At 32.9% G+C, this 143,052-nt stretch overlaps 16 protein-coding genes and 3 long non-coding RNA genes across 22 annotated transcripts; 14 read left to right on the top strand and 5 right to left on the bottom strand.

The window, feature by feature from the left end:
• Positions 1 to 3,633: 3,633 nt before the first annotated feature.
• LOC108195367 (UDP-glycosyltransferase 83A1-like) lies at positions 3,634 to 5,402 on the bottom strand. The gene is made up of 2 exons (XM_017362326.2): positions 4,788 to 5,402; positions 3,634 to 4,691 (listed from the first exon to the last, which is right to left on the bottom strand). Exons 1-2 carry the CDS (start codon positions 5,269 to 5,271, stop codon positions 3,814 to 3,816), a joined length of 1,362 nt encoding a protein of 453 aa, XP_017217815.1. The 5' UTR covers positions 5,272 to 5,402; the 3' UTR covers positions 3,634 to 3,813.
• A 5,609-nt stretch (positions 5,403 to 11,011) lies between these two features.
• Positions 11,012 to 13,419, top strand: LOC108194064 (F-box protein At5g39250). 2 transcript variants are annotated; one of them, XM_017360956.2, is made up of 3 exons: positions 11,036 to 11,124; positions 12,028 to 12,074; positions 12,287 to 13,419. In XM_017360956.2, the coding sequence occupies exon 3, from the start codon at positions 12,343 to 12,345 to the stop codon at positions 13,090 to 13,092; it is 750 nt and encodes a 249-aa protein (XP_017216445.1). In that variant the 5' UTR covers positions 11,036 to 11,124; positions 12,028 to 12,074; positions 12,287 to 12,342; the 3' UTR covers positions 13,093 to 13,419. The 2 variants fall into 2 exon arrangements, with proteins under 2 accessions (XP_017216444.1, XP_017216445.1); XM_017360955.2 differs by lacking the exon at positions 12,028 to 12,074 and having other exon boundaries at positions 11,012 to 11,124.
• Positions 13,420 to 18,474: 5,055 nt separating this feature from the next.
• LOC108194934 (uncharacterized) lies at positions 18,475 to 18,840 on the bottom strand. The gene has a single exon (XM_017361869.1). The coding sequence runs from the start codon at positions 18,838 to 18,840 to the stop codon at positions 18,475 to 18,477; it is 366 nt and encodes a 121-aa protein (XP_017217358.1).
• A 749-nt stretch (positions 18,841 to 19,589) lies between these two features.
• On the top strand, positions 19,590 to 37,441 carry LOC108195995 (sister chromatid cohesion protein SCC2). Its single transcript, XM_017363040.2, has 28 exons — positions 19,590 to 20,057; positions 21,862 to 21,971; positions 23,532 to 23,662; positions 23,743 to 23,830; positions 23,907 to 24,163; positions 27,229 to 27,336; positions 27,482 to 27,593; positions 27,849 to 27,939; positions 28,029 to 28,215; positions 28,309 to 28,740; positions 28,818 to 29,335; positions 29,497 to 29,707; positions 29,785 to 29,835; positions 29,961 to 30,119; positions 30,203 to 30,370; positions 30,999 to 31,298; positions 31,401 to 31,553; positions 32,174 to 32,343; positions 32,558 to 32,666; positions 33,047 to 33,208; positions 33,287 to 33,391; positions 33,528 to 33,761; positions 34,212 to 34,345; positions 34,428 to 34,721; positions 34,806 to 35,172; positions 35,514 to 35,606; positions 35,783 to 35,908; positions 36,770 to 37,441. The coding sequence occupies exons 1-28, from the start codon at positions 19,828 to 19,830 to the stop codon at positions 36,986 to 36,988; spliced, it is 5,319 nt and encodes a 1,772-aa protein (XP_017218529.1). The 5' UTR covers positions 19,590 to 19,827; the 3' UTR covers positions 36,989 to 37,441.
• Positions 37,442 to 37,982: 541 nt separating this feature from the next.
• LOC108193373 (biotin carboxyl carrier protein of acetyl-CoA carboxylase 1, chloroplastic-like) lies at positions 37,983 to 40,048 on the bottom strand. The gene is made up of 6 exons (XM_017359991.2): positions 39,863 to 40,048; positions 39,355 to 39,473; positions 38,958 to 39,264; positions 38,791 to 38,862; positions 38,216 to 38,281; positions 37,983 to 38,140 (listed from the first exon to the last, which is right to left on the bottom strand). The coding sequence occupies exons 1-6, from the start codon at positions 39,998 to 40,000 to the stop codon at positions 38,117 to 38,119; spliced, it is 726 nt and encodes a 241-aa protein (XP_017215480.2). The 5' UTR covers positions 40,001 to 40,048; the 3' UTR covers positions 37,983 to 38,116.
• Positions 40,049 to 40,422: 374 nt separating this feature from the next.
• On the bottom strand, positions 40,423 to 45,227 carry LOC108193371 (microtubule-destabilizing protein 60-like). 2 transcript variants are annotated; one of them, XM_017359989.2, is made up of 8 exons: positions 42,999 to 45,227; positions 42,846 to 42,897; positions 42,662 to 42,754; positions 41,511 to 41,630; positions 41,177 to 41,275; positions 40,998 to 41,057; positions 40,787 to 40,881; positions 40,423 to 40,699 (listed from the first exon to the last, which is right to left on the bottom strand). In XM_017359989.2, exons 1-8 carry the CDS (start codon positions 43,817 to 43,819, stop codon positions 40,585 to 40,587), a joined length of 1,455 nt encoding a protein of 484 aa, XP_017215478.1. In that variant the 5' UTR covers positions 43,820 to 45,227; the 3' UTR covers positions 40,423 to 40,584. The 2 variants fall into 2 exon arrangements, with proteins under 2 accessions (XP_017215478.1, XP_063938390.1); XM_064082320.1 differs by having other exon boundaries at positions 42,846 to 42,891.
• On the top strand, positions 45,134 to 46,203 carry LOC108193372 (uncharacterized). Its single transcript, XM_017359990.2, has one exon. It carries the CDS (start codon positions 45,247 to 45,249, stop codon positions 46,162 to 46,164), a length of 918 nt encoding a protein of 305 aa, XP_017215479.2. The 5' UTR covers positions 45,134 to 45,246; the 3' UTR covers positions 46,165 to 46,203.
• A 690-nt stretch (positions 46,204 to 46,893) lies between these two features.
• LOC135148070 (uncharacterized) lies at positions 46,894 to 49,617 on the top strand. Its single transcript, XR_010285941.1, has 3 exons — positions 46,894 to 47,036; positions 48,340 to 48,413; positions 49,281 to 49,617. It is a non-coding gene; the product is annotated as an uncharacterized LOC135148070 (long non-coding RNA).
• Positions 49,618 to 59,205: 9,588 nt separating this feature from the next.
• LOC108195269 (receptor-like protein kinase FERONIA) lies at positions 59,206 to 64,498 on the top strand. The gene is made up of 2 exons (XM_017362229.2): positions 59,206 to 59,580; positions 59,777 to 64,498. Exon 2 carries the CDS (start codon positions 61,820 to 61,822, stop codon positions 64,385 to 64,387), a length of 2,568 nt encoding a protein of 855 aa, XP_017217718.1. The 5' UTR covers positions 59,206 to 59,580; positions 59,777 to 61,819; the 3' UTR covers positions 64,388 to 64,498.
• Positions 64,499 to 74,428: 9,930 nt separating this feature from the next.
• On the top strand, positions 74,429 to 77,325 carry LOC108194021 (receptor-like protein kinase FERONIA). Its single transcript, XM_017360910.2, has one exon. It carries the CDS (start codon positions 74,496 to 74,498, stop codon positions 77,046 to 77,048), a length of 2,553 nt encoding a protein of 850 aa, XP_017216399.1. The 5' UTR covers positions 74,429 to 74,495; the 3' UTR covers positions 77,049 to 77,325.
• Positions 77,326 to 79,468: 2,143 nt separating this feature from the next.
• Positions 79,469 to 80,605, top strand: LOC108194933 (probable receptor-like protein kinase At5g38990). The gene has a single exon (XM_017361868.1). The coding sequence runs from the start codon at positions 79,469 to 79,471 to the stop codon at positions 80,603 to 80,605; it is 1,137 nt and encodes a 378-aa protein (XP_017217357.1).
• A 7,752-nt stretch (positions 80,606 to 88,357) lies between these two features.
• LOC108195155 (UDP-glucose 6-dehydrogenase 1) lies at positions 88,358 to 91,188 on the top strand. Its single transcript, XM_017362105.2, has 2 exons — positions 88,358 to 88,570; positions 89,502 to 91,188. Exon 2 carries the CDS (start codon positions 89,522 to 89,524, stop codon positions 90,962 to 90,964), a length of 1,443 nt encoding a protein of 480 aa, XP_017217594.1. The 5' UTR covers positions 88,358 to 88,570; positions 89,502 to 89,521; the 3' UTR covers positions 90,965 to 91,188.
• Positions 91,189 to 93,657: 2,469 nt separating this feature from the next.
• LOC108195153 (uncharacterized) lies at positions 93,658 to 96,092 on the top strand. Its single transcript, XM_017362103.2, has one exon. It carries the CDS (start codon positions 94,221 to 94,223, stop codon positions 95,862 to 95,864), a length of 1,644 nt encoding a protein of 547 aa, XP_017217592.1. The 5' UTR covers positions 93,658 to 94,220; the 3' UTR covers positions 95,865 to 96,092.
• Positions 96,093 to 97,356: 1,264 nt separating this feature from the next.
• Positions 97,357 to 106,577, bottom strand: LOC108195150 (alpha-1,4 glucan phosphorylase L isozyme, chloroplastic/amyloplastic). Its single transcript, XM_017362101.2, has 15 exons — positions 106,074 to 106,577; positions 104,383 to 104,621; positions 104,119 to 104,220; positions 103,376 to 103,552; positions 102,797 to 103,072; positions 102,343 to 102,614; positions 101,507 to 101,624; positions 100,978 to 101,427; positions 100,741 to 100,893; positions 100,347 to 100,475; positions 99,910 to 100,146; positions 99,099 to 99,175; positions 98,834 to 99,020; positions 98,540 to 98,740; positions 97,357 to 97,668 (listed from the first exon to the last, which is right to left on the bottom strand). Exons 1-15 carry the CDS (start codon positions 106,303 to 106,305, stop codon positions 97,552 to 97,554), a joined length of 2,967 nt encoding a protein of 988 aa, XP_017217590.1. The 5' UTR covers positions 106,306 to 106,577; the 3' UTR covers positions 97,357 to 97,551.
• A 2,690-nt stretch (positions 106,578 to 109,267) lies between these two features.
• LOC108195154 (probable galacturonosyltransferase 14) lies at positions 109,268 to 114,908 on the top strand. Its single transcript, XM_017362104.2, has 6 exons — positions 109,268 to 109,894; positions 111,426 to 111,481; positions 111,621 to 111,776; positions 112,453 to 113,043; positions 113,314 to 113,616; positions 114,152 to 114,908. The coding sequence occupies exons 1-6, from the start codon at positions 109,684 to 109,686 to the stop codon at positions 114,431 to 114,433; spliced, it is 1,599 nt and encodes a 532-aa protein (XP_017217593.1). The 5' UTR covers positions 109,268 to 109,683; the 3' UTR covers positions 114,434 to 114,908.
• An 898-nt stretch (positions 114,909 to 115,806) lies between these two features.
• Positions 115,807 to 118,226, top strand: LOC108195156 (membrane-anchored ubiquitin-fold protein 2-like). Of its 2 annotated transcripts, none has more exons than XM_064081543.1 (4): positions 115,807 to 116,126; positions 116,206 to 116,480; positions 117,191 to 117,355; positions 118,146 to 118,226. In XM_064081543.1, the coding sequence occupies exons 2-4, from the start codon at positions 116,348 to 116,350 to the stop codon at positions 118,199 to 118,201; spliced, it is 354 nt and encodes a 117-aa protein (XP_063937613.1). In that variant the 5' UTR covers positions 115,807 to 116,126; positions 116,206 to 116,347; the 3' UTR covers positions 118,202 to 118,226. The 2 variants fall into 2 exon arrangements, with proteins under 2 accessions (XP_063937613.1, XP_017217596.1); XM_017362107.2 differs by having other exon boundaries at positions 115,808 to 116,106.
• Positions 118,227 to 122,958: 4,732 nt separating this feature from the next.
• LOC135147738 (uncharacterized) lies at positions 122,959 to 124,315 on the top strand. The gene is made up of 2 exons (XR_010285525.1): positions 122,959 to 123,093; positions 124,177 to 124,315. It is a non-coding gene; the product is annotated as an uncharacterized LOC135147738 (long non-coding RNA).
• A 1,954-nt stretch (positions 124,316 to 126,269) lies between these two features.
• Positions 126,270 to 132,130, top strand: LOC108195151 (chaperone protein ClpB3, chloroplastic). Its single transcript, XM_017362102.2, has 10 exons — positions 126,270 to 126,598; positions 126,693 to 126,911; positions 127,163 to 127,400; positions 128,050 to 128,245; positions 128,564 to 128,618; positions 128,708 to 128,858; positions 129,065 to 129,373; positions 129,862 to 130,127; positions 130,371 to 131,285; positions 131,573 to 132,130. Exons 1-10 carry the CDS (start codon positions 126,371 to 126,373, stop codon positions 131,897 to 131,899), a joined length of 2,904 nt encoding a protein of 967 aa, XP_017217591.1. The 5' UTR covers positions 126,270 to 126,370; the 3' UTR covers positions 131,900 to 132,130.
• Positions 132,131 to 135,387: 3,257 nt separating this feature from the next.
• On the top strand, positions 135,388 to 138,060 carry LOC135147734 (uncharacterized). The gene is made up of 3 exons (XR_010285521.1): positions 135,388 to 135,540; positions 136,892 to 137,006; positions 137,617 to 138,060. It is a non-coding gene; the product is annotated as an uncharacterized LOC135147734 (long non-coding RNA).
• Positions 138,061 to 143,052: the final 4,992 nt, after the last annotated feature.

Raw genomic sequence — 143,052 nt, 5'->3', positions numbered from 1 at the left:
TTCTCTTGATCCACCACTGGTTTCTCATACTCCACAACAGGCCATAGACCCTTTACAGTCAACCACAATTTCATTCTTTTCTGCCAGCGAGAAAAGCCTACACCACCATTGAACTTCTCTGGCAAACCAGTTAATTCAACGGCTTGTGGAAAACTGTAAGTGGTCCAATCAATGGCCACAACAGATGCACCAGAACCACTACCACCACCAACAACGGGAACCTCAGATTCACTCGACATTATGCTAAATATTATATAACAAATATTCTCTTCAAGAATGTTGGAGATACTGATTATTATAGCAACATAGAGGCAGTTATATATCATATTATACAAGCCAAGGCCAAGCAAGTTGAAACAAAACGTGAAGGTAAAACACATGCATATCAGTGACTGTAAGAACAGAGGAAGGAAAGAAGTTGTACCAGTAGCCATAGCTTGAGCCAACAACATGTACAACAAGAAAACACAAGAACAGCTGAGTCGTCAGGCCTTATACGAAGACCTGACTGCTCTTGAAGAGAATATTGCCCCCACCTGCTGCACTGGGGATGCTTGCAACACCTCCTCCAGGATAAAACAGCTCAGAGCTTTGAATTACAGCACCTTCGAAGCTCAAACACGACTAGCTCCTCACTCGCCGGAAAACCAACTACTGACTGACTTGTGTTTGGAGAGAGAGCGGAGAGGAAGAAGAGAAGAGAATGTAGGGTGTGGTGTATGAAACTCAGCAGCTTAGTCCTCTATTTATACTAGAGGCTAAGTGTAACTGACCACCCCAAATTTAATATATGAATTTAAACTGCACATTTAAAATAAATCGTAACAGCTGATTTATTATAATGTAACAGCTGATATATATTAATCCACACATTAAACCATCCGTTTTATATATATATACTTTAATTTCTGAATATATCATCAGTTACAAGTCCAGGTTCATTGTATCTGACTTAGCCCAATTATGCAATCCGACCCAGTCCAATTGAGCCCAACAGACACAACCCAGCCCAACTGATAAATAAATTCTAATTAAAATATTATATTAAATCGCCCAGGTCGCCTCGCGTACGCGAGACGCCGAGACATTCGCCCAAATCGCCCTTCGACCCGTGACGTGACGTGACGTGACGCGCCGAGCCGAGGCGTGGCGGGGCGGGGGCGGCGGCGCGCGCGTGGGCTCGTGAGAACACCACGCACCATAACACACCTTAGTAGTTGTGCACTACCCATGTGTGTTATACTATATAAAGCCAACACCCCCTTTATTTCTTTCAATGTGGGACAAACAACATTCTCAAAAACAAGCTCTTTCAAGCTACTAACTTCAACTTCATTTCTCTTATGGATTTCATTAAGAAAATTCTTAAACCCATACATGAAAGTTTAAGTTCCGATATCTAGAAACAACTTCCAATCATTAGATTATGGAATTAACAACAAGAACATAATAAAATTATGAGCTTAAAACTCCATTTTCTAACACTATGTTCACGTACATTCTTCCACCATCTCAGAATAAAAATGTTATCAAAATTTACACAAATTAAAACTCATATATACTGTGTATATGGATTTATAACATGTGCGAGTTGAAATATAGATTCAGTTACAATGTTTCTATTCTACCTTTTGCTAAGTTACAGGTTTTTGACCAAAAGTTACCAATTGAAACAACATTATAAAATGCATTCTGTTTTGTTTGTGATCTAAATATGTTACTCTGTTTTTGGAGCAAAAATATGGGTTACAAAGTGAAAAGTACTCCACATATTATCATTGTTAATGTTTTTTTATAAAAAGTATTGTTGTTGACTTTCTACTATTATGTCAAGACCTACGGATTTGTTGTTCACCGCCTTTGGATAGGCGAGCTGGGAAAAAGGTGTGGTGGTTTGTCTAAAAAATTATGTCAAAGTGGACATTAAGTAGGAGTCTCTTTATGATACGATTATCGATTATGTGATGGGGTGATTCGATAAGACCAGAAAAATTTTGTAGGGCAAATCAATCTATCCTATACTATAATAAGTCAGGGTATAATTTGTATTCTGGTTTGGTACTCGTGCTACAAGTATACAAATGTGGAGTCTATTAGTATTATAAACAGTTTCAAATACTAAAAACACTCATAATAATACATTATCATATTCCTTTCAAAAAAAAAACAATACATTATCATATAATATTTCATTAAAAAAATTATAACAATACATTATTATATAATATTTCATTAAAAAAATTATTATGATGTTATAAATAAAATTATAAATATAAAATTTTGAATATCTTTTTTTTAACAAGAACCTTCATATAACTCTTTTTAACTTTAACGTGTTCTATTTAAATATAATCATTACATGGGTTTGTCCATTTTTAAGTAATCGGGAGAAAATATAGTCAGTTGAATAATTTAATTTAAATAAAATTCAATCCATTAATACTAAAATACTAATAAAATGATGTTAAAATTTAAATTATAAATAATAAATTACGAAATATATACCCGCCCGTGCTTCGCACGGGTTAAAGGCTAGTACCTATTAATAAGCGAAACCACCTTTCGGTGGAACATCGGTAACAAAATACCAAAATTCGGTCACTTTCATATTGATTAGGATTTTATAGTCATTAAATATTATTAGCAAAAGACTTCTATATTAAATAAAATTTTATAGTCATTATTATATTATTAAAGACTTCTGTATTGATTAGAATTTTATTATTAAAAACTTCAATATTGATTAGGACAATGTTATATAAATTTTTTATTTAATAACAATAACCATTATAGAATTATGAAAAGATTTTCATATTGTTAGGATTTTATACTTATTATTATAAATTTTTAAGATTTTATATTTATTATTATACAATTATGAAAAGAATTCTATATTAATTCGGATTTTATTATTAAAAATTTTAATATTGGTTAAGATTATTATCCTACTATAAAAAGACTTACATGGTATTTAGGATTTTGTAATATAACATTTATCCTATCCGCACAGTTAAATCGCTAACAATTTAACTTATGAAACAGTACTATAAAATTCATAACAAAATTTGGTTATCATCATTTTATTTTTTATTTAACAATTATTACTATTATCAAAAAATTTCTATATTTTGACAGAATTTTGTATTATAACAATTATCTCATTAATAAAAATATATTACCAACAAAATTATTTGTTTTAATTTTTTAAAAACTCAAATAATTTAATATACTGAACAACTCTATAAATCTTTTATCATGCTTCAGAGTTCAAAGAAATAAACAGTTCATATTGATATTAATATAATATCCTATCAATAGAATAATAATGTCAACGAAATTATTCGTTTTAATTTTTAAAACTCATACAATTTAATTTACGAAATAAATTTATAAAACTTCTATCATATTTCAGAACTAAAATAAACAAGATTCAATATTGATACCAAAGTACCACAAAATATTAATTTTATTATACAATTATGGAGGCCACAATATATTGGGGGTATTGAAGTTTCAAATTGGATAAATTATAATCTAATTATTTTAATTTTTTTCAATAATATTTGTAAATATCTGACAAATTGCAGATTGTGTTCTACAACACTATCGTGAACAAAATCGTGGTAATTAATAGGTAAAATAATTATTTTTATAAATTATAGTATAATTCATAAGCAATGATTTTAATGATCGTCGATCCAGCTGTGAAGTAGTTTGTTAAATAACTGTTCCCTGACAAGTTACAATCACTTGTCAGGGAAAAGGACCTTTTTTCAAATGTTCCAGAGAAATTACAAGGCTGTTGGCAACTCTTTACAATGATTTGATAAAATTAATCAAATTCTTGGTAGAGCAGCCATCCCTTGAAACACTATTCACAACTTTTTCTTTCAGATTCATGGCTGTTGCTTTAAAGTTGTTGTCACCGAGTAGTCGCTCTAGCTTGTTCTTAATTTCACATTTAGTGATGATCCCATTTTCATTTTTGTCACATCTCAACCCGACCTTCAAAACATCACATATATATGTCTGATTGAAGAGCTGATCTGCGAAGTAAGGCCAGCACAAGAAAGGCATTCCATTACTTACACCTTCAATGGTAGAATTCCATCCGCAATGACTTAAGAAGCAAGCAACTGAAGGATGCCGAAGAACTTTCACTTGAGGTGCCCAGCTCACAAATTTCCCACGGCTGCCTATTCGTTCTTTAAATCCTTTTGGGTAAATGTCTAAGGTTTCATCAGTCATATCCGGACGCACAACCCACAAGAATGGCCTGTTAGTTAGCTCGAGGCCTAGAGCCAATTCCTGGAATTGTATTTGATCAAAAATAGTGAAGCTCCCATGCGCAATGTAGATGACCGAGGATGCAGGCTGTTGATCAAGCCACGACAGACAGGCTGAGTCTTCTGTCCAAAAGCTGCCTTGCTTGTCTCCAAGCTTGTTGCTTGCTGAAAGTGGACCTATTGGCAACATCTCCGGAAATGATGTAAATGCTGCTGATTCCAGCTCATAGGCAGAATTGCACAATATCCATTTTGCGAGATTCATATATCTGTTGCCAGTAAGCCAAATCTCAAAGCAAATTTTCCCTGTTGCCAAGTCGCTGAAACAGGCCCATGTAAATGTTTCAGTGCTCATGGGAGGCATTGTTGGTGACAGATGGATGATCTGCTTCTCTGTGATGTTGCCTGAAATGTACAAATACGTTAGATTTTACGTAGTTTAATCATAATACGTAGCGAATTCAACTAAACAAGTGACAAACAGCTGACACCAGGACTCACCATCATTTTGCACGATTCCTTTTTCAATCAACTTCGGAAGACTAAAAAGCACGGCCAACTGTGCAGCCGCTGCAGGCCAGAAGGCTACTGGCATTATGTTGAGCTTATCTGCAATTTCGAGTGCCCATCCAACGGTCACATCAGCAATAACACACGTAATTTTGTCATCATCCTCTGCTCCATTAATATTCATAATCAACTCCTTCAGCTTTCCTGGCATGACTCTGTGCATTGCTGTCGTTAACTTTGCAAGGTCTTTCCTGTCCTCCCATGATTCCAATCCATCAGGGATTGTAACCAGATGTATCCCGTCTCCAAAATCATCATTCTTTGACAAGGCATTCGTAACCTGGTTGTGAACGAAGTCAGTATTCACAAATGTAACTTTGAGGCCTTGTTTTGCAATTTTTTGTGCAAGCTCCATCATGGGCATTACATGACCTTGTGCTGGATAAGGTATAGCTAATATATGTGAGGTACTCATCTCTCAACTCACTTTTTGCAGTAGAATTATCCAACACTCCTGATCTTGAATCTGTGGAGGATCATCAAAGGACTCTAGTTTTATAGGAGAGAACTAGAAGTCAGTTCCCACCTCTCCTCATTCACTGTGCGGACCTACTCATCCTAGCTAGTAGTTGTCCATGTGTCTCATATCTTTTCTTTTTTACTGCTCGCCATTATTCTAAATGTCAGGGGATTAACAGTGATTGATCACTGATTAATCTTATTTCCATAAATCATCAAAAATTGATTAAAAGGGGTGTATTGGATTGGGATTTTAAAGATTTTTTTGTATTTATGAAATCCGAGGGTATTCGATTCAGATTGTTTAAAATCCATTAAAATCTTGAGGTATTCAATTAGGATTTTAAATTATGATACAAAATCTAGTGGTATTCAATTGGGATTTTAAATTATGTTTTAAAATCCGATGGTATTCAATCGGGATTGTTTAAAATCCATGATGGTATTCAAATGGTGATGGATTTTTTTTCATTTCATAAAATGATGGATTTTGTGGCATTTTTCAGTGTATTTTAAGTTTTTTGAAGTCACACCAAAATCAATGGGATTTTGAAGCATTATACCTAAATCCTATCAATTCCACGACATTTTATCAAGAATCCGCACAAAATCAAAATCTCATACAATCCATTAAAATCCACGGACTAAAAACAATCTATTAAAATCTCAATCGAATACACCCCGTAAATCTCTGATTATTAATTAATCATCCGATTAATCTTCGATCAATCTAATTAATCCCAAACTAATCCTTGTTTCGTGGCTTCATCAATTAAATGTTCATCCGATTAATCTTCGATCAATCCAAATAATCTCCGATTAATCCTTATTCCGTGTGTTGTACCAACTTTCTAGAAGCCACACAAGGTTTAAAGTAGCCAGAAACTCAATTCCATGTTCTTCTGATTCCGTCCCGGTTCGAATCTCTTATATAAAAAAAAACAAATCTTGATGTCATCTTCGGAGTCGAAATAAAAATGTGACTACTGTTTTGACAGGAAGCAATGGAATAGATATCTTTACGGACTTGTGTTGAAAACATCAACATGTACGCAAGTAAATGTGAATCGGATTCCAAGATCCAGCGGTCTTGATCAGCAGGATTAACAAGTGCTGCCAAAGTCTTTAATTAGCCCTCTAGTGATCAGGCGGCTTATAAGCTGCAAGGCTCACGGACCACACATATGTATTGCAAGTGATCTAAAGCTCGTGGCCAAGTTCTATTCACTCTTGCGTACATGTTTTCGCTCACGTTTTACTTTTTGCTAATCATTGAAGTTGTCACTTGTCACCCTTTCAAGTTCTAACCACTTCAACTACTAGAAAAGGACATCAATCGATACCCTTTATTAATAAGCGAAACCACGTTTCGGTGGAACATCGGTACCAAATACCAAAATTTGGTCACTTTCATATTGATTAGGATATTATAATCATTATTATATTATTATCAAAATACTTCTATATTAAATAAAATTTTATTATTAAAGATCTTAATATTCATTATAACAATGAAAGACTTCTGTATTAATTAGAATTTTATTATTAAAAACTTCAATATTGATTAGGACAATGTTATATAAATTTTTTATTTGATAACAATAACCATTATAGAATTATGAAAAGATTTTCATATTGTTAGGATTTTATACTTATTATTATAAATTTTTAAGATTTTATAATTATTATTATACAATTATGAAAAGAATTCTATATTGATTCGGATTTTATTATTAAAAATTTCAATATTGGTTAAGATTATTATCCTACTATAAAAAGACTTCCATGGTGTTTAGGATTTTGTAATATAACATTTATCCTATCCGCACAGTTAAATCGCTAACAATTTAACTTATGAAACAGTTCTACAAAATTCATATCAAAATTTGACTATCATCATTTTATTTTTTATTTAACAATTATTACTATTATCAAAAAATTTCTATATTTGACAAGATTTTGTATTATAACAATTATATCACTAATAAAAATATATTACCAACAAAATTATTTGTTTTAATTTTTTAAAACTCAAATAATTTAATATACAGAACAACTCTATAAATCTTTTATCATGCTTCAGAGTTCAAATAAATAAAGAGTTCATATTGATATTAATATAATATCCTATCAGTAGAATAATAATGTCAACGAAATTATTCGTTTTAATTTTTAAAACTCATACAATTTAATTTACGAAATAAATTTATAAAACTTCTATCATATTTCAGAATTAAAATAAACAAGATTCAATATTGATACCAAAGTACCAAAAAACTTGATCATATATTTTTTAATAATAATAATTATTATTATCATTTAGTGTTTTTCAGAAAATTACGATAAAGACGAATAAGACAGTGTTACACTTGACAAATAGAAACTCAAAAAAAATGAAGTCATTATCCATATCGCAACATATAATAAAAGAACCAAAACTCTAGACATACGTCAAAATATTTGATATCAAATTACATTTAAAAAGTTAGTTAATTTTGTCAAACTACAATATTAGTTTATCAAACAACTACAACAACTGTTAGATCTACAAAAACTCCAACTAGAATTATATATAATGTTTGCCTATTAAATGAATAAAATAATTGTGACTTAAAATTTTGAATTTTTGTTCATGATTAAAGACGCTATAAACGAACTTATATGTGTTGATCTTGAATATTATTTTCACAATTTAAAAATCATCAAACAACATAGTAATTTTACTAAAATAAAACATACTGTTAGAGTTAAGTTCCATAAAGTACGCATTTAAGACGCAGTAAGTACCAGTTATATAATCTTTTAGTTTAATCATAAGTAATATCTTTAATTATTCAAATTTTATATGTAATTTACCATCTTTAAGTAGTTTAAAATATATAATTATCAATTAATCATTAACATCTTTCAACATTTACAATCATTAAGATCATTATTCTACTTATGAGTTATATTTTAGAACATATATAGTGTTTAGTGATTTATAATATAATTGTTTTATCTTTTGATTGCTACGATTATATTGTAGAACATAACCTGCACATTATCAGATGTTTACAAATATTGTAGATTAAAAAAATTAAAATTGAAACGAATAGATTATTTTTAAATAATTTTGGACGCCAATAGTCTTATTTTGTGGACTCCATAGAACATGGACCCATATTGTTATGAAATAAATTATAAGTATGATCAGATTTTAATATATAGAAAGTCTTATATTAAATAACAATAATTTAAATATCATTTAAAAACAATAATTTAAATAGGTATAATAAAAATATGATAATGTAACTAAAACAAACATTATTCTTCCAATAAATAACAAATTTTAAAATTTTATTTAAACCCGTGCTTGGCACGGGTTATCAACTAGTATTTAGAATTTTGGATTCTACAGACCCTAGACATGGTGTACAAGATGGAGATAATTACTTTGGGATCATTTTAGTTATGTAATTATAATCTACCTTTGTGAAGATAGAAAAAAAGTAAAATTGATTAATAAAAAATTAGAAAGGGTCAAAGTTTCGGTTACCGTTGTATAAGAAAAAAAATGTTTTTCGAAATTAAAGTTGATAAAAACCTACTTAAAATTTTCAATGTCACGGGAATGGTGAAATGGGACTTCTGAAATATAACGACTCATCAATTTTCCTGTGCGGCGGTGCGCTCCGTTTCTCTCTTTTATTTGTATTTGTGCTTGGTGTACGTTTCACTTGTTTCCTCTTGCGAATTTTATTTCTAATGCTGTCAGCCGGAGGGGGTGATGGAGTTGGAGGTCGATCCTTTAGACGAATACTCCGATCCCTTAGACGAATACTCCGACGAGGTATCCTTTAGACGAATACTCCGATGAAGTACTTCAAACCCTTAAGCATCAGCTGTCTTAGGAGGAACCATAGTATTGGTCTGATCTTCCTCTTGAGCACCCAGTGGAGTTTCACCCAGATCAAGTCGAAGTCTGTCACGAATTCGGCTAACAGAAACAACTTCTTGAGAAGAAAGACCAAGATTCAATCTTCTAGGAGATACTTCACTAGAAGGAACCACTGGTTGCGAGAAAGTAGATACTAAATTTTTAAAAGGTATTTCACTAGAAGGAACCACTTGTTGCGAGGTCTGATCTTCTTCTTGAGCAACCAGTGGAGTTTCACCAAGATCAAGTTGAAGTCTAACAGAAACAACTTCTTGAGAAGAAGGACCAAGATTCAATCTTCTAGGAGGTACTTCATTAGAAGGAACCACTAGTTGCGAGGAAGGAGGACTCAAATTTCTAGAAGGTACTTCACTAAAAGGAACCACTGATTGCGACGAAGCATGACTCAAACTTCTAAAAAGGTACTTCACTAGAAGTAACCATTGGTTGCAAGGAAGTAGGACTCAAACTTCTTGGAACTCTTTCTACATGATGAGTGATTTCAGAATTTTCAACAGGAATTATTTTAGCACGAGCATCAGCATATTGTGTTTCTCTCTCCAACACAAGTAATCGCTTTTGATCGTCGATACATACCTCATTCTGATAACCAGAAATTACAAGAATGTGGTTCAATACTTCTGTAATTTCTTCTTTACACACATTTTTTACCTGAAAAGCATTGAATTAATTGTGTAATCAGAATCTTCACTCAACCGCATCTTAGCAATCGGAATTCAATACGAAACCGAGATTGCGTAATTTTGAGAGAGAGAGTTCACGGAGCTGAGCATTTATCAATGAACTATAAAGACAAACTATCTAGCACGAGTGTTAGTGAATATATTGAAAGCTAATCATTGAATTCTAAGAATCGAAAAGGGACTTCTTGGCGATGGGGCTGGAAAGGTCGAGGAACTGGCCACTGTTCGTCGCGAGCTGGAAGTGGTCAAGCAACAGAGTGATGCTGAAAAAGAGAGCTTAACTGCCGAGGTGAATGACCTAAAGCAAATAGATGTGATATATATCTCTTTTTAAAAAACAGTTTCAATTATGACAAAAAAAAACAGTTTCAATAAAATTATAACCCAAAAAACATGAAAAATGTTGTTTTCTAAAATAGAAAATACAAATAATGTGCCCGCAAGGGTTGGTTCAGCTGGTTAAAAAGGGGACAAGTATCCTCTTGGTCACAGGTTCGACTCCCGAAGGGAGCAGAATTGGTGATTATGCTTATTGCGTGAGCTCGCACCCGAAGGGTAGCGGCTGCGGGTTCCTACGTTAAAAAAAAATAAAAAATTAATGGTATACAACACTCAAATCTTTCAAAAACTAATTGATCCTATTGAGTTTAAAGAGACGGAGTGTTGTGCATCTAGATTGATACGGAATACTGCAACAACTAAACTTAATTAAAAATTAGAACTTCAATTACCCAAAAAATGCATAAATTAGTTGAGTGTATACATTTTTTTTTTACAAAATATACTTTCAATTATAATCTCATCATAAAATAATCACCCAACAAGTCACTTTTCTAAGATAAGAATTAAATTATATTGAACTATTTTTTTAGTTCATATATGTTGTTGATTTGAATTTAAATGATTGGAATTGATAAAAAAAAAAGGGGTTGGAATTGACAGTAGTTTCCAGTAAGATGGATTATATATTAAATTAAAATTAGTTTCTAGGTTTGACGTGTAAAAACAAAAAAAAACTAAAAAACAAATTAAAAGGCTCTTTGCTAATTTATTTTTATTTTTATATTATAACACCTCATACGACAGCGGGTACTTTTCTTTTCTCCTCCTCTTCCTCTTCTATCGCTCGCTCATCGCTCGGACCTTGACTCCCCTTCTTCTCATTTCTGAAATTCCGACTTTCAAGGTAATTTCGATTCCAATTTATCATTAATAATTATTCTTTTCTATCTCTACATCTCTTTACATCACAGTTTTCCTCGGATCGATTATCTTTTAATTAATTACATCCAAAATGGTATGCCTGACTGTTTGCTAGGGTTTCACTTCGATTAATTGTAATGAATTGTTATCCTTCCTTAACTTAATTATGTATACACGATATATACAGATGCCTCTGATTTTCATGTATGTAATGTTTTGGTGTTGTGTGACCTTAATTTATCATTTAATTATTGTATGGAGATAATTGGACCTGTCAAATTATCGATTTCTTGCACCTTCCGTTGTGATTTAAATGCTTGTGTCTATGTTTCTTTTGTTTTGTTCTTGTATCGCGATTCGCGTATGCATTTTTTGTTTTTGTATTGTTATGTCGTTATAGGATATTGTTTTTCTTGTATTACGTTTCTTGTAATGTCGTTATGTTTTAATACATTTCCGAGCTTTTGTGATTCTGTGCCATTCATTACTATAGAATACGTCATTGCTGTGATCAGATTAATCTATTACATTTCTGAATTTTGATGCTTTTTCTTCATGAGCTTGTCGCTTTGTTAATTTTAGTTACCGACAGTTTGCAAGTAGTGATATGTATGTAAATGTATTAAAAAGGTCATTTTGCATATATTTAGAAAATAATTATTAGGTAAGTTTTACCTGTGGTGATATCATCATGTTACACATAGGTTCTAGATCGGTCTTATTTTTACTTTTTTGATGTTTTTTAAATTAAAAATATTCTGTCATTTTACATCCTTTTTAGTGAAACATCCTATGCTTCCTAATTTATGATCTAAGTTGCTTTTTGTTATCTTAAATAGAGAGATTGTTTTATTAAATCCTCCCGTCTTTGACAATGTAAATGCAGTAATGGAACAGTCACATAAGATTGCCATATAAAAAAGATGAGAGATGGTAAGTATTAAGCCACCACACGTTTATTGCTTATTTTGGTCAAAAACTTTTACTTGGCGCTTGTTTGTTTCTCACAGAGTTAGATGATTCATAGTTTGTTATGTTTTTACGGACTAATAGTAATAGTTCTGTTATATCTATGAGAGGTGATTATATGAAACTATTTAGAAAGGTTTCGAATCTGAATTATATTAGCTTATTTATTATTCCAGGCCTCCAATTGATTCAGCCTCTTAAGGCCCTGTAATGCATAAAATCACTGCAAAAAATGTCATTCAATGAAGTTCTAAAGGATGTCTTCCCACTTCTGGATGGCACTGACCTTGCTTCTTGTATGTTGGTAAGCAAACAGTGGCGAGACATTGCCCAAGATGATTACTTCTGGAAGTGCCTGTGTTTTAAGAGATGGCCTTCAATCTGCAAGCGGCCATCGGCTCCTACTGAAACTTACTACAAGCTGTTTAAAACGTTTTATAAGCGTCAACACCAAAAAAAGTTACTCCCCCCTAGACTGTCCTTCAGTGACTTGGAATTCTATATTGACATCTGGTCTGAAGATAGCTTAATATTTTCAGAGGTGATTGCAGGACCTGTCCTCCAGAAAGGGGTATGGAATCCACCACCAGGGATATGTGATGTACTTAGATTTCACCTGGAGGGCCCAGAGTACAAGATGACATTTTCTGTGGATCCTAGATTCAGTGTTCCTCTATGCCAAACCATTAGCGTGTCCATGCTTGTTGGTCGCAAGGATTCAAACAAAGTTGCTTGCATAATAAATAAATCAGTATTCGATTATATAGATCGAACTTCATATAGAGCTCTAGCATTTGACTATCTCGAGTTTTCTTCATCTTATCCTTTTGTGTCGGGTATCAGGGCATGGATGTCTTTACTATTCATGGACAAAGGTAGTGAAGAGGTGATAGATGTGTTTGGGGTTGAAATAGATTTTTGCGACGCTGCGAACTCAGAGGATGAGGTTCTTTGGCTATTTGACATGCTCGACTGGAATTGATGGATCTAGTGGCGAAGGTGTATCAGCAGATGTTCAGATATTTTCACTTCCGGCTGCCTTGTTAGCATAGCTGAATGTGTGGCTGTACATAATAATTATGTCAGATCAGTTATTGTCTTGTGTGCGTACCATTTCTTTGCTAATCATGTGATAGTCCTTTGTGTAGCCTAAATTCAGGGTTTTACTCATTCTTGTAGTAATTATATCAAATATTTCTTCAATTTTTTGCTTTTCGGAAATAATATATGAAGATGAGGCTTTTGCCACATCTCTTAAAATGCAATATAAGTTAGAATGAATAAAGGGTGTCGTACCTTGTATTTTCTATTGCTCTGTTCTACTTGATGCTGATACCGGGGTAAAATATACTCTGCTACCGAATTGAACAACTTTTAGTGAACTTCCTTGCTCCCTGCTTGTCTGGCATATACTATGGCACTGATTTTTGTATGATAAAAATTTTTGTGTGCATCTGTGCAACTCTCTTGCTTGTATAACTATGTCAAGCCAATCCCATGTATGAGGGTGAAATGGGTGCCTTATACTAGATATGTGCATTGGTTGAGAGTTTAAAACGTTTTGCCTGATACTGCTAATTAAATTCAATATTATATATTATTAGAACATTTTTCAAGTCTTGTTCTTAAGACACCTCACTGGCTCACTCCTTGCCCTGTCCTGTATTTTATAATAAATTATTATACATACTTTCTATATTTCTCTATTTTATATTGTGTTTTGATGATAAAAGAATTTTTTTAATGATAAAATATTAAAAATATGTGAGGATAAAGTAAATTATTGGAGTTAAAATTTGTTAAATGTAATTTAAATTACTAAGATATTATTTTTTTAAATTATATTTAGTACTTCGATTTAGAAAACGGGCATCTGCTCTTTCGTCAAACTCAAATCAAGCGCTATACTGGAAATATGTCCGAAGATCTTGCCTCCCCTACGTGACACGCAGTGTAGATTAATCGGAGATTAATTAAATTGATCGGGGATTAATCAGATTGATCGGTGATTGATCGGAGATTTAATCAGTTCGATGAGCTACGGAACAGGGATTAATCAGTGATTAATCGTGATTAATCACCGACTTTTAGAACAGAGCGTGACAGTGACACAGTGAACAGCTGAGATGAGCAATTCAAGATCTCTTCATAATTAACGCCAACTTTTAAATAAATAATTGGTACAGTCCATTTGTAAAATATTCATTTTGATATTCTTCATTTCAACAATAAACCATACTATGGTTTCAAAAAAAAAAACAATAAACCATACTAAATGTGTCAATTGCACGGAGCAGTAAAACATATTACTACTTGTGTTCGCCGACCAACGTCATGATCCAGAGACTATATTGGATTGAGATTTTAAAGCATTTTTTTCATTTATAAAATCCGAGAGTATACGATTGAGATTGTTTGAAATCCATTAAAGTCTTGGGATATTCAATTGGGATGTTAAATTATGCTACAAAATTTGGTGGTATTCAATTAGAATTTTAAATTATACTTTAAAATTCTATGGTATTCAATTGAGATTGTTTAAAATCCATTAAAATATGATGGTATTCAAATGCTGATGGATTTTTTTGGATTTCATAAAATGATGGATTTTGTGGCATTCTTCAATGTATTTTAAATTTTTTGAAATCCCACCATAATCCATGGGATTTTGAAACATTGTACTTAAATCCTATCAACTCTGAGACATTTTATCAAGAATCCGCACAAAATCAAAATCACATGCAATCTATTAAAATCCATATACTAAAAACAATACATTAAGGGGCTGGTATTGTATCATGATTTTCAATGACTTTTATTGACTTTTAAAATCAAAGTGTATTCAATTAAGATTTTTAAATACTCTTAAAAAGTAAAGAGGTATTGTATCAGGATTTCTAAAAAGTCTTTCAAAGTTTAAGGTATTGAATTACAACTTTTAAAGAGTTATTAAAAGTCAGTTGTTATTCAATATATCAATGACTTTGGTGGAAATATATAATTGATAGACTTTTAATGACTTTCTATGGAAAATTGCATATATTTTTTCAGAAAATTGTCAGGCCATTCTTGAAAAGATTTGACATGACTTTATCTTCCCTCAATTACCCGGTCGCTCAAACCTAGGGTTCATCCTCTGCGAAAAGTCTCTCCAATTCATCATTTTTATTTTTTCTTCTCTATTATGATTTTCTATTATCATTCTGTATTTTTACATACATATAAATCTACTTGCTTCTACTCATGATTTTTAATTTATACAGATTGTCGAAGATCTCAATCTTGTTATAAGTATAAAACGAAAATTCAGCTACATTCAGAGCCTACCAGGCATATATGCCATGCAAAGGCCATACCTACCAATTAAACATCCGTACACCTTCAAGCCTAACAATCCTCATATAGTGACTAAATCAAGTGAAGCAGAATTCTGTATCGACGAGAAGCACTACTTAAGTAGACCAAAAATGTTGCAGTATTAAGTAGACCAAAAATGTTGCAGTATATGTAATACATCAATAATACCTTGTACTCGGTTTTGTAGTCGTCAGATTTGTGAACATACACCCAATTTGGGTATAGCAGAAGATCGAGAGGGTATAACAAAAAGTCTAGAGGGTTTCAGAGAGGCTATTTATGATTTTAATAAAAGTCTATTAAAGTATTTGAAAGTCATGAATATGTATAAAAAAAAGTCCGTTAAAGTTTTTAAAAGTCATTGTCTCGGGAGTCATGAATTGTTTTTGAAATCTTAAGAAGTCAACGAGAGTCATTAAAAGTCTATAAAATCCATTAAAGTCATCTTCCCAAAATTTGTCATTAAAATTCATGATACAATACCAGCCCCTAAAATCCTAATCGAATAAACCCCGTGAGTTTATAACTTACAACTTAACGTGACTTATCTCGTAAGCTGAGAGTTTAAAACATCTGTTTGTTTAATTTTGACTTATCAATGACTTATGAGTTACTAAAAATATAATTAAAAAAAAAGTTGTTTATGATTAAGAGTAAATTTTATAAAAAAAGTTCAAATAAAATTAGTCACCGAAAAAAATACTTTCAAACCAACTTCTGGTTTTGAGTCGGTTTCTGACTTATTTCTGACCTGAAGCTGATTTCTGACTTGTTATACAGACATACATTTTTTTAGCTTAAAAGCACATATGACTGAAAACTCGGTCTTTAAACCCAGACAAACAGACTCTAAATGATAAATTTCAAAATGTATTTCCTTTCTTTGTTAATTTAAAAATGTGACTAAGTAGTATCATTATTCATCTTCGTCAATTTGAAATATATTGGCCCTATTTGGGGATTAGCGGTTAGTGGCTAACGGATTGAATCAGATATTTTGACTAGCTGATTGAAGTTGATTTTCTGACTAGCGGATTGAATTAGCTATTTCTCGTAAAATTGTTTGGTAAATAGCTGATTGATTAATTTTTTTGTCACAAATCAAAACCTCAAACCCAAAGAACTCCTAATAGTAGTTTTTTCAAAATTAACTTGTTAAGTCCAAACCTCTATTTAAATCCGCTAGCTACCAAACACTAATTTTAAGAAACGGATTCTAGTGGTCAACCCTTTAAAACATTTCAAGTCTATAATTTTGCTCCAAACCTCTGACTTCCAAACATGACCATTGTACTATTTTATTTGTTACTCTCCCGTGTTATATACATTGTGGACAGGAACGCAACATATATTTAAATATAGAGTAAATTGCAGTTTGTTGACCTGTAAAAAGATTTTTTTGCACTTTGTTGGCCAGCCATTAAAAACATACAGTAAAGTGGCTAAAGAAAGAAAATTGAAGCAGTTAAGGGGCTCCGCGATGCGTCCGTTAAAAAATTTGTAGCGGCGTTAGTTTGTAGTTGAAAGGATGGAGGATATGTTTGTCTTTTGACACAACGAGTACAATAATACAGTCACTATCTCCCATTTCCCTCCAATTCACTAACGCATATCCCGATCATACAAACTAAACCCTAGCTCAAATCTTGGTAAAATGAGTTGGTTAGTTCGTCTCAGAGAAGATGCAAAGGTGTATGAGCCGCGTGAATGTCCAGATTATAACGGTAATGTTTACTCCTCTCCTTGTATATATTGCTTCATTTCATCGTATGACAAATGTATAGCTTCTTATATTTAGGGTTTTTGTTTCTTCATTTTGGTTAGTACATAACTTATATTTGTTCTATGTTAGTGTATATGTTGCTGATTGAAACCAATACATGGTAATTAGGTTTGTTGAATCTAGGGTTTATTGATTATTTAGGACTTTTATGGTAATTAGAAGCTAGCGCTTTATTTATCTATTTCGTAGCTCTAAAGTCGTGTATAATATGTGTAATGTGCAGATGAGGGTTATTTTACTATCAAACTGTTTCATGGTGGAGTATTGAAAGAAAATCCAACTGATTATGATGGGGGACAAGTGGATTATATAGATTTCTGTAGTGCAGATCATATGAGCCTGATTGAACTAATTGCGATGGTCACACAACTTGGCCATTCTGGGTTTATTAAGATGTGGTACAAATTGCCCAGCGCAACCATGGATAAATATGTGTGCCTAGAACCATTGAAAACAGCCTTCATTAATCACTGCAGGCACATTGTAGGACTTGATGGTTGTCACCTCAAAGGTCCTTATGGGGGACAACTGTTGGCTGCAATTGGAGTAGATGCCAATGATGGCATGTATCCAATTGCTTGGTCAATTGTTGAAGCAGAAACAACAGAATCCTGGACTTGGTTCTTGCAGTTCCTAGCACAAGATTTGAAGATTGGCACTAATGATTTTGATTGGACATTCATATCAGATAAACAAAAGGTATACATTAGGCAATTATTGGCTGCTAAGAAGTGTTCCAAGGATAAATAATCTAAGACAATACCCTAAGCTTTTTATGTGTAACTTATCAGACTACTAGCTTTGATGTTGGGATTATCAGACTTTGTTGTTACATTTGCTACTAGCTTTCATGTGCAACTTAGCAAACTACTACCTTTTGATGACTTTTGATGATGACTGTTAACTTTTGGATGGTTAATTGCTATGGAAAATCTACTTTTCGTTTATCTTTTGAGCCTGCTTTACTCTTTTGTTTTCAAAAGTCCAGAAACAGGGAACAAACAAATGTATCAAGAAGAGGTTACCATAACAACACGAATGTATTGTCTGAGAATCATCACATTACATTAACATCATCACATTACCATCACATTACAACAACACATAGCAACTACGACACCAACAACAAATAACAGTACATTACATAAGATAACAAATAACAGTACATTACTCCATAAACAATACCCTACTAGAAATTAACCCAAACAATACAGAGCAACGCTTTTACACATTGTTTTCATCTCCACCAATTGATGCAAACCAGCGCTGACAAACATACAACAACATCAACACAGCAAAGCATTTCCAGTTCCGAGCTTCTTTCTTTGCATCATTCATCTCCTGCTTGTAAAAATCCCGATACTCCTCCTTAGCCCTGATCATCTCGGCAAAATGCTCATCATCTTTGCCCTTCAATCGCCTTAACAACCCGTTGATTATACTCTTGCTGCGTGCGTCGAACTCCGGCTTAGACCACTTGAAAAAGTTGCACCTACCGTTGACACAAGTGAGAAATTTTCTTCCCGGGTTGTATTCAGTCCACGAGATTTTCTCCACCGCCCAGCTTCCGCATAAACATTGTTGATTCATCTTGATTTTGAGGTTTGGATCTGGTATGCTATTTCTAGGTTATGTATGCGTATGCTCTTTTGAGAAGAGAGGCTGTATATAAAAAGCACAAAAAGAGCCGTCGTGAGCCATTTACTCATAAATGACCTTAACAGACGTTAAGGAGATAACGGCAGCTGGGCAGGAGCCCCTATTCTGCTAAAAAGAAATTATTACAACCAACTCCGTGCATGATTTTAATGGCTGGCCAACAAAGTGCAAAAAAATCTTTTTACAGGCCAACAAACTGCAATTTAGTCTTAAATATATCGTAAAATAAAATTGTATAACTTATTTTATATTTTTTTTCCTGAATTAAATTTTATTCAATTTTTTTTAAAATAATCATAGAACTATAAAAATATAAGAACATTGGAGTATGTGTCGACCAGTGACAAAAAAAGGACTAAAATTAAATAAGATAAAGAGAATATCTTATTCTTGAAAAATCATAAATCACGATTAGTATTTTCATTTCACGAATATCCTTTCCAATTATTTTACTTTTATAGAAATATTGACTCGACTATTCCAAAAAAGCAATAAGATACTCTTCTTTTGTTTTACTTTTCCCTATTAACACAATAACATCTTTTTTTTCCATCCTAAATTGAACATTTAATTCAAATTACACCAATTTTTCTTTTTCTTTTTGACCCAACCGGAGTATTAACAAGTGTACAGAGGAAGTCTCGGCATTAGTCAAATTGTGAAATTGAGTTGAGCGAGTTGAGACCGTACTCGAGACTCCCCCGCTACATCCTCGCTTTCGCAACACACACACAAAACCCCCAAATTTCTTCTCTCCACGATTTCCCCGCCATTTGTTTATCCCTTGCACACCTATCATTTTATCTACACATTTCTAGGGTTTTATTTCAATCCACTACATTCAAACCCTAATTCACTCCTAATCTCAACTGAATTGACACATTTTTGGTGTTATAGATGTGTGTTTAGTTTAATTTCATGGCTAGTTCGCGGCGAATTCCCCGAGGCATCAGCCTCTCCAACACTGTGCACTCTGATGTGGCTCCGTGCTTGCCGTTGCCGTCGCTGCCGGTGTTTTTCGGCTCGCTTGATCAGGAGATTCGGCTTTCGGAGGAGGCGAATGGTTCGAGATCGGTGAATCGGAGAGATGTGGTGAATCAGGCGGAGAAAATTGCTAGTTTGCTTCAAGGAACTGATGTCTCGTATTTGTGAGTAGTTTTCGGATTTTTTCGGTTTATGTGTATGCTTATTTGTTGTTGAATTGTCTTGTCTTGTTATGCTATGTTATATGTATGTGATTATGTATGCAAAGCTTGTTTGGAAACTTTTGTGAAGTATGATTTGTTTACTAGTGCTTTGAATTGCCGACTTTGAAAAATGTGAGCTCATTTGAATAGTTGCAAACTCAAGAGAGGAATCAATTTTTCTAATTATACTAATGTTTTTCTGGCTATTGTTGAGTACATCAAGTAAGATACTCATTAGTTTACAAGCACATGATTATATTGAGTTTTGTATTGAGCTACAGTGTTAGCGATTGCTATATAATGTTCTTAAAAATGTTGTCTTTTGGAGTGATAGAAGCTAAGGTTTTTCAGAACTACAAAGTCTAAACCTGCTCATACGGTGATATATAAGGAATAAGGACCAGTAGAAGTCTAGAACACTGATATTGTTATCATAATAATTTAAAATGTTCTTGATTATGCTTTAGTATTACTTTTACCATAATAATTAGTTAATTACTTTTATCATCATATATTTTTAGGTTGCGGTACGACATGGAAACTGTTTGCTGCGAAATATGATAATAACAACAATAACAATAACAATAATAATAATATCTGCTACCTATAATTGTCAATTAGTAGGAAATCAGATGCTGATTATTAAAATAGATTTGTATAAATTTAACTTGTTGCTTGATAACACTTTTGTGCATCTTTTTTTGGCATTCCTCTTTTTCTTCCTTTAGTTGTTTTTAATCAGAATCCAGTTATATATGAATATAATACAGTCATATGTATGTATTTGAATATATATGTGTGAAACTCAATGAACACACATAAATGCACCGAGATGGATTCACATGTACACCAGATCTACAGTGCATTTATGTAGGAATTATTGAGAACAGCCCAAAAAAGAACTGATTCCTAAAATCAGTCATATGTATGTATATGAATATATATGCGTGAAACTCAATGAACACACATAAATGCACCGAGATGGATTCGCATGTACACCAGATCTACAGTGCATTTATGTAGGAATTATTGAGAACAGCCCAAAAAAGAACTGATTCCTAAAATGGTGTCATGCCATGATAGCCGAGACACTAGTTTATTTACCCCATTAGATAGCAAGGTTTACTATTTAGAAAGCATTGTTTGTCTATTAGTTTCTCAGAGGCAAGTTAAAATAAATCAAGTAGTACTACTATTACTATTGTTCATCAATCGACATACTTTATATGATGGTTTAGTTTTATGGTCTTGTACTCCACTCTGTTCTGGTTGTTATATAAAATATAATATCACATCATTTTGTTCTTCATCATTTATAAAAATTATATAACCTTCGAAGATTGAAACATAATGTTTGTTTTCTGAATTTAAGCTAATAGTTTAGTATATATTGTGTAATCGAGTTGTGATTTTGCTCCTCTTTAAAGTCGTCCACATAATTACCTATATTTCAGATGAAATCTCTTTGTTAGTGTCACTGCATGTCAGCAATGGTTTTCCGTTTGACTCCTATACTGTTACTTTTGCCATTCTGAAAATTAGGATAATGTGCTGTGACGTATTACATATATTTATATATGCTAATTAATCATATATGCTAATTAATCATGTTGAATACGATATCTTGTTAAAAACCGATCAAAATATAATTATCTAACAAATATCCACCTGATCACTCTTTTAGCCCTACTTGACTAATAACCCCATCTGTAAACTTATTAATGATTATATATATGTATCTGAAATGAGGTGCTTTAAATTGCAGGAGTCTCAAGGGAGACTCAAGCTCACAATGTTATGGCTCTGTTGGACCTACGGACCTCTATGATGAGGTTCTTCGAAGCAACTCGGAAGCATTCGAGTCCTATGTGCCAGGTAAAATGGAATGTACAGGGATTATATTCTTCCACATCAGTATATATCCTACGACCATAGATTTCAGGTTTTTCTGGAATTGATATACCATGTTATTATGTTTTATTATGTTCAGTTACTCATTTTTTGTTCTTTATACAAAGCGGTCTCCATATAGAATCTCTTAGTTTCATAGTTTGTATTGTTCTTTTCTCTTGGCAGGCCTTCTCCTAATTTAGACTTTCTCTCTCTTTCTTTAAGTCTATATATACTTCTATATTTTTCTCATCCTTCATAACTAATTCTTTGTGTTAAAAAATAATAATGAAATGATTTCTTTGTTAACACAAAGTGAATCTGTTTTGATAGTTTTTAAGAGGTGGCTTTAGTGTAAGATGACTAGTTCAGCCACTAGCCAAGGATGCCAAATGCCAGTTTCTGTTGAAAATTGATTTGGTGATAATAATAGTAAATACTGGCCTCCACTTTCGTTAAGTTTATAAAGTGCGTCTATGAAAAGTAACAACTTGGAGGTTGGTGAGTCCTGGAAGAAATTGCACCGGCGTTGATTAAAAAGCTTGGAATTTGCTGATTCTAACTTTCCAATTTAACCTAAGAAGTAGTTTCTCTTTGTCTGGTTGGTGGAACTTTTTCTCTTTCATCCTTTGCTAAGATGTGAGAGGTGTCTATTATTTAGTGTGACTAAATATTATGTTTTTATATCCTAGTTCTGTTTATTATTTACATAAAGAACTAAGATATTATGTTTGCTGGACAGATACTTGGGTGTTGTAAGCAGTTTAGGGAACAACATAGTTGCATAGATGGTATATGCTTAAAATCATATTAAGAAAACTTTGGTGGTGGCTGTTAAATTGCTGACCAACACATAGTTGGGTTACCACCCTGCAACTTTACATGAATTTCTGTTATATGCTTATTAGGCTCTGTTTGTTTGTTGCAAGTAAGACATAAATGATAAGTATATAGGGTTTACAACTCACTGTTACTTAGAGCAAGTCCGATGGTTTTGCTAAAATAAATGGAGCTAGTGCTATAATTTAGCATCAAAAAGTAATTTTTGATGCTAAACTAACAACATGTCTCCAACCTTGGTTCTATATCTTATTCCAAATTTAACTTATTCTCCAAGTACCCCACTTTTTTTAATACAAATTTATTTTTTCGACCTAACTTTATATCAAGGACCCCGCTATATTTACTTTTTGGCATGGTGGCCATTATAGCTCCATTCTTTTGATCTATATTTAGAACAAACTACAACATTGTTCTATTTTAGCACAAGATATTAGAACACCATTGGAGTAGTGATTTTTAGTTTTTGTTCTATAATATATATATAAAACAAGATATAGCACCCAATTGGACTTGCTCTTACTACTGGATTTGGTTTTCTTTTTAAGACATCGTGCCTCATGCCACCCACCCACCCACCATTACTTTCATATGTTTAACTGTAACTGTTTTGAAAATCATGCATATGTACTTTTTTGCTGGTGAGATGGTTAATGTTATTATATATTTAACAGTACATAGCTCACTGTCTAGTGGTCCATTCAGGTGTCTCTGGTCATTTCAAGGAGCAACTTTATAATCTTAAGATAATTGAAGAGCCATTACAGCAGGATTTACCTGCAGCTAATCAAGTTCAAAGAGAGACTAGCAGAACACAAAATAACCATGATAACCACGTCAGTCTCTAACTTCCTTCATTATCCATTTAACATCTGGGAATAAGGTTGTTATGCCTAACTGTATGAAATAATTGCAGGACAAGATTTTGACTTCTTCTAGGAAACAGAAAGTCAAAAAGAAGGGAAGTGATATTGGGAGTGGTCCTGATGCCTCAGCCGTTCAAGGTTCTACACTATGCTTTCTTGATTACACCATTACTAATTTTCATTGCTGAAGTAATGTTGATTTCTTTTGGTCTAGATGCTGTAATTGGAGGTTTTTGTGCTGGGTTAGAGGATTTGTGTGGTCGGGCAGAAATGAACGATGATGATCGTGAAGAATCTGAATGGTTACCATTATCCCTTGCTGATATTAAAGTACTTGTGAATGATGTAGTTTCTATCCGAGCAAAGAACTACCTACATTTGGTTCCTGTAGATATTCTTGTGAGAACCTTAAGGGTTTTAGATCATCAGATTCATCGAGCAGAAGGTCTTTCAATTAATGAATGTGAACATGTAAGTTTGCGTTTTAGTATCCATATGCTGTTTGTAGTAGACATGTACTGCACACAACAGCTGAGACATGTTAACTGGGTAGTTGCATTACTACTATATAAACTATATATGTGTATATGCACTGAGTGGCAGTATCTGCAACGATGATACAAGATGTAAATTGTGTATCTTACAATTTCAGCAATCTGTGTTCATGTTTGTTGATCCATCCTACTTGTGATGTCTTCTTCCGGACCATATGCATGTAGTTTATGACTTGTTTATTGTACAAGCTTAAGCTGTTAACATCTTTTTGTTTGTTGTCCTTTGGGTATCCCTCAGATTTATAATTCTTTGTTTGGTTATTATTTTTTTGCTATATGCTTCATATACTGATTTTCTACCTATAAGACTTCATTATATATTCTTATTTACTTTTATTTTCGATTTATTAGGATTTGTTGGTTGCCTTTAGTTTTGTGTAATCTTTGTCTTCATTGAGAAAACTGAAAGATTATATTACTTCTTTTAAAGGAGAAGTAAAATAAAATAATTACCATCTATGTGGTGAATGTACAGTTTCATTTTGATTGCCTAAATGCCTCGTGTATCTATAAATGTGAATTGGAAAAATTACAGGTGCTTAATTTGGTATTGCCAAATTACTTTGCAAAAACGTGATTCTAATTACTAAATGCATCAACGAACCACAATCATGTATAGGTTTGTTATGATCTTTTTTCCGACTGGCATCTGCTATGTCGTGCGAAACAAAATCTGTTAATCGATATGATTGTTTTACATTTGCTTTGGATTCAATAATATATTGCCAATTGATTTAATATTTTTGATGTAGAGATCCAAGTGCTACCACTACAATTGTGCATTATACAACCCTTTTATTTTGTAATCTTTTTGCCCATTTGAGTAGAAAGATTCAAACTGAGAGTCCTATGACTTCATACTTTTTGGTCTGTCTCTGTTCCTGCTATTATATAAACAACACGAAGTTAAATTCGACCTTCTCGTTTGCTACTTGAAGTACTTTGAGTTGAACGTTCCATCTGTAGTTGCATAAGCTTCCAATGCATTCTCGTATTATCCATTGGCTACCCAGTTCCATACAGGCAAAATTATATTAAATAAGTTTCACATCTTACATCTCTGTTGAAATTTCTCCCTTTCTGGCAGAGGGAAGACCTCCATACTCACCCTTTGGTGGATGAATATATGTATGATATAACAAACATGTTTGTCTAATGTTGTCATCTATATGTATTTTTCCTTTTTTGTTGTAACCGATACTTGTGTGATTCCTTTATTTCTCTATCTCTCGTGATTTTAAATAATTATGCACATTTCACATGTGGTACATTCAGGTTTCCAAGCCCTTTAGGCTTAAACAGATTGAGGTATATATTTTTTCATATTGATACTTTCTTAATAAAGCAGTGAATGCTCCCTCTCTTTATTAGTAGAAACGGGTAACTTGTGTGAAACAAAGTCTGTTGTTAATTTTTTAATAAAAATAAATTATTTTATTAACATTTTACCAGAATAATTAAATATATTTATAGAAGATATCATCGTTATATCAAGACATTTATTGCTAATAATATAATAAAGTACAATGTAGAATTACTATATAAAAACTTGTGATGGTATAATATTATTGAAATATATAATAATTATTATAAATGTTATTAGTAGCCGAAAATGGATTGTACCTGTTGTACTTTTAAAAGGGCCTTTCGTCTTTCATAAATAGTTAACTATTTACCCGCAAACCGCCAAACCCTTCTCATTAATTAGTTTATCTCTTAAACAGACTGAAAAGCTTTCATCTTATAGTTTATTAGTAAAACATTCGTGGTACTTCTTGATCAGCCGTTTCACCATCTATTTATTAGAAAAACATTCTCCTTGTACATATTTTTTTTTCCATCCTTGTAATAGGTTTAAATTGTTCTACTTGTTAATGTCAATATACTTTTAATGTGTTATATACTTGTATACTTGTTGTAACTAGTTCCGATTCTTTCTTTTACAGTTAATTAGATATGATTTGATTTTACAATTGTATTTAATAAGTGGCTTCCTTATAAGGGTTTAATGAACTGGTTCTTGTTACAAGACTAGAAAGTTGCATGAAGATATAAGAGTTTTGTTATTTTTAGTGGATTTTTGTAGAAAAAAGATCTAGCAGTTAAGTGGATTATGTGCGGGAAACTTTTTTAAGTTCAGCTACTATACTTTCCCTAGGCATTTATTTAGGAAAACCTAGCTCTATGTTATCTCGACTGTATTTTGCCTCAAATTTTGTGGCAGGCGCTCCGACGTGGGTATGGACAAAATGTACACTTACATCAGGCCGACACACACACACACACACACATTCTTAAAATTTGCCAGTTCTGACTCTTGTGTATCCATGCATAAACTTAACCCGAGTCCGGTATCAAAGTTCCTGCAAGCCTGTAGTGGAAAGATCAACATAAATTCTTTTGTTCACTTCCCGTATGTTGATCTTATAATTCTCAATGTGCTAGGCAATTCACATGCCTCAGATGCACAATGCTAAAACTATATTGTAAAAATATGAGTTTTTGTACAAGCCTAGGGGGATGTTCTAAGGTTCTAGATTTAAAATATTTTATAATAGTTGTAATTTCCTATATGAATCTCCTGCAGTTTAGTTCAGATAGTGAGAATATTGTTTTCTTCCAACTTAACTGGTGTTCATCTGCTATATTTTCAATATGATTTTAATTCTTCACTTCCCCTAGCTGATTATCTGTATTTATTCCAACCGTGGTAAACTATTTACATTAGATGCACATGCTTGCAATTGTTAAATTTGTGTGTTAGATATTGTCACTGATGAAAATTAATATGTTGTTAATTCATCTTTTATTGTCAACAAGCTACTGATTCGAACCCTGCTATTTTGTAGTCAGTATCCTTCTTGTGCTTGAGCATTAAGTTGCTTAAAGTTAAAGAGATTTTGAGTAGATTGACCCTATTGTTCTAGTATGTTATAGTGCATCGTACTGTTCTCTTTTTGACTATTAAATGTTACATTTCAGGCAGATTCAGATGTTCTATCATCAGTATCTGTTGCTCTAGAGTCCATTCACGCTGCTCTACTGGTAATGGCTAATAGTGGCATGCCGAAGAAGCTCTATAATGAAGAGGTACACATCTGTGCTAATATATTGCAGTTTGTAGTAATCTGAAACTGGTGCCTTTACTTGTGGTTGTGAGCGAATGTTTTAGCGGAATCTTGATACATTATATTTGATGATATTCTGTTGGGTTCTAAAAAGTTTGACTTTCTAGATGATAGAACGAATACTGGAGTTTTCCAAGTATCAAATGATGGATATCATGTCAGCATGTGATCCAGCTTACCGTGCGCTGCACAGACCAAGTGAAAATGGGAACTTTGAAGGTTAGTTTTCCAACTAGTTTGTTGACAATTGCTTCCTGTGCTTTCTATGAATGAACTTAAAAATGCGTTAATATACAGTCTGCACTTCTTCTTTTCCTCTTTCTATAGATGAGGCATGGAAACCTAGTTTCAGGGCTCAATTAGTATTGTTACTAGAGTGATTATTACCAATATTGGGCATTGTTGTCATAGTAGTCATAGATAGTGCTTGATACTTTTGTGTTAAGTATGATTTCTATCGTTTTGCATAAATAGATGATGTTGAAGATGGTTTTGATTTTGGTTCTGCGAGTAAGAGAAGGCGTACCTCGAAGGGTGTAAAAGTGAGGAAACCAGCTGTGAACAGGTGTACATATAGATATGCATAGTCTGTAATTATCTTTATAAATTTTTAGTTTTATTATAAATCTGAATTTTTTTTTTTTTTTCATTTAGAGTTTCTGCCGTTGTGAATAATATAGATCAGAAACTGTGCATTATTCTCGGTCTTCTGAAAGACTTGTTGTCTATAGAGCGCCTTTCAGATAGTTGCATTTTTCAATTGGCAAAGACAAGCTTCTCAACGTTATTGGTGGAAAATATCCAATTGCTGCAGCTGAAAGCACTCAGTTTAATTTGTGGGGTGTGGATATGTTTTACTCATGTTTTTAAATGTGTACCTTTTTTGTTAAGGTCTCTTTTCTTCTAAATTGCTATCCTCGTTATATTTTTGTAGATATTCTATTCATACAAACAACATCGAACTTATCTGATTGATGAGTTGGTGCTCTTGCTATTAAAGTTGCCAATGACAAAGCGACCACCAAGACATTATCATCTACCTGATGATGAGCAGAAGCAGATTCAAATGGTAACTGCTCTATTGCTTCAGTTGGTTCATTGTAGTGCCAACCTTCCTGATGCTTTAAGGGAGTCTGATGGCACTGCGTTCCTTCTCGAGCCTTCAATTGATGCCGCTTACCCTAGCAAGTGCCATGAGGCAGTCACAGAGACATGTTGTGTTTTCTGGACTCGAGTTCTTCAGAGATTTACAAGTACAAAGAGTCATGATGCAGCAGAGCTGAAGAACATGATGGATAATCTTGTGGCTGATTTATTGACGACATTGAATTTGCCTGAGTATCCTGCTGCAGCTGTTATTCTGGAGGTATCAAGTGTCTGGTTAATTTGCTTGTTAATGTATGACATTATTCTCTAGTTTTACCAAGAGATAGTTGCTTGCAGGTGCTCTGTGTCCTACTACTTCAGAATGCTGGTTTGAAATCCAAGGATATTGCTGCTCGTTCGATGACGATTGAACTCCTTGGTACAGTTGCTGCCAGGTTAAAACAGGATGCTGTGCTATGTAGGAGGGAAACCTTTTGGATCCTGAAAGAGTTTATGAATGATGATGCAAGTCGGAGCTATCCGAAAGATGCATGTTCTGTTTGCTTGGGTGCAAAGAATGCAAATTCTATGGTTTTATGCCAAGGTTGTCAAAGATTATTTCATGTTGAGTGCATGGGAATAAGAGAAGATGAAATTTCTATCCGCAGCTGGGACTGTCAGTTTTGTGCTTGCAATAAGCAACTTCTTGCGTTACAATCATACTGTAAATCACAGTGCAAGAATGATGGCAAAAAGGAGTCTAGTTCTTCTGAAGCTTCTGAGACCACTACAAAGATGGAGATAATTCAGCAGATGCTTCTGAATTATCTTGAGGATGCTGGTTCTTCTGTTGATATGCATCTCGTTACCCGATGGTGTGCATTTCTAATGGACCTTACTATTTTCCCATATTATTCTCATCTCAAGACCTGTTTTTTTCATACCATCCAAGCAATCAATGTTTTATTAAAACAAAAATCTCCAGGATTCGAGTCCTATTGGCTATTTTTCTGACCATGCTGCTTATTATGTGCAGGTTTTATCTTTGCTCGTGGTACAAAGATGATCTGAGTTGCCAACAGAAGTTACTCTTTTTTCTTGCTCGGCTTAAATCAAGAGCACTTGTACGCGACTCGAAGACCGTTTCTTCTATTTTGAAAAGGAGTTCAATTAAAAAGATAACTTTAGCCATGGGTCAAAACAATTCTTTCTCCAGAGGATTTGATAAAATCCTTCAAATGCTTCTGGTCAGTTTATTTTCTGTTGCATCTTTATTGTCAGTACGTAATATTCCTGGTAATATGTGCTGTGTACCTGATTTCAGGCAAGTTTAAGGGAGAACTCTCCTGTTATCCGTGCCAAGGCATTAAGAGCAGTAAGTATAGCGTACCCAACTTTCCAGTGCCTAAAAGCATTACACACCCATATTATATTATCACTTACTTTTTGCAAGAAATTGGAAGTATTTGGCTTCATTTTTGCCTTGTTTCATGAGAGCAGGTTAGTATTATTGTTGAAGCTGATCCAGAAGTTTTGCGTGATCAACATGTCCAATCGGCTGTTGAAGGAAGGTTCTGTGATTCGTCTATATCTGTTAGAGAAGTATCTCTTGAACTTGTTGGTCGCTATATTACTTCACATCCTGATGTTGGTTCAAAGGTATTTATTTGGATTGTATCACCCTAAAATGCTGGGTTTCATTATAATAATTCTGTTTGCCCTCCCTGCTTGTGTTTTTTTAGTATTTTGAGAAGGTTGCTGAGAGAATAAAAGATACTGGAGTAAGCGTGCGGAAACGAGCTATCAAAATTATAAGGGATATGTGCACTGCAAATCCAAATTTCTCAGAATTCACTAATGCTTGCATTGTAATTATTTCCCGTATTTGTGATGAAGAATCCAGTATTCAGGTAGTTCTGGACCAAATAATTTGATTATCTATCATATAGTCCGCACTTTACTCTCGCAATTCTTTGTTAGGTTTTGTGTTTTAGTGATAGATAATACCAGAAATATGTCCATCAGTCCATGCTGCTAATCTGGGTCTTATATATAATAATAATTCTGGAATAACCTTTTAACCCCAAACTTAGCACATTGTACTCACTACTCAGATCTCCGTGATTCCACGTATTTTAATCATAAGACCGTATCTTTAAATGAAATTCTCTCTTTTCTGGCCAAATTGGCCAAAACTACAAAATTTTATGTGATTTGCAATTTACAGTCAAAATCAAACCTTATAAGCCAAAAGTATTTGATGCCATGTGTATGGTCTGCAATAAGATCACATAAAAGTCACAAGGTGTTAGAGTGCTGGAGTTCCGTTTAGTAAGGCAGTAGAAGGGTTGATTGCACGATCTTAGATTCGTTGAGGTTTTAGAGCTCAAAACAAAAAATTATGGTGCCAAGAGTAATAGAAGCTTGACTAACTGTCATAATAGCATTTTGGCCTTTAAGTACTGACTACTACTTAAGTTAGCTCTTTTATACTGCGTGTTATTCTTAAAGATCTTATCTGAATTTTTTGGTCTACAGGATCTTGTATGCAAGACGTTTTATGAGTTCTGGTTTGACGATTCTGCAAGTTCACAGACTCGGTCTTTTGGAGATGGTAGTTCTGTACCAATAGAAGTAGCTAAGAAGACTGAGCAGATTGTCGAGATGCAGCGAAGGATGAAAGACAATCAACTTCTTGTCACAGTCATTAAGCGTAACTTGGCCCTTGACTTTCTAACACAATCGGCAAAAGCTGCCGGGATCAATCCCGTTGCTCTTGCATCAGTGCGTAAGCGCTGTGAGCTTATGTGTAAATGTTTGTTGGAGAGAATACTTCAGGTATACATAAGTTTTACTTGAATGTGCACTGTTCAAGACAGCTTAGATCATTATTTTATTCTTATTTGTGTTTCTGAATGAGTTTAATATCTTTTCTCTTAGGTAGAAGAAATGACAGGCGTAGAAGTGGAGTTGAGCTCACTTCCTTATGTTCTTTTGTTGCATGCCTTTTGTGTCGTGGATCCTGCACTATGTGCACCGTCTTCTGATCCTTCGCAGTTTGTTGTCACTTTAGAGCCATACTTGAAGACTCAGGTTATACTAATTTATTTTTAATATTTTGTTTTCTTAAGTTTTAATGAATATGTTAAATTTTATATTTGTTGTGCAAACTATTATATTGGAGTTGGTTGGTAAGAAATATTACCTATAACTAAATTAGTACATTTAAAGGTTTCTTTAAGTACAATAGTACATGAATATTAGATGGTAGAGTTTTACACTATTTTGGATATCTGGGGACAACTTTTGTGGGCTGGACAATAAACTCGATATCTTATACCTTTTTTCTGAGGTGAGCAGTATTAGTTGCAATTCGAAGGTAGTGGAGATGCCAAATAAGATTGTTTTTTACCTTTTAGTCAACTGATAACATCACCTTTTGCATCTCCTCTCAATGAATCAGTGCAAGATCACTAACTTGTTTCCGATTACTTTTTTGATCTTATATTTTTGCGGGGAATCCATTAGAAAAGTGCTGTTTGTGCTGAGATGTCACTACCTTTTTATAGTAATGTGATGATATGTACAGATTTGATTTTTATTTTGTTAAGAAGAATCTTTGTAATTTTTGTTGTAAAGTTAGTTGTCTATTGTATACTTCAACTTAATCTATGTTAAAAATCTCTTACGCAGCTTAGTTTGCTTGTATTCAGGCTGATAGCCGAGAAGTTGCACAGCTATTGGAAAGCATAGTGTTTGTCATTGATTCTGTTTTACCCTTGGCTCCAAAGATTCCTCAGGCTGTTGTTGAAGAGCTTGAGAAAGATTTGAAACAGATGATTGTGCGACATTCTTTCTTAACTGTTGTCCATGCTTGCATCAAGTAATTCACCTTCCTTGGTTTCCCCACACTTTTATAACTTGCATACTTGTTTAAAAAATGTAGGTACTTGAGGGTTTTTTGGTTTCCTTAAGCTAGATAAGTTCTCATTAAGATTTGAGGAACATCATATGTTAAAGAATTTTCTCTTAGAATCACTTGTCATAGATCATGTGATTCGGTGTTTAACTTCTCTAACCCTTTTTTTATTCTCTAGGTGTCTTTGCACAGTGAGTAAAGTAGCAGGTAAAGGTGCAAGAGTAGTCGAATATCTAATTCGTGTTTTTTTCAAAAGATTGGATGCATTAGGGTTTGACAATAAACAGGTTGGTGCTTTCTTATTAAATTTCTAACGTATTACTGATTTTTACTTTCTTTAATACTACTTCTTTCATAAGGACATTGACCAACACCCTCTCCCTTTCAAAAAACCACGTGCCTTGCTGTGATGCGATACGCAGATATGTATTTGATTATCTGAGATCCAATTCAACACATATATTATTGTTCAAATAAGATTTTGCCTTGAAAACCTCTTCTTGCTATGTTTTCTTTACTCTTTCTTATAGTAAGTACTTCCCTTCTTCCTTGACCTGGACATTGCTATGTTTTCTCTACCCCTTTTGTAATAAGCACTTTTCTTTTTCCATTTGATCTGGACGTTTAGACATGTTCTAACTTGTATCTGTTTTTCCTTTTGTTTCAGCAAGTGGGCCGCTCACTTTTCTGTCTGGGTTTGTTAATTCGTTATGGTAACTCCTTGCTAAGTACCTCTAGCAACAGAAATCTAGATGTTGAAAAAAGTGTCACCTTATTCAAGAAGTATCTTACGGCTGAAGACTTTGTTTTTAAAATTAGATCATTGCAAGTAAGCCTTCATTTTGACCTCATTTAAGTCCTGATGTAGTTATGATCTTTTGTTTATGTGCTTTTTCGACCTTTGCAGGCATTAGGATATGTTTTAGTTGCCAGGCCTGAATTCATGTTGGAGGAGGGTGTGGGAAAGATTTTGGAGGCAACATTGTCTTCCAGTACAGATTATCGTCTTAAGGTAAGGGTATTATTCCTTACATCTATAAGGCTTTACTTGATGTGGAGATCCAGCCCCCCTCCGCCCCAAAAAATTTGTATATTAATGATGTGATAAGGGTTGGTGAAGGCATGTCATTTACAATTTTCTTCTCCAGTTGCAATCATTGCAGAATCTGTATGAGTATCTTCTTGATGCGGAAAGTCAAATGGGGAAGGATAATTCCAATGACAAGGAGGTTGCTTATTCAGTAGAGGGTGGTCAAAGTGTGCCTGTTGCTGCTGGTGCAGGTGATACCAACATATGTGGTGGGATTGTTCAGCTGTATTGGAATAGCATCTTAGGTAGATGTTTGGATGAGATTGAACCAGTACGGAGATCTGCTCTTAAGGTGAATCTCCTTTTCTGATATTAGGCAAATTCCTGAAAAAATGATAGATGTTGATTTTTTCCAACATGAATCCCATGCTGGCAGTTTTTTGCCCCTGGGATGCCCAAGTCGGACCTGAAAGTTCAGACTCTTGACTTTCAAATCCCAGTGCTGTCATAGTTCTCAATAGATCTATAACATAATTACTTGTCAGCTGTACTGTATCCAGTTTTGATTAAGCATTGGCCTGCTGAAAGGTGAAGTTCTAAATTTCAAATCCTGGTTTACCATTGTTTAAACAGTCAGATGTTTAGTACTGACCTACTACAAAAACAAGGTTCATTGCTCCAAGAACCTTGTCGGATAACTTTCCCTCAGAGGCACAGAGTGGATGATTTATAATGGCAATGCACCTTTCTCTGACTAAACTATTCCTTTTCAGTTAAATATATTCTGGTTTTATGGTAACAGATTGTGGAAGCTGTGCTGCGGCAAGGTCTGGTTCATCCAATCACTTGTGTACCATACCTTATAGCGCTGGAAACAGACCCTCAGGAGGTTAACTCGAAGCTGGCGCATCATTTACTGATGAATATGAATGAGAAGTACTCTCGTTGAATAGACGTATCATCTTTTAATTTTTCACTATACCGTATGTTATGCTCACTGGTGGAATTATCTTGTCAGGTATCCTGCTTTCTTTGAAAGTCGACTTGGGGATGGTCTTCAGATGTCATTTATATTCATACAATCCATGAATCAAAGTAACCCTGAGAAATTTAATGCTAAGCTTCAATCAAAATCACTTGGTAATGTAAAGGGCAAATCAGATGCCAGTTCTGTGGCCTATGCAAAATTGGGGGTTTCTCGAATCTACAAGCTCATTCGTGGTAATCGTGTTTCAAGGAACAAGTTTATGTCATCAGTTATTCGCAAGTTTGACAATCTTGCCTGCAGTAGTTCAGTGATTCCATTCTTAATGTGAGTTGTACCATCATTTGACTATGTTGCATTTCTGTGCAGGCTTTAGTTACACTGACATTGATATAATTTGCTTTTGGTCAGGTACTGCACAGAAATCCTTGCTTTACTTCCTTTCTCTTTGCTAGATGAACCTCTTTATTTAGTGTATGCTATTAATCGAGTATTACAAGTTAGAGCTGGAACGTTGGAGGCAAATATGAAAGCTTTGTTGCATCTATTGCAAAGTAGTCAGAATTTTGTTGCTGGAAACGGGAATATTTTGCCAAAACCATCTGCTCAAGCGGTTTCTGCTAATTCAGTATCTTATGATTTGAATGGGACATTATCAGAGAATGCTGATGCTGATTTTCTGGTTTCTAGTCATTCAGCACCCAGGGAATCAAATTTGCATTCTGTGAGCTTGCATGAAGCCTTTGGAACTTCTGAAGATGTTTTACGGAAACTTCAGGTTTGCTTTCACGATATATAATTTTTTTCACAAATCTGAAAAGCTTATATTTGATATTTTTCTTGGATGAGCTGACGGTCCCTTGCATATATTTAATGCACGAGTATACTCTGGGTTCTTGTTGAATATCTTTAGCTTCCAATATAGCATCATAATAGCTATTGGTTTAATAACCCAAGTTTGCTAATTCACTCATTCCTTCACCGTCTTAATTGTCCTCTCGTCCTCAGAAGTATCCTATCTGTGTAAATAATTTGTCGCACTCCTAATGAACTTTAGATCTTAGTTTTTTAGTCTTACTAATACTCAATTTGATGTGTGAACACTTTTGGGTTATGTAGGAGTACTGTCTTGCAGCTTCTGCATTGCAACTACTTATGAGGCTAAAAAGGCACTTAAAAGTTGTTTTTAGTCTTGATGATGCTCGATGTCAGGTACCACTTCTTTCACAACTTCTGAGATCCATTTTGTATGAATTGTATGGTGGGCAAGTATTGTGTACGAATTGTGGTATCTACTCTTTTGAATAAATTAAAAGTGCTGACTTATATAAACTTCATTTAGTACGTTATACATGCGTATACCATCTTGAGTTTGGTTTTCTGGCCAGGCATTTTCTCCAAATGAATCTCAGAAGTCAGGGGATGTTCTCTCGCGGCAAAATATTCCCTTCAACATCAGTGAAACACGTCTTGATCTCCCAAGCACGTATAATGATTTGTTGCAAAGATATCAGGTGAGAAGGCCTTGATTTGAAAATCTTTATTTCACTCTGTTGATATGATTTTTAATTGCCAATGGCTCCTCACACTATGTTTACATTCAGTTAACACATGTTGGTAAATCCTTACACTGTACCGTTCTTAAGCCACCTTCAAATTTATCAGTCACCTGGTATTCACAGCATAATTGAGTTTTCCGTGTATGAACACGGACCATGTCTACTCGAAAGGTCTATTAAGCCACTTATGTCGCTTCTTGCATGCTTGGTCAATATCTGGGATTTTTTTTTGATCGGGTAATTTGACTGATTTAATTTATCTAGTAATGTTCTGTGTTTGGCTTGTGGACACTGATGTGTAGGAAACCTTAGAATTGTCTCGACACTTTCTCCATTACTTAAAGGGTTTAGTGCAAGTTGGGGTCTGTTATTCTTGCATTTTTTATTACTTGGAGATTATGTTTAAAGTTTAACAATAGTAAAAAAAGTCCTAGCTTATATACTTCCCTAGTTCCCTTCATTTGTTGAGTTGTTTGAGACCAAGGTTAAAATTTCACTATGTTCACATGTAGTACGAGATGTTTGGTTTCAGTATTTTATCCACATATCTTATAGAATTAGACTAAAAAATAAAGAATGAAAGCAATGCTTTCTTAGCTTTAGCCTGCACAACTGGAAGCACACAAATACATCACCAAGTTGACTGTTGAATCCTTGCTAGTCAGAATCAGTCACTTGTATGTGTACCAGGGTGCAACAAGTTGTTTAAAAAGTTACACTTGCACCTCTTCATTCAGTAATCACCACATTCTTTGGGCTTATAATAATTTGAAAATGTGCCTGATCATGCTTCATGGGTTCATTAATTGATTTCAGGAATTCAAAAATGCCCTGAGAGAAGACACTGTTGACTACTCGACCTACACGGCCAATATCAAAAGGAAGCGTCCTACACCCAGAAAAGCTGGAAAATCTAATCGTATGATAGGCCAGAATGATGAAGAAGCTGAATCTGATGAAGAATGGGAAAGTGGAGGTCGGAGGGTAAACAATGGGAGACGAGGAAGTAGCGTCAGAACTAGGCAGCGATTGTAGTTCTAGATACACATAGCTTACAGTTAACAGTTGTGCATTATATAGGATGAGTAGGGAAGAAAGGTTAACATAACAGAATAGGAAGGGATGATACATATAGTATTTAGAGAGAAACGAAAGCACATATTGACAGTCAGGTCCCAGAAAGCTCTGGTTAGGGGAAACTTTTGAGGGGCTATTTTGGCTAAGAATGAAGCTGCACTTCCATTTCTGTATCACATATGGCATAACGTATATGTTGCCATTGCAAGCAGTATGAGGTTAGCCTTTATTGTAAGCTTTTGACCCATCAAATTGAGGTAAATATTTTGCCCCCTCTTGCAAGTAGTGAGTGATGTATGTTGTGAATTTGTAAAAGGGTAGTCATCCTATTTTTTTATTAATATGATGATATGATCATGTATATTATTATTTCTCGATCATGATATGAATATGATAGTACTTTCTCTGTCCCATTCATTTTTTTAATGCTTTTTTTTTTGGATGTCTCTCTTTACATTTCAATAGGTTTTCAAAATAGTAAACTTTAATAATATAAAAACTACTATCTCCTACCTTCTTCATTTACTTTTCCCATCTATTTAATTAAACTTTAATGGGTAAAACTAGTTTACAAACTTTTCTTATTCTTTCACATCACTTTATACATTTTTCATAATTTTGTGCTCAACCTGATATAAAGAATTGAGTGAAGAATTCGTGACCAAAAACAAAAAGAATTGGGTGAGATGGAAGGCGGAGGTAGTATCAATTTTCAGCCAATTTAACAGTTTTTTTTGGTACTCTGACAAAATTATGATAGTCCACTGAACTAGATAGCCTTGAATATTATAACTGCTGCAATTTTATATTAGGAAGAATGCCTTGAGCTGTTGCTTGCAAATTCATTAATATCAATGTCCTGTTTTGCAAATTTCCCCAGCATTTTATATCAGGTTTGTCAATATAGAATCTAGCGACGTTTGAACCAAACATTCTACTTCAGAAACAACTATGAAAGCAATGACTGAAATGTTTCCAGAAATTTATATATGTCAGGTTACATTTCTCACATCAGTATGTTATTAGGTGAATATAAATGCAACTCTGAATGTGCTGGAGAAAACATGTAGAATCCTCACACGCTTCTCATGGAACTATCACGAACAGAGGCTGCAAGGAAGAAACAAAAATGAGTGTCTCTGTTTGTGTAACTAAGTGTGCAACTGTTTTGGGGAGTAAATTTACCAAGTCTACACTAACTGGCTTTCCGTCATCTACAAGTATTTGTTCCACAGTGCCTGATACATCAGCCTGGAAATGATTCACAATACAGTTATTGCATCAGCAACTATTCGTTAGAAACAGAGTAAGATTCAGTCTAAGAGATCTTGATGCCCCTATGTCTACATACGTAGAAGAGATAAATTTATATGGATAAGAACTGAGCATGACAACAATTTACGGGAACTACATCCGGCTTGAGCAGGTAGCAAGTTTACAATTCTCACGGAAGGATTATAAGAAAAAGAAAAATAATCTTAAGGAGAGACAAAGGATACTAGAGAACAAAAGAAAATTAATCCTGAAAATGAGAGAAACAATATTACACTCAGGAAAAATATGTCAAGACTAGGATGTTTTCGCTCCATGCAATGAAACCCTGATTATAGCATTCTGAACTTACATTTATTCTTTCTCTCCACACACTTATGTTACACTTTAGACCTCACACTTTTCATTCTTTTATCCTTATTCATTATTGTTACACAAGCATGTCTAAAATGAAGAAAGAAACAGAAACTGGCATTTCTTGTGCTTACCTCAATCTCGTTCATCAGTTTCATTGCTTCAATGATGCAGATAACTTGCCCTTTCTGCACTTTGTCTCCAACCTGCAAACCATAGATTACTGAATAATAACCAAGCCTTGCCTGTTACTGTAAACTGTAAAATAAAATGGTATCAAAAGCATGAAGTGCCATCTTGCCTTGACAAATGGGGCTTCACCAGGACCAGGAGAGCGGTAGAATGTTCCAGCCATGGGGCATTTGAGCGGTGGATGAGATGGTGGTAATGCAGCCAAAGCGGGGGCAGGGGCAGGGGCAGTAGTAGGCTGGGGAAGAGGCGCGGGAGCACTAGGTCTGGCCAGGGGGGTTTCAGCTGGAAAAACATACTGCGGTGGCAAACTGGCTTGCACATGTTGTGGTCTAGGAATAGCTTCCTTCTTCCGGATTACCAGCTCACATCCAAGCTGCTTCAATTGCAGCTCCACTATTTCTCTTGAGTCTACCATTCTAGTCAATAACTTCATCTGTTTCGTTATAATGATGCATAATAAATGTCTATATTTATCCCTGTCTATAAAATTTGATGAGTTCACTTACTTGACAAGGAGTGACACTTCATTGATCAGTGTTGATATAGCTGATTCTCGCGCTAGCATGTCAGGACAAATCTTGGTGTCGGTTTTTATTGCAGAATTTGATGAACTTTTTGCAGCAACCTGGCATTCAAACCATAACTGGATCATGGATAAAGAATATTGATCTCAGACTTATACAGACTGTGTTAGTTTTCAAGTACAAATGACTCCGGTGAGGCCTTGTTTATTTCATCATCAGAAAAAACCAAGAAATGGCTCCGATCATCCTGATCAATCAATGTATCATCATCCAAACACAAATCTATTTGATATAGCTCACAACTAAGCATGTACAAGTGGTAAAATTTTAATGTCGTTTCGTGTGATCTTGAATAATGCAAAAATAAGCACAACCAAACATTTTTCATTTTGCACTACGACGATCATACTTTGATCAAAATTAATTTGAGATCATTTGTTATATGCTAGAATTTATATCTACATAAGGATGGACGTGTGGAAGGAGATACCGATGAAGACGAAGGAAGTCTTGAAGTCGAACTGAAACCGTACGAGACATTACTGGTTTGACGTAGTTTCGGTTTAGTACTTGTAATGAACTGAGGAATTGAAGCGCCTTTAGTGCACAGAATGGAAGAAGAGGCCATGAGAATGTGGACCAGAATTGTGAGAGAGAAACAAAGTTCTTGGGTACATAGTATTAAGGATGTAGGAAGGGATCGTCCAAAAGCTGGCCTATTGTCTACAATGTCGTTGAGATCTAAGATAATTGTTGTCTCTGATGTGTCTTTTTTTCTTTTATCAGGCAGATTTTGGTTAGTATCAGTTGTATTGGTTCGATACCTCCAATACTCTATAAATATTAGTTGCAACTCCCCGATGTTTAGAAATAAAAATTATGAAGTTCTTATCACCCTAATTTTACGAATTCACCCCTTAGTTTAGACTATTACCAGTCGTGAACATTCAACTGTGTTTGTTGAGCATGCGAGTGCTGAAGTGCTAGAGGTATAAATAAACGTATCAGGGTGATTTGGATGTCAAAAGTATTTAGTCATCTATAAAAATGTTCAACTAATTTTTCTATATTTATTGTAACCAAACCTTAGAATAGGTACACTTTTTGAATTTGAGATATCTCAAATTTACTGTAAATATGATGAAAACACTAAAGGATTTACTTTTTCAAAACTTTATGGCAGTTCCCATATACTATTAGAGACCAAAAATACTACATCACTCCTTGGTGAGTGTACATGGCATTCCAAGACGTGCAGGGCCTGATCTTCTTGTGCTGAGGTAGGTGGAATCTTGGCTCCTTGGGTATAGTTGGCTGCTTCTCTGATCTGCAAAAGGAATAAAAAGGAACAAGTTGCTCCATTAAGCCCATTTATCTTATCGGGAAACACACACGCACAAAAACTATAATTTACCTTCTGGGGATGAAAGGCCGGTCAAAGTATGGCATTGGCTGGGCTCTTGGAACAAGCTCCTTTCTGAGTCTCTTTATCTCTTCTTCTTCTTCCAACTACACAACATAATTCTTAGTCGGTTATAAAGTTTAATACCCAGTAGTACAGGTAGTTCTATCTACTTATATTCATTTTATTCATCTATGTGACAAGAAATCTGGACCAATCTAACCTTCTGCTGTCTTTCCATCTCAATTTTGTATTGCTCAATCAAACTCATTTTTTCTGCCACCTGATACAAAGAATCACATCCAGAACCAGGATCAAGCTTTGATACAAACTGAGTTTAAATGTATTTAGCTGACAAATTATTATTATACACAATCAAAGATGTATAATCAGAGAGCGTACCTGGTGATCGAACTCAGCACGCTCTACAGCCCTTACATCACTATGGAGCACCAAATCAACTGGTTTTGTACTTTCTTTGACAGGAGGTTTTGCCAGACGCTGAGTAAATCAAGGCAACGATATGTTAAAATATTAAACTAGAGATATCAGGCTTTACACATTTATTATAGTTTCTTAAATATATTCAACATGACATGTATCAGAATATCAATACCAATTATTAGTTTTGAAATAAACTTATCAACCTTAATATAACTGTGCCTCTGTACAGAAGTGACACTGGTTCTCCTTTAATGCAAAATATAACTTCATACAAATATGATTACAATCTCACCTCCGGTTCATCAGTTGTCCAGGGGAGACCTTGCGCAACTGGTATTCTCTGCTTTTCTTCCTCAATCTTCTGTTCTTGCACTTTCTTCATAAGTTCTTCTTCCTTGCACCTTCCCCTTTCCTAAATTGAGATTTATCACACCAGTATTACATGAAACATTCACTTGGCATGAATTCAGAAATACTGAAGCACTTGAAGAAAAGGACCTTGATCCAAAGAACACGATAAATTCCGTAGGCTTTGTTTTAGATAACTTAGGATCTATAGTCTGTACTAGCATCAACTATTATATAGCAGCAGCCAAAGAAAGCAGCATCAACTACAACAGATCTAATCATCAAAATAACTACTATTAAAGCATGGCAATGAAATGGATATACTGATGATACATACAAATTAACAACATTTGAATTGTATCGACCAACTATCACCAACAGGTTTACACTGTCGTCAGATATTACTGAAAGAGATAATATTTAATTAAGCCCTACAGAATAACTGGTTTAAAATTTGAAAGGCGAGTTAATGGGCTTCATAAAACTGTTAAATTCAATGATCACACAATGTCCAGTTTGCCAATTGTCCAAGTGTTTAGAACATAAAGCATTTTGCTACAAGAACTTCTGCCTTCCAGGCTGTCATTAAAGTTACCCACATACAAGGGATGTGCATATCACTCTTTTACATAAATAGGTAACCAGAGTAATGTTCTAATATCGCCTCAATTTGTCCAAACAATAGCGTATCAGTATTATTCAAAGGACTCGTACAGAAAATCTTGTGATTATTAGTGTTCTACAGCCCACAATATACCAGCAGCAAATCTAGTGGATTCATTTGATGTTCTGGCATGTTAAAGTAGATTAAATGGATCCAAATCGAGGCCTAGGAAGCTATGAATATTAAAATCGTGATAGTAGCAATTAAGCATGATGTCAGACCAAGACCAAACTGAGCTCTAACTTTGCTTCTCAGATTCTATATGTTTCTACTTCTTAATATTCAAATCATCAAGTTTAAAATTAACAAACTTATGATGGACATGTTTCTGCTACCTAATGCTCAAACGAACAAGTTAGAAACAACTCCAATTTATGACGTGGTAGCTTGAACAAAAACATAGGAAAAACTTTCAAAAGCATGTAACAAACCTCAGTTCGAAGAAGGAACGGTTTCTGGGAGGTAACTTTCCGCTGCTGCCGCCTCCAATTCCTTCCACCCAATCTTCCAGATAAATCCAAACTCTGCAACCAACACACAAAACAAAAACAATTACTGAAAATACAGTTGACAAATCCATATACCAAATATAAAAAGCACAGATTGTAATCATACATTTCGTCTGGTCCTCCGACCACCGCCAGATGTCCTGTTCGAAACACTTAAGCTTGAGAAAAAACAAAACCAAATCAGAACACATAGCCAAAATCCAAATAAAATTCATTAAATAGATAATTAAGACGCATCATCCATATGACAGATACCAACCTCCCTTGACAGCCATCCAACGAAGAACCAACCAGCGAATCTAAACCTAAGCTCTCAGAAGTAAGCAATAAATCCGAAGGACAAAGGGAAGAAGCTGACACCTGTGTCTCTGGAACCTTATCTGATTGCAACCCTGGCAATGCCCACTTTACCCCCTTCTTTCCATCTTCTCCTTCCTTGTCATCCTTATCACCTAAATTCTTGGACTTTTGAATCGAAAGCAATTTCTCGAAAGCCTTAACCAAATGCATAACTCTCCCAGACTCCGGCACACACCGCCTCGCTTCCTCCAGCAACTTATCCCTTCTCCTCTTCAAAGTCGCACTCCCGATCTCCCCACTCACCTCACTCTCATCAACATTAATTGCCTCACGATCAATCGAATTAATTGCTTCTTCCACCTCCACCTCTTCTCTTATCTGATTCTCATCCTCATTGCTATCCCGGACACTTTTCAAATCCCTAAAAAAGCCTTCCTGAGAAGCCCTAAGTGATTCATAAGCAACACAAGCACATTTCTTCACCTTACCACTAATCAAACACTTACACGACACACTCGACGAATTCGATTTCTTCGAAATCTTCTTCGCAACCACGAATCGCCTCTCGCGGATCTTCGTGTTCACAAAATGAGGGCTTTTCCGTACAGACTTCGGCGATTTCTTAACAGACTTGTTTCCCGCGCAATTCGGCGTCTTCTTCGCATTGGGAGTGGCGAAATTAGGGTTCGAGTTCTCCGATTTTTTCGGCATGTCAGTGAGTTTTGATCGGCTCGATTTCACCGGAGTCACTGTATCGGAGTTTTTGCCGGTCAAACTCATCGGAGACAGAGTAAATTGAAGATTCAGGCGAGCGGATAGATTTAAAGGTCTCTGTGTATGTATATGTGTGTATACAATGGCGAAATGTTAGGGTTTTGATAGGGGTCTGATTATATACGTGGATTCGATTAAAAATGAAAAATAAGAAGCGGAGTTGAAGATGAACGTTAGCGCGCTGTTTGTAACGGCTACTTTTTCTGGGCTTTGTTTAAGGCCTCCAGATTTCTCTCTTAAAACAGAGGGCCCTCTCTCCCTCTTGCACACGTCTAAAATATTGACTCGGGCACACATTTAATTTTTTATTTAGAAATATAAAATTTTAAAAATAATTTATAAATTTATATTTTTATATATTTCAAAATATATTAAACGTAAAATACTGGATGTAACCGGAGGAGTAACTATTATAATTATTTTTTTTGAAAATGACTAAATTACCATCGGAGCAAATGAGCAATTTTGAGCTCATTTAACAAAATAATTCTAAAGAGCAGTACACACGAGTTGGGCCAAACTTCTTTTACCTCACATGTAACGTGTAATTCAGAATCATTTTATTCCTATTGCTTGTACAATATGTTTATAACTTAATTAAATAATATTTTTAATTTTAAATTATGATAAGGAGTCAAAATGTATACTTGAATTTCTAAAGAGGGTCTTTAATTTAGTTTTACAATTTGTTGAACTATAATATCGAATTATTGGAATGTAATTGTAATTCAATACCAAATACTTTATTACAGGGTTAGAGAAATATTAATGGACATCCAAGATAAAATGACCATACATCCGTCCTATTGTTTTGAGATTTGAGATACGAAAGTACTTTCGTCTTTACATCTTAAAAACATTAGTAGTTCATAACTCCCATTTGATAATAAACAATGTGATAGCTAATTTAAACTAATTAACTGGATTCTCTTTTACTCATTTGTCTTATTTTCATTTTTAAATATTTGTTTTCTGTGTACTTCTCCTGCTTGTCGATCGGTATGATCTCATGTGAGATCACTCTGTACTAAAATAACATTCATGCATAGAGTTGGGACAGTTCAAAACGTATTTCATTTTGTATCTAAAACACAAAACAAAACGAGCTGCCATGAGATTGGCCCTGACCCAAACGCCAAAGATTCGGGATATCCAAGTAAAACGCCGCCTCACATCTCAGCTAATACTTTGTCCCAAGAAAGCAATTTTCAAAACATTATTAAACTCATTTAGCTATAAACAACACACTATAAAACTGCATTAATCCTTAAAGCCAGCATTTAACATTTTTCATATAAAAAAACTCCCAACTTGCACAATAAGAAGTCTCTAGAGTTTCAAATCTTCCTCACTTCACCTCCATATATAACTTCACTTTCTCTTGCTACACTTTAAAACCATCTCTCCTTTGATCACTTAATTAAGCTAGGGTTATGGGGACTTTAGTGGGCCATGTAGCACCTGGCTTTGGTTTCCTTGTTATAGGACTTTGGCACCTTTTTAACCACATCAAACTCCATGCTCTCCATCCAAACTCCCACTCATCTTCACCATGGTTCCCCACTTCAAAAATAAGGTATCTCGAGCTTTTCTCGATCATGGCTAGTTGCACCACTTCTATAGCCATGGAACTCTTCATCGGCCCCGCCCGCCATCAACCGTTAACCACTTCTATAACGTTCGACACTGACGGCTCTATTCCTTCCAATCATCTCCACAACTTCGAGCACTCGTCCATCTCGATGACTTTCCTCATTTACGCGATTTTCGCTATTTTACTAGACAAATTCGAAGCGAAAGCTAAATATAGCCTCACGCAACTTCTAGGTTGTGTGGCCTTTTGCCAACAACTTCTTGTTTTTCATCTCCACTCGGCTGATCATATGGGAGTCGAAGGCCAATACCACGTGCTTCTACAAATTGTTATTTTTATTTGTTTGGGCAGTTCTCTTGTTGGTATTAACTATCCGGAGAGCTTTGTAATCAGCTTCGTTAGGTCAGTGAGTATTTTATACCAAGGTCTTTGGCTAATGATCATGGGTATTATGCTGTGGATTCCGGAGGTTATTCCTAAGGGCTGCTTTTTAAACATGGAAGATGGTCATCAAGTTGTTCGATGCTTAAGTGATGAAGATCTGCACCGTGCAAAAGCACTGGTGAATATAGAATTTAGCGGCTGCTTAATTGGTGTAACGATTTTTGCAATGTCGATTTATATAATACTAGTGAAAAAAGCCGCGCTTCGCGGCGGCGTGATAAATTTTGATACGAATCAGTATTATAATAGCATAAAAATTATTTTGAGTCATCTTCCCGTTAAACATGTCACTAATAAAAAATATTATAATTAGTATAGAAAATTGTTTAAATGGCAATCATGTCAAACACAATACTAATAATAAAATTACTTCGAACTCCCCCTCCCATCAAAGATAATATTAATCCATAATCATTATTTTAATGATAAAATTAAATATTATTGTAACAACCGTGAAATTTATGAGTACGTGAAACGACAGTTATTTAATTATTTATTTATTATACAAAAAGACTTTTTTATTAGTTTCAGATTTAATAAAATTTATAATGCGGGAGTCATTAATTAAAAATGTCGTAGCTGAGAGAATTGTAGAAAACACGTAATATTATTTTGGTGTCGGCCAGTCTTTTAATCTAAATATGTATATTAAAGCTAGAGCTGCGTTTATGCGAAAAATATAGTAGACGCGATTATACATTTATCTACTGATTCGTGAATAAATATTACGTTTTAGTCGAGATGATTATTTTATCTTGATTATTTAATAAATTGGGGATTGGTCAGAAAAATTTTATAATTAAAAGTCTATTTATTTAATTATTTTATATCGATATTTAGCTATTAAATTATTTGTATTTGTTAAAAACCGATACGAGAAAATAGGAATCGAGCCGAATAAAATCGCAATTGGCGGGACGGAACTTGGAGCCCAAGTTGTAAAACTTGGTGGCCAAGTATATTGAGTAGCCTCCAAGTAATGAAGTGCTTAATAATTAATTAATCTAATAATTAGATGTTAATCGTAATTAGAGAATGCATATAAAAACCCAACAAAAATAATACCTTTGTTGGCTCAATTTCATAAAACAAAGAAAGAGTGTATTGATCAGAAAGGAGATGAGCCAGATTTGGAAAGTAAAGAAGAAAGAGAATCTTGGGGTCATTTCACTCAAAGCAAGCAAGGTAATTGGACGTACACCCCTGAATATTTATACATTATTTAAGCTTCTTTCTTTGGCCCCATTGGCAATGCTAATTTAAGTTCTGTTTATTATTCTTAAGTTACAACACTGTACCCAATATGGAGTCTAGTGTTTTATACCTAATTTTTGAAGAAACAAAGACTGTATAAACTAAATTAGATCGTATAAGCTAGAGTTTATTAATTCAATTAAACTTGTATAGATACTGAATCTTGATTAAAATTCTGATTATTGTTGAATTTGTTGTTGGAATCGGAGCGGTAGGCGGGTAGTGGAGCTGGCCGGAGTTTTCGCGTCGGCATCGCCGACGGAGACCCTCGGCAGCGTCGAGGTTGACAGAGGAGAGATTTAGAGAAAAGTGTGCGTGTGTTTTGATGTGTGTTGTGGTGGCAGAGAGCTTAGGAGCGGGGAGACGCCGCCGGTGACGGCGGTGTATTCGCGAGAGAAGGGAGAGGGGAGAGAGGTCGCGAAAGAGAGAGAGAGAGAGGGGAGAGGGAGAAGCGAGAGAAATGAAGGTGGGAGGTTGAGGAAGATGACGAGGGAGAGAGATGGTGGGAATATTTTGGTAAATTAATAAGTGAGTTGCTAATAAAACTAGATAAAATTGATAAAATGTGGTGATTATATTTAAAAGGCTGGATTTGAGTGAATATATAATAATGGGAGAGAAATGTGTTACTTATGGTAATTGGATTAATAAAAGGAAATAAATTATATAATTTAGAGTTATAAATAAAGAATTTGGTTTTATACCAAAAAGAGAGGTAAATAGAGTAAGTTGGAAGTTATTTTAGATTTATTGTATTGAGAGATTAAAATGGAGATAAAAAGAATGTTTAGAGGCATAATTAAAAAGAAAATGAGATTCTAATTGGTGTTTAAGAATTTAATAAGAAATGAGTTGAATTGTTTAGATAGTGAAGGAATTTAATATTAGGGGAATAATCATTCAAATGTTAATGGAGACCGTGGTAATAAATAATGAAATTCTGTATGTTTACAGGTTTAATTGGGTTATTAATTAATAATCAAAGAAAGAGAATAATAAAAAGGAATCGGGTATTATATAACTTTAATGTAGTTACAATAATCCAAATTTTATACTTGTGTAAAGTGGGAAAGTTATGGTATAACATTTTGGTGAAGTACGAGTAATGTAAAGAGTTAGATAATCGATTAAAACTCATGATATTAGTAAATGAGGAGTTATATAGATTTTATAATAAATCAGTCAAGATCATTATTTTATGGGAATACTAAATTTATCATTTTGTGTGATATAGAATATTTATTGTCTGGAAAGGCGAAGCCTGATTATACGTGATAAATTGGAATATTTTCAAGCTAAGGACGTCAGGCAAGTTCACTATCCCCCTCTTGACGTGAAGGTTTTCATGCCTATTTGATAATTGTGTGAAAAGTGTTGATTATGAAGATATTACATTTCGTACCATTGTGAATCCAGAAGATATCTACGTTCCATTTGAAGACTCTAGAAATATTGTTCATACATTACTTCTTCTAATTCGAGCACTCCCATTGTACGGGAATGAGCTGATCCTAATAACGATAATATTCGGAATCTTCGGAACTTGAAGTGAATACATTGCAGCGATGATCTCACCACAATTAACTTACTCTCTTTTTGGAGATCATCTCATTCTTTGGAATTTAAATCTTTTAATTATTATTCACTTCTACCTTCGGGTAATCCTTGTTGAAAGGGTGCATTGTTCGCACTTCTTTGGTAGAGATGAGTAGTATTGATTGAGAAGTGTTTGTTTGTGAGAATTTCCTTGTATTCGGAGTAATCTGTTTAAGCTGGTCAACACGAATTTATTAAATTCGTGGAAGAGATGATGATTTCTTTGACTATCTACTGTGTGTGGATAGTCTAGGGTTACAAATGTTAACCCTTATGCTAGCAAATGAGAGTGATAGGTGTGTCTTGTGCGGTTACGATCAAACTGCAAAGATCACACAGGAGAACGGTATTCACGAAATGGTGCTGATCGAGCCATGTAGTGTTACCGAAAGGTGGAAGACCAGCGTTTTCTTTACTTGAACTTGTGTTGTCATTTGACGGTAGCTGCTTTGTTGCTTTGACTTGAATTGTTTTCTATGCCTTACGTGCACCTTCTGTTGATTGTTGTTGTGTTCTTTGTGGACTTGCTGAGCAATTTGATTGCTCATTCTTGCATCTATTTTACTCCTTTTTGAGCAGTAAATAGTGAGTATGGCACAACTCAAGAGAACCGCCCGGAAATGGGTTTTTGGCAAAGGCAGGGTAAAGGCGCATCACCCAAGCTGAGACTGCTAGACTACGCCGCTTGATAGTACGAGCTATAGTTATTATAATGGTCTGAAATCAGACTTCCCTTTATGTAATAAAGTTAGACTCGATAGTAATGTTGTAAGACGATCGACCCTGGACTTGTGGGGCAAGAGTTGGATTTTATTAAATTAATATGTAATGCAAGTGTTGTTTTGAGCCAAATGTTTAGTGGCGGACCAGATCTGCGGGATGTGGATCTGGGGGCGTCACAATTATAATTTAGATCAAAATTAGTTTGAGCTGCTCTCTTGTCAAACACAATACTAATAACAAAATATTATAATTTAGATATTGTTTGAGTCGTCTTACTGTCAAACACAATACTAATAAACATTATTCTAATTATAATAAAATTAAAGATTAGAATTGGATTAAAATTATTTTGGACCATGGTCCCGTTTTAACGAAAAAATATATTATAACATAGATAAAAAATTATTCTAGCCACTTTCCCGTCAAACATAATACTAATAAAAAATTTATTATTATTTAGATAAAAATTACTTTGGGCCGCCTCCCGTGGCCGTCAAACACAATACTAATCAAGAATCATTTACATTATCATAAAATCAATATATGATTCCTATTTTATGTATCCTATTATATTTGTTAATTATTTTATTTTATGATTCCTATTTATTAGTTAAAAATTATTATTCTTTTATGGTTCTAATTTTTTTGCTATTAGTTCTTTTAATGATAATAATCTTTACTATCCTTTATTTTATATTCAAAATTGAAGAAAATCATAAAACTAAATCGAAAATAAAATATGTATTATCTTACAAATCTTAAATATAAATTGTATTTTATCAATGATTGTTAGTTTAAATTAAATATAATCCTATTCCTTTTAGGATTCCTAAATAAAAAAAGAATTGTATTACCTCTAGAATTCAAAAAAAAAAGAATTGTATTGACTTTTGGAATCCTTGAACCTGATTTTTTAAATTATAATTATATTTCCAATCCGAAATTTAAGAAAATTATAAGAAGAATTTTATTATTTTTAGAATTCAAAAAAAAATTATATTATCTTTAAGATCCTTGAACTTTAAGATCTCAAACATGTTTTCATGATAGTGATGCTATCTTTTTGATCATCATTATGAAACGACTACAAACCTATTTAGACAATTTGTGATTACAGAAGATGCTGGTTTTTATTTGTTAGATATATAATTTGAAAAAAAAACTAATAAAATAAGATTACAAATCTTATAACTTTTGAAAATAAGAATTGTATTTTTTTAATTATATTTGTTCTATAATTGTTATTTTGAATAAATGGAATCCTACTCTTTTATGAATCCTAAATAAGTAAAAGAATTGTACTATCTTTGTAATCCTTTTATCTATACAATACTTGAACCTGGTTTATAGATTATAATTTTATTTTATATCCGAAATTTAGAAAATTATAACTGAATCGAACAATTCTAGAGACGCCATGTCACCGTCCTGCTTAATTTTAGATTAGAATTTTATTTTCTATCCAAAATTAAGATTATAATTTTAGTTTAGATTATAATTATATTCTATCTAAAATTTAAAAAAATTTCAAGACTGAATGGACGTCATACCTGCACAGGACCAGACTGCTCTTTCTTGGTTGGACATGCAAGCACCACTCCCTGTCTCGTATGTTAGTTTGGGAGCGTTGCAGGCTTGCAGCATTAGAAAAAATTTCTTGAAATGGCTCGGGGATTGCTCAATCTTAATAGTAATTAGTAAGCAAAAATTCTTGTGGGTTGTTCGACCTGGAGTCATTCGTGGCTCACAATGGCTCGAACCTTTTCCTGATGGGCTGCTCGAGTGATAGGATCATACTACTTTTTTATTCTTAAATAAGTAAAAGAATTGTACTATTGTTAAATTTTTTTTTATCTTTATAACTAGTTAATAAAGCCGCGCTTCGCGGCGGCGTTATGAATTTTTTATAAATTTTAATACGAATCACTATTACACTTGCATAAAAATTATTTTTCCAACAATATTAATCAATAAGTATGGTAAAATTAAATATATTAACATAGATAAAAATTAGTTTGAGTCGCTCTTTTGTCTAACACAATACAAAAATTATTTTTAGCCGATGTCCCGTTTTAATAAAAAATATATTATAACTTAGATAAAAAATTGTTTTAGCCGTTTTCCCGACAAACATAATGCTAATAGAAAATTTATTATTATTTAGAGATAAAAATTAATTTGGGCCGCACTCCCCTCAAGCACAATACTAATCAAAAATCATTTACATTATGATAAAATTATAATTATAATTGAAAAAATATATTCAATTAGATTATAGCTATCATATTTTTCTTAACTATTTAGAATTTTATATATTTTAGCTATTATATTTTTTTAAGACTCTTATTTCTTAACTGTTTAGAATTATCTCGATTTTCTTTTAAGATTCCTATTTATTCTTAACTACTTAGAATTATATCTCTTCTATGAAACTATTTTTTAGTTATTTAATCTATTTTTTTATCAAAAAATTAGAAAAATTAAGCGAAGTATTTGTAGAGACGTCATAGTCTCATAGATAGTTCCACTGCAATCAACATAGAGAAGATAATGAGTAGAAAACTTGTGCCTGTTGTATAATGTTGAGCAATCCGTAGTAGAGATGATCATGATCTCCGGTGCCAAGTCAGAGCAAGTTATAGCCATCCAGAGATTAGAAACAGAGTAGGAATAGATGGTGAAAGAAACTTACATATCTCCTGATCAAATCATGCGGGCAGCCACGTGAAAAATTGATTTTTTATACATATTTAATACAAATTTATGTGATCAATTTGGAAATATTAATAAAATAAAACTATAAATTTTGTTTTTAAATTTAATAATACAAAACTATAAGTTTTATAATTTTTGAAAATAAGAATTATACTTATTTAATAATTTGTATATTAATGTATAAAAAAATAAGAATTCTAACCTTTAATAAATAAAACTATAAAATTTATAATTTTTGAAAATAAGAATCGTACTTCTTTAATAATTTTTATATTAATGTATAAAAAAATAAGAATTATATTACCTTTATGATTCCTAAATATAAAAATTAAAAATAAGAAAAGAATTGTATCACCTTTAATAAAATAAAGCTATAAAATTTATAATTTTTGAAAATAAGAATTGTACTTCTTTAATAATTTGTATATTAATGTATTAAAAAATAAAAATTATATTACCTTTATGATTTCTAAATAAAAAAATTAAGAATCCCTCTTTTAGATTCTAGAGTTACATTTAGAATTCAATATCGAAAAGAATTGCATGATCTTTAGAATTCTTTGTATAGAAAAAAATAAGAATTATATTACCTTTATGATTCCTACATATAAAAATTAAAAATAAGAAAAGAATTGTATCACCTTTAATAAAATAAAACTATAAAATTTATAATTTTTGAAAATAAGAATTGTACTTCTTTAATAATTTGTATATTAATGTATTAAAAAATAAGAATTATATTACCTTTATGATTCCTAAATAAAAAAAATTAAGAATCCTTCTTTTAGATTCTAGAGTTACATTTAGAATTCAATATCGAAAAGAATTGCATGATCTTTAAAATTCTTAAACCTGATTTTTTGAATTATAATCATAATCTTTATCCGAAATTTAAGAAAAATCAAAAGACTGAATGGAACAATTCTAGAGACGCCCGCATTCTCCTTTATATATATATATATTGATTGATTGCTTAGACTTTATCCCCAGAAAGACGAGTACGAACAGCTCACGAAATTTGTGGATGAAGATGATGATGTGGAGGCTAAAATTGCACCGATTGACGTCGGAAATAAGAAATGAAAATGGTCGTGAAGAGAAGAACGAAAAGGCTGAACAGGTTAGTATTCAACTGTCAATTTCGCATATAAATAAATGTAAAATTTGTTTGTAAGCTTACAAAATGGTTGTTTGTTTGGTGAGCAAAGCTCGATGTAATTGGTTTGAAGTGATAGAATATAGGAGTAAGTTTTAAGGTTAGAGCCATTGAGTTTGTAAATGTGTGCACTGTGTATATAGAGTTTACGGGATTACGGGAATAAATGATTCCCGTTGGTTATCGTTGTAATTATTTTACTGCCCAGCATTTTCCTTTGTCTTTTAATTTAACGAAACTAGTTGAGAAGCCGCGCGTTGCGGCGGTCTATAGAAATTATATTAATGATCTAATATTAATATTTGTAGAATTCAATAATTTTGTGGCTGTCTATAAAAAATATATTAATGATTAAAAATTAATATTTGTAGGATAAATTAAATTTTATATTATAAAAATCTTGATGTAATGCCAATACTAATATATAATATTTCAAAATTAGACTATAATTCATGTTGAAAATATAGAAATAAATTTCTACACGTAATTAACAATTTAAAGTACGACAAATATTAATTTTATTTGTATTTTTTTTAAAAGTAATCATGTTCTTACATTTTCACCTTCCTCCAATTTTTTTGGATTGATTGTGCACAAAAACATCTAACTTAAATCTGTGAGATAGTGGTCTATAACTATCCTTACTTGCAACAACCTTTATTTTTTAATACTGTATGAACAGTCTTCACTTAAAAGTTGTTTGAACGGAGCAAACAGATAATGCATGAATAATATTTTCTTGTGTGCAAAGTAAATCATATAAGAATTAACAACAACAAACATGTCCGATGAACAAAACAAATTTTATAAAATGATAACCAACAAACATACATCACTAATAGTTAATTTATTGATATCATCCATCAATATCATGTCAAGACTATATTCTTCTCCCGTGTTTGGATTTGTCGACTCCCACAGAGCGCTCTATAACTACCTTTGCTTACAACAATTTTTATTTTTTTTAATACTGTATAAACAGCCTTCACCAGAAGAACGGCAACACCGAGTTAGAAATCGAGTAAGAGAACTATCACCCGAGAGAGCTAGGGTTGTGATACTGAGAGAGAGTATGTTGTGTTAAGATGATCCAAAACCCTACAACCTACAGGGGTATTTATAGGTGCAGAGAGACTTACGTGCTACTCTTTCCCATAATTAAATAATCTGAAACAAAATCAGATTAAAACTTTCAAGCTGCTATATTCCATAAATAATCTGAAACAAAATCAGATTCTGAAACTTGCTTCTAATATATCCGAAACTAAAAAAGGCAGTTCTAATTTGTGATATTTTTCATTTGAAAATTTCAGAAAATTAAAAAATTAGAAAAATAAAACGGAGCGATGTGAGAGGCGCCACCTACACGCCCCTCGCTCCTCCTTTATATAGAAACACAATCAAATTAAAATTTTCAAGCTACTATATTCCATGAGAAACAAAATCAGATTATATAGAAACAAAATCAAATTAAAACTTTCAAGCTACTATATTCCATAAATAATCTGAAACAAAATCAGATTCTGAAACTTGACTAAAAAGATAGTTCTAATTTTTGGTATTTTTCATCTAAAAATTCCAGAAAATTAGAAAAATAGAACGGAGCGATGTGAGAGGCGCTACCTACACGCCCCCGCTTCTCCTTTATATGTGGTGTTGAGAGAGAGGAGTTGTTTTTAGATGATCCAAAACCCTACAATCTATAGGGGTATTTATAGGTGCAGAGAGACTTGGGTGCTACTCTTTTCTATAATTAAATAATCTGAAACAAAATCAGATCAAAACTTTCAAACTACTATTTCCATAAATAATCCGAAACAAAATCAGATTCTGAAACTTGTTTCTAATATATCCGAAACTAAAAAAGGTAATTCTAATTTTTGATATTTTTCATCCAAAAATTCCTGAAAATTAGAAAAATAGAACAGAGCGATGTGAGAGGCACCACCTACACGGTCAAGACTATATTCTTTTCTCATGTTTGGATTTGTCGAAGCGGTCTATAACTACCTTTGCTTGCAACAACCTTTATTTTTTTAATACCATATAAACAGCCTTCACTTATTGTTGCAGAAGAACGGCACCAGCGAGTTAGAAATCGAGCAAGAGAATTATCACCAGAGAGAGGTAGGGTTGTGGTATTTGTGTTTAGATGATCCAAAATCCTACAATCTATAGGGGTATATATAGGTGCAGAGAGACTTGTGTGCTACTCTTTCCCGTAATTAAATAATCTGAAACAAAATCAGATTAAAATTTCAAGTTATTATATTCCATAAATAATCTGAAACAAAATCAGATTCCGACACTTGCTTCTAATCAATATACTTATATAAAGGAGAAGCGAGGGGCGTGTAGGTGGCGCCTCTCACATCGCTCCGTTCTATTTTTCTAATTTTCTGGACTTTTTGGATGAAAAATATCAAAAATTAGAATTACCTTTTTGGTTTCATGTATATTAGAAGGAAGTTTCAGAATCTGATTTTGTTTCAGATTATTTATGGAATATAGTAACTTGAAAGTTTTAATCTGATTTTGTTTCAGATTATTTAATTACAAAAATTAGAATTACCTTTTTGGTTTCATGTATATTAGAAGGAAGTTTCAGAATCTGATTTTGTTTCAGATTATTTATGGAATATAGTAACTTGAAAGTTTTAATCTGATTTTGTTTCAGATTATTTAATTATGGAAAAGATTAGCACACAAGTCTCTCTGCACCTATAAATACCCCTATAGATTTTAGGGTTTTTGATCATCTAAACACAACCTACTCTGTTTCAATACCACAACCCTACCTCTCTTCTTTGGTGATAGTCATCTTGCTCGATTTCTAACTCGGTGGTGCCGTTTTTCGACGAACATAAGTGAAGGCTGTTTATACAACATTAAAAAATAAAGGTTGTTGCAAGCAAAGGTAGTTATAGAGCGCTGTGTGGGAGTCGACAAATCCAGTAATCTTGACATGATATTGATAGATGATATCAATAAATTAACTATTAGTGATTTATGTTTGTTGATTATTCTTTTATAATATTTGTCATCGGACATGTTTGTTTTTGTTAATTTTTATATGATTTACTTTGTATACATGAAAAAATTATTCATGCATAATTTGTTTGCTCCGTTCAAGCAACTTTTAAGTGATGGCTATTTATACAGTACTAAAAAATAAAGGTCGTTACAAGCAAGAGTAGTTATAGACCGCTATCTCATGGATTTAAACCAGATGTTTTTGTGCACAATCAATCCAAAAAAATTCGAGGAAGGTGACAATGTAAGAACATGATTACTTTTAAAAAAAACACAAATAAAATTAAGATTCGTCGTGCTTTAAATTGTTAATTACGTGTATAATTTTATTTCCATTTTCTCACCATAAATTATTGTCCAATTTTGCAATTTTATATATTAGTATTGACATCACATCAAGATTTTTATAATATAAAATTTAGTTTATCCTACAAATATTAATTTTGAAATATTAATATATATTTTATAGACAATCACAAAATTATTTTATTCTACAAATATTAATATTAAATCATTAATATAATGTTATAGGCCGCCGCAACGCGCGGATTCTCAACTAGTATACCCAAAACTAAAAAAGATAGTTCTAATTTTTGATATTTTTTATCCAAAAATTCCAGAAAATTAGAAAAATAGAACGGAGCGATATGAGAGGCGCCACATACACGCCCCTCGCTTCTCCTTTATATAAGTATATTGATTGATTGATTTAAGTATATTTCTCAAAAATTTTAGTTATAAATCATTAATATATATTATAAATTAAAGATAGAAAAATTATGTGGAAAACTAAATTCCAATGATACATTTTCCTTGTTTATAAACATCAATAATCTCTTGATATTAGTTATATGAATTCATTTTTCAAAAATATATACAGCCAAATAAATGAATGATAGAGCAAGTAAGAATAAATTATTAATTTCACTTGCTCCCAAATTCAAAGCGAATGAGTTTAAAAAATTAAGAGCTGACTAGCTCTCGAGTTGAAAGAAATATACATATTTAATTGATTATTAGTTATAATTTTATCTTTATGTCTAAAAGATATATTTTAATTAATAAGAACATAATTATCATTTTTAATATTTTTGTTACATTTTTCACCGGTTCATCCCACATGTAAAGTGAAAGTTTCGGAATTCCTTGAAAAAACTCAAAAACACAATAAAAAATGAGTGTAATTTTTGTTAATTAATTTTTTATTCATATTTTTCCATCTCTATTTAACGGGAGCAGCGTAAGCTTAATATAATGATGTATTTGATACAACAAGCTACGATTCTGATAGTATTTGCAGGAAAATAAATAAAATTACCCGAAGAATATAACGTGTCTTTAACAATCTATTCGGTGCTATGCGAAAGGACATATGGCATGCGAAGTAGTTCATCACAACTAAAGGGAAAAGAAACTCAAACGCTTTTAAATTGTTCGGATTCTCTGACGTGCTTCGTAGAGCCTTAGACTCAAGCATTCCATGCATAGTAGTAATCATGTATACTGGGAACATCCGGTGGTTTATCATGATGTAAACGTACTCAAGTATATCGAGAAATTTAAATTAAGAAAAGTTAGCATCAAATATATAATTAAAACGTTTTCTTCAAAAAAATAAATATATATATAAATCAAAACGTACACGCATACGCAAGAACTTAAACACATCAGATCCAAAATTCAAAATAAAGAATGACTAATCATGTTTGGAGAATGCCAGAGTCACACTTTACGGTTACGTAAAATTGTTATTCAACCGCAACTTGACAGTTTAATAGTTTCCGGTCTGATCTGAACTTTCCTCAAATCTAGAGCCAAAAAATTAAATTGGAATTCTCTTAAAAAAATTAAATAATAATCAAATTTTTACTAACAAATATTATAGAAAAGGTCCAAATAATTTATTAGAGATATCAGGAGATCATAACTGAATCAGAACCACAGACATGTACGCTGTCAAGATCACATTATGAGCAAGTGCAACAGCTGCCTTATAATTTAGTGTCCTGAGAGCAAGTCTAATAGGTTACCTATATGATGTCTTAAACTCACATTTAGGTAATGTGTCAAAAAAATGCACTCCAACACTATCATAGTGTTATCCTAAATCACTAGCACAACCTTAATTCTCCTAGCCATTACTTATTTATAAGTAACCCCTAACCATTACCTATTTAATATTTATGAATAAAATAATCATTTCTCTCTTTCTTTTTTTGTCTATTCTCTACTTTTCCCCTTCTCTCTCTCAAATTTATTATTAAAATAATCTTAGGAGAACAAATATAGGGATTACTATTGAAGTTGACACTAAAAATAGATTACCTAAATCACTAAGACATACTAACACTCATTATTTTATATTATTTATAGGTAATAGGATAGGTAACCTATTGGACTTGCTCTAAGTCATAATATAAGGCATTTGATGAGAAAACTTGATCCAACAATGTCCTAGTTATGCTTTATATCACTAGGACAACTATTCAAGCCCTATTTTTGAGGCACTCTCTCCTTGCCCTATCTCATATTTTATAATAAATTTCTTACCAACACTCTCTTTCTCTCTCTATTTTATATCATGTTTTAATGATGAAAGTGAACTTTTAATAAGAAAATATTAAACATCTAGTGAAAATAGGACATATTGTTGGAGTTGAAGTTAGTAGAACATGTCCTAAACTACTAGGACATAATTTTTTATATTATATTTAGGGCTCCAACTAGGACACTGTTGGACTTGCTCTTAGATCTGGGAACCGTTTGGCCAAACTTAAAATAAAAATGAATTCTTACTTATAATAAAGAAGTGAGAAATAAATAAGTTAATAAAATGTTGAGTGAGAAATTAGCATTCTCAAACTTGCTAAAAGTGGATCACGGGCGCCCATCTTTGGGGCATAAATTGTCTTCGTGTCCATTTTAAATTGTGAGAATATTGACGGTGGTAGGGGCTCGAACTCGAGACCTCCCGCCAAACCTGAGCTCTGATACCATGTAGAGAACCATTCCCTCTAAAACTTTAAGGTGTTAGAGGAGGCCTCTTTATGGATCTTATACTTATATTTAACACAGTTTAAAATTAAAACATTACATACTCTTCTTAGCTTGGTTTTGACTTTGATTTTGAATAATTTTTGTCTTCTATGATTTTCCATTACCCTTACATATTGTTTTTATACTGAGCTGTTCGAGAGTTTTGCGTTCCAGACGTTGATATTTTTTTTAGGAGACATTTGACATCGATTTCAGGTAAGAAACAATTATGTTGTTTTTACTTTTACCAAGTCAGGTCTATGGTTGATCAGTAAAATGTTATAGGTGCAATTCATATGATTTCAGGTTTCTTCATCCGAAATGATTGATCTTTAGGTCTAATTTGATCCTTTAGAAGTTTTGAAGCTACTTGGCAGGTTTTAGTCATTGTAATTTGTCTATTACTTTTCAGGGCACTTTGCTATTACTGTCTCGTGACAATCATATCTCCAGAGTTCTGGTAAGATGGTTCCTAGCAGAACTTGGATTGATAGGTGATTTTGTTTCCTTTTTTCTTTTCTTTTTTCATTTCTTAAATTATTTTAAAGTGTGTTTTCGACAGTAGTTGAATTTCATTTTCTTCTGCTGTGAACATGTATTATATTGACCGTTATGTGTATATTAATTAGAATCTTATTAGTTTAAAGTTCTTAAAATATGATCAAAACTTATATGTTAAAATACTCATACAAATACGGTAACATACAACTAAGTATCAAATTATCCTTAAATATGAATCAATAGCGTTATTAATTTACTAGAATTTTATTTGATAATTTTATTTGATTGGAAAATTTAAATTAAACCTGTATTTCACACACAGAAAGCTTTTATAAGAGCAAGTCCAATAGGTTACCTAAATTTGCTCATAAACTCACATTTAGGTAATGTATTAAAAAAAAAGCACTTCAACACTCTCCCAGTGGTTACTTAAATCACTAGCACAACCTCAAATCTCCTGGTCTTTCCTATTCATAAGTAAGTCATTACTTATTTAATATTTATCAATAAAATAATCATCTCTCTCTTCCTTTCTTTGTCTTTTCCCCCTTTCCCTTCTCTCTCCCAAATTTATTATTAAAATAATTTTTGGAGAACAATATAGGGATTGCTATTAGAATTGACACTAAATATAAATTACTTAAATCACTAAAACTCACTGAAATTCATTATTTTATATTATTAATAAGTAATGAGAAAGGTTACCTATTGGACTTACTCTAAATCACTAAAAATCACTAAAGATTCATTATTTTATATTATTAATAAGTAACGAGATTGGTAACCTAATGGACTTGCTCTGGACCTGCTCTAGGAGATTACAAGATACAAGTTTTTTTTTTTTTTTTGAATATGAGAATAAATCTCAACGAGAATCGGCAATTCACCGTGATAATTCTTTCATTCAAGAAAGCTTATTATCTAACCGTCGGACATGCAAGATGACCGGGGAAATTTAGACAATAAAACTTTAATGTCTGAAAAGAAAAACCGGTCTTTTTCCAAGAATCCTGAAAATAAAACAAGAGAAACAAGAAGAATATAAGTCGATTTAACAGATTATATCAAAATATTCCCACAATCATGATAACTCATGATTGAGACAATTAAGTTCTTAATTAAGGCATAATAATAAAATATTAATGTCCTTAATTAAGACAAAATTAAGGCCCTCAAATAAGGCACAATTTACGCCCAAGAGGCACAATTTACGCCCTCAATTAGGAAGCACAATTTATGCCCTCAATTAAGGCACAATTAGCGCTTTCCTTTCTGAAACCAGATCCCGTCCCGAAACCACCGTCACCGCCACCATCGGCCACCACCGCTATGCTATCGATCAAATTGCCTCGTCGTATGCGAAGCGAAACAACGAAGCGTCTCATTTGTAACACGAAAAATCGCCAAAAACATCAAAAACCAAACAAAACACAAGGATTAAACAACACAAACAAATACCCACAAACAAACAAGATTAAAACCAAACACCTTTTCACAATTCCACTCAACTAAATCAGAAAATGAAAGTAACAAATTAAAAAAACGAAGAGATACCTGAAAAACATAATTGCAATAGCAAGTATTGCCAAAATTCTCAAGACAAAATAACGTTTGTCTTAAAGCCTGCCCCAAAAATAATACAAAGAAATACCCCAAAAAAAACACACTCGCATATTACCTTGAAAGAGATGGGAGCAAGTCTTGGATGGAGAGGAGAGTGAGATGAAGCCTCTAGGAGGTGAGTGACACTTGAACAGAGAGAATAATTTGTATATTACAAGATACAAGTTTAACCAAAGACGAAGACGAAGAATATGCATACATGGACTGCCTGCATTATTATTTGTCTTTGAAGACTTGAAGTCGTCCGTGAGAGCAATGGCCAAGACGTAGTTTGTATTCCTAATCTAATAAATAGCAAAGCAAAAGCAATCTCTGGAACATAACAAGAAAGATGCTTGGTTTTTCTTTGTATCTCTTGTTCCTTTTGCTCCCTCTGTTTTTTGCCATCTCCTCAGCCGTGTTGCCAAACTATATTCCTACGGATAATATCCTCCTTAACTGTGGAGCATCTTCCAAGATTGCTTCTTCGAATGGCCGACAATGGGACACAGATTCAGCATACATCTCAAACACTTCAACAACAAGCTCCACACAATCTGAACCAACTCCTTCCATCGACCAAATCCCTTACTCAACTGCTCGCGTATTTCCTTCCAAATTCACCTATAAAATCCCTGTCTCCGCAGCTGGTCAGAAATTTCTCCGCCTCTACTTTTACCCAACAAACTACTCCCAGAGTCTTGACATGACCAAATCGTTTTTCTCAGTCCATACAGCAAACCACTCTCTTCTATCCAACTTCAGCGTCTCTCTCAACCTCCAGAAGGATTTACCTCATCTTGTCAAAGAATACATAATTACCGTCGATGAAAGTCGTTCACTAGAGGTGACATTCACCCCTAATCCGAAATCATTTGCTTTTGTCAATGGCATTGAAGTTGTTTCCATACCGGACAAGCTCTACAGTGAAGGAATTGATGATAGCAAACATGTCATTAAATTCTTGGGTGATCAAGATGGCTTTCCGATTGATGATTCCATTGCACTGGAAAATCTCTACCGGCTAAACGTAGGCGAAACTGGTGACATTTCCTCAACCGATGATACTGGAATGTTTCGCTCATGGGACAGAGACGAGCCATATTTGCTCGGCTCTCTTGGATTAACACCAACTCTCAAAATTCCAATCAAATATACGTCAGACACTCCACCCTACACGGCCCCTGAGATTGTTTACTACAGTGCCCGGACTATAAATTTAGAGAGTTATGGCTCCAAATTGACTTGGGTCTTTACAGTGGATTCTGGGTTTTATTATCTACTTAGACTTCATTTTTGTGAGTTCCTAAGGGAAATAATTGACAGTAATTACCGAGTATTTTACATTTTCATCAACAATCAGACAGCCGAGGAACAAGCAGATGTTATTAAATGGACGGGCGGAAGAGGAATTATGGTGTATAAAGACTACGTCGCATATGTCAGTGACAACCTAGATGGTAGCAACTCCAAGACAGATTTGTGGCTTGCATTGTACCCTAACATGGAAGATAATCCTCACTACAAAAATGCAATTTTGAATGGGCTGGAGATTTTTAAGTTGAGTAAAGGAGATACCCTTGCTGCACCCAATCCCGAATCACTTGAGCCAGCTCTTCCACCGGAAACAGTAAAATCTAGACATGTCCAAAAGAGAGGTCCACTTGTAAGCATTTGTATTGGAGGTTCACTCGGGGGACTAATTCTGTTTTCATTAATACTAGTTGGTTTTCTACTACACAAGCGAAGAACACCTAGATCTCAGGACATTGATCACAAGTCAAGATCAACTACCAATAATATTTCATCATTTCCGTCTGTTAGGAGCAAGAAATTCTCTTTGGAAGAGATAAAACTAGCTACTGGCAACTTTGATGACAATTTTATCATTGGAAGAGGAGGCTTTGGTAACGTGTATAAAGGGTATTTGGAGAACGGTGTATGCACAGTCGCGATCAAGAGGTTGAATCCATCATCACGACAGGGGTTTCACGAGTTCCAAACGGAGATAAAGATGCTATCAAATTTGCGACACCTTCATCTTGTGCCCCTGATCGGATACAGTAATGATGGCGCGGAGATGATACTGGTGTATGATTATATGGTTCATGGAACCCTCAGTAGTCATCTTTATGGCAAAAATAATCACCCGTTGTCTTGGAAGCAAAGGCTACAAATTTGCATTGGTGCGGCAAAAGGATTGCATTATCTACATTCAGGTGTTGAACGGATGATAATTCACCGTGATGTCAAGTCAACAAATATTCTGTTGGACGAGAATATGGTTGCCAAGGTTTCTGATTTCGGTTTGTCTAGAGTGGGTCCACGCGACCCGACAGTCACACATATTAGCACAATAGTGAAGGGGAGTTTCGGACATTTGGATCCTGAATATTACAAAAGGAAGCACATAACTTGCAAATCAGATGTTTATTCGTTTGGAGTGGTGTTGTTTGAAGTGTTGTGTGCTAGGCCAGCGATTATGCCAGAGTTGCCGATGGAAGAAGTGAATTTAGCCTACTGGGCTCGAAATTGTTACAGGGAAGGCAACTTGGTGGAAATAGTGGATAAAAATTTAATAGGTGAGATTGCAGTGGAGAGTTTAAACAAGTTTGGAGAAGTAGGATATAGTTGTCTCAGAGAACAAGGGACTGATAGGCCGAGCATGAGCGATGTTCTTTGGAACCTCGAATTTGCATTGCAGCTTCAAGAGTCTTGGGAGAGGTTGGACCAAGATGTGCACTCTAATCTAGGTGATCAAAATGTTCATCTCCTGAGTGATGCCAGGGACTACATTGCCAAGATCTATCACAAACTCTTCTCAAGCACAAGTAGTGTGACCAGTGGTGCTAGAAGTGGTAGATTCAAGTCTGGAATTGGAAGTGTTTTCTCTGAAATTTTTAACATGAAAGCACGATAGATAGGGTTGGAAGAGCAGGGACTCATAAAATTGGTATTCGGCTTAAGAGGCAGATGCAACTCTGAGGCCTACCCACAATAAAGAGTTTTAGTATTTTTAAGGTAATTTTGTTTTATATATACTGGTTGATAACCGTGCCAGGCACGGATTTGACTAAAATTTTAAAATTTATTATTTATTAGAAAAATAATGTCTTTTTTTAATTACACTATCATATTTTTATTATACCTATTTAAATCATTGTTTTTAAATGACATTTGAATTATTGTTATTTAATATAAGACTTTATATATTAAAATTTGATCATATTTTAAATTTATTTTATAACAATATAAATTCCTATTCAAAGGAGTCCATATAATAAGAGTGTTGGAGTCCAAAATTATTTAATAATATTTGGAGTTTATGTTCTACAATATAATCGTTGCAATCAAAAGATAAAACAATTATTTTATAAATCACTAAACACTATATATGTTTTAAAATATAACTCATAAGTAGAATAATGATCTTAATGATTGTTAATGTTGAAAGATGTTAATGATTAATTGATAATTATATTTAAAACTACTTAAAAATGATAAATTATATATAAAATTTGAATAATTAAAGATATTATTTAGACTTAATTGCAGGAAGATGGCCTCAACTTTTATTTTTTCTCACAGAAATGGCTCAGATTTTTTCCTAAGCAGATGATTGCATTCCGTCTAAATTAGTCTAAAAAATGTTGTTTATTTATATTTTTAGGCCATTTTTGTGTTAAAAAAACATTGTTCGACCATCATGTTGTAATTAAATCATAAATTGAATACTCATGTGTTTAAAAAAAATAGTTAGGCCATCACAATGTCTGGTTTTATATTTGGGTCGCTTTTGTGCCAAAAAAAAATAGTTGACGCCATCCTCCTGCAATTAAGTCTATTATTTATGACTAAACTAAAATATTATAACTAGTACTTATTACGGCTTAAATGCGGATTTTATGGAACTTAATTCTAACAGTATGTTTTATTTTAATAAAATTACTATGTTGTTTGATGATTTTTAAATTGCGAAAATAATATTAAAGATCAACACATATAAGTTCGTATATAGCGTCTTTAATCTTGAATAAAAATTTAAAATTTTAATTCACAATTATTTTATTCATTTAATAGACAAACATTATATATAATTCTAGTTGAAGTTTTTGCAGATCTAACCGTGGTGTTGCAGTTGTTTGATAAACTAATATTGTAGTTTGACAAAGTTAATTAACTTTCCAAAACTAATTTGATATCAAATATTTTGACACATGTGTTTCGGTTCTTTTATTATATGTTGCAATATGAACAATGGCTTCATTTTTTTTAAGTTTCCATTTGTCAATTCAGTGTTACCACCGCCTTATTCGACTTTATTGCAATCTTCTGAAGAACACTGAATGATAATAATAATTATTATTATTACTGCCGAATAAAAAAATTATATGATGATAACCAAATTAAAGTTATTTTATAAAATAAATTATTTGAGTTTTAAAATTTAAAATGAGTAGCTTTGTTGACTGTAATTTTGTTGGTGTGATAATCATTATATTACAAAAATTCTGATCATACATGAAAGTATTCCCATAGTTATATGATAATAATAATAATTATTAATAAATATATGATAATAATCAAATTTTGGTACTTTGATATTTAGTATTTTGATGATATTGATTCCGCTTATTGATAAAAACTATATATGGATATTATATTAATATCAATATGAACTCCTTATTTATTTGAAGTCTGAAGTATGATAAAAGATTTACAGAGTTGTTGCGTATATTAAATTATTTGAGTTTTAAAAAATTAAACAAATAATTATGTTGATAATATATTTTTATTAGTGAGATAATTGTTATAATTGTTAAATAAAAAATAATATGATGATAGCCAAATTTTGATATGAAATTTATAGAACTGTTTCATAAGTTAAATTGTTGGCGATTTAACTGTGCGGACAGGATAAATGCTATATTACAAAATCCTAAACACTATAGAAGTATTTTTATAGAATTAAATAATAATTATAAAATCTTAACTAATATTGAAATTTTCAATAATAAAATCCGAATCAATATAGAAGTCTTTTCATAATTGTATAATAATTATAAAATTCTAAAAATGTATAATAGTAATTATAAAATCCTAACAATATGAAATTTTTTTCATAATTCTATAATGATTATTGTTATTAAACAAAAAAATTATATAACATTGTCCGAATCAATATTGACGTCTTTAATAATAAAATTTTAATTAATACAGAAGTCTTTCATTGTTCTAATGAATATTAAAGTCTTTAATAATAAAATTCTATTCAGTATAGAAGTCTTTTGTAGTAGTATAATAATGATTATAAAATCCTAATCAATGTGAAAGTCACCAAATTTTGGTACTTTTGGTACCGATGTTTCACCGAAATGTGGTTTCGCTTATTAATAAAGGGTATTGATGAAACCCTTTTCCTAATTAACAATATAGAGTAAACTAAAATTAATTAATATACATATGCATCATCATCTTCACGCCCGCAAAGAGATAGCTTTGAATTTGTACATCCATCGTATGTGAAGCTATCTCGTGGGTCTTATCTATTGTACAAGCTCCTACAAATCACTCAAATCAACAAACGACAAAGCCTCCAAGAAGCTTGAGACCATGAAGACCAATCCCATTGTCCCAAAAATCTCAGTGAAAGAATCGAAGACCAAAAAGATCGATAAGGTGGAGATGAGGCTGAAAGAGTCGAGACTTGTATGGTGCAAGAGGAGAGAAGTACGATGCTTGATAATAGTAAAATTGAGGAGATTTTGAGGGTTTTTTAGGAGAGGGGGGTGGGGTGGGGTGGGGTGGGGTGGGGTTCGGGGTTGAGGAGCTGAGAATTAGGGAGAATATGGAAGTGAAAAGTAGCAATGTTGTGGTTGGGGATGCTTCCCAGGGGTTTAGGTGAAGATGGTGGTGTTGGGCAATAGATCCATTCTTAACTGATGAAATGTTCAAAAGAGATGTGATTGTTTAGAACTTGATGGTTTACGAGTATTGTCACCTGATTTAATGGAGTGGATCGGGTCAAGTTATATGGGTATCTGTTGACGTGGTTGCTTATTTGGATCTTGTCATATGACAATTTAACGAATTCTGTTAAGGTCAAAGATGACTTAACGGCCGTAAAAATTTGTAAGTGTTTAGTGACCTGATTGAAAGTTGTAATGAGTTTAATGATTCGTTTGTAAATTTTTTGAGTTCGATGATCCACTTGCAAGTTGGGTGTCAGTTGAGTGATGAAAATGCTATTTAACCCAATTATTGGAATGTAGTTGTAATTCAATACCAAATCAATACCCTTCATTAATAAGCGAAATCACGTTTCAGTGGAACATCGGTACAAAAGTACCAAAATTTGGTCACTTTCATATTGATTAGGATTTTATAGTCATTATTATACTATTATCAAAGGACTTCTATATTGAATAGAATTTTATTATTAAAGACCTCAATATTCATTAGGACAGTGAAAGACTTCTATATTGATTAGAATTTTATGAAAAGACTTCTATATTGATTCGGAATTTATTATTAAAAATTTCAATTTTGGTTAAGATTATTATACTACTATAAATAGACTTCTATAGTGTTTAGGATTTTGTAATATAACATTTATCATATCCGCACTTATAAAACAGTTCTATAAAATTCGTATCAAAATTTGGCTATCATATTATTTTTTATTTAACAATTATTACTATTATCAAAAAACTTCTATATTTGACATGATTTTGAATTATCACTAATAAAAACATATTACCAACTAAATTATTTGTTTTAATTTTTTAAAACTCAAATAATTTAATATACGAAACAACTCTATAAAACTTTTAGCATACTTCAGAGTTCAAATAAATAAGGAGTTCATATTGATATTAATATAATTTCCTATCAATAATATAATAATGTCAACGAAATTATTCATTTTAATTTTGAAAAATCATACAATTTAATTTACAAAATAAATTTATAAAATTAATATCATATTTCAGAATTAAAATAAACAAGATTCAATATTGATACTAAAGTACCAAAAAACTTGGTAATATATATTTTTAATAATAATTATTATCATCATTCAATGTTTTCTAGAAGATTACGATAAAGACGAATAAGGCGGTGGTAACACTAACTTGACAAATAGAAACTAAAAAAATAAAGTCATTGTCCATATTGCAACATATAATAAAAGAATCGAAACTCACATACGTCAAATATTCTTTTTAATTTTTAAAACTCATACAATTTAATTTACGAAACAAATCTATAAAATTTTTATCATATTTCAGAATTATAATAAACAAGATTCAATATTGATACCAAAGTACCAAAAAACTTGATCATTTATTTTTTGATGATAATAATTATTATCATTCAGTGTTTTTCTAAATATTGTGATAAAAACGACTAAGACGGTGGTAACACTGACTTGCCAAATAGAATCTAAAAAAAATGGAGTCATTGTCCATATTACAATATATAATAAAGGAACCGAAACTCTAGACATAAGTCAAAATATTTGATATCAAATTACTTTTGGAAAGTTAATTAATTTTGTCAAACTACAATATTAGTTTATCAAACAACTATAACAACTGTTAGATCTACAAAAACTCCAACTAGAATTATATATAATGTTTGCCTATTAAATGAATAAAATAATCGTGACTTAGAATTTTGACTTTTTGTTCAAGATTAAAGACGCTATAAACGAACTTATATGTGCTGATCTTGAATATTATTTTCACAATTTAAAAATCATCAAACAACATAGTGATTTTACTAAAATAAAACATACTGTCAGAATTAAGTTCCATAAAGTCCGCCGCATTTAATCCGCAGTAAGTATTAGTCATAATCTTTTAGTTTAATCATAAATAATATCTTTAATTATTCAAATTTATATATAATTTACCATCTTTTAGTAGTTTTAAATATATAATTATCTATTAATCATTAACATTTTTCAACATTAACAATCATTGAGATCATTATTCTACTTATGAGTTATATTTTAGAACATATATAATGTTTAGTGATTTATAAAATAATTGTTTTATCTTTTGATTGCAATGATTATATTGTGGAACAAAACCTGCAAATTGTCAGATGTTTACAAATATTGTAGACTAAAAAAATTAAAATTGAAACGAGTAGATTATTTTTAAATGATTTTGGACTCCAATACTCTTATTTTATGGACTCCATAGAACGGGGACCATACCGTTATGAAATAAATTTAAAGTAGGATCAAATTTTAATATATAGAAAGTCTTATATTAAATAACAATAATTTAAATATCATTTAAAAACAATAATTTAAATATGTATAATAAAAATATGATAATGTAATTAAAAAAAGACAATATTTTTCTAATAAATAACAAATTTTAAATTTTTATTTAAACCCGTGTTTGGCACGGGTTATCAACTAGTACTTTATTATAAGGTTAGAGAAATATTAATGGACATCCAAGATAAAATGACCATACATCCGTCCTAGTGTTTTAAGATTTAAGATACGAAAGTACTTTCGTCTTTACATCTTAAACACATTAGTAGTTCATAACTCCCATTTGATATAAACTAATTAACTGGATTCTCTTTTACTCATTTGTCTTATTTTCGTTTTTAAATGTGAGGTCACTTTTGTACTAAATTAACATGCATGCATAGAATGGGGACAATTTAAAACGTATTTCAATCATCAATCAATATATATATATATAAAGGAGGATACGGGCGTCTCTAGAATCGTTCGATTCAGTCTTCTGATTTTTCTTAAATTTCGGATAGAAATTATATAACTATAATTCAAAAAAAATCAGGTTCAAGGATTCTAAAAATAATACAATTATTTTCTGATTAAATTCTAAAGAAGATAGAATTCTTTTCTTATTTGATTTTCACCTTCAATAACACTATTTAAACACAAAATAGTTAATAGTTATTGAATCTGCTCATATATATTTATCATTGTTTTTGATTAAGCTACTCATATTAAAAATCAGGTTCAAGGATTCTAAAAATAATACAATTATTTTCTGATTAAATTCTAAAGAAGATAGAATTCTTTTCTTATTTGATTTCCACCTTCAATAACACTATTTAAACACAAAATAGTTAATAGTTATTGAATCTGCTCATATTTATTTATCATTGTTTTTGATTAAGCTACTCATATTTTGAGTAACAAAAAACCGAGCTTTAACTGAAAACACGACGTCGCATCCAACATCCAACGCAAGGCACAATCTTATCCGAGTCTGAGTCCGAGTTTGCCCATTGCGCGCGCTTGGCGCGTCTTTAGAATTGTTCGATTCAGTCTTCTAATTTTTCTTAAATTTCGGATTGAAAATATAACGATAATTCAAAAAATCAGGTTCAAGAATTCTAAAAATAATACAATTCTTTTCTTATTAAATTCTAAAGATGATACAATTCTTTTTTTTATTTAGTATTTCTTATTGAATTCTGAAGATGATACAATTCTTTTCTTATTTAGTAATCCTAAAAGAAATAAGATTATATTTATTCAAACTAACAATAATAAATAAAATACAATTTATATTTAAGATTTGTAAGGTAATATGCACAATTCTTATTTTCGATAAGATACATAGAAGATGTACATAGTTGAATTTTATATTATAAAATTTTATTTTCGATAATACATAAGAATAATCTAATACTAGGTCCGTAATCAAAACTGTGTTTAAGAGTCTAAATAGTAGTTCGAATCATAAAATTTATTAACTCAGCGTGTCTAGAATTATTGAATTTAGTCTTATAATTTTTTTAATTATATTTCATATTGAAAATAAAATTTTAACCTAATCATATATTGATTTTATGATAATCAAAATGATTCTTGATTAGTATTGTGTTTGACGGGCACGGGAGGCGGCCCAAACTAATTTTTATCTAAGCAATAATAATTTTTTTATTAGTATTATGTTTGACGGGAAAGTGGCTAAAATAATTTTCTATCTATGTTATAATATATTTTTTGCTAAAACAGGACCACAGTTCAAAATAATCTTTGTCCAATTATAATCTTTAATTTTATCATAATTCGAATAACTTTTATATTTATTTAAACTAACAATCATAGATAAAATACAATTTATATTAAAGATTCGTATAATACGTACAATTTTTATATTCGATTTAGTCTTATAATTTTCTTAAATTTTGTATAGAAAATAAAGAATTGTAAAGATAATAATCATTAAAAAAAACTAATAGCAAAGAAAAATTACAACCATAAAATAATAATAATTTTTAACTAATAAATAGGAATCATAAAATAAAATAGGATATATAAAATAGGAATCATATATTGATTTTATGATAAAGTAAGTGATTCTTGATTAGTATTGTGTTTGAAGGGCACGCGGGGTGGCCCAAACTAATTTTTATTTGAATAATAATAATTTTTCTATCAGTATTATGTTCGACGGGAAAGTGGCTAAAATAATTTTTTATCTATGTTATAATATATTTTTTTGTTAAAACGTGTACACGGTTCTAAATAATTTTTATCCAATTATAATCTTAAATTTTATCATAATTAGAATAATTTTTATTAGTATTGTTTTTGACAGTAAGGGGACTCAAACTAATATTTAAATTATAATGTTTTGTTATTAGTATTGTGTTTGACAAAAGAGCGGTTCAAACTAATTTTGATCTAAATTATAATATTTAATTTTATCATAAAAATAATAATTATGGATTAATATTGTTTTTGACGGGATGGCGGTTCGAACTAATTTTATTATTAGTATTGTGTTTGACAGGATGACCACCTAAACAAATTTTTATACTAATTATAATACTTTTTATTAGTGATATGTTTAACCGGAAGATGACTCAAAATAATTTTTATGTTACTTTTTATTAGTGATATGTTTAACCGGAAGATGACTCAAAATAATTTTTATGTTATTGTAATATTAATTCGTATCGAAATTTATACAAAATTTATAACGCCGCCGCGAAGCGCGGCTTTTTTCACTAGTTTTGTATCTAAAACACAAAACAAAACGAGCTGCCATGAGATTGGCCCTGACCCAAACGCCAAAGATTCGGGATATCCAAGTACAACGCCGCCTCATATCTCAGCTAATACTTTGTCCCAAGAAAGCAATTTTCAAAACATTATTAAAAACTCATTTAGCTATAAACAACACACTATAAAACTGCATTAATCCTTAAAGCCAGCATATAAAATTTTTTATATGAAAAAATCCCAACTTGCACAATAAGAAGTCTCTAGAGTTTTTAGTTATTTACACAAACGGATTAAAAAAAAACTGAAGAACAAAACAGCTTCAACTTCTAAGTAAACAAACGGGTTCTAGACTTTGAAGTCTACTGTGCCTAACTGTGGAAGTTTAAGCATGCAAAAACGAACGACAGTTTGAAATTAAACATTGCATACTCTTCTTAGCTTGGTTTTGACTTTGATTTTGCATAATTTTAGTCTTTTATGATTTTCACCCCTACATATTACTATTTTTACGGATTTTCTGGTGTGTGCCCATGTACACACACTAACAACCACTTTTTGAGTAGGTGGAGCACTTTTATCGGCTAAAACTCATTAATAATCATGGCTCCCTGCATATGCACAAAAATCATGACCAATAAAAACCATTCACCTCAACAAAAAGTAGCTGTAGAAAGACCCTTGTTTTTATACTGAGCTGTTCGAGATTTTTGCGTTCCAGACATTGATATTATTTTTTTGGAGACATTTGACATTGATTTCAGGTAAGAAACAATTATGTTGTTTTTACTTTTACCAAGCCAGGCCTATGGTTGATCAGTAAAATGTTATAGGTGCAGTTCATATTATTTCTTCATCCGAAATGATTGATCTTTAGGTCTAATTTGATCCTTTAGAAGTTTTGAAGCTACTTGGCAGGTTTTTTTCATTGTAATTTGTCTATTACTTTCTGGGCACTTTGCTATTATGTCTTGTGACAATCTCCAGAGTTCTGAGAAGATGGTTCCTACCAGAACTTGGATTGATAGGTGATTTTGTTTCTTTTTATTTTTTTTCATTTCTAAAATTACTTTAAAGTGTGTTTTCGACAGTAGTTGAATTTCATTTTCTTCTGCCGCGAACATGTATTGATATTATATTGACCGTTATGTGTATATTAATTAGAATCTTATTAGTTTAAAGTTTTTAAAATATGATTGAAAAATTTAAATTAAACCCGTATTTCATACGCAAAAAGCATTTATAAGAGATTACTCCCTCCGTCCCTTTTTATCTGTCCATTTTGGAAAAAAAAACACATACCAAGGAATAATTGATTGTATAAATTTTTTATTAAATACCTCTAATTAATATCTTGAAAATGGTGGAATACCTCTCCTTTATGTCTTGAAAACATGAATTCAACCAAGTTTTAAATAAGTCAAGCCTTGAAAATTGAAATTATGGAGATATATTTGAAAAACTATCATTAAATTAGTTTTGAAAGTATAAATGGACAGATAAATAGGGACAAACTTTTACTTCCAAAGTGGATAGATAAATAGGGACGGAGGGAGTACAAGATACAAGATATTCCATAAGTTATTTCGTTCCTCCATAGATAAACTTTTATTCCAAGTTACAACAGACGAAGACAAAGAATATGCATACAGAAGAATAAGCACACATGGACTGCCTGCATTATTATTTGTGTTGGAAGACTTGAAGTCGTCCGTGAGAGCAACGGCCAAGACTTTAAATGCTTTAGTTTGTTTTCCCAACAATGTTCGGTTTTTCTATGGTGTGCCCATGGGCACATGCTAAGCGCGGAAAATTTTGGGCTTCGGCTTGGATGATTTTGATTGGCTCCTATCTCATGATAATGGTGGACCCCCTGCAAATACACCAACCACACCAATCAAAATCTCCCAAATACAAAAATTTTCGCGCTTAGCATGTGCCCATGGGCACACACTAGCCAAACCGATCTAATAAATAGCAAAACAAAAGCATTCTGTGGAACATAACAAGAAAGATGCTTGGTTTTTCTTTGTATCTCTCGTTCCTTTTGCTCCCTCAGTTTTTTGCCATCTCCTCAGCCGTGTTGCCAAACTATACTCCTACCGATAATATCCTCCTTAACTGTGGAGCATCTTTCAAGACTAATTCTTCGGATGGTCGACAATGGAACACGGATTCACCATACAGCTCAAACACTTCAACAACAAGCTCCACACAATCTGAACCACCTCCTTCCGTCGACCAAATCCCTTACTCAACTGCTCGCGTATTCCCTTCCAAATTCACCTATAAAATCCCCGTCTCTGGAGCTGGTCAGAAATTTCTACGCCTCTACTTTTACCCAACAACCTACTCGCAGAGTCTTGACATGAACAACTCGTTTTTCTCAGTCCATACAGCAAACCACTCTCTTCTATCCAACTTCAGCGTCTCTCTCAACCTCCAGAAAGATTTTGTTACTCTTGTCAAAGAATACATAATTACCGTCGATGAAAGTCGTTCACTAGAGGTGACATTTACCCCCAATCCGAAATCATTTGCTTTTGTCAATGGCATTGAAGTTGTTTCCATCCCAGACAAGCTCTACAGTGGTGTCATTAAATTATTGGGTAATTATAATGGCTATCCTATTGATGATTCCATTGCACTGGAAAATCTCTACCGGCTAAACGTAGGCGAAACTGGTGACATTTCCTCAACCGATGATACTGGAATGTTTCGCTCATGGGACAGAGACGAGCCATATTTGCTCGGCGGTACCCTTGGATTAACACCAACTCTCAAAATTCCAATCAAATATACGTCAGACACTCCACCCTACACGGCCCCTGAGATTGTTTACTACAGTGCCCGGTCTATGAACTTAGAGAGTTATGGCTCCAACTTGACTTGGGCCTTTCCAGTGGATTCTGGGTTTTATTATCTACTTAGACTTCATTTTTGTGAGTTAGTAATGCTCATAAATGGCCCTCACCTACGAGTATTTAATATTTTCATCAACAATCAGACAGCCGAGAAACATGCAGATGTTTTTTATTGGACGGGCGGAAGAGGAATTCCGGTGTATAAAGACTACGTCGCATATGTCAGTGACAACCTAGATGGTAGCAACTCCAAGACAGATTTGTGGCTTGCATTGCACCCTAGCATAGATGATCCTGTCTGCCAAAATGCAATTTTGAATGGGTTGGAGATTTTTAAGTTGAGTAAAGGAGATACCCTTGCTGCACCCAATCCCGAATCACTTGAGCCAGCTCTTCCACCGGAAACAGTAAAATCTAGACATGTCCAAAAGAGAGGTCCAATTGTAAGCATTTGTATTATTGGAGGTTCACTCGGGGGAGTAATTCTGTTTTCATTAATACTAGTTGGTTTTCTACTACACAAGCGAAGAACACCAAGATCTCAGGACATTGACCACAAGTCAAGATCAACTACCAATAATATTTCATCATTTCCGTCAGTTAGGAGCAAGAAATTCTCTTTGGAAGAGATAAAACTAGCTACTGGCAACTTTGATGACAATTTTATCATTGGGAGAGGAGGCTTTGGTAACGTGTATAAAGGGTATTTGGAGAACGGTGTGTACACAGTCGCGATCAAGAGGTTGAATCCATCATCACGACAGGGGTTTCACGAGTTCCAAACAGAGATAAAGATGCTATCAAATTTACGACACCTTCATCTGGTGCCCCTGATCGGATACAGTAATGATGGCGGCGAGATGATACTGGTGTATGATTATATGGCTCAAGGAACCCTCAGTAGTCATCTTTATGGGAAAAATAATCACCAGTTGTCTTGGAAGCAGAGGCTACAAATTTGCATTGGTGCAGCAAAAGGATTGCATTATCTACATTCAGGTATTGAACGGATGATAATCCACCGTGATGTCAAGTCAACAAATATTTTGTTGGACGAGAATATGGTGGCCAAGGTTTCTGATTTCGGTTTGTCTAGAGTGGGTCCACGCGACCCGACAGTCACACATATTAGCACAATAGTGAAGGGGAGTTTCGGGTACTTGGATCCTGAATACTACAAAAGGAAGCAAATAACTTGCAAATCAGACGTTTATTCGTTTGGAGTGGTGTTGTTTGAAGTGTTGTGTGCTAGGCCAGCGATTATGCCAGATTTACCGATGGAACAAGTGAATTTAGCCTACTGGGCTCGAAATTGTTACAGGGAAGGCAACTTGGTGGAAATAGTGGATAAAAATTTAATAGGTGAGATTGCAGTGGAGAGTTTGAACAAGTTTGGAGAAGTGGGATATAGTTGTCTCAGAGAACAAGGGACTGATAGGCCAAGCATGAGCGACGTTGTTTGGAACCTCGAATTTGCATTGCAGCTTCAAGAGTCTTCGGAGATGTTGGACAAAAATGTGCACTCTAATCTGCGTGATCATCAAAATGTTCATCTGCTGAGTGATGCCAAGGACTACATTGCGAAGATCTATCACAAACTCTTCTCGAGTACAGCTACCGTGACCAGTAGTGCTAAGAGTGGTGGATTCAAGTCTGGAATTGGAAGTGTTTTCTCTGAAATTTTCAACCTGAAAGCACGATAAGATTGCCAGAGCAGGGACTCATAAAATTGGCATTCAACTCAAAGGCAAATGCGCCTACCCACAATAAAGACCTTTAGTATTTGTAAGGTAATTTTCTTTTATGAGTTGGAAAGAAAGTAATTTGTCATGTCTTTCACTGAGTTAAGATTTAGAAAGGGGACCGAATGTAGGTCCTTTTAATATGTTTTTCTACACAGCCTCGGAATAATTACTGATGCTGTTATATTGGTGTAATGATAATATTACGAAGAAATGTAATAAATATTTATTTTATTTAGTAATTTTCTCATTATTTGCATTTTATATTGTAACTCTTTTAATTTGGAATAGTGGAGTAAAGTAACAGGTGTAATAGTGTTTTTATTATTATACAATGGAGATAGTAGAAGAAGGTAGTTGATGTAATGGTGTTTTATATTATAAAAAGTTATTATTTCGGAATGTATAAAAATGATGGGACATTTCAAAATAGAAAGTGGGACGGAGGGAGCGATGTTAAGGATAGGATCAAATAAAAACTTTTTTAAATTACAAATTTACAAACAATTTTTTTGATTTTTTTTTATCCTCCCAACTTGTTAGTCCTTAGTTATATTAAGTATTTATGTTGAAATTTATTGAAAAAACATCACAATTTTAAAAATAACGCATAAATAAATCGTGCATTCAACACATCTGTAACTGGGTTCAACATTTCGTGTTGAACATTAATTATCATTGTGTTGAATATATTTATAAAAATGTTTAAACTATACTTCTGGGTTTGGGTAGGGTATAGAAAAATTTTTGAACTCATTCAACAAAATAATTATAAAATCAGGACTTACATCTTTTACCTGATGACGTGCAATTAATAGTTATTTTATATTGCTTGTATACTATATTTTTAATTTAATTTAATAATATTTGTAAATTTTAATTTATGATAAGGGGACAAAATTTATACATGAATTTCTGAAGAGTGTCTATAATTTAGTTCCACAATATGTTGACCATAATTTATATTAAATTTTCCGGAAGGAGTTGTAAATCAATATCAAATAGCTTATTATATGAGTGGTAGAAGAATATGTACTTTTACGTAAGGAGGGGTCCAAATTACTAGCATACATGTGTCGGGACCTGTTAAAAAATCATATAGGTTCCTGGCTGTCGGATATTCATCCAACGGTTAGGATTAAAACAAAAAAAAAAAATTATATGTCCAGCGATTTTTAATCGCTGGACAGCGGTCAAGATTAAAACAAAATTTTAGTATGTCTAGCGTTTTTTTAGCGCTGGACGGAGGAAAACCCTGCTCAACGGTGAACATATTAAAATTTTGTTTTAATCCCGATTATTGGATGAATAGGGACCTGGACCCGTATGTGAATTGTGAGATCTCATTTCTATTGTCTTTTATTGGAGAAATTAATGGAAAAGATCAGAACCAGAACCACAAACATGTGTGCTATCAACTATCAAGAGCACACGACCTAGACTTTGAAGTCTACTGTGCCTAACTGTGGAAGTTTAACTGTTTAAGCATGCAAAAACGAGCGACAGTTTGAAATTAAAACATTGCATACTCTTCTTAGCGCAGCTTGGTTTTGACGTTGATTTTGAATAATTATTATCTTCTATAATTTTCCATTATACCCTTACATATTGTTTTTATACTGAGCTGTTCAAGAGTTTTGCGTTCCAGACATTGATATTTTATTTAGGAGACATTTGACATTGAATTTTCAACATAGTTTGTTTTCCTCAGCACATGTTAAAAGCAAGGCTGAAGTTTAACTTGGCATGGGTCATAGCCTAGTCTAATAAATAGCAAAACAAAAGCATTCTGCGGAACCAACTTTTGATAGAAAACCATAACAAGAAAGATGCTTGGTTTTTCTTTGCATCACTTGTTCCTTTGGCTCCCTCTGTTTTTTGCCATCTCCTCAGCCGTGTTGCCAAACTATACTCCTACCGATAATATCCTCCTTAACTGCGGCGCATCTTTAGAGACTAATTCTTCGGATGGTCGACAATGGAACACAGATTCAGCATACATCTCCAACACTTCAACAACAAGCTCCACACAATCTGAACCAACTCCTTCCGTCCACCAAATCCCTTACTTAGAGCATCTCCAACCCCAAAAACCCTTAGCAAAAATTGTATATGTGGCATCTAGGTGGCATCTAGATGGCACTTATAGAGATTGTGTAAAAATTGTACCACTCCAACCCTCCACCCCTTAGCAAAAAATTATAGCCAACCATATTTGGTTGGCTATATTTGTCGAACCAAGTAAGCCTTTAGGTATAATTTTACACAAGCAAAATTATAGATAATCCCGTTGGAGCATATACATGTCCCCTTAGCAAAAAATTTACATAATCCATATAGCCAATCAATATAGCCAACCATTATACATTTTGCCCTTGGAGATGCTCTTAACTGCTCGCGTATTCTCTTCCATATTCACCTATAAAATCCCCGTTTCTGGAGCTGGTCAGAAATTTCTACGCCTCTACTTTTATCCAACAAATTATGCAGATGGTTTTGACATGACCAAATCATTCTTCTCCGTCCATGCAGCGGACCAGATTCTTGTATCTAACTTCAGTGCCTTTCTCAACCTCCAGAGCCCATCATTAACTCTCGTCAAAGAATATATCATCACTGTCAATCAGAGTCGTTTACTAGACTTGACGTTTATTCCGTCTCCAAACTCCTCTGCGTTTGTCAATGGCATTGAGGTTGTTTCCATTCCCGACAAGCTCTATGTCAAAGGAAATGATGATAGCAATGGAATTAAACTAGTCGGCCTACATTCTCAGAGCACCACTTTCGTCACTATTGACGGTTCCAAGGCACTTGAAAAATTTTACCGCTTAAATGTAGGCGGCCAGAACGTATCTTCGACCGATGACAGTGGAATGTTCCGCTCATGGGATGGAGACGAACCCTATTTGATTGGGTCTTATGGAACTACAAGACTGTCCAAAATTGAAATCAATTACTCGGAGACGACTCCACCCTACACGGCCCCTGAAATTGTCTACTCCACTGAGCGATTTAAGGATGATAATAATTACACCCCCAACATCACTTGGATCTTTCCAGTTGATTATGGGTTTTATTATCTACTTAGACTTTATTTTTGTGAGTCCAGGCTCGAAGTAACTCAGGAAGGTCAGCTGGTATTTGATATACTCGTCAACAATCAGACAGCTGAAAAAGCAGTAGATATTATATATTGGACTGGGGGAAGAGGAATTCCAATCTATAAAGACTACGTTGTTTCTTTCGGTGCCAACCCAGATGGCAACAAGTCTAAGACAGATTTGTGGCTCACCATGCAACCTAACAAGGGCTATCAATATGAAAATACAATTTTGAATGGCTTGGAGATTTATAAGCTGAGTAACGACAATCATAGCCTTGCTGCACCCAATCCATTGCCTCCATCAGAAACAAAAAACTCTGGAGGCATCCAGAACAGTGGCACCTCGGGGGCTTCTATTGGAGGTTCCTTCGGGGTGATCATCGTGTTCTTGTTCATTCTTGCTCTGCTTTTATGAGTTGAAAAGAAAGTACTAATTTGTCATGTCTTTCAGTGAGTTAAGATTTAGAAAGGGGTCCTTTTTCATATGTTTTTTCTACACAGCCTCGGAATTATTACTGATGCTGTTATATTGGTGTAATGATAATATTACGAAGAAATGTAATAAATATTTATACTGTTTAGTAATTTTCTCATTATTTGCATTTTATATTGTAACTCTTTTTAATTAATTTTTGAATATTCATCTTTTTAAATTGTGTGATTTTTTCAATTTGAAACAGAAGGTATGTTATTAGGTTTTGACTCCAGAACTATGATTTTGCGTTGGAAATTGAAGTACACAACTAATTTGGAACAAATTTTTTTCTTAATAATGGACATCTAGATTGAAATGGAGGGAATATTTTGTAAGCATGAGACAATTTATATAATAATCTCTTGAAATCTAGTCTTTTAGTTTATAATTCGATTTTTTTGATAAATGAATATATACTAATTATTAAAAATTGAAATCCTTTTTTTGTTTTCCTCTTTAATTTTTCGTGCTAAAAAAGGAATTTCTTAAGTGTATACGCGATTTTTATATGAGGAAAAATGAGACATAATAGGTGTATAATGAAAGAATATGCATAATAAAATCTTATCTTGGAGTCACATATTACACACTTAGAGCATCTCCAATAGTCTCTTAAATCATTACTAAATATAATATAAAATATTGACTCTTAGTGATTTAATGTGAGTTTAATTTTATTTTCAGAATGGAATTTCGATTTTATAGAGTGAATGAACGTCTTTTATCTCCAATAAAATGTTGATATTCATCAATAGAATTCAACACATTTAATTCAATTTCAATTACTAATTTTTTCAAATACATACCCAATCAACCTCTAGATTTCATTCCATAAATTATTAGTTTAAGTATTTTGTTGTTTGCTGTAAGTCAGAAATCACAGCTGTTCGAATTTTCAGTCCACCTCCTCAAAACGAGTAAAAGCGTATAGCCTGAAAAAAGGTTACAGGTTGTCTCAAGAGTTACTGGCGAACAATTCGTGTCGTCTATTTTCGTGTCGTGTATTTTCATGTCATTTGTGTATTTGTATTAAAAATCGAACCCGACATTAAATTAACGTGTATTTTTCGTGTTCATATATTTTTGTGTTCGTATACCGAAAATTGAAAATCAAACTCAAACTTTTTGTGTCGTGTTTTCATGTCGTGTATTGAATTGCGAGGTCTAGTTGGAGGGCAAAAGCTTACAATTTACCAAATTCAGACGGAGCCTATCGTGGCATGTTCCTTCTATCTCAATTCTTAAACATCATCATGGTCAAACGGGATTAAGCAAGCTCTTTGCTGCCCACCACAAACTTATTCTATTTTTCGGACAGTTCGTATTCTATTTTAAACTAGTGAAAAAAGCCGCGCTTCGCGGCGGCGTGATAAATTTTGATATGAATCAGAATTATAATAGGATAAAAATTATTTTGAGTCATCTTCCCATTAAACATATCATAAATAAAAAATATTATAATTGATATAAAAATTTGTTTAAGTGATCATCCTGCCAAACACAACACAAATAAAAAAATTAGTTCGAACCCCCCTCCCGTCAAAGACAATATTAATCCATAATTATTATTTTTATGATAAATTAAATATTATAATTTAGATCAAAATTAGTTTGAGCCGCTCTCTTGTCAGACACAATACTTATAACAAAACATTATAATTTATATATTAGTTTGAGTCGTTTTAGTGTCAAACACAATACTAATAAAACTTATTCTAATTATGACAAAATTAAAGATTATTTTGAATTGTGTAACAAAAAAATATATTATAACATAGATAAAAAATTATTTTAGCGACTTTACCGTCAAACATAATACTAATAGAAGATTTATTATTATTTGGATAAAAATTAGTTTGGGCCGCCTCTTGTGCCCGTCAAACGATATACTAATCAAGAACCATTTACTTTATCATAAAATCAATATATGATACCTATTTTTTATATATTATTTTATTTGTTAATAAAATTATTTTAACGACTTTCCCGGCAAACATAATACTAATAAAAAATTTATTATTATTCAGATAAAAATTAGTTTGGGCCGCCTCCCGTGCCTGTCAAACACAATACTAATCAAGAACCATTTACATTATCATAAAATTAATATATGATTCCTATTTTTTATATATTATTTTATTTGTTAATTTTTTTTATTTTTTGATGCCTATTTATTAGTTAAAAATTATTATTCTTTTATGGTTCTAATTTTTGTTGCTATCAGTTTTTTTTAATGATTATTATCTTTACAATCCTTTACTAAATCGATAATAAAAATTGTACGTATTACCATACAAATCTTAAATATAAATTGTATTTTATCTATGATTTTGTTAGTTTGAATAAATATAATCCTATTTCTATTAGGATTACTAAATAAGAAAAGAATTGTCTCATCTTTAGAATTCAATAAGAAATACTAAATAAGAAAAGAATTGTATCATCTTTAGAATTCGATAAGGAAATAGTTGTATTACTTTTAGAATTCTTGAATCTGATTTTTTGAATTATAATTATAATTCCCGTCAAACATAATACTAATATTAGTTTAGCCATTTTCCCGTCAAACATAATACTAATAGAAAATTTATTATTATTTAGATAAAAATTTGTTTGGGCCGCCTCCCGTGCCCGTCAAACACAATACTAATCAAGAATCATTTACATTATTATAAGATCAGTATATGATTCCTATTTTATATATCCTAATTTATTTTGTAATTATTTTGAACCGCCGTTTTAACAAAAAAAAACATTATAACATAGATAAAAATTATATTAGCCACTCTCCTATCAAACATAATACTAATAGAAAAATTATTATTATTTAGATAAAAATTAGTTTGGGCCGCCTCCCGTGCCTGTCAAACACAATACTAATCAAGAACCATTTACATTATATTCAATATAACAATTATTGAACAAATATAATTTAAAAATACAATTCTTATTTTTAAAAGTTATAAAATTTATAATCTTATTATATTAATTTTTTTCAAATTATATATCTAAAAAATAAAAACCAGCATATTGCAGAATCTCAAATTGTCTAAACAGGTTTGTAGCGCTAAACTCCCATCGTTCCATAGTGGTCAAGAAGATTGCATCTCTATCATGAAAACATCTTTAAGATTTTCACAACCTCATTCAAATAGTATGCATTGACTTACAACCGATCTCGATAATAGTTGGATTCAATCTTATAATTTTCTTAAATTTCGAATAGAAAATAAAATTATAATTCAAAAAATCAAATTCACGGATCTTAAAACTCTTTTCTTATAATTTTCTTAAATTTCAGATTGAAAATAGTAATACAATTCTTTTCTTATTTAGGAATCCTAAAAGGAATAGGATTATATATATTTAAACTAACAATCCTAGATAAAATACAATTTATATTTAAGATTTGTAAGGTAATACATACAATTTTTATTTTCGATTTACTCTTATAATTTTCTTAAATTTCGAGTAGAAAATAAAGGATTGTAAAGATAATAATCATTAAAAAAATAATAGCAAAAAAAATAGAACCATAAAAGAATAATAATTTTTAACTAAAAAATGGGAAACAAAAAATAAAATTAATTAATAAAATAAAATAGGATATATAAAATAGGAATCATATGTTGATTTTATGATAATGTAAATGATTCTTGATTAGTATTGTGTTTGACGGGCACGGGAGGCGGCCCAAACTAATTTTTATCTAAATAATAATAATTTTTCTATTAGTATTATTTTTCACGGGAAAGTGGCTAAAATAATTTTTTTATCTATGTTATAATATATTTTCTTATTAAAACGGGACCACGGTTCAAAATAATTTTATCAAATCATAATCTTTAATTTTATCATAATTAGAATAATTTTTATATTTATTTAAACTAACAATCATAGATAAAATACAATTTATATTTAAGATGTGTAAGGGGATACGTACAATTTTTATTTTTGATTTAGTCTTATAATTTTCTTAAATTTCGAATAGAAAATAAAGGATTGTAAAGATAATAATCACTTAAAAAAACTAATAGCAAAAAAATTAGAACCATAAAAGAATAATAATTTTTAACTAATAAATAGGAATCATAAAATAAAAATAATTAATAAAATAAAATAGGATATATAAAATAGGAATCATATATTGATTTTATGATAATGCAAATTTTCTTGATTAGTATTGTGTTTGACGGGCACGGGAGGCGGCCCAAACTAATTTTTATCTAAATAATAATAATTTTTCTATTAGTATTATGTTGGACGTGAAAGTGGCTAAAATAATTTTTTATCTATGTTATAATATATTATTCGTTAAAACGGGACTACGGTTTAAAATAATTTTTATCCAATTATAATCTTTAATTTTATCATAATTAGAATAATTTTTATTAGTATTGTGTTTGACAAGAGAGCGGCTCAAACTAATTTCGATCTAAATTATATTGTAATATTTAATTTTATCATAAAAATAAAAATTATGGATTAATATTGTCTTTGACCGGAGGGCGGTTCGAACTAATTTTATTATTAGTATTATGTTTGACTGGATGACCTTTTAAAAAGAATTTTATACTAATTATAATATTTTTTTATTAGTGTGTTTGACCGGAAGATGACTCAAAATAATTTTTATGCTATTATAATATTAATTCGCATCAAAATTTATACAAAATTTATAACGCCGCCGCGAAGCGCGGCTTTATTCACTATTATAATCTTATAATAATAATATCATATTTTATTAATAATAATTTATAGTAATTATATTATAGATAAAAATTATAAGAAAATTAAATTTTCTTATAATAATACTATTAGTTTATGTAGGGTAAATAAATTTTATTAAAGAATTATTGATATCTAAGTGTATAAAGCCGCGCTTCGCGGCGGCGTTATGATTTTTTTTTATAAATTTTGATACGAATTAATATTATAATTGCATAAAAATTATTTTGAGTCATGTTCCCGTTAATCATATCACTAATAATAAAATAAAAAAAATATTATAATTAATATAAAAATTTGTTTAAGTGGCCCTCCTGTCAAACACAATACTAATAAAAAAATTGTTGAACCGCCCTTCCATCAAAGATAATATTAATCAATAATTATTATAATTATGATATAATTAAATATAATAATATGGATAAAAATTAGTTTGAGCCGCTCTCTTGTCAAACACAGTACTAATAACAAAAAATTATAATATACATATTAGTTTGAGTCGCTCTACCGTCAAACACAATACTAATAAAAAATTATTATAATTATGATAAACTTAAATATTATATTTGGATAAAAATCATTTTAACCCGTGGTCCAGTTTTAATAAAAAAATATATATTATGACTTAGATAAAAAATTATTTTAGCCGTTTTCCCGTCAAACATAATACCGATAGAAAATTTATTATTATTTAGATAAAAATTATTTTGGGTCGCCCTCCCCTCAAACACAATACTAATCAAGAATCTTTTTTTATAAATTTTGATACGAATTAATATTATAATTAAATAAAATTTATTTTGAGTCATGTTCCTGTTAAACAAATCACTAATAAATAATATTATAATTAATATAAAAATTTGTTTAAGTGGCCCTCCAGTCAAACACAATATTAATAAAAAAAATTGTTTGACCCGGCCTCCCATCAAAAACAATATTAATCAATAAATATTATAATTATGATAAAATTAAATATAATAACATAGATAAAAATTAGTTTGAGCCACTCGTCAAGCACAATACTAATAACAAAAGATTTATAAATTTTTTAAATAAGTTGGAAGTTTTAATCAAATCATGATAAAATCGATAAATTGATAAAAAAAAATAAAAAATTAATCACAGATCTATTAATAAATCGAAGATTAAGAAATTTTTGAGTTGAATACGGAAAAAGTATTCAAAAATTAGTATTCTAGAGTATTATCTTTATAATACAGTCAAAAAAAATTGTATTACTTTTAGAATTCTTGAACCTGATTTTTTGAATTATAATTATATTTTTTATTCGAAATTTAAGAAAAATCAGAATACTGAATCGAACAATTCTAGAGACGCCCGCATCCTCCTTTAAATCAATATATGATTCCTATTTTATTTTGGGCTTTTTTTATATACATAACTAAGTTTAAAAGAATTTTTGCGAAAATATTATCATTTTTTTAAAAAAATTCAATAATATTATATTAAAGCAACTCAAAATTCAAAATCAATTAAATTGGGGTCATAATTTATGTGTGTATGAACTTAAAATTTTGGTACTTCAAGTAATATATATGGAAATTGTAAGACTCGCGCAAACTCAACAAAACAAAAATCAGACTACCTGCAGATTCCAATTTCCAACTACTCAACTCAGTGCTTTTACAACAAACTCGGTTGACCCGGCAACAAAACCCAACCGAATCACTCAGCAACTAACTAAAACTCGAAACATCAAGGGAAATTAAAACGAAGCGCAACTCAGCAAAAAATATGGGAGGTGGAGCAAATTGATTAGAGATGGAACAAAAAGAATTGTATTGTTTTTATAATTCTTTTTCTCGCGTTATTAGGCGGTGAAACGTCGTTGCTTTCTGTTGCCAACGCGATCGTATTTTTTATCCACTTTTTTTTTTCTTTTTCCTTTTTATCTCAAAAATCTTATATTTCTAGAAATCTATCATTCAAAATCATGATTGTTGTATTGTTTTGGGAAAAAAATAAAATCATGATCGTTAATCAGAAATAGGAATTAATGGGTTGATAAACTGATTGAAGATTTTAAAAAGGTTTATAAAATTTTTAAATAAGTTGGAAGTTTTAATCAAATCATGATAAAATCGATAAATTGATAAAAAAAATTAAAAATTAATCACAGAACTATTAATAAATCGAAGATTAAGAAATTTCAGTGAAATACAGTTAGAGAATGCCAGTTGAGTTGAATACGGAAAAGGTATTCAAAAATTAGTATTCTAGAGTATTATCATTATAATCCAGTCAAAAAAGAATTGTATTACTTTTAGAATTCTTGAACCTGATTTTTTTAATTATAATTATATTTTTTTATCCGAAATTTAAGAAAAATCAGAAGACTGAATCGAACAATTCCAGAGACGCCCGCATCCTCCTTTATATATATATATTGACTATTCAAATTATATCATCTGGTTTCTCATTTTTATTTAAAATAAAATATCAGAACACATTTTCACATTTCTTTAATTAAAAATAATGGTTTTAATTGCAACAAATTAGTTTTGATCAGAATATTTTTTAATAAAAATATTTACAATGATGTTAATATTTTAAAATTTGACTAATTAGGTTTCTTTTCAGTAAATTCGACTTATTTACCGAATCTAATTTTTGATATCTAAATTTAATTCATCGATATATATTGGATTATTTTACTAAGAGATAATATTGAGAGGTTTTTCGGCAAGTACAAGGTAGCTCTTTTTAAAGATAAAAATTGGCTTCTCTATTTATTCAGCTGGCTTGGATGAAGAAGTTGGGTAGCTTGTTATTGGGCTTTTTCTAGTTAAAATTATTTTAAAATTATTAATTGAGTTTTTCAAGTTAGAATTTTTTAAAAAAATTTAAAATTTTTATTTGTAAGTAAAATTTTAAAAATAAATAATGAAAATAGGGCCATAAACAAGTGTATAAAAATGAGCGGAAATAATTAATTAAAATGCGGTGTTTTCTTTTTCACCGAGAAGACCGCGTTTGCTACAAAAGATCTCGAAAGTGGGTAGATCTCGCGGCCCGGGCATTATATAAAACCCCTCCCCGCATTTGTTTGTTTCTTGTCAACTCTCTCTACTCTCTCTCTCTCTCGACACAAACTCTTTCCAGATCTCTCTCGTTCTCTGTGTCTTCTTCTACTTCAAGCAAAGAGCTCCTCTTAAGGTAATTTCAATCACATGTATTCACATACGTATGTACTTGCAATTGAATCATCTTAATGCTTAATTGCTTATTCATCTCGGATCGCTGATCTGCTGCTGTGTTGATCAGACTACTCGTGTAGCTCATTTCAGCATTTGAGTTTTATGTACTTGTGTATTTGTGCTGTAGAATTGAATAAAGATTGCCAGATCTATTGACATTGCTTAGCTATAAGTTGGATCTGTGATTTTTGGTAAACCCTTTTCAAGATTCTAGCTTTGATTAGACACATTTTGAGTTTTTGATTCTTTTTTGCTACTTACTTGAGATGGATTTTAGTATTGTCATTGTAATATGATTGGTACTGTTGAGCAAAACTATGGGGATCATTGGATCCGTGTTCGTTGTAGTTGGAATTGAAAGTAGATTTAATTTGATGGAAATCTGTATTTGTTTCTATTGATTTTTACTGTGCCACCGACATTATCTGTTTTAGGAGGATTCCCGATTCGGACGTATATGAATCTTTTACGAAAGATTATGCCAGCAACGCCTGTATTTCAAGTACATGTCTTTATGTAGCATCATGTAAAATTTGATTCAGTGAGAATTTAGTAAAAAAAAAAATTGGTTCGGTGAGAATTTGCTTGATCGGTAATTAGGATCTTGTAGAAAAGCATGAATCGTGTCTGTGTTGTATTCAGTAAAGGGAAAATGGGTGCTTTATAGAGGGGATCACATGGATTTGTTTTTTGGTGTAGATTCCGTAGAGGATTCCATTTAGAACACTCTTTTAACGTACGACTAAGGTACTTGAGCTGATGATTTACGAACTTTTTTAGATCTACTTGGGTTCGCTAAGTTTTCTAGATCTACTATTTTAGAAACCACGGTCTGAGAGCCAGAGCTATGTTATTGCGATTTGTCTCATACTCAAATGTCTTTTATACAGGTTATACTTAAGAACCAGATATGGTGAAGATCTGTTGCATTGGTGCCGGATATGTTGGGGGCCCTACCATGGCTGTGATTGCACTTAAGTGCCCTTCCGTTCAGGTCGCTGTTGTTGATATATCAATTCCTCGGATAGCTGCCTGGAACAGTGACACACTCCCCATCTATGAGCCAGGCCTTGATGATGTGGTCAAGCAGTGCAGAGGCAAGAATCTCTTCTTCAGCACTGAGGTGGAGAAACATGTATTCGAGGCTGATATTGTCTTTGTTTCGGTTAACACCCCGACCAAGACTAGGGGCCTTGGAGCAGGCAAGGCTGCTGATCTGACATACTGGGAGAGTGCTGCTCGAATGATCGCTGATGTGTCAAAATCCAACAAGATAGTGGTTGAGAAGTCAACTGTCCCAGTCAAAACAGCAGAAGCAATTGAAAAAATCTTGACCCACAACAGCAAGGGAATCAGTTTCCAAATCCTTTCCAACCCAGAGTTTCTTGCAGAGGGAACTGCCATTGAAGATCTTTTCAAACCTGACCGTGTTCTAATCGGAGGTCGGGAAACCCCTGAAGGTCAAAAGGCAATTCAAACTCTCAAGGAGGTTTATGCCCAGTGGGTCCCAGAAGACCGAATTATTACCACTAATTTATGGTCTGCAGAGCTTTCAAAGCTTGCCGCCAATGCTTTTCTGGCACAAAGAATCTCTTCTGTTAATGCTATGTCTGCTCTTTGTGAGGCTACTGGTGCTAATGTTTCTGAAGTAGCGTATGCAGTCGGTAAGGATTCAAGAATTGGGTCCAAGTTCCTGAATGCTAGCGTTGGTTTCGGCGGGTCTTGCTTCCAGAAGGACATTCTGAACCTGGTTTACATCTGTGAATGCAATGGCCTCCCAGAGGTTGCAGAATACTGGAAGCAAGTTATTAAGATCAATGATTATCAGAAGAGCCGTTTTGTAAACCGTGTCGTGGCCTCCATGTTTAACACTGTTTCAGGCAAAAAAGTTGCCATCCTAGGATTTGCCTTTAAGAAGGATACGGGTGACACTAGAGAGACTCCAGCTATCGATGTTTGCAAGGGGCTGTTGGGTGACAAAGCCCGAATTAGCATATACGACCCACAAGTGACTGAGGATCAGATTCAAAGGGACCTCTCAATGAACAAATTTGACTGGGATCACCCCCTTCACCTGCAGCCAATGAGCCCCACTACTGTGAAACAAGTGAGTGTGGTTTGGGATGCATATGAGGCAACAAAGGATGCCCATGCTGTTTGCATTCTCACTGAGTGGGATGAGTTTAAGAATCTCGACTACCAGAAGGTATACGATAACATGCAAAAACCTGCTTTTATCTTCGATGGTAGGAATGTTGCTGATGTTGAGAAGCTGAGGGATATTGGTTTTATTGTATACTCCATTGGTAAGCCGCTGGATGCCTGGCTCAAGGACATGCCTGCTATTGCATAAATGCATCACATTCTGTTGTTTGGGTTGCCATCCCTTCAATTTAGTAACCGGAACCATATTGTTACACGCTTCTGTAATATTTTGCTTAATGGTTTTCCCATTTTATATGTTTATTTTTACCATGTTCTTACAGTTCAGGTGACTACCCTTACTATTGATATTACCATCTGGATTAGAAATTATGTTTTCTTTCCTACATTGTATTGATAATTTTACTTTTGGCATATCCCTCTGCCTGCCTGAACAGAAATTTAAGTTGTGATGATATCTATGAACCTGTCAGACATATCTCTCTCTCACACACAAACACACACACACACAAGCGTGGCCAGCCTTAACATATTTGTACCTACAATAGCTGCAGAAACTAATGTTCCAAATCTTTTGCTACTTTCATGTGAGAATTACACCAAGCGAGTTATAAATATAAACAGTGTGTTTTGCAATTATCTTGTATCATGGGAGTGTGTATATGTCCTGTAATGGTCTTTGTATTCAGGGAGTGTGTATCGTCATTGATGATCCTGTCTTGATAACCACCATTCATCTTCTTGAAATACTCTTGGTGCCTATGTGTCAACATAGGGTGTGCCATTTTTCTTCGTAAAGTGTCCCAAATTCTCTGTGAGACTACTTCTGTTCATAGGTGAGTTCCTCTTTAGTGCCATTTTGTTCCTGATCTTGATCTCCCATCTTCCTATCCATTATAACCTTCCTTGTCCGCGTGTTCAAGGTCACTTCCTGGATCAGTTAACGCGTCCAAGTGCAAAAACGATCTATACGTGTATGATTCAACTCTGATAATTTAGGCAGGTTAAATGTATCTTAAGTTGAGGACCAGGCAAACGTTTGTGCCAGCTTTGATGTCCACAGAAGGCGGTCATGGCCACTATATATGCATCTAAACTAAACATGTTTAGCCAGGCTGTTGCCAGTTTCTACTACATAACATGACCTTCATTTCTTTATTAAGACTGCATCTCTTTTGATTCTTAATCATACCACCCTTTTTTAGATCTCAAGTCAATGACATTTCATAATATTGTCTAGCCTCAACATGACTTGAACGTTGTTAGTGTTAATGTCTAGCCATCCATATGGTAACTGCACGTTTGTTCATCACGAGTTCACAACTCTAAGCTGGCACTTCACTTGTGTGTAGTTTCCTATATTTTACCTGTATGCACAATTCTGCGCTGGCACTTAACTTGTATTCCCAGGGGCCACGCTACTCCGGGTACATTTATACAATACACAAGTGTAAATTTTGCTGGACTGTATTGATTATATTAGTAAGCTATAATTTAAAAATAATATGTTAATAATATTTTAGAATGTTATAAAATAGAATCTATCACTTTAATATGATAACAAGTGATATGTAATATTTTTACAGACATGTAATGGATCGTCAATTATCCGAGGTTTACTATAATTATATATAAAAGATGACTATGGTCCGAGGTTGGCTATAATTATTGCTACCGTTGGAGTATGGTTTTGGAAGGCCTTGGCAATTATGCCAACTAAGCTTTGTAATACTCCTAAGTTACGGTAATTAACATTTTATGACGTGAAAATTGTAAGTTATACTAATAAAGACAAAACATAGAGTATTATTTCTTGAGAATGGATTAATGAGTGATTGTTTTTGTTTGTTCGACGCGACTGTTTATGTAGATGCCGTATAATTTATTTTTTATTGAATTAACTCATTTATCGAAAAAAAATTACATAGTTCATATTCTAAAATTAATATCAATTCTAAATTTGTATTCTTTTCACTCGGATGAGTATTATTGTTGATATCGGGTTTGATATAATTTATGAATAAAAATAAAAATTATTCTATAATCATGAATAACAACCCTTTGACCGGTGTGTTCATTCTACAAAGAATCAGATCCTTCAATACATTTACCAGGTTGCTAAACAAAAACTAGTACAAACATAAATTTGGTGTAGTATCAGGCATTGGAAATTGAGTCATAATTGACCACCAACAAACTTAAGTGTAATCTCCTTGCGTTGATTTGGCAACTTTTATAATCACATATAAATACCGATCAAATGGTACATATCAGAAAGCTATATACTTTTTTTTATTAAGTATTAAAAAAAATTCAAAAAAAAAAAGTACACAAAAAGTTACATTAAATACATTTAATGAGGTTTATTTAACCAGTGGGAATTGAGGTTTATTTAATTTGGATAAAATCACTTAAAATTCTAATACATTTAATGAGACATTTAACTTACTCTTAAAAAAATTGATAATACTCCATCGAAATTTAGATAATAGCTATTAGTTATTGTTATTTGATTATGATTATTAAAAATTTATGTATTCAAAAATACGATTTTCTATATTCAAAAAAAATAAGATTTTCTTAAATTTTGTAAAGTACTAGATTATAAGATATATATCACCGTAAATCCCAAAGCCATGTAAACCATGTAAATTTTCTAAAGTAATGGATTATAAGATATTATTACTGATACGAGTTATTTTAAAGAACATCGCAAAATCAAAAATTTAGCAATCCAAAAGAAATATCCCAGTTAACCAAATCTAATCTAATATGAGTACAAAAATAAATAATATAAGTGATTAAAAACGGTAGCGAGTAAAATGAGTACGCGTGTGAAATCTTGGCTTGCATGCAAGGCTTTGTTATACCAGGCAAGCAAGCAGCACAATCCCATCAAAGAGGGTGAGAAATTAGCGCCCTTTTTCACCTTTTTTCTTTCGAGAGAGAGAGAGAGAGGAGAGAGACACAGAGAGAGAATGTGAGAGGTGGGGCTTTTATTTTAGTTTATGCCATCACTGCCAATACACTCCTCACACCCTCACATAACCAACTCACATATATACACACTGTACAGATTTCCTTGTTTAGATATTACTATGATACACACTATCTATCATCACTTGATTGTTCTTTAGATTTTTTGCTTGGTTTTTAGCTCCCCCCAGATCTTGGTCTTGCTTATTACTCACTCTTTTGATATGGGCTTGTTGGTTTCTCATCTTTTGACTGATCATTTTGCTCGAATTATTTGTTGATTGTGCTAGAGGTTTTTTAGCTCAATTTGTAAGCTAGTGGTCTTTTCTTGATCTGGGTTGGTCTTGGTTTGTTCATCTGTTTCTTTGATTCTGTTTTTGAGCTTGATTTGAGATTTTTGCTGGTGATCGAATTGTGGGCTTTTCTTGGTATAAGATCAAGAATTGTGGGTTATTCTTTGTTTGAATCAAATGATGTTGGAAGATCAAGAACAAAGGTATTTGTGTAGGTTTTGCAGCAAGAGTTTTTCTAGTGGGAATTCATTGGGTGGTCATATGAGGGGTCATTTAGCATTGATTAATGCAGAAAAGTGTGTAGAGAGTGAAGATGGGGATTTGGGTTTTGACAGAGAGGAAGTAGTTGAGGAAAAGAATGATCCATTGTTATCTGATATGGATCTTGATGATGTTGGGGAAGCTAGTTATGTGCTTAGGGAAAATCCCAAGAAATCTTGGAGAATTTCGCCTTCTAAACATGGCGGTGAGATCAAGGAAATGAATTTTTGTAAGGAGTGTGGCAAAGGGTTTCCTTCATTGAAAGCTGTTGCAGGTCATATGAGATCTCATTCGATTAAGGGGAAACAAGAGAATGCAGTTTGTAAGGAATGTGGGAAACTGTTTGATTCACCGAGGGCTCTGTTTGGTCATATGAGAAGTCACTCTAAAAGGTCAAAGGGTTCAAGTGAATCTGATTATCAGCTGGTAAGTCCAGTTAAGAAGAAGAGGTCAACAAAGAGGTACAGCACTGTTACATCACATTCTTCGATTTCACATTCGGATTCATTCGTTTGTTTTACTGAGGTTGATGAGGTTAAGGAAGTGGCTCTGTGTTTAATGATGTTGTCTAGAGGTGTTAATTGTGGGGATGAGTTCAGTTTGAGCATGGATACTGCAAAGAATTGTAGTTCTGCAAATCTTGAATCTTGGTCCTCGTTTCAGAAAAAAGATGACTCAAGATCTGATTATGGTGGCATTGAAATGAGGAAGATGAAGATGTCAGTAGGGAATGATATACAGTCTACTGTATCAGGATTTGGTAATTTTGGCTCTTGTTTTGATAGTGATGATGAACTCAAATCTGGAGTTGATGCTTCTGATGAGCAGTCTCTTAACTGTGGAAAATTCAAGAAGACCCTTGATACGACTAGTATTAATCCAGTGGGAACAAAATTAATGGATTTAGGAACTGAAGTTGGACCAGAAAAAATTGATATGGGCTTGCAGAAGGCAAAGCCAAGCAACAAAGCTAGCGTTCTTTATGACCAGTGTGAGTTGAACAAAATTTTCTGTGATGAACTTCAGTATGCTACTAGTGCTTCAGAATTCTCCAAGGATAATGAAAGAAAAGGCAAATTCATGTGCAAGATTTGTTATAAGACTTTTAAAACTCCCCAAGCACTTGGAGGCCACAGAACTACCCACAGAACAGTCTATAGTCGCAGCACAGTGAAGGAGGATAGTCCCGCCAAAGTGAAGGAGAATAGTAACAAAGTTACTGAAACTGATTCTAAGCTGGAGCAGCTGAAATGTGATGAAAATTCAGCGGAAAAGGATGATATGACAAGGAGCAAAGAACATGAATGCGCAATCTGCTTCAAGGTTTTTGCATCAGGTCAAGCACTGGGGGGCCACAAGCGAGCTCATTACATTGGAATACCTGTAAGCAAAGGCAAAGGGATCGCGTTGATGGAACAAGATCCTCCTGATCATACTGACAACAACCTGGATCTTAATTTCCCAGCAACCGCGGAAGAAGAGTCATCGACTGGTGTTAGTCTAAACCCCTGGTGGGGTGTAAATGATTTCGAGTGTGAGCCACTGGCAATTTTTAACTGATACCAATCATATCAGCCAACTGTCGGCTCCCTATTTTTTTGTATTCTGAAAGCGTAAAGATTCTATTAATCACAGTACAATGCTTGGATCAAATTCATATAAAGGTTTGCCTCTTCTTTTTAGCTACATCCATTTCAGTAATGTCACTCACTTTGATCTTGTAATCTGCAGAAGTCTCAGTTAGTTCAAGGTACTCTCTAGTTATTTTACTGTTTTATGTAATGCAATAGATGAAATCTCTTAAGCTGTTATACTTAAGCACTTTACTTAACATCAAGAAAAGGAGAATCATGTAGTGAACATGAAGAGGTAATAGAGGATTAAAAGATGAATAATTAGGAAGAGTAAGATTGTGGGTTAGTTGAAAGTAATGAGATAATAAAAGTTGGTTGACACACAAGGGGTTGATGTGCAGAAAAGCAATATAAAAATTGCACAAGAGAGGGATGGGCATCTCAAGGGAAGGTGGTTGTTTAGTCACTTGCCATTAAAACATGACAGCCAATCTCAGCTCCATCTCTCTTTTATTTTACAGCTGATGTATATGGATCTACACTCTTTATTTCATCACAATCACGGATGTGTTGTCTTGTGTTGTGTTGTGTATGTAGTTTCTGTTGCCAGATATTTGTTGTACAGCAAGCTTTCTTTTAGGCTAGAGCACAATAGTAGCTTTGTTAAAGGATATTTAGATTGTCGACGAGAACGAGAATGGGAGTAAATAAAATGCAAAGCGATATTAAAATTCTAATCGAAACACTGACATGGAATTAAAAAAAATGGACTAAATTTCTAATCGAAACACTGACACATGATAAAAGCATAAATGGACTAAATTTCTAATCGAAAGACTGACACATGAATAACTAAATTTCTAATCGAAAGACTGACATATGAACGATAATCGGACTTGGTATAAAGCAATTAAGGAGTGTCCTAGTGTGAGCAAGTGAGACAAGGGGACCATCTCATGTTTCTCTGTTGGGTATAGAACATATACAAGGATCCATGTATATATGCTTTGGATACAACAAATATGTGCAAGTAGGCTGCTTAAAAACCATTATATGCAACCATGAATAAAGACCTCACATGCATTGTAAGCCCAACAACTAACTTTCTCTTCTTTTTGCACCTTTTTCCCCATTTCAACCAGGCTCCTCTCTTCTAGTTCTTCTGAAAGTTAATAAAATTTACGTCAATTTTTAAAATTTTAACAGCGTAAATTAGAATTGTGCAGCACGAAGGAAAATAGGGAACTGCTTTACAGTTCTAGGGGACAAAGAAGGTATATACAACTGGTATAGTGAGCAATTGGGAGAGTCTGGTGTAACATTTTCTTTTTCTTGATTGTATACCGGAGTTCTTAAATTATTAAAAAAAAACATTTATATAATTTTTTGAAAGATCGTACTTATAACTTGGCTTTCATGATCTCCAACAACCAGAGTCATTTTGTATTTAGTTTCCATGCCAACTTGAGGTTATAAAATTCTGCAATCATTTATTTTATAATCATCTGGCAATATTGTAATGTTTTGCACCGTTACTATATTCGAAATGTCAACTGGAATCAGATGAAGATGAGCACTGTTTGCTAATAATAAAATTACATTCAAGTCAGCTTCTACTACATGACTACATTCATAGCCTTATTTGTTCTGCATTATTCTTCTACTCATGTACTTCAAGGTAGTTCAAGAGGCTTTATGTTCCATATCTCTTTGGCATATTCATGAATCGTTCTGTCACTGCTGAACTTGTACGAGCCTGCTGTGTTCAAAATTGACATGCTTGTCCATTTCTGCAAAGCAATAAGTGTACTCAGTCATGACAGAACTCGTGTTTAAGTCTTTACGAATGCATGTGCATTCATATGGTAAACAATGTTATCCTCATTAGTACTGAAAGGCATCAAGGATATTTTAAAAAACATCCAGCCAGTAAAATGAGAGAATAAAATCGAGTCATCTAATGGTATCCCAGAGAGATTATAAAGGAGCCAATATCTGGTGGTATTCTAGTATCTACATGGGGTTTGTTAGTCACTACCAGAAAGGAACTGTGTAGCATGCAAAGCCAAACAGTGTTTCCTGCATTTTACAGAAATCAATATCTAGACAATAAAGAAGTTCGATCCAGAATTCCTCAACTTAGGGATGATTTTATTTCTGGGAAAAATCGAATGTTAAGCACTACTCTATGTAAGAGTTTCTCACTTTGACACTCCCATTCTACAGACAACACAGGCAACAAAAGCTCCTTGATTTGCAATTTCACAGATGAGACTCTGATGACAGGAGCATAACGTTATTGTTTACTTTATATCTTTTGAAGCATATTCAGCAACGGTTAATACAATAATATCTTTTTTTACCTGACAAGACGTTACACTGTTCAAATAGTGATAACAATACAGTAATTTGCGGATTCATTATCTTTGTGATTGACCTAGTATTTTTAATCAGTGTATTCTCAAGTGACTGCTATGTGTCAGACATACACTTTGTGATTGATTGGAAATATATCGGGCTGCAACTCCGACCAACTCAACTTAGTATAGTATATAGATGATAAACCACGTTATTTCACATTCTTGTAACTTGGTAAGTAAGTGCATGCTTCTACAGGCGTAATTAACAAATAATAATGAAGGTAAAATCTACATCTCTTACCTTCTGATCTTGGTACGCCTCATCAACCTTCTCTTGGCATTCTATGTAACTGGGGAAGTCCTTGCCGACAAGGAAATAGTCACCACGGCCAAAACCTTCATTTCCTTCTAGAGATCCTAGGAGCTCATCATAACTGTTAAACCCAAATACTCCACTTTTAACAAATTCCTTAACTTCCTCGAAGCGAACATCTGGCACAAACTGCACAGAGGGGTCAAAAAGACCATAAGCACTGATTATGCCAAAAAAGATACATACAAGACAAAGAGGCAAGACATAGCCCATCATATATACCTTTCCCTCAGCTCTTTCTTTTCTGAGACCCAAAATTTCATGTGCTTGAGCACCAAAGAGGAAAAAATTATCTTCTCCAACCTCCTCTCTAATTTCAACATTGGCACCGTCCAAAGTCCCAATCAGGATACAACCATTCATTGCAAACTTCATGTTGCTGGTTCCACTGGCTTCCATCCCGGCAGTGCTAGAGAGAGTTGCAGATGAGTACTATTTTGGATAATTAAGGGGAACTGAAACAAGCCATGACTAGTGTAATTGATACCTGATGTGCTGTGAGAGCTCACTGGAAGGGATAAGTAATTCAGCAACACTAACATTGTAATCCGGAACGAATATAACCTAAACAAGGGAGGACCGAAGATTAAAAAGATGGACTAACTTATGCAAACAACCAATATACTGTAAAATGTGTAAAACAGACTTTGCGAGCCAGGATAGTAAGGTAAGAATCACTATTTCATTACCAAGGCCTAACTGCCAGTCCAAACACAAGTAGATTTCATAAACCAAGGCCCAACTGCCAGCCTAAACTTAAGTCCAAACTTGACAAGTGTCCACAGAAAATCCAAACTTGTTACTTTAGCCCTTCCTAAGTCATCACAGTGGGTCATGACTTTTAGTAATCTTAAAGCCATATGCACAACGGTACAACCCAAGCCATATTATGTAATGTGGGATTGATGGGCAATAGCACAACTTGGGAAAACTATTTGGAGAAATGCCAGAGCTGTCATATAAAGCCCTAAACTTAATCCTATGTAACTCCTACTATATTAAAATTGTAATCTTGAGAAGAAGATGAATTAATATATCATAAACCTTGCCTGGCTTACATAATTATACGGAGAGGTTAAGACAAATATATTGCAATCAGTTCAAAGGCCAGAATTACGGTCAGTGATACTATAAAGAATATGCGCAACTTTTGCTAACTTTTCAGATGATGCACAAGTGACTAACACACACACACACACACTTGACTGTTCCAAATTCAAAGGAGATGCGCAAAGAATTTCACCATTTGAACCTATCAAATGGCCAATGAAGACGATTATATGCATCTTATTTCTTACCTTCAACAGGTCCCCTATTTCAGGATCATGGTTTATTGTAGCCCCAACATCCGTAATAAATTTCACTATCCTCTTTGCTTGCACATATGTTGCAAAAGCTTTTCCTCCAAATATACAAACTCGCGGGACAAACTTTTTTTCTCTTTCAGATGCTGTCATTTCTTTCATCTTCTTGTATCGATAAACTATACCCAGGATATTTAAGAGTTGTCGTTTATATTCATGAATGCGTTTCACCTGAAAATAGTAACTGGTTTATAAAACAGTACATCCCTTAAAATATGTATATAGACAAGATTGTGAATGCAAATGGCATGGTCACTTGCTAACAGTCAACTTAAACCCTTCTATCACTAGCATTGATATATGTACAATGGAAAATATCACCATAGTGATCGAGATGTTGGGAATAGAACTTATAAGGAAATACAAATCACCTGGATGTCAAACATTGCATCAGGGCTCACGATATACCCTGTTTTCTCTTTGAGGAATTCCGCAACCTTGACTTTATTATTCCTCTTTGCCGCCCTCCACTCAGTATGGAGGTCCTCATCATGTGCAAACTAAGAAAAAATTATTTATTAAATGTTTGTAACAACTAGTTCCAAAAAAAAAAAAACTGAGATTAAAACAATTAGATATAGACAGAATGACAGATATTCAACTGAAATATAGTGCAATTTCCATATTAGTAGTGGCATGTCATATATAGTAGATAAGACACTGTGAGAATCAAATAAGAAGTTTTTCTCCTTTTCTTTTAAGTTCTTTCTTTTTGCTTTGCTTTTCGGTTGTTTTTCATACATTGAAATGGACATTGAAAATCACCTCACGCAATTTGGCCAGTTTCTCAGTGTTTAAGACCCAGTCTTCTGTACCAATCCACTTAGTAATAATATGGCTTAAATTTGGATTGCAGAAACGGATCCATCTTCGAGGTGTCACCCCATTTGTCTTGTTCTGGAATTTTTCAGGCCAAAGCTGCAAAGCAGAAGGGAATGTTAGAAAAACTAATTAATCATGTGTAATAAGCAGTTACAAATTAGAACTCCTCCATAGATCTACCTTATAAAAGTCATTAAAAACATCCTCCTTGACTATTTCACTATGAATCTCTGCAACTCCATTAACTGCATGGCCACCCACAACACATAGATTAGCCATGCGGACCATCTTTTGTGGTATAAGCACTGGTTCTGGAACCAAATCTTTTTTCTCCTGTAAGTCTTTTTCTTCCAATTCAACTTCATCATCTATTGATGCAGCTGCATCAGGAACCTTTTTTTCTTTGTCTATATCTACAACAGAGCTTCGGTCTGTATCTTCGTTACCAACACCAGAGCCTACTTTTGGTTCTTCATCAGAATCAACAGCAGAGATTTTTTTCGGTATAACAAATATATTATCCAAAGAGGCTGGCAAATCAAAATTTTCTAAAATCCTCATAGCACTTAACTTCTTCTTCAACATCTCAGGATCTGATGTACCATATTCTGACACTATATTTTGAATCAGCTGTAGAAGTACCAAATACCTGATTAACAACAAAAGTAATAAGGGGAGGGTTTTTTTCTAGTTTATAATTAACATATACCTCCTCATCAATCATCTCTATGATCTCAACATGTCTAGGAAGCAACTTCTCCATAAGCTCAAAGCTCCATTTCTCAAGTGCTTCAGGTAAAACAGTGTGATTTGTGTAAGCCACGGTCCTGAAATTTTCACATCAAATGGTTGAGCAAATTTATTTATCTATACGGGCAAAAAAAATTTCCACCACCCCCTATCTTGAGAGGCTTCACACATCTAATTATAGAGAGATGACATATTTATGGAATCTTGAGGCATTTGTGCAAGTCCTTTTTTTTATTATAAATTCTTTTGTTACAGAGAAAACATCATATCTACAAAAAAAAACCTATTGGAATATATTGAGGTACATGTTAAACACCATATGAGCGCTTTAAAGATGAGGCACAAGAATTTGATGATAAAATAGCTTCGACGTTGAACTCTTAATCCAATCACATAGATAAATAACAGGTTATACTATAAAAACATATATCACAGTCCACAAACGAATCAAGTGGTCCCAATTAATGCCAGTTTCTGTAATGTAACAGCGACATGAATTTCTACTAGCCTGTGTTTTGGGGAAGTGAGATTCCTGTTGGGAAAATAGTTGTGGATAAGGTCAACTTCCTTCTAAAATCTGTGTCTCTAACTCTTCATACATATGGAAAAGGAAGAAGAAATAAAAGAAAGCTAATTGCAATTTTTTGGCATGGACATTACATTCAGCTGATCCACATTGCATGTATTTGATGATAATCCAACACTCAGTAAAAATGTATGATGATCCAGAGAAAACATATATGATATATCCCAGAATCAGTACAAAAGAATGAAGGATGCGGTAGGATGAAGTACCTCTTAGTGATCTCCCAAGCTTCCTTCCAGCTCAGACCCTTTATATCAACTAAGATTCTTATAAGCTCTGGGATGCATAGTGTTGGATGAGTATCATTCATTTGTACAGCAACTTTTGATGGAAATTCTTCCCATTTTACATTGCTGCCAGATCTCTTCTCAAACCGGGAGATTATATCTTGAAGAGAAGCCGAGCATAATGTATACTGTTGCTTCAATCTAAGAGTTTTTCCCTCCAGTGACTCGTCCCCAGGATATAATACAAAGCATATCTGGTGTCATGCAAGCATACCAAAAATCAATTTTCTTACCCCCTTACTCCATATCATAGAAGTTATTAATCACAGAAAGGGAGACCATGGTGACTTTGGGCAATCAGAACTACACTACATTAAAGTCTTGAATGAAAGTGGTCACAATTATGATGAGATGTATACACAAGACAAAAACCAACCTTGGCGGCATTTTCTTGATCTTCACAGGCTTTAGTGTGCTCTCCAGCATTAAAAGCACTTAGATCAAAATCTTCAGAGGAAACTTTGGTTGACCAAAGTCGGAGGTTGATGGTAGTTTTAGTTTTATAACCCGGTATTGGGACGTCATACGCAACAGCTTTTATATCTTCTCCACCAATCCAATGCCTCTTTCCATCAGATCCTGTAACTAACTTTCCATAAAATTTTATGGGATACGAAACATCATTTCTGACTATTTCCCATGGATTGCCCATCTGACAAAAAAATCAATCAATCAGAAAAATATAGAAGGTTTTCATTTTTTATCGATAATTAACTTAATGACTTAGATAAGCAAGCTCAAGACTCTATTACAGTTTATGATAGAAAATGTACCTTTTTGGATCATATAAATGTGTATATGTATGGGGGGGTGTGTGTGTGTGAATAATATGACTAAGGGCTGCTATAATAAAAAACGACTTCTGTTTTGCGAAATCATTTCAATTTTTTTGTAAAAGCGAGAACTTTGGTAATTTATGTTGATACAGAGGGAGTATTAGAAGAACTAGTCATACTTCAAGCCAATTTTCGGCAACCTCCTCCTGTCCATCTTTTGTGATCAGTTGTTTAAATAAGCCATACTTGTATCTGAGTCCATAACCCCATGCCGGATAATTTAGTGTGGCCAAAGAGTCCAGAAAACATGAAGCAAGTCGGCCCAGACCCCCATTTCCAAGTGCAGCATCAGACTCCTGCAGTTGATCAGTGAAAGGGAGAGTTAGATTTGGACTATACACCAGATCTAGAGGTGCCCATGAAAATACAGGAGGACACTTGGCAACATTTAGTGTTTTAAGTGTCAGCATCCACTCAAAGCACCTATTCCAATTGTTATGTAAGTTAGGTCTAATGTACCAAGCATTTTCATAATCAGTCAAATTTTCTAGATGCGCAACTACGTCATCATCATTAGTATACATCTTGTCTAGACTTTATGAGACCATAATCAGCCGACGTGTAGCAAATGAAGAATATATTGTTTATCTTTTCAAAAAAACCCAGATCGATGGTGATAATTACCCCTGGAAGAACATAACGATGATCAAGTACATCGTCATGCACTGCAATAAAACTAATATTTAGTCTCCTAAGTTTTTTATTGTTTACCATACTAAAATATCATATCTTTAAGAATACATCAGTTAATTATCTGCTCCTTTCATCTATGATGTGAAGTCATTAACTTAAATTAGTTGGCAATATTCCTAAGAATTATTTTGGCAATAGCACCAAAACAATAATGTAACAGAAATCTTACCTGTTGTGCTACATTCTCCAGATTATGCCCGAGTTTGGTCAAAGCTTCACCGTATTCCCCGGTTAATTCCAAGTTACCAATGGCATTTAACAGTGCTCTACCCTGATTAAAAGAAACGGTAGATGCAACATTAGTCCAGAAGAGAATGCACTAAAAACTTCGCAGGCTCTCACTAAACAATAAATACTACTACCATGACAGATGGTAAGACAACAATAATAATATGTGTTGACACTTAAAAAGAAAGCTGGACTAACATATAACCTGTAGAAATTCCATGGACAAGTAGTATGCTTGCTTCACATTCATCATTTCATAGTACTTATATGTCATGTTCCAATTAACAATGAGGGAATCACGAACACTCTGTGCAGTAGCAAAGTATGCCTTAGGTGGCTCAAATCCTTCTGGAGAAAACAATGGTGTAAATTTTGCATGGTGCTTGATGTTAGAGGCAATTGATGCAGCGTCAGGCGTGAAGGTACTGAGGTCACCGGTGGCCCCTAATTTTTGATCAACAAAAACCCATCAAATCACTTTAAACCAACTACACATACTAAATTCTGTGCAACTCGATGGCCAAGTCAAATAACCGTTTTGAAAGTGATAAAACTTGCTCTATTTATGCAATTAAAGGTATTTATGGTCAACTTGTGCAATTTCAGTACTTGTATTAACCACATTGGATTTTAAACAGATTTTTAAAGTTTAAAAATTCTTAATTGCACTAAAAGAAAGGAAAAATATATATATCAAAACAAGGGTCATGTTCCAGAGGGAACCATTTGGGAGAGAACCCTTAGAACCATTGCATTATTTCTAGTATTAGTTAGGGTTCTGCAGCAGAACTTCACATGAAAAAAGGGTCTTATTTATGTATTATAATTTGAAATTACATTTGAACACACCCAACGATGCAAAAAAACATGTACCTAGATTTAGATCCTGAAAATCTATAAAAAATATAGGGTTCTGCAGCAGAACCTTAGTGGTTCTATGGTTCTATTTTAAGCATTGGTTCTCTCTTGAGCGCGACCCATCAAAACAAAGCTAGTATCCTTTCTTTGGTGACAGTACTTGAGCTAGAAATTGAAAATCTTAGAACACATTTTACAAAATTAAATGATTATGTCCAAATCAAAGACAAAGCAAGCAACAATTTCACTGTTAGTCCGTGTTTGATGGCAATACCAATACTCAGAAATACAATATCCGCAGACCTAGGATTCAGTACATTACTCAACGCATTACTTTTGGCCTCTTTAAGAGCAAGCCCAATGGTGATGTTAAAATAGATGTAGTTATTGTTATAATTTGAAACCAAAAAGTGGTTTTTGGTGTTAAAATAGAAATTATGGTCCAATGGTAAATGCAAAATAGAACCAAACATATCCAAATAAAGCTATATTCTAATTACATAATCTTAAAGTACATAACTCTATTTGTCACTATTACTTTATTAATGCATTTTGTCACTTGCATTCTTATGTGGCAATTATAGCACCATCTATACTTGGTTCTATATTTAGAACCAAGTTTAGCATTTTGCTATTTTACATTCAAGTTTAGCATCCCATTGGAGTTAAGTTTTTTGCTTGGGTGCTATATTATAGCAATAGCACCTACTTTAACACCACCATTGGACTTGCTCTAAGGGAATGCCTCTTCTGTTCTATGAAACCCAAAGTGTTTAATTCAAACGGTACGAAAATGTGTATGATCTCAATTAAAAATAGTAACATATTTATAATCTAATAAAAAACTCGCAAGTCAACAAATCCATCACAAACAATTAGTAACACGAGCAAATGACATCCACATTCAAATTCAAAACTCAAAATATAAAATAACAAGTGCAACAAAACACAGATGAATATTAATTAAACATTACCCTATCATATATCATCATAATCTCGAACAACGAACAGTAATGAGGCCAGTTCAAATGCTCATACCTTCATCTTCAACAACGAGATCCTTCAAAATCGGAGCCGACGACTCGCCGGAGACATTCCTCACAACAAAGCTCCGTTTACCGAACCGCCGGAAACCAGAGGCTCTAGTAAACAAAAAGAGGTTGGATTTTGAATTTCTGTTACGAAAATCGATGAATCTAGAAGCTGAATCGCAATGCAACAACTTCTTCTCCGGCTGAATTGAAGTCACAGAGTACATTGAACTCGCCATTATTGTTAGCGTTTCTCTCCCCTCTTTCTCACTCTTTTCTTTCAATAATGCAAATGAATATATTAAAATTTAAAAGTAGGCTCCTACAGAGCAAATAGTACTAGTACTAATAATAATGACATTGAGAATTGAGCTTTTTCTTCTTCTTCGTCTTCACGTGTACTAATAGTTGATTATTATTGTTATCGGATCACGAGATTTTGTATCTCACTGGTTGTATGTAGCGTCATTGATCTCACATGTACTGGTAGATTGTAAACACTGTGGCCTGTGGGCCTCTTATCCTCTGCGCTCGACTTTACAGTTTACACTCCACCTGGGTTACCTTGTGCTGTACACGTGGTATTGACTTGTCAAATGTACTATAGACTGTACTGGCTGGACATCTGAACCGTGAACCGAGATTAAACAGCACCGGTTCGAAGTCTTTGGAAGAGGAACCGATTTAAAATCAGAATCGGATTCAAAATCTTTGATTTTAAAATTAAAAATGAAGATAGCAAATACAGCTGAATCATAAGTTTTGATTTTCGACTTTGAATCTATAGTTCAATTTTAACCAATTTGATTTCAATTTCAAAATCACCAAGATTAAAAATTGAAATATACATTCGATTAAATAACTACGCATAATCAGAAAAATTAGTTTCACCATGTATGTTTATGATATACTATTTTTAAATTATAACCAACCAATATAACTAATATCATCGAAGTAAAATGTTTTACAGGTCTAATTTAGCCAACCATTATAACCAACGCTGCTGGGGATACTCTAAAATTCTATTTTTTAAATTTTTTTTAGAAAAGAAAATAAGTATATGTGAGTGAAAAATGTACTTTCACTTTCATTTTTTTTTGAGTGGAAGTTTATTCCATGTTATAACTAGAATTTGTTATCGTTGACAATAGTCTCAAATTTGGTGCTAAAACAGCTTATAGTAAGAACTCAAATTTATGAGTCCAGGTCTCCGGCATATATATGTCAGGGGCCTGTTAAATAACTCATTGTTTTTCTGGCCGTTGGATGAATATCCAGCGGTTAGGATTAAAACAAAAATTTAATATGTCCAGCGCTTTTTAACCGTGGACGGGAAAAAAACTCCATCCAACGGTTAAAAAAACGTTGGACCGACCTCGTTCAGCGTTTTCAAGCGCTGGACGTAGGTTTAACTCTAGCCGATGGATATTCATTCAACGGCCATGGTTGTGTAGGTTGCTTAAGAGCTCCTAGCATATGTATGTCAAGAACCGCTCCCCAAATTTATTCGACCTATATAGTTTACACATTATTTAGTCACCCATTCTATGAGATATTAATATATGTATGTATATATTGTTTTATTAAGATTTATATAAATAAATAACAATTATTTATATATTTTTTAAGAAAAAACAATTATCTATTTATTTTTATAATGAATTTGATTTTGAGTAAATTAGACTTGTAGGACATTCTACAAAATTTGTTGAACCCGCAACACATTCTTTTTTATGGTACTTCATCCGTCCTTTTTTAATTGTCATATTTGACTTTTGACCAGTCAAATTGACCAAATTTTGACTGTAATTTATAAATATTTTACCAATTGAACCAAAGATAACTTTTAATCTACTTTAATATATAATTTTCAAATTTTAAAATAATGTAGGAGTGACTTATAATCTTTGGTCAAAAATTAGTCTATTTGATCAATAAAAATAGAAGTGTGACAAATAAAAAGGGATGGAGGATGTATTGTTTATTTTGGTTGATTATACTTTAAAATAATATATTATTAACATTTTTAGTTTATTATAAATAAAATGTGTTACTTTAATATTATAAATAAAAATAACAGAGAATATGACAATTCTTCATTCTTCTTTTCTAAAAATTTAATCAATAAAAAAGATAAATTCATTAAAATGTTTAGCTCTTACTTCACAAATGAAATCTGGAAAAATGGTCCCGAATATCACAAATTCTGAAGTAACACCCACAATAACAGAGTTGGAAAAAATAGCCTCAAATAACAGTTAGTGACACATGATAATCTACGTTTTCAATCAGGAAGAAAACATTAGATCGTGTAGCGTTTTCTATTTTAATCCCAACAAAACGCTACATAATGTAGCGTTCTTCAGGATTAACCTAACAAAACGTTATAACTACCGTTCTGTCGGGTTAACCTCACATGACATTACATAAAGAGGTGGCAATTTTAATTTTCGTGTAATGGGTCGTGTTCGTGTCAGCAATCGAGTCAAGCTAAATTACTTAAAATTGAATAAAACTGAAAATTGAAATTATTAGAAATGAAATTCTAATTTCGGGTCATTCGGGTGATTTTCAGGTTTCTGTCTCAGTAAATCAGGTTTCAGGTTGGGTCGGGTTCGTGTCTGATATTACCACCCCTTGATAAACTAGTGCTCTGTTAGGTTAATCCTAACAAAATGCTAGACGATATATCGTTATAAACAATCAAAACGCTACATGAAGTAACGTTATTCAATGATATTCGAGGGTCATTTTTCCGGATCCCAATATTTTTTTTTTAAGGATCCGGATCCCAATATTTAAGACATTTATAATTAATATAATTACAACGAGGGCCAACACTTGACCCCAATCACCAGGTAATGTTGTTGAAATATAAGGTCATGGTCATCAATTTAAATAAAGACCGTTAGCTCATAACGACATGAAAGAATTATATATCTTCTCAAGACTTGCCCTGTTTTTACCGCAGATAAATTTCTGCTCGTATGATTTAATTTTCTCCGTAAAAACATTTTATTACTGATTTAATAGTAGTAACAATTTTTTTTTAACAAAACAAAGCAAACGGCACGCAACAACTTTATCTAATTACACACAATAAACTAGGTCAACTTGTTAACTCCTGGGCCCCATTTAATCCTTCATTCAAGCTGAGCCCCACTTTTTATCTTCTTTTCAAAATTTACCCCCTCCCCCTATTAATTACCCTTTCTTCTTCATTGTTAAAACTTTTTTCGTCTCTGAAAAAGGGGCTAATCTTCAGCACTATTAACACGATTCAAAAATCAAAATCACGCACACGTAATCTACGTACTCTGCGCCGATATCTATACATATTCAACAAGGAAAGTGGCGGTGACATTGCGTATATACATACACATTTTGTGTCTATCTTCAACTGCATTTGTTTTGTCGGCATCTACAATAGCCGGCCGGTGATTATCGTTTTTTTTCCCGGAGACGGCCGGATCGTCGAGTTGAGGTGGCGTATCGGACGGTGAGAATGCACGTTTTCAAATTTGAGATTGTTATTGTCGGCGGTAGCGGAGATTTGATTATTAGTGAATATAGAAATTACAAATTGGCGAGGAATTAGGGTTTGGTAGAGATTGACGATGCAGCTTCACTTCTCACCTAGCATGAGAAGTGTAACAATCTCGAGCAGCAATGGATTTTCTGACTTGATGAAGATCAAAGTCGCAGCTCGTCATATTTCTTACCGTACACTTTTTCACACCATTCTTATTCTCGCTTGTTTGTTGCCGTTCCTCTTCATTCTTACTGCTCTCGTTACTCTCGAAGGCGCTAACAAGTGTTCTTCTTTCGGTAATTCTCTCTGTGTTCTCCTTTCGTGTATTTTGCACATTGTTTTGTGTTGATTCGATAGCTTTCTAAAACTAGATCGAGCATTTATTTGATCATATTGTTGAATTATTGTTCTAATATTATTTGACTGGGGACTAAAGATACACTTTTTTGATAAATATTATATGAACGCGAGGATTTTTAGTATTGTGTTCAAAATAATAAGTAGTTTTTTATGTTGAGTATAATGTTTGTTGTTTCTGGCTTAATTGAAACAAGTTCGTGATAGCACCAGCACAGCCAAAGTGTTTGTACCATGGGTTCAAGTCACAAAATGTACATATATAGGTGAAAGTTAGGACCAGGTATAATATTATGCAGATGAAGAAGACATGTTGTAGATGTAACCCCTTCCGCATCAAAATCCAATTACTCGTTCTCCACATAGGGATAACCCAATATAGTGGTGACTAGTTCATTCTTAAAATGATGAAATTTAGTAAATTTGTAAAGTGACCAGGCCAATGAAAGGCTTCATGTGCAGAATACAAATATTACGAATTTGACCATGTATCCTAAGTTCCTGTAACCTTCTCCTAGCTACTTTGACAAAAATATTAATAGCTTTAGAAGATCTAAAATTTTCTCCGGTTGTGATAACTCATTTGATTATTTCAAAAGTTTGTTTAGTAAGTGTAATCAATATACGATCAAAAAACATTTATCCACTTGCTGCTGGACAAGGTGAGTACAAGGTTTGAAACAATATGGATAACCCTTATCGCGCAGAGATTCGATAGAAACAAAAATAAATCCTCATATTTACCAGATATTCATTAATACATAAAATTCCTAATCTTCACGAATAATGAAGAATGCAGTGGTTTGTATAGATATCCTAAAATTTAAAGAATATGGATACAAATTCTCTCATTATTCTACTACTCTAATTTAGAATATTTATGACAAATTACATGCCTAAATAACTAAAAATATCCAGATAATTAGAAGTATTTATCCTTGAATAATAATATGTAATATATTCAAATTATGTTTTTAATTATTTATTATTTTATCCGCATCGATAGAGTTCCACTGTCCTCCATCCAATATCTCCATATTGATATCAATGCAGAACAGCGTTTCGATTTGTATCCCTCTTGTGTATGCTACTTATGTGGCTCCCTTTTACTATTAAACTTTATTTTAATAAGTTCTCTAGCCCTTTGTAATAATGTGTTGTACAGTTGCTTCATGGCTGTTTACCATCTTCTAGAATGGATGCCACTTCTGTTTTAAAAATAGTTGGCTCCAATGATATTCAACCTTTTGTCCCTGTGTTCTGTAATTATTTTGTTGTATATTTTCCTGTATAAATTGTGTTGACATTGGTATAATTTTTGTTTGTCTTTATATTTCTTTGTCCTTGCCTTGTATAATACTACATGGTTTTCTACAGTGTTCACTCCAACTAAGAAAGTTATCTGTTTATTTAACTGTGTTATCGTTTTTTTTATCTGATCGTTGAATTACTGTTACGTGTGCTATTCAGATTGTTTAGGCAGGCGGTTGGGACCAAGGTTTCTTGGCAGGGCTGACAGTTCAGGGGTAATAATTCTCTCTATTTCATTTTTGGAACTAGCATGTGCACTCGGACTCAGACTCTTACATTTGCTTGATAAGCTCTTTAGTTTATTTTTCATTACGTCAGTACAATTAACTGAAGTTGCACTACATTTGTCTGCAGAGGTTGGTTAAGGATTTGTACAAGATATTAAATCAAGTGAATTCTGAGGATATCCCAGATGGCATAAAGCTCCCCAAGTCATATAGTCAACTTGTTTCTGAAATGAAAACCAAAAAATACAAAGCAAAGGAGTTTGCTCTTATTTTGAAGGGAATGGTAAGTTGCATATTGTCAAACAAGTGTATTTAATATTTTATATGTATCTTCCACATGTCTTTGGTGGCATATATAGTTAGTGACCTCATTCAAGCGGCAAATGACTTGTTATTAATCACTGATAGACTGTGTAACGAGCCTGTGTAGTTACTATTTCATTGACATATGCAGCTTGTTATGCCCTTCTTGATACACAAATATATAATATATCTGGGTACATTTGATTGTGTGATAGACCTCCAGTTTTAATAGTATGAGCAGATGTGGTTTAAATGTCATATACAGTTATTTCAAGATGATAAGATTTCTATAGGCTATTCAACTATCATAATTGAAAATCTTAAATGATAAAGGCAAGTGTTAGAACACTTTGAGGCTTTAGGAGAACTGGTCACTTAACATGCTATGTAACCCCCAATATTATCATAATTGATTATGTATGGGGTATCCTCCTCTACTGGTAACAGAATTATGTTATTTATAAACTATGCATAAATAAACATGAATCAGGGTGGTCTGACATTGTTATGTGGAATGTGTGATTAATAATCATCAGGGCAGGGTAAAATATTTTCTTGTAAAAGTTAAGCAATTATTTTTAACTACTTTTGAATTTTGATAGAGTATGCTGCGGTAATTAGCTGTCTTATTCCCAAGCAAACTTGAATTTTTACAGATGGAGGAATCTGATAAGGAATTAAAGGAATCAAAGTTTGCAGAACTACTGAACAGACACTATGCAGCTAGTTCTGTTCCAAAAGGCATTCACTGTCTTGCTCTGCGTCTTACTGATGAGTACTCTTCCAATGCACGTGCAAGGAGACAGTTGCCTTCCCCTGAGTTTCTCCATGTGCTTTCTGACAACTCATATTACCACTTTGTTTTCTCATCTGATAACATTCTGGCTGCTTCAGTTGTGGTCAATTCTGCTGTCCAGTCTTCTACAAAACCTGATAGAATTGTATTCCACATCATTACCGACAAGAAAACTTATGCAGGGATGCACTCATGGTTTGCTTTGAATCCTGTAGCCCCTGCTATAGTTGAAGTAAAAGGTGTTCATCAGTTTGAGTGGTTAACTCGAGAAAATGTTCCTGTGCTCGAAGCCGTGGAAAACCATTCTGGAATTTGGAACTACTACCACGGTAACCATGTTTCAGGGGCCACTCTTAAAAATACCACTCCACGGAAATTTGCATCCAAATTACAGGCTAGAAGCCCAAAGTACATTTCGCTGCTCAACCATCTTCGCATATATTTACCAGAGGTAATTTGTCACATGCTCCAGAACCCCCCCCCCCCCCCCCCCCCCCCCACCCCCCACCCCCCAAAGATATTAAGCTTGAGGTGCTTACTTCACTTAGTTAAAACCGAGAGCAGACAAGCCCGCTTATTAGTAGATGGAGTTTAGAATTGAGCAAGCTCAACCCAGCAAGCATTATTTATCTACAATTATTAATGATATAATATACTTCTCTATGCTGTAATAGAGTTAGATATTAGCCTTTTCTTATCACTATTTTATGTCATGATGCAGCTCTTCCCAAACCTTGACAAAGTGGTTTTCCTAGATGATGATGTTGTAATTCAGCGTGATCTGACTCCACTTTGGAAAATTGACCTTGGTGGAAAGGTCAATGGAGCTGTTGAAACCTGTAAAGGTGAAGATGACTGGGTAATGTCTAAGCGATTGAAAACTTACTTTAATTTCTCACATCCCCTCATTTCGAAGAACTTAGATCCAGATGAATGTGCTTGGGCTTATGGTATGAATATCTTTGACTTGCGTGCATGGAGGAAGACTGATATCAAAGACAGATACCACACCTGGCTAAAGGAGGTACAGTCAAATATACATCTATTCTTTTCTACTTCATACTTTTTCTCTTTTTGGTTACTCCACCTTGAGTTGAAAAGTTATTGTATCTTTGTTTTCATTGTTATTATCGTCTTGAGTCAAAAAGGTAAAGTATGCAAGTGATGCAGTTGTCTGATTTAGGTTGCATGTAATGCGTGGAAGTTCACTAAATTTCCAGACATATATACTGCACTGAATTTAATTTAACATGTTAATCAACTACAATGTATTCAGTGCTTAAATTCATTGATTCTTGTACGGGCATTTATAGCAAGTTTTCCATACTCTTGAACAAAAAGCGAATAAAGCATCTTGACTATTAGTGAAATGACAGTTACTACTTACTTGTAGTTGTAGGTTGTTGAATATTAGATCTTGGTTATTTCCAAAGCTTATGGCGAAAAAACTAACTTGCAAACTAAATAGTAACTAAAACTGGGGATTGATTTTCTTTTCGTCTGGTAAAATATAACAATACTTGGAGATTAATGCATATTTGCTGTCCTTTTCTTTACAGAATCTGAATTCGAATCTCACAATGTGGAAGCTTGGTACTCTGCCACCAGCTTTAATTGCTTTCAAAGGTCACGTCCGCCCAATTGACTCATCATGGCACATGCTGGGTCTTGGATACCAAAATAAGACCAATATCGAGAGTATAAAAAAGGCTGCCGTAATTCACTACAATGGCCAAGCAAAGCCATGGCTCGAAATAGGTTTTGAACATCTCCGACCATTTTGGACAAAATATGTCAACTATTCCAACGATTTCATCAAAAGTTGCCACATATTGGAGTAGTAGTAACATTAGAGTGCATCCAATCAAAATTTGATCGCTGCTCCCCACTCTGACCTTTTGAAGTAAAAACATGCATCACCTGCATGGGGAGATGATTGTTCATTCTTTAATTCGGAAATATCAGCCTGCTTATCTTTCAAAGGAATATGTTGGCCATTTACCCCAGAGCGTATACAGACAAAGGATCTGAAGATGATAGGTTTTCGGTGCAAGGCCTAGCTTTAGAATTGTTGCTCCAGATATAGATTTTACCATCTGTTTTTTGATTCCTTATTCTATAATCATTTCTTTTAAGTTGCAGCTGTCACTCTGTTTTGAGCCCCTTTATAATCTCTAACACGAACAACCCATCATCAATCCGTAACTGGGCATGGTAGCTCGCTGGATTAGTACTTACTCAACTTAGTAGGTTCTGTGTCAGTATTGTGTATGATTCATTAGATACTTATAAAATGTGCAGAAAACTATTTATTTCCCCATAGGTGCATTTCTATTTGTCTGCAATGTTATAAAATGTGTATTACATCTCCATTATGAAAGAAGAATCTCAGGAAAGCGCAAGTAGTTCCTTAGCCACGACAACAATCCATTAAGAATATAATTTAAAAAGATTTGCTGCTTGTGATCTTATTTATCAACAAGCTGGCTGTTCCTTTCTCCTTTATGCTCTAGATATTCGCCATAATCGCATGATTAGAACACCTACTTAAATGATTCTTTCTGATGAATTTATGGTGTTAGCTGAATGATCAGCATGATTGGGTTAGTAGTAAGCCTTTAAGGAACAGGCTTTTATACTTACCCGCCAAATATGCGTAAAAATGCATCTGTCATATTTGGTATTCACAATCTTACTTCAAGGAATCAAAGACTCTAAGACAATTCGTTTTTGCAAATATTACAAGCGATACAGGGAGAGAATCAGCGGAGAAGATATAAGGATAATCAGGAACTGATTGTGATTCCGATTAGTAGCGGTGTTGAAGAAGCAACCATGAAGAGGATTGTTGCTACTTACCAGGGAGAGTGGTTGAAGACTTGAGCTGATGGTAATGGTAACTTAGAAGTTAGAGAAGTATGGACGGAAGAAGGATGTAAAAATTATCATAAAATTAACAAATGCTAATGGCACTAAAATAATCTATTATCATGTATTATGTTATATAACCATCGATTATATTGAAGCTTTGGAGTCTTATATTACTTGTTTTCCTGTCTTCTTCTTCTGCAGGCATTTCACACTTGGACCTATATAATTTATTGCACAAAGTGGACAACCCTAAACTACTTTCCAAGCCAAGTAAGATTACTCTTAATTATTCTAACACATCTCTTCAGTTAATCTTGATAATTTATTGATTCTTTAGACACCCAGGGGTAGCATGACTTAATGATTAATTAAGAGATAACCCAGGTCACACACACACACACATTCTCTATTTTAAGCATTAGAATCTTAATAATTGTTGGAATTAGCTGTCAGAGAATCTCCTGCCCACACTTTCTCTATTTCTGTCACACAAAGCTTCAAACTTTGATTTCATGATTTTTTAAAGTTTCATATCAAGATATACAGCTTCCTTTATTCTGTTCTTGTAAGAAACGAACTGGCTGTCAGAATTTAGAGCAGTTCTGATTCTACCTCTTTTAGGAAATCGGTAGCTGATTTATTGGTATTGCTTGATTAGAGTTGGTGACTTCAATATTACTGTCTGTTAATCTTATGCAATTAGCTCTTATTCTGTGTATTGCTTCTGAATTCCCTCTTGCAGTACAAAGCTGAGTTTTGGATGGATTGATGATCTGCTTTCAGTGTTGTATTGGTTCATGGTGTGTGGGGATATTGGCTTTAGAGAATACCCGTGGACGTGATTATTAAGACCCTGTTCTGAGAATTGTTCAGGATTTTGGAAGATGTCTGGTGTTCAAGACCAGCTAGAGATCAAGTTCAGGTTAGCGGATGGGTTGGACATTGGTCCCAAGAGCTTTCCGGCTGCTACAAGTGTTTCTAATTTAAAGGAAAGCATCCTCGCTCAGTGGCCGAAAGGTTGGCTACTTCGCTTGATTGAAAAAATTATATTTCGTAGATGCTAACTGATAGGTTTCTTTGTCAGACAACTAATGTTTCGCCTCCACTAACCGCATCTGAAATTTCGTTGTTGCTTCTTTGTGTGTCACTATTTGATTCAAAATTTATTCATTCGTTTCTTTTATGGCATGTAAATTAAAGTAAGAGATCCTCAGTCTAAAATTCTGTCAGATTGGACTCATAGAAATAAGATTAGTCATACTCATACAAGGAATTTTTAAACAGAAGGCCTTTGTTGAATACACTATCAACACTTACAAACAGAGCTACGCCCTACGAGTTCACACCTCAGTCCCTTATTGATCTTCTTTATGATGTTACTAGAAATGATTTCTTATTTTACATGGCTTAATTATGTAAGTACGAGTGATCATCATTTACAGAAGAAACTACATTAATTGCTTTGATGTTCTTATTTTTATGCATATTAATCTTAGCAATCAGAAAACCCTTGTGATTTTTATACTGCTTACTTAAAAGTCACAGGAAATGAGAAAATTCGTCCTAGTTATGGAGACTTAGGCAATTACGTTATTGATAAATTTCATTTTGGTCCGAGTAATCTTGAGTATAAAATCTCCTTTGGTTATTTTAATATACTAGGCTCTGCTGTCATTCTTAAACTTCAAGATCGTTAGTACTTAAATAACATGTTTTTCTTTTGGTAGAGAGGGGGATTGCTCCAAGGACAGTAAAAGATTTGAAGGTAATTAGTGCTGGGAGAATTTTAGAGAACAGCACAACAGTAGGAGAATGCAGAAGCCCATTGTTTGATATCCCTGGGGGAATTACAACTATGCATGTGCTTGTTCAACCAGCTCCTCCTGAAAAAGGTAAAAGTTATCATCACATTTATTATGCCTCTGACCTGTTTGTGAACAGGCTGCTACTTGTTAATATGACGAGGTTGAAGACAAGAAAATACCTGTTTAGCTTCAAAATTTTCAACTCTGCTTTGCTCTTCAACCTCCACCCCCCCCCCCCCCCCAAATACATAAATCTATCTCTTTGAGATAGCATTGAAGCATTCTCTTGTGTTCTTTTTATCCAAGCTCTGAACATTGCAGGCATTCTCTTATGTTTCCTTTTTACCTTCGCATAACTTAGAATGCCTTGAATATAGATATTACTCAGATTACTGTTTCGTATTAATAATTATTCATACAGTTTTAATTAAATCTTGTAACTTGGAGCAGTTTGTAAGTTAATTTGAAAGGATCTTCCAAAAATAAGTCACCACTCAATTTTTACAACAAGGTAGTAACACTTTGAAGAGGAGGTACTCTTCCCTTTCTGGGATTAGTGAACCCTTGGGGGGGGGGGGGGGGGTGTCTAAATTCATTCTTGTTTCCTGTGTAGAGGTGAGGACTCATTCAATAATGACTTTGAAGTCAGCACTCATATTCTCTAATTTGATCTGTAGTCTATTTTGGTTCGCGAGGCTCATTTAAGAGTTAGTAAACACTAAACTGTCACCTCGCATATTTCTCTACGTTGAAATTTAATCTGTTCTGTTTAGTAAACTTGAATTTACACTTTTACCTCTTTCAATTAGTTCATTTTTTTCCATATTTGAAGTACTAAAGGATCTCTGACTGAATTCTTAATTTTCTCATGTAACAGAAAAGAAAGCACAAGCTGATTCAAAACAAAACAAGTGTGTCTGTGTTATATTATGAAGTACAGAGAGTTGCAACATTTCAGGTTTGTAGTAATGTTCTGGAACGTAATGACAATGATAGTTTGGTTGCTACATTCTATTTACTCTACTCGTGGTCTTTATATGTACACAAAAATACAACTGTAAATGCTAATTACAAGGAGTTAAGTATCGACTTGATGCTGAACATGCGGGTATGTAAATATATGAGGTCGAGCTAACTACCAAGGCTTCAACCTTATCTTCAGCTGCTGCATGTCTTTTTGAGTCGAACACATGCCATCTTTATCGGTGTTTAGATTATTATGCAGGTCCTCAGTTTTGATTGTCGATTCTGGAAAACAAAAACACTTTCTGATATGGTTTCAGTTGTACAATTCCGGAGTTGGGATAGATATTGATGTCTGTAAATGTTAACACAATGAACACATTGGTGAGGTGCACATTTATCATAACTCCTTTCTTGATAAGATCGATGTGTTCATATAGCTGTACAAAGAAGGTTCTTCCCTGTTCTGTTTATTTTTAAGTTTTACTCGGACACCTTTGTTTGCAATCAGGGGATGTTATTTTTTTCAAAATTTTTTTACTATGCCTAAAAGATGAGAAGTATACTGTTACATAGTTGATAGTACTAGTCTGTGGCGTCGAGTTAATCAAGTACTTTGATGGTTTGTTTTTGCCTGGTACATTCAGGTGTTGATTTATAAGCAAACTAGTTGGATAAAAAGTATTTTGAACTGTGGTCCTGTCTTAACAAAAATATATATTATAAAATAAATAAATAATTATTTTAGCCACTTTTCCGTCAAACATAATACTAATAAAAAATTTATTATTATTTAGATAAAAATTAGTTTGGGCCGCCTCCCATGCCCGTCAAACACAATACTAATCGAGAATCATTTACGTTATCATAAAATAAATATATGATTCCTATTTTATTTGTTAATTATTTTTATTTTATGATTTCTATTTATTAATTTAAAATTATTATTCTTTTATGGTTCTAATTTTGTGCTATTAGTTTTTTAATGATTATTATCTTTACAATCGTTTATTTTTTATTCGAAATTTAAGAAAATTATAAAACTAAATTGGAAATAAAAATTGTATGTATTACCTTACAAATCTTAAATATAAATTGTATTTTATCTATGATTATTATTTTAAATAAATATAATCATATTCCTTTTGGCAATCTTAAATAAGAAAAAAATTGCATTGCCTTTAGAATTCGGAAAAAAAAAGGATTATATTAATTTTTGGAATCTTTCAGCTTGATTTTTTAAATTATAATTATAATTGGATAAACATTATTTTGAACTGTGGTACCGTTTTAACAAAAAAATATCATAACATTGAAAAAAAATATATTAGCCACTTTTAGGTCAAATATAATACTAATAGAAAATTTATTATTGTTTAGATAAAAATTGGTTTGGGCCGCCTCCCGTGCCCGTCAAACAAAATACTAATCAAGAATCATTTACATTTTTATAAAATCAATATATGATTCCTATTCTATATATCCTATTTTTTGTTAATTATTTTTATTTTATGATTCCTATTTATTACTTAAAAATTATTATTCTTTTGTGGTTCTAATTTTTTTGCTATTAGTTTTTTTTAATGATTATTATCTTTACAATCTTTATTTTCTATACGAAATTTTTTTTAAAAAATTATAAGACTAAATTGAAAATAAAATTTGTACGTATTACCTTACAAATTTTAAATATAAATTGTATTTTATCTATGTTTGTTAGTTTAAATAAATATAATCCTACTCTTTTTAGGATTCTTAAATAAAAAAAGAATTGTATTATTTTTACAATCCAAAAAGAAAAGAATTGTATCACTTTTAGAATTCTTAATTTTTTGAATTATAACTATATTTTCTCTCCGAAATTCAAGAAAAATCAGAAGACTGAATCGAGCAATTCTAGAGACGCCCGCATCCTCCTTTATATATATATATTGATGATTGATTATTTTTACAATCCAAAAAGAAAAGAATTGTATCACTTTTAGAATTCTTAACCTGATTTTTTGAATTATAACTATATTTTCTCTCCGAAATTCAAGAAAAATCAGAAGACTGAATCGAGCAATTCTAGAGACGCCCGCATCTATTATTCTTTTATGGTTCTAATTTTGTGCTATTAGTTTTTTAATGATTATTATCTTTACAATCGTTTATTTTTTATTCGAAATTTAAGAAAATTATAAAACTAAATTGGAAATAAAAATTGTATGTATTACCTTACAAATCTTAAATATAAATTGTATTTTATCTATGATTATTATTTTAAATAAATATAATCATATTCCTTTTGGCAATCTTAAATAAGAAAAAAATTGCATTGCCTTTAGAATTCGGAAAAAAAAAGGATTATATTAATTTTTGGAATCTTTCAGCTTGATTTTTTAAATTATAATTATAATTAGATAAACATTATTTTGAACTGTGGTACCGTTTTAACAAAAAAATATCATAACATTGAAAAAAAATATATTAGCCACTTTTAGGTCAAATATAATACTAATAGAAAATTTATTATTGTTTAGATAAAAATTGGTTTGGGCCGCCTCCCGTGCCCGTCAAACAAAATACTAATCAAGAATCATTTACATTTTTATAAAATCAATATATGATTCCTATTCTATATATCCTATTTTTTGTTAATTATTTTTATTTTATGATTCCTATTTATTACTTAAAAATTATTATTCTTTTGTGGTTCTAATTTTTTTGCTATTAGTTTTTTTTAATGATTATTATCTTTACAATCTTTATTTTCTATACGAAATTTTTTTAAAAAAATTATAAGACTAAATTGAAAATAAAATTTGTACGTATTACCTTACAAATTTTAAATATAAATTGTATTTTATCTATGTTTGTTAGTTTAAATAAATATAATCCTACTCTTTTTAGGATTCTTAAATAAAAAAAGAATTGTATTATTTTTACAATCCAAAAAGAAAAGAATTGTATCACTTTTAGAATTCTTAACCTGATTTTTTGAATTATAACTATATTTTCTCTCCGAAATTCAAGAAAAATCAGAAGACTGAATCGAGCAACACGCCCGCATCCTCCTTTATATATATATATTGATATATTGAAGCTATGCTATAGTTATCACTATGCTTATGTAATGCACACGGTTGGACCTAGCTCAAACTGCATTCCATTCTTTGTAATATCATCATCATAAGCTTCACAGAAAAATCCAGCCTTTTTGATATAGACAATGGCAGAACCGAGGGGGAGTCACCGTAGACTGGAGCCCCGGTTGACCTTCGAAAAAAATATAGAATATATTTAGTTAAAATTTAGTGGAAAATTGATTATTTGTTCTTGGTAGACTCCAAAATTAAGCACTGCATTATTTTAGTCCTGACTATTTCGGAATCCTGGTTCCGTCACTACACAGTAACAATATAAAAAAACATAATCTTCCCTTCTGACATCCACTATTGAACTTATTCTGTGTTAATCAGTAAGAATAACATTCCCGTTGTTTCACCATTCTCAAGTGCACACACTTTGATTAAGGTGAAACAGATGACACCCTATATCGGTGCTCTACATCTTTCTGAAGTAGACTAAAACTTGTGGATGCTTACAATAAGCTAAAATGATAGAGTTCCTCGAAACCACATCCCTTCCAGGCATCTAGTTAAATAACCAAGTAGGCAGCACGATCCAATCTGGTGCTACTGGAGTAGAGAACAATGGAGGAAATAACAATTGACAAATTGCATTCAACAAAGTGCAAAACCCATTTATCAATGAGAGCCCCGAGTTTCAAAGGCAAGCCACAAGCAAATAGAAACTTTTATCATCAGCCGAGATACAAGCAACCCATCGTGTAGGAGCTCATGTCGAATACATGATGTAATCATTAAATTCATCGATACAAATCCCTGCACAAAATCTTTCCCAGCCTTGACAATGTCACCACATTTAGCATTTATGTCAACTAGCCCATTAAAAATATAATTACGCCCCGGGCTGACATACAAAAATTATTAAAAGTTTGGTTTCGAGTCTAGGAGGACTCTAAAATTAAATTAGTAGTCTATTTAATATCAACTATTTCATAATCCTAATTTATAAATCATCTCAATCTCAATTATTTCTGAAATCAACTAAAATCTAGTACTGCTTGTCTTCAATCTTCTCAAGTCAAAACCAAGAAAAGTCTGTACGACAAATAAAGCAAATCTTTTCTCTAAGCCCCCTCCGCTTCTTCCCCCATCAATACTTCACAACTTTCCTTCTATTCTGTTTCATCATTCCACAATCTTGTTTTTTTTGTTTTTGGTTGCTAATTTTGGAATTTCTTGAGGTGCCTTACGTTTTTAACCAATTTTGTTATGGCTTGCTTTACTGGTTGTTTTAGTAGAAAGGCAGATCCCCCAACTACGGGAGCCATAGACCTTGAGGAAGAGCTTTCAAGCATTCAGAACATCAGACTGTACTCTTATAAGGAGCTTCAAATTGTCTCTAATGACTTTAGCACGGTCAATAAAATCGGGAGGGGCGGCTTTGGTTCTGTTTACAAGGGGAAACTAAAAGATGGCACTTTGGTGGCTTTGAAAGTTCTTTCAGTAGAGTCAAGTCAGGGTGTTCGGGAGTTCTTGACAGAGATAAATACTATATCAGCCATACAGCATGAAAACCTAGTTTCATTGTATGGTTGCTGCGTGGAAGGAGGTCATAGACAAATTATAATCTCCCTCCCTCCTCTCTCAATTTCTCTGATGAAAACTATGATATGTATAGTCATCAACGCATCACTAGAAATGGTGTCCGAGTCAACGGAGGTTATGAGTCCGAATGCTCACAGCTGTCAAAGCTCATATCTACAGAAATACAATTAAAAACAAGAAAAACAGGTGCGATCTTTCCAATATATAAAATTTCATGATTATGGTTGTGTGATTATTTATGAATTCACGGTATATATTATTATAGTTTGGCTCATCACTCATTTTTCATGATTAAGTATATTGATGTAATGTGCTTGAATCTTTTAGTGTATGTGTTGTTTTGTATCCTCTTTGTCATTTTTTATTCTGTTTTGTCTGAATTGGAGGAGATTGGGTATATGTAACCATTTTTATATTATATGATTAGTTACTTTTTGATTCTCGATTCTTTTCGATTCTTAGTTTTCGCTAGTGTCCATGATGAATGTTTGTAGTTTTCCGGTTCTTGCACGGTGACGACGGAGGTGGTGTAGTGGCGACCTAATTAGCGGGTGTTTTGATATTAGATTATTCTGATTGACTTAGTTTGTTGCATTATTTTAGTTTAGATTTGAAAATTTGGCTTTATTTGATTTTAATAGTAGTAAATGTTAATCTTAATTTCAGTTTTGTAAATGGCAAGTTGACTCTTTTAATTTATTTGGTTTTGAAATTTGAATTTTCTCTTCATGCTTTAATTTCAACTTTTATGTATTCATTAGAAGATTAATTAAAATATTCGGATTTTGAATCTGGTAAATGAATGCATTTAAATCTATTTGCACCATTTATGGGTGATTTGAATTTTGAATCTTGTAAATGAATGCATTTAAATTTATGTACCATATATGGGTGGCCATGATTGATGGCGTAAATTCTTAGCCTAGTAGGGGCAATTTGGTGCCACTTTGTTGGCTTATTTATTATATTTAACTTGTTATCTAAAATTTAAATATCATTTTGAATATCAAAGTTATATTTTTATATTTATATTTTAGTTCTTATTAATTATTTAATTATATTCTTAGTAATTATTCAGCTTGTTATATATCTAGCCAAAGGGTCTCCCTTTGGTTAGATATATTTTTGTTTTTATATTTATCTTCTATTTTTGACAGATTATTTTATATTTATTATTTCATCCAACTACTTTTTTTTGACGAACTATACTATTTTAATAATTAATTTATAATTACTTTTCATGTTATTAATGGATTGTTTTTGTTTCAGGTAGCATGATCATACAAGATGGGACGTTTCTCTTTTCGGACATTAAGTATTATTGTCTAAACTTCCGGAGACATTTTCATGTCTTTCGGTTAGATAATAAGCTTTTTGAATGAAAGAAACTCCTCGGAGTATTGTTGTATCTCGTTGCGGGCAAGTGCATTTCAGTCAAAAAAAAAAAAAAAAAAATCTCAATTATTTCTGTAATGGTGATTTTTTTTTTTTTTTTTGACGAAAAGCTGGAGATCTTATTAACTTAAATCCATCTCAATACAAGCTTGAATAGTGATAGGAATAGACGACCTATCAAAACTACGACCTGGATATAAATATGATTCCCTAGCAAGCTGATGGGCAACCATATTTGCAGACCGTTTGACAAATAACAATTGAACATTGTTTAGACGTTGCATAAAGCTCCGACATTCTGAAATAATCACTCCAAAATGAGACCGCATTGGAGTTGCAGACCTGATGGCTTGAACCACAACCAAGCAATCAGACTCCAAGGTAACTAATAACCATTTCTTCTGATTAATCCAGCTTAAGGCTTCCTTCACAGCTACGGCCTCCGCAAGAACTGGGCTAATGCACTCTGCCGTAGTTAAGACTTTTGCTTCTATCAGCCTTCCGTCTGAATCTCTAGCGACCATTCCGAAACCAGCTTCAGACCTATCTTCAAACATAGCTGCATCAACGGACACCTTAACTGTGTTTGGTTGGGGCTTTACCCAGGAAGTCACTCCATCTCCATTAGCTTGTGGTTGAAGAAGAGTGCTAGAAGATCTGCTCTGGGCTATTGTCCATTGTGTAAGGTACTGTTTCGCTGCTGCTACTATCTTGTTAACAGATGAGAATTTCTGGTTCCATACTAGATCGTTTCGAGCCCTCCAGATGGCCCAACACAGCGTTATGTATTCTGCACGCTGCTGCACTGAGCCCGAACTCAACATCAATTCCATCCAACTAATAATATTCATGTTTTGATCTCGGCTGATCACTATTCTGAGAAGACTCCAATACTGGGCTGCAAACGGACATGTTACCAGACTATGCAGAATAGTTTCCTCCTCTCCATGACAGACTGGACAGAGAGTTTGAATCGGGACTCGTTTGCTTTGCAGTTGAGACAGTGTGGGTAAACATTGAGAAAGTGCACGCCAAACCAGATTCAGCGCCTTTGGAGGTGCTTTCACGCTCCATAAAAGTTTCCAAATACCAGAATTATGTTGAACACTCCAAGCACCCTTTTGCACCTGAAGTAATTTGTACGCACTCTTTACAGAATAGTTACCAGAATTTTCGAGTGACCAATACATTACATCTTCATGACTTTCTTCATTTAACTGGATAGCCAGAATCTGCCTCTGGTCTCTATCGTTAAATATATCTTCAATAATCTCGACATCCCATGCTTTTTCATCTAAGCTGAACAGAGATGAGACTTTTTGATTTTCAATTACTGGGTGATTTTATTTAAAAAGAAAAAAGAAAACTAAGAGGGGTGTATTGGATCGGGATTTTAAAGCATTTTTTTGCATTCATGAAATCCGAAGGTATTTGATTGAGATTGTTTGAAATCCATTAAAATCTTGAGGTATTCAATTGGGATTTAAAATTATGCTACAAAATCTGGTGGTATTCAATTGGGATTTTAAATTATGCTTTAAAACCCGATGGTATTCAATTGGGATTGTTTAACATGAATTAAAATCTGATGGTATTCAAATGCTGATAGATTTTTTTCATTTCATAAAATGATGGATTTTGTGGTATTACTCGGTGTATTTTAAGTTTTTTGAAATCCCACCAAAATCAATGGGATTTTGAAGCATTGTACCTAAATCCATTAAAAACAATCCATTAAAATCCCAATCGAATACACCCCGTAAGTAAGAGTATTATAAAAAAGAATTTTTGTGCATTCATTTCTATATATAAAAAAAATCCAACCTACTAATTTATTATTTAAAATAATAAAAAAGAATTAGATAAAAAAATGAAATTATACCTTTCTTCAGAAACACCTCAATCATCATATGTGTACAGAAGAGGTGGTCCCGGTGGCACGTAATCGCTAGAAAGTACGCGAAAACTCATTGAGATCGCAACTCTCCCTTTTTAAACTCCCACGCTAACTCCCTCCCCCTTATCACACTCTCTACTCATTTCTCATACTCACACAGCATCGTTATCAATGGCTACTACGACGTCGTTTCCCACTCTCCGTCTCCAACCCCTCTCTAACAAAACGACTACACTCTCTCCTCTCTATTCTCGCCCATCTCTCTCTCTTAGTTCCACTTCTACCCCTCACAAATTAGCCCTAAAAACCCGCCCAAACAATGCCTTGTTCGCCGCACCTTCTAGAACCTTCCGGAACAACTCCTCGTTCGTTGTCCGTTGCGAAGCTTCCGGTGGAAGAGTAAGTGATTTGCAGCGTGTAATTAATTATTTTTTCAGTGATTTTAATTGATTTTATTGAATTGATGAGGTGTTTGATTGTTTTGGATGGATAGATTACGCAAGAGGAGTTCACTGAAATGGCGTGGCAAGCTATCGTCTCGTCGCCCGAGGTTGCCAAGGAGAATAAGCATCAGATTGTGGAGACTGAGCATCTTTTGAAGGCTTTGTTGGAGCAGAAGAACGGACTTGCTCGCAGGATCTTCTCGAAAGCCGGTGTTGATAATACTCGCCTTCTTGAAGCTACCGACAAGTTCATCAATCTCCAGCCTAAGGTATAATTTAGTAGTACTCGATGATCACTAAGCTATGATTAAATTGTTGGATTGAGTTGCAATGATGCCTCTATGCAGAAACTACCCCCTATGTACGAATACCGATGATTAAATTATTGTAATGATGATGTTATGTTCAAACAAGTTAAAAGTTGGAATATAATTTATCAGATTACTGTGAGTTCTTACATGGTTATGCATCTCAGAAGTGGTTATGACTCCCTGTTTTTGTGTTGATTTAATAAAATTAGGTTCTTGGTGAGTCTGCTGGCTCGATGTTGGGGCGGGATTTGGAGTCCTTGATACAGCGGGCCAGAGATTACAAGAAAGAGTACAATGATTCATTTGTATCAGTTGAGCATTTGGTGCTTGGATATGTGGAAGATAGACGATTCGGGAAGCAATTGTGTAAAGATTTTCAGATTTCACTTAAAGCCCTAAAGAATGCTATAGAAGCTATTAGGGGACGCCAAACGGTGATTGACAAAGGTAAATTAAGTCTAAATACTTATATTAATTGTGTTTCCTTAAAACAGTACATGTATTTGCAGAAGTGGCCTTCATATATAGTAACATGAGTCGTATATAATTTACCATATATAATTTATCATCGCGAATAGTTTAGGAAACGTTAGTATCTCTCTTTCAGTTTCCCTTGCTGGAAACTCTGTAACTAATATAATGGCAAGTAATTCATATTACATAGCCATCAAAGTACTTGCACTGACATTGCTCAAATGGAGCAGTTTATGATGTTAATTTTAGGTCAGATATGCTTCTTCATTACAAAACCAGTTACTGTATACACAACGTATTTGGTTAACCTACTCGATATGCATTAAAACCACTCATTTCCTAGTAATTTTCAGTACCAATTCTATAGCCTCCTTACGCAGATCATTGCGTTAGTCCATTTCTTTTCATGTTTCTTAGAAGATTGGCGTTTACTAGACAGTTGCTTATTTTTGCTTTGATCTGCAGCATATTTTATATTTTATATATTTTATCTTATGGCTTTTTAAGACGTTCCTTGAGTATACGTGCAGACAATCAGTTTACTTGTTTGTGTGCAATAAAAGTTTCTGGTAGCTCTATCTCATAAACGAGCTTTGTTAAAAATATATGTATATTTTTACAGATCCCGAGGGCAAGTACGAAGCATTAGAGAAATATGGAAAAGACTTGACTGCCATGGCAAGGGCAGGAAAGCTTGATCCAGTGATTGGAAGGGATGATGAGATACGGAGATGCATACAGATTCTTTCTAGGAGAACAAAGAATAATCCAGTCCTAATTGGTGAGCCTGGTGTTGGAAAAACTGCAATTTCTGAGGGGTAAGCTCTTCTTTTTAAAGTTTTGTTGCCTGGTGGTCAGTTCCGATTTATTTATTTATTTAAATACTTGAATCAGACATCATAAAGAACAAATAGAGTGAGACCTATTGCAATTGAGAATTCTATTATGAAATAAGTGTTGCTACTTTATATACTGTACTCTTGTTCGTCAACTTTATATACCTTATATGGATTCGCCAGTCACATAAGCTGGCAGATGAATTGTTTTTAAATTCTGCAAATGGATCTATGTACTGCAACAGTTTTTTTTTTTTGCTGATATACGTTAAATGTGTATTTTATCATGTCGTGTGACAGGCTTGCTCAGAGAATTGTTGAAGGAGACGTCCCTCAAGCTTTGATGAACAGGAAGGTATGGATTTAATCTAGATCGTAATCTATTAGGATCTCCAGCTATGTTTGGTCTTTTGTTATGAACTTAAATTGATTGTCTTTCTTTAGTTGATATCACTGGATATGGGTGCACTTATTGCTGGAGCTAAATATCGTGGAGAATTTGAAGACAGATTAAAGGCTGTGCTCAAGGAAGTTACTGAATCAGATGGACAGACTATTCTATTTATTGATGAGATCCATACAGTCGTTGGGGCAGGTACATCTACGCGAAATTGTTACTTTGCAGTTCATTCCCGTTTTATTGCATGACAGTTTTTGACAAGTAGTGAAAACCTGTAATTTAGTCTTTTCTTTGGTTTGACTTATTGTTGCTCATGGCCACTATTATTGGTTGCTGTAATTTAATTATCTGATCTATGATTTATTTGAAGAAAGCATATTATCATAGCAACTTTTCTTCAGGTGCAACCAATGGGGCAATGGATGCTGGCAATCTCTTAAAGCCCATGCTTGGACGTGGAGAATTGCGATGTATCGGGGCAACTACCTTGGATGAATATCGTAAATACATTGAAAAAGATCCAGCCTTGGAGCGCCGTTTTCAACAAGTCTATGTCGATCAACCCACAGTGGAAGATACAATCTCTATATTGCGGGGGCTTCGGGAAAGATATGAACTACACCATGGGGTTCGCATATCTGATGGGGCATTGGTGGAGGCTGCGATTCTCTCAGATCGTTATATTAGTGGCCGTTTCTTACCCGACAAAGGTATACCCACTTGCTAGATAACTTATAAAGTAATCTGTTATTATTTATTGTACTATTGTGGAACATTGATGATGCACAGAATTAACACACAGCGTGATCTCCTTTCTTAGGTAATGTGTTTTATTTATGTGTTGTGATGAGCAGCACTTGTCTTTTGAAGAGTAAGATGATTTAAAGAGAGGGGAGGACATTGGACGCTACCTCATACCTGTTAAATAGTAATTACACTAATGCCACATTACCAGTTTTATTTCGAGAGAAGTACAAATGAAACAGTAAAATATATCAGGGAAAAATATAACTCTTTTTCAAATGGAATATTATTTGCTTCTAAGTTGTATGGAATTAAATCATAAGATGAAGAAGGTTCTAATAACAAGTGCCAAATATCAATCTATATTGATATAAAAGCTTTTTACTTTTTTGTCAATCAATGCTTTGGCCTAAGAAGTAATGTTGATTGCTAAATGTACTATTTTCTATGGCAGCTATTGATCTAGTTGATGAAGCAGCAGCAAAACTGAAAATGGAAATCACGTCTAAACCAACAGCACTCGATGAGATCAACCGTTCAGTTCTAAAATTGGAGATGGAGAGGTTATCTCTTACCAATGACACAGATAAAGCTTCAAAGGACAGACTTGATCGCCTTGAGGCAGAGTTGGATCTTTTAAAGAAGAAACAAACTGAATTAAATGAGCAATGGGAACATGAGAAAACTGTCATGACACGCTTGCAGTCAATTAAAGAAGAGGTAAGTTGTTCTTTATACAGATGTAAATGTAAAGATTTTGTTGACTGATTTCTAAATTGATATGGTGGATGTTGCTCTCATTTTTTTCTTCTTCAGATCTTTAATAATATAATTTGGAAAACTAAACGAATTGGTAAAACTATGTTGAACAAGGACCTTCTTTGACTGTATATAAGAAATAATATTACCAAGAGGCAAGATTTCTTAGGTGTTAATTTATTAATATATTTTTCATTTATGCAGATTGACAGAGTAAATCTTGAGATCCAGCAGGCAGAGAGGGAGTATGATCTTAATCGTGCAGCTGAGTTGAAGTATGGAAGTTTGAACTCTTTGCAGCGTCAACTGGAAACTGCAGAGAAAGAACTAGATGAATATATGAGGTCAGGGAAGTCCATGCTAAGAGAAGAAGTTAGTGGGAGTGATATTGCCGAGATTGTTAGTAAATGGACTGGTATTCCTGTCTCAAAGCTACAACAATCGGAGAGAGAGAAGTTGTTACATTTGGAAGAAGAGCTGCACAAACGCGTGGTTGGCCAAAATCCTGCTGTTACATCTGTGGCTGAGGCTATACAGCGATCTCGAGCAGGTCTATCAGATCCTCACCGCCCTATAGCTAGCTTCATGTTCATGGGTCCTACAGGAGTTGGAAAAACAGAACTAGCAAAGGCCCTTGCATCCTATATGTTCAACACTGAGGATGCTCTTGTGAGGATAGACATGAGTGAGTATATGGAAAAGCATACAGTTTCAAGATTAATAGGCGCTCCACCTGGTTATGTTGGATATGACGAAGGAGGACAGCTGACGGAGACGGTCCGCAGGAGGCCATATGCAGTTATTTTGTTTGATGAGATTGAGAAGGCTCATTCTGATGTGTTCAATGTGTTTCTTCAAATACTGGATGATGGTAGGGTGACTGATTCTCAGGGTCGCACTGTGAGTTTCACCAACACTGTCATAATTATGACTTCGAATGTGGGTTCACAATACATACTTGGCATGGATGGTGAAGAGACAAGTTACGAGACTATAAAGCGAAGGGTATTAGATGCTGCAAGGTCAGTGTTTAAGCCGGAGTTCATGAACCGAGTTGATGAGTACATTGTATTTCAGCCTCTTGATCGTGACCAGATTAACAGTATTGTCAGGATACAGGTAATTTCTGGAACCCTGTGGTTGGACTATTTATTGAAGTATATGTTTAATAATCAGTATGCCAGAGTTTTTCTACTTACTAAAGATAAAAAGGGAAATAGGAAACTTTCTATAGTTCATTAAAATGTCCTGTTAGTAATTAGGCGTACTTTGATCACTCTAGATGCCTTTTATTTGTTTATCATATGAAATATTTAAATGTCATGATACTTCTTGTTTACTGGTAGTGAAATTATTACTATGTGTTGTCTTTCTAATTATATTTGTTTCTGTGCACCTTTATTTAGCTCGAACGAGTACAAAAGAGAATAGCAGACCGGAAGATGAAGCTTAAGGTCACTGATGCTGCAGTAGAACTCCTAGGAAGTCTTGGGTATGACCCAAGTTATGGTGCAAGACCAGTGAAGCGTGTGATCCAGCAAAATGTTGAAAATGAGCTTGCTAAAGGTATATTGAGAGGAGAGTTCAAAGACGACGACACTGTGTTGGTAGACACCGAGGTTACAGCATTTTTGGATGGCCAGCTTCCACAGCAAAAACTAGTGTTTAGAAAACTAGATTCGGGCACAGATGTTGAAGCAAATAACAAGAAAGTTGTTTCACAGACTTTTTAACATACATGTTATACATATACAGAAGTTGTAAAATTTCAGAGTGTAAGTTATTTTTAGGCTCTCCATTATAAGATTTTTCCTCAGTGTAGATTACTTTTGTGAATGGCTGTAGAATATATGTTGCCAAGGCGACGGAGGGCTAACGTTCCCAATAACATGTAAGAGGAAGTAATAAGATGATCTGTTTCTCTAACTTTTTGGGTTCAAGGAGGATGTACATTTTGTATTTTATTTTGCGGCATTATATATTTTATGCTTTTCGATGTTTTTCTTTTCATTAACGGGAAATTGCAATTTATCTCGAAAGCTCTTGCATTTTCGTAATTTCACTGAAGTATAAGTCTAACAAACAAGGACAAAATAGAAATGATACAGTCAGTAAAGATGTAAGTAAAACAAAAATTAAATATATAGGAAATACGCAGAATTACATAGATAGAAAAACAAAAGTGATGGTAATTATTATAATAATATAATAAAATAAAGCTATTTAATTTCGCTGCGACAGAATTTATTTAGTTAAAGAAGTCTGGCCAAATACATGTAGGTTTGGTCCGGTCAATGGATTACTAGAGCGAAAAAAATAACCGATAATTTATTATCCATACAGAAAAATAGCAAATAGATTATTCTCAACAGTCAAGAGATCGAGCAAGTCCGCCTGACAAAAAAAAAATAAAAAATCGAGCAAGTCCAATGCTAGATGCTATATATCTATTGTTATTGCTATAATATAGCATCAAAAAGTGTTTTTTGGTGCTAAAATAAAATTTGCACTCCAATGCTAAATTTTATAATTTGTTTCAAATTTAACCAACTCATTAACTTTTACCTAACTTCTATAAATAAAATATAGAACCAAGGAAGTTGCAACATGGATGGATCCATTTCAAATATAGAACCAACGATGCATCTATGCATTGATGCATCCAAATATAGCATCTTTTTGGAGTTGAGTTTTTTTACTTTTGATGCTATAATATAGCAATAGAACCAAGTATAACATTGCATTGGAGTTGCTCTCATATTTCGATGCAAATAATGCTTATTAACTTATTTTTTTACAATTTCTAATATATAATTTTAATTTATTTTGATAAATTTTAAAAGTCTATGTCATATCATTTTTCAAATATTTTATTATATATTTAATTTTATTAATTATCAATTTTGTAAAACTCAGAAATTAGACTTAACAGAATTGATCGAAAATTAATATGATCGGTGATTAATCGGAAATACGGACACTGTTCAACGAGCTACGCCTACGAGATTATATACTCCACTTATTCTAATTTTCGAAACAAACATACACGCGTATTATAAACTAGTGAAAAAAGCCGCGCTTCGCGGCGGCGTGATAAATTTTGATATGAATCAGAATTATAATAGGATAAAAATTATTTTGAGTCATCTTCCCATTAAACATATCATAAATAAAAAATATTATAATTGATATAAAAATTTGTTTAAGTGATCATCCTGCCAAACACAACACAAATAAAAAAATTAGTTCGAACCCCCTCCCGTCAAAGACAATATTAATCCATAATTATTATTTTTATGATAAATTAAATATTATAATTTAGATCAAAATTAGTTTGAGCCGCTCTCTTGTCAGACACAATACTTATAACAAAACATTATAATTTATATATTAGTTTGAGTCGTTTTAGTGTCAAACACAACACTAATAAAACTTATTCTAATTATGACAAAATTAAAGATTATTTTGAATTGTGTAACAAAAAAATATATTATAACATAGATAAAAAATTATTTTAGCGACTTTACCGTCAAACATAATACTAATAGAAGATTTATTATTATTTGGATAAAAATTAGTTTGGGCCGCCTCCCGTGCCCGTCAAACGATATACTAATCAAGAACCATTTACTTTATCATAAAATCAATATATGATACCTATTTTTTATATATTATTTTATTTGTTAATTATTTTTATTTTTTGATTCCTATTTATTAGTTAAAAATTATTATTCTTTTAATAAAATTATTTTAACGACTTTCCCGGCAAACATAATACTAATAAAAAATTTATTATTATTTAGATAAAAATTAGTTTAGGCCGCCTCCCGTACCTGTCAAACACAATACTAATGAGGAACCATTTACATTATCATAAAATTAATATATGATTCCTATTTTTTATATATTATTTTATTTGTTAATTTTTTTTATTTTTTGATGCCTATTTATTAGTTAAAAATTATTTTTCTTTTATGGTTCTATTTTTTGTTGCTATCAGTTTTTTTTAATGATTATTATCTTTACAATCCTTTACTAAATCGATAATAAAAATTGTACGTATTACCATACAAATCTTAAATATAAATTGTATTTTATCTATGATTTTGTTAGTTTGAATAAATATAATCCTATTTCTATTAGGATTACTAAATAAGAAAAGAATTGTCTCATTTTTAGAATTCAATAAGAAATATTAAATTAGAAAAGAATTGTATCATCTTTAGAATTCGATAAGAAATTGTTGTATTACTTTTAGAATTCTTGAATCTGATTTTTTGAATTATAATTATAATTCCCGTCAAACATAATACTAATATTATTTTAGCCACTTTCCCGTCAAACATAATACTAATAGAAAATTTATTATTATTTAGATAAAAATTTGTTTGGGCCGCCTCCCGCGTCAAACACAATACTAATCAAGAATCATTTACATTATTATAAGATCAATATATGATTCCTATTTTATATATCCTAATTTATTTTGTAATTATTTTGAACCGCCGTTTTAACAAAAAAAACATTATAACATAGATAAAAATTATATTAGCCACTCTCCTATCAAACATAATACTAATAGAAAAATTATTATTATTTAGATAAAAATTAGTTTGGGCCGCTTCCCGTGCCCGTCAAACACAATACTACTCAAGAATCATTTACATTAGTATAAAATCAATATATGATTTTTATTTTATATATCCTATTTTTTTGTTAATTATTTTTATTTTATGATTCCTATTTATTGGTTAAAACCTGATATTTTAAATATAATTCTATTTCTTTTAGGATTACTAAATAAGAAAAAAATTGTATCATCTTTAGAATTCAATAAGAAATACTAAATATAAAGGAAAAGAGTTGTATCATCTTTAGAATTCAATAAGAAAAGAGTTGTATTACTTTTAGAATTCTTGAACCTTATTTTTTGAATTATAATTATAATTTCTCTCCGAAATTTAAGAAAAATCAGAAGACTGAATCGAACAATTTTAGAGACGCCCGCATCCTCCTTTATATATATATATATAGGCTTTTGTTCCATGGAGACTCAGATTATATAGAGTCCAGTGGAGACCTAATCTGGACCATTCAATCAGAATTACATCTAACGGCTGGCCAAAACAAATAATAAAATTAAAATATTATTACATATAATTAGATATTCTTATCTCTTTCTCTCACCTCTCTCTTCTCTGTCTCGCTGCGGCTCGCTATCTCGTCTCTCTGGCGTGCTATCTCTCTAGAGGCCGGTGTTCTGATCTTTCTTTAGTTTAAAGTACTGCCACATGGTGTCTTTCAACAAATCAAGCTCAGTCATCCGCAAATCAAGCTCAGATTCGTGATAATGTCGATTTAACCTATTCATCAGGTTCGTTATCTCTCTTGATTTTGATTTTGGTACACTTGCAGTTATCTCTTTATCTCTCTGTTAATTTTGATTTGTTATATGTTGAATTTTAATTTTCATTGTTTCTCTGATATGTTTTAGTTTCAAGTCGTATTAATTTGGCCTGGTTCCGTTGTGGAATCAAACCAATTCGATTTACTTTTATGTTTTAGTTATACTGCTCCTTATTTCTCTCTCGCTATGTTGATTTTGATTTGTTAAATGTTGACTTTCAAGTTTTATTATTCATCTCATATGTTTTAATTTCAGTTTGTATCATTGTTTTCAGGTCTTGTTGTAGAATCAAATCAGTTTGTTTAAATTTTTAATTTTTAGTGGTAATGTTGCTTTGGTTCTACTGGAATGTTTTTGTGAATAATGCAGTTTGAAATTATTTTTTGAATTTTGGTTTTGTTGCAGAATCAAGAAAGTGAATTTATTAAATTTTTAATTTCTGCATAGTTCTATATTGTAGGTTTGGTTCTACAATAGAATCGTTTGTAACATAGTTCCAAGTAGAACTAGTATGTCTGACTAATAACTATTTATGCTCCTGATAAGTTTTGGTTCCACTGTAGAACCAAATAATGTCTTATAAATTAGCTCCAGAGCTAAAAAGTTTTGCTTATAGATTATGTATTTTGTAAAATTATGTTTTTATTTGGTTTTATGTAGCTGTTGTTTGTTAAATTTTATGTAGTTTTTTCCATTTGATTTGTTATTATAGTGTCCTTTCGATTTTGATAATTCTATATCCGTTGAGAGTTCACAGTTTGAAATTTAATGTTGTGTAGTTAATTTACGGTTAATTGTAGCTGTTTGTTGTTGAGTCGTATGTAGTTTTGCAATTTGATTTGTTATTTTTAGTTTCCTTTTCGATTGTGACAATTTTCTTATTTATAGTCAAAATTATGTATGTTGGTTGGTTCTATTGTAGAGTCGAAACGATAATTTCCTGAAATATCTAGTTTTATTATGCAACTTTGTGTTACACTTTTGGTTCCAGCGTAGAACCAAATAATGTTTTACAATTTAGTTCCAAATCTACAACTTTTTCTTTTAAATTATGTATATTATTAGATGATATTTTTTTCCTTGGTTCTACAATAGAATCAAGATAGATCAGCTAATTTTAGCGGTTACCAGTTATAAAAAGTGGTCGAAGTATTTGTTTAGTCCGTAAAAATAAATTGGCATGACTAAGAGTTCCGAGCTAAATAAGTAGTATTATAAGTAGTTCCTTACTAATTTTTTAATTTGTATTTTCCCTTAGTATTATAGTGTGTAGTTTTAATTTTCTATTTACTTCTTAAGTCTGAGATCTCTGTTACAGGTTTTGAAAGCTCTACATTTTAAGAAAACAGGTTGAGAATGAATCTTGGAACTTGATTGGTTTAGTAAGACACCAGAGCCAGCTTTGCAAATATCGAAGCGAGCTCCGCCAGAAGGTCTGTTTGTGTTTTGTTCTTGTTACATTTTTAGTTTAATCACACATTTGAAATGGTGGGTTTGTTGATGAAATGTTAGCACAATATTTTGCAATAAGTCTATTTTGATTTGGTAGCTACTGTTATTTTATTCTCTAGTTCAAGAGAGATTAGGAGTCGGCTGCTTCTAGTTACACTAAATTCTAGTTGACAATTTAGTTCAAGAGAGATTAGGAGTCGGCTGCTTCTAGTTACACTAATCCATTTATATGTCTTTACATATCGAGATTTGATTTCGTATAGATTAATCCTGGTTTATTTGCAATTTACGGCTCATATATACTAGTTTTGCATTTGTTATTGTTCTTGTTGAATTCTATCTAATCAATTTTGTTATAAATATTATGCTTGCAATTTCAGTTTTTTTTGCTTCTATTATAGAATCAAAACAATCAATTTATTAAATGATTAATTATGTTATAAAGTTGTGTACTGTAGTTTTGATTCTACTATAGATATTTGATTCATATATTTCTTAGTTGGTTCTACTATAGAAATTTCATTCTATTATAGAATCTATTAAATTTGTGTATATGTTTAACTTTGCATCTTACTATATTTTGAGTTTCAGGCAGATATGTGGTGTTGTGTCGAACGGCTTGAGTTGAATTCTAGCATGAATGGTGAGACTCTGGCATTGCTTCACATAAAATTCTGCATCATAAGTGCATTCTTAGTTACATTCATCAGGGTCATCACATCTGCAGTAATCAGGGTGCAGAGAGGCGCAAATTAGATCCTTGCATACCAAACAATCATTTATGGGTTAATAAAATGGATGAGGTGCCTATAAACATAATCAGTTACTAGTGAAATATCTGCTTAGTGCATACTATAAGTTAATTTGATGAAGTATAATGATGATTACCTGGAGTACACTGAATACAGGGTGAATCATATTGAATAGGGTGAATGTAAAGGATAGGCGCTTTACATTAGCAGAGCTTAAAGCTGCTACTAACAATTTCAAAGACAGGTTAATAATTGGAGGAGGATGTAAGTCTAAATGTAAAGACAACCCTATCTGTTACATAGGGATGATAACTCAACAATAGAACAGGACAAGTAAATAACACTACGCCTGCACCGGAATCGGAAGATACGAAGACAAAGGTTGAAGAAGCCATCTACAGTCTTGAAGGAATAAGTTCACTGGAAGAAGTTCATTAATATGTTCATGCCTCAGTGAAGAATAAAGATTGAAGTATTCAAGATTGTGGAAGCAATGAAGATGTTGTCCAAGTACTCGAAAGATTTCAGTGCAACCCCTGAAGCAAGATATTTCTATATATCTTGGTTGGTTATTTATAATCAACAAACTGAAGCATAAACTAACCCGGAACCGACTGATCAATGTTTGCTGACAAAGAAGGTACAATGTTTAACTTCAGTGTTAGTCGCTTGTGAACCAGACCAGTGCACTAAGCGTCAGCACGTACGGAGCTTTGCAAAGTATTTATCGATCGAAGAATTGATCCAGTCATATCAAGTAATTTGTTCCAAAGCCAAGTCAAGCCAAATGCCAGCTATGCCAAAGCTTACTGCTCAAATGCCATATGTCAAAACTTCCACAGAAAGCCATATCAGGAAGTGACATTTTATATATGTGTGCACTTATATATTTGTATATGTACAAATATAATTATATATGTATATATGTATATTTAATTAAATATAATATATATAATATATATGTATATATGTTTTTAAACATATGTATATGTATATTTATATGTATATATATTTAAATAAATATATATGTATATAGTATATGTATTTATATTTTACATAAACATTTATATATTTTAGTGTGTATATATATATATATATTATATTATGTGCATAAATATGTGTATATTTATATCTATAGATAATTATATATATATATCCCTATATATATTTATATTTATATTTACATATAATTTTATGTATATTATATATATTTAAATATATGAGAATATATTTAAATATATGTGTATATATATATTACTATATGTTTATATAAATATTATTTATATACATATATATATATATCTTTATTTATACATATATTTATATAATATTATGAATATAATATAATATAAATATATGGATTTTTCTAAGGCATTGCTAAGTGAAGATACTGCACTGTTTGAGGCGCAAACTTTGACTAAAGTCAAAGCTTGCGCTCAACAGTTGTGAGAGTATCTCAAATGTGGCGCAAGTTCATCTCAAGGGAATTTGCTCCAAGTCATACAGGGCAACACAATGGAACTGGCGCAACCTTTGACTCAAAGGAAGTCAAAGATTGCGCCACACAAGGTGAAGGCTTTGGCGCAACTTCACTTCACTTGATTTTATTCCAAGTCATTACTCAATGGAGGGTAGAGGAAGGCGCAACTTTTGACTGGCGCGAACTTTGACCATTCATGGCGCAGACTTTGACCTCTCTAAGTGAAGAGGCGCAAGTTTCAGTACTGCCATATATTTCTAAGTAAATGTTCACAATGATGGCTTGGCACAAGGAGTGTCAAAAGCGCAACCTTTGACCAAAGTCAAAGGCGCAGCTTTTGACTTTCAAATGTGGCGCTTGTTCTACTTAGAATATAATTCTAAGTCCCTCTACAGTGAACACTGTGTGCATCTCCTGGCGCCAATTCATACACACTTGGGAGTTAGATTTATTTTGTTAAATCGAATCCGTCCAGGACGAACTCAAGTCGTCCAGGACGAACTCGTTAACCATGGTTAGTTTATGAAAGCCTATAAATATGTGATTGTGGTTCTCACAATTTACAACATCCTTCGGGATGAAATGGCCAAGTGCTCTGCACGGCTACTCCCACTATACACACACCCTAGCCTAGCTTTGTAATAGAAATATCAGTAGTGGTTAGAGTTTGTAATATTGAGAGTAGTGGCCATTGTAGCCGAACCTTCGGGTTTGGATTTATAGCACCTTCGAGGTATTTATCAATATACAGATATACCTTGGAAAATATTGTGTGTTGGTTTAATATTTTCATATCCTCAGAAACCGACCTAATAAATATCCGGAACACGAAACCCATTACAGGACTGCAATTTGTTTATCCGCAAGATTCGAAAGAATTTTAAATTGTAGTGAGTATCGTATTCAACCCCCCCTTCTACGATACTTTGGACCTAACAATTGGTATCAGAGCCAGGCTGATTGATATACAAATCAGGATCCTTATCGTACGGAAAATCAAGAACCTAGCTTTTGATATTTGATTAGGGGAAATGTTCTTCCGGTTTGTGTTGCTGAATTTGTCCGTAGGCCTAAGCAAGGATTATCTGTCGGATACTGAACTTTGGACCGGGACTTATAAATTTATACTTTAAATTTTAATAAGTTTATTTTATAAATTTAACTTAATTTATTTTAAACTTATTAATTGAGTTTATTATGAATTAATTAAATTTATCTTATAAACTTAATTAAATTTACTTTATAAACTTTGCTAAATTCATTTAATAAATTTGCTTAAATTTATTTTAGACTTGTAAAGTTTACTCTTAGACTTTATCAAGTTTATCATAAATTTTTATAAATTTATTATTTAAATTTGTATAGTTTATGATTTAAATTTAAGTTAAAATATAAAATATAAATTTAAGAGGATTTAACTGATTATGGATATAAGTTCAAGTTCAAGGGTTCAATTTCATTTGTTCTGGAAGCTATGATTTAATTGGAGACGAGACACTTGAATATTTTCAAAAATTAAATTTATCTAATAAATTTTAATATATTTACTAAATGAATTTGAAATAAATTTATTCTAAACTTATTCAGTTTATTATGAATTTATTTGAATTTATTTTTTAAATATAATTAAATTTACTTTATAGATTTAACTTAGTTTATTTTATACTTTATTTTCTTTCATCTTTTAAAACTTATTTTTAAATTTATTTTCTTTATAATTTAAACTTAGTTTAAATAATCAAGTGTCCCGTAACCTTTTTAATTATTCTACACCAAGACAAATCAGATTGACATTTAGTTGAGACAGATCAGGCTGACAGATTACAAGACAAACACCGAGCTTTCAAATACCAGATTCTCAGAACCGGTAATGGAAGTACATTGATGACCCAATCCAATTGATTACTCAAAGGATTATTAGAAGCAGTTTTCTATGTTCGACAAAGATGATTGTGATTCAAAGAAGGTTCTATTGAAGACTAATTTGGTACTACTGACAGTGGATTTTGAAGAAGGTACTTCAGGCCTTGATCTGAGTAATTACTCCTAAGATCACCAGATCAGGATGGGAACTTGCTTTATGTGTTGAGTGCATCTTCCCAGGGCTCGGAATATCAACTTTGAATGGTACCACTGGTAGTAGGAAAAGAGAAGTTTTTACGAACGAATCTTCAAGGGATTTCAATCTAACTTAGTGATTCAGGGATATACAATTACTCAGTGAATTGTACCAATGCTAAATCCATCCAGAATCAACTGAACCAAAGACAGAGAACTGTGGAGGTTTATGGATATAATTATCGAGTTACTACCACATCAAATCAGTTTCGTGCATTAATGTCAGAACCTTAGGATTGAACAGAAGAGTTTATAACTGCTGAATTTGAGGAAGCTCAAGTCGACGAAAGTTAACACTTTTGAAGAATGTGAGGACAGAACTTCAAGGATTAGTATAACACTGTCTGAGAGGTTTAGTCATGTCAGATTCAGATGGAATCCATTGGTTTCAAATGGAGACTCTTCGAGGTTTAGTTCGACAGGTTGTTTGAAAACTGAGTTGATCAGCACGCACAATATTGATTGGTATCTTTAGCAAAGAAGGATTGCTATATATATTGAAGCCTCGACAAACAAGGATGATAGGGCTTGTCTGAAATTCTAGTGGATGTTTTGAAAGAAGCATCACAACAAGTTCTTATGCTATTTTAGGAAAGGTGTGAGATGGATCAATTGCTGATGAGAAGGATGATTATGGTTATCTGACTATCCTAGCATTCTCTGAAGATGACTCACCTCGCACTTCTCAAGTACGAATTCTTTCTAACTATGCAATAATTATTTCTTTATATTCAAAGCATGTTATAAATCTCTGAGTAGAACTGTTTAACACACAAGCACAAGCATGATAGCATCACATTAGATAATGTTAAACTAGTATGCTAGATTACTATTCTGGTAACTAAGATTGATGATATCTTGTGCATGCATCTTTAGCAGATTCTTAACATGTGTATGAATATTTAGGAGCTGATTATTTGCAATGGTGAGATTAGAAGCTTTCCTTTGGAACACGACTCTTAGTTTAGGGGTTATGATCCTAGCATATATAACTTTGTTAAAACACTTACTTTCAGATTCCTTAGTACAATTAGATTTGCTTATTTATCTGAATTGTTTGTTAAGGATTTTATTTTGTTCTATGATGGAATGTCTACCTTGTGTCAGTAGAACTTTTAGAACTTCATGTTAGATCTAAAACTGACTTAGGTAATAGAGATAGTATAATGCCATATAACAACAGATTGGGATTAGTATGAATTGATAATGTGATTATTAATTTCTTGTGTCTAATCCATATGCTTTTCGAAGATTATTGAATATATGTAATTCTACTTGATACCTGTTGCACTTGTGTTAATTGGTTTAAGTAGAGAGTACTGAATCTTCTGAATTGCATAACTGCCTGTCTTGCTCTTTTCTTATCTTTGACTGTTTGCCATGTGTACTCAACATCATGTCTGTTTATTTTCATGTCATGAATGCATGTCTTTGTACTTGCATTGATTTTAGAAAAGCATGTTTGAGAATCACATTAGGGCAATGTCTAGATAAGAATTAGCATGTTAAGGTTGCTTCTGTTGTTACCATTGTTAAAGAAAAATCTCTAATCCATCCGGACCCAGTTATGATTGGGGACCATAGAACTCTTTCCATTTGTGATTGCAGGTTACATATGTTCCATATGATTTTTGGTGCACTCTGTTTGCTGAGTAGCTGAAATCATATATTTACCAA

The sequence above is a fragment of the Daucus carota genome, chromosome 7 (assembly GCF_001625215.2).
Source record: "Daucus carota subsp. sativus chromosome 7, DH1 v3.0, whole genome shotgun sequence".
Classification (NCBI taxonomy): Eukaryota; Viridiplantae; Streptophyta; class Magnoliopsida; order Apiales; family Apiaceae; genus Daucus; species Daucus carota.
The sequence above is the reverse complement of the archived record's forward strand: the minus strand, read 5'-3'. Positions and strand labels throughout refer to the sequence as shown.

What these genes read in the sequence shown, in the direction of transcription:
- LOC108195367 (XM_017362326.2), bottom strand. Translation starts at nt 5,271, where the DNA reads ATGAGTACCTCACATATATTAGCTATACCTTATCCAGCACAAGGTCAT. An exon ending in AGGAATCGTGCAAAATGATG is followed by an intron (nt 4,692 to 4,787) that starts GTGAGTCCTGGT and finishes TGTACATTTCAG; the next exon opens with GCAACATCACAGAGAAGCAG.
- LOC108194064 (XM_017360955.2), top strand. Translation starts at nt 12,343, where the DNA reads ATGTCATTCAATGAAGTTCTAAAGGATGTCTTCCCACTTCTGGATGGC.
- LOC108194934 (XM_017361869.1), bottom strand. Translation starts at nt 18,840, where the DNA reads ATGAATCAACAATGTTTATGCGGAAGCTGGGCGGTGGAGAAAATCTCG.
- LOC108195995 (XM_017363040.2), top strand. Translation starts at nt 19,828, where the DNA reads ATGGCTAGTTCGCGGCGAATTCCCCGAGGCATCAGCCTCTCCAACACT. An exon ending in AGAAGCTCTATAATGAAGAG is followed by an intron (nt 27,337 to 27,481) that starts GTACACATCTGT and finishes TTGACTTTCTAG; the next exon opens with ATGATAGAACGAATACTGGA. An exon ending in ATGCATCTCGTTACCCGATG is followed by an intron (nt 29,336 to 29,496) that starts GTGTGCATTTCT and finishes TATTATGTGCAG; the next exon opens with GTTTTATCTTTGCTCGTGGT.
- LOC108193373 (XM_017359991.2), bottom strand. Translation starts at nt 40,000, where the DNA reads ATGGCCTCTTCTTCCATTCTGTGCACTAAAGGCGCTTCAATTCCTCAG. An exon ending in GACTTCCTTCGTCTTCATCG is followed by an intron (nt 39,474 to 39,862) that starts GTATCTCCTTCC and finishes TTTGAATGCCAG; the next exon opens with GTTGCTGCAAAAAGTTCATC. An exon ending in AACTGATGAACGAGATTGAG is followed by an intron (nt 38,282 to 38,790) that starts GTAAGCACAAGA and finishes AATCATTTCCAG; the next exon opens with GCTGATGTATCAGGCACTGT.
- LOC108193371 (XM_017359989.2), bottom strand. Translation starts at nt 43,819, where the DNA reads ATGAGTTTGACCGGCAAAAACTCCGATACAGTGACTCCGGTGAAATCG. An exon ending in TTGGATGGCTGTCAAGGGAG is followed by an intron (nt 42,898 to 42,998) that starts GTTGGTATCTGT and finishes TTTTTTCTCAAG; the next exon opens with CTTAAGTGTTTCGAACAGGA. An exon ending in GGACAACTGATGAACCGGAG is followed by an intron (nt 41,276 to 41,510) that starts GTGAGATTGTAA and finishes TGATTTACTCAG; the next exon opens with CGTCTGGCAAAACCTCCTGT.
- LOC108193372 (XM_017359990.2), top strand. Translation starts at nt 45,247, where the DNA reads ATGGGGACTTTAGTGGGCCATGTAGCACCTGGCTTTGGTTTCCTTGTT.
- LOC108195269 (XM_017362229.2), top strand. Translation starts at nt 61,820, where the DNA reads ATGCTTGGTTTTTCTTTGTATCTCTTGTTCCTTTTGCTCCCTCTGTTT.
- LOC108194021 (XM_017360910.2), top strand. Translation starts at nt 74,496, where the DNA reads ATGCTTGGTTTTTCTTTGTATCTCTCGTTCCTTTTGCTCCCTCAGTTT.
- LOC108194933 (XM_017361868.1), top strand. Translation starts at nt 79,469, where the DNA reads ATGCTCTTAACTGCTCGCGTATTCTCTTCCATATTCACCTATAAAATC.
- LOC108195155 (XM_017362105.2), top strand. Translation starts at nt 89,522, where the DNA reads ATGGTGAAGATCTGTTGCATTGGTGCCGGATATGTTGGGGGCCCTACC.
- LOC108195153 (XM_017362103.2), top strand. Translation starts at nt 94,221, where the DNA reads ATGATGTTGGAAGATCAAGAACAAAGGTATTTGTGTAGGTTTTGCAGC.
- LOC108195150 (XM_017362101.2), bottom strand. Translation starts at nt 106,305, where the DNA reads ATGGCGAGTTCAATGTACTCTGTGACTTCAATTCAGCCGGAGAAGAAG. An exon ending in TAGAGATGATTGATGAGGAG is followed by an intron (nt 101,428 to 101,506) that starts GTATATGTTAAT and finishes GTACTTCTACAG; the next exon opens with CTGATTCAAAATATAGTGTC. An exon ending in AAGAAAGAGCTGAGGGAAAG is followed by an intron (nt 98,741 to 98,833) that starts GTATATATGATG and finishes CCCTCTGTGCAG; the next exon opens with TTTGTGCCAGATGTTCGCTT.
- LOC108195154 (XM_017362104.2), top strand. Translation starts at nt 109,684, where the DNA reads ATGCAGCTTCACTTCTCACCTAGCATGAGAAGTGTAACAATCTCGAGC. An exon ending in TAACAAGTGTTCTTCTTTCG is followed by an intron (nt 109,895 to 111,425) that starts GTAATTCTCTCT and finishes TGTGCTATTCAG; the next exon opens with ATTGTTTAGGCAGGCGGTTG. An exon ending in TTCGCATATATTTACCAGAG is followed by an intron (nt 113,044 to 113,313) that starts GTAATTTGTCAC and finishes GTCATGATGCAG; the next exon opens with CTCTTCCCAAACCTTGACAA.
- LOC108195156 (XM_064081543.1), top strand. Translation starts at nt 116,348, where the DNA reads ATGTCTGGTGTTCAAGACCAGCTAGAGATCAAGTTCAGGTTAGCGGAT. An exon ending in CCTCGCTCAGTGGCCGAAAG is followed by an intron (nt 116,481 to 117,190) that starts GTTGGCTACTTC and finishes TTCTTTTGGTAG; the next exon opens with AGAGGGGGATTGCTCCAAGG. An exon ending in ACCAGCTCCTCCTGAAAAAG is followed by an intron (nt 117,356 to 118,145) that starts GTAAAAGTTATC and finishes CTCATGTAACAG; the next exon opens with AAAAGAAAGCACAAGCTGAT.
- LOC108195151 (XM_017362102.2), top strand. Translation starts at nt 126,371, where the DNA reads ATGGCTACTACGACGTCGTTTCCCACTCTCCGTCTCCAACCCCTCTCT. An exon ending in GCGAAGCTTCCGGTGGAAGA is followed by an intron (nt 126,599 to 126,692) that starts GTAAGTGATTTG and finishes TTGGATGGATAG; the next exon opens with ATTACGCAAGAGGAGTTCAC. An exon ending in AAGCTTTGATGAACAGGAAG is followed by an intron (nt 128,619 to 128,707) that starts GTATGGATTTAA and finishes GTCTTTCTTTAG; the next exon opens with TTGATATCACTGGATATGGG.